Raw genomic sequence first — 101798 nt, forward strand, 5'->3', positions numbered from 1 at the left:
AGTCATTTAAAAAAGCCACTCTAAGAAATTTGAATAAATGCCTTCTTTGCCTTTGAAAACATTTTCTTTAATACATACAAGAATTCAAAAGCATTCCATGGAACCAAGAGCTGTCTCAGGGCTCAGAGAGGGGGCAGTCAATACCCACTTGTTGCTGTAGAGATGGTAGTATGTGCATGTGTTTCTAACCCTCTGAAAGGTGTACTTTAAGGAAACTCTACGCCCAACATGGTGCTCAAACTCATGACCCCAAGATTGAGAGCTGCATATTCTACTGACTGAGCCAGCCAGGTGCTCCTGAAAGGCATAGTTTTAAACTGAGGGCTATTGCACTTCAGGGCCTCAGGGTTGTGAGTTTGAGCCCCATGCTGGGGGTAGAGATTCCTTAAAAATAAAATTTTAAAAAAGCCCAAAAAACTAAGTGCCTACCTACTAGAGGTTCCTGAACGTTCTCTGTTCACAGCACACTTGGGGTCTCGGTAATTTTTTCACAGTGCAACTAAACCAAAATAAAAACCAATTAAAAAATTATGTAGTTAGGTCCAAACAAATCGTTAAGTATTTATATCCTTACCTAGTGGCTGTCTTATTTTGGAAAAAGAAAAGCCACATAAATTGAGAGGAAAAATATTTTCATTTTATTTATAATCACAATGACTTTCTGTCATTGTGTGCCTGCTGAGCACTGCACAGCTTCTCAAACCTTAGAATCAGGTTGGACACAACCACCCTCATTTCTTGTTCACATTGACCTTTTTTTTTTTTTAAAGATTTATTTACTTATTTTAGAGAGAGTGTGAGCGAGCAAGTACAGCTGGGAGAGGCAGAGGGAGAGGGAGAGAATCCCAAGCAGACTCCATGCTCAGTTGGAACCAGATGCGGAACTTGATCCCATGACTGAGATCACGACCTGAGCTGAAAACAAGCATCGTATGGTTAACCGACTGCATCATCTGGGCACCCCCGTTCACGTTAATTTTTCAGGGGTACTTATCACCGAAACATCCAAGAATTCAGTTTCTCATAGATATCTCATAAAAAAGAATGTAGTGCAGTACAATGTAATGTTGAAACTGAACTTTCTTGGCTAATAGTGAGCAGTGTACAAAAGACTTCCTGAATTGCTGCATTTCCCCTGAAAATTAAAATATCCTTTGTCACCCTTGTGGATTTGCTGCAGTGCCTGGGGGTGCCTCGGTGCACAGTTTGGGAACCAAATGTCTTCATCAAATCTCTGTTTCTCACCTCATTCCACTTCACCCCTCGGTTTATTCAAAACTATGGTCAAAGCTGCTAGTTTCAAAGCAAGTAAAAGCACCAAAAAAACTTGTTAAGCCAGGTTAGGTCTTCACTTTGAGGACTATTTTAACAGTGTATTTTGAGAACTGCAAAACAATGACCAAATCACTAGCAAGTTCTAAAAGTGAACTGTTTGATACAGAGGGATTGGCGACCAGATGTACATTTTGCATTTCCGAGCTCTTTTTGGCCCAGATGCGAAGGATACATCGGAAGGGAAGGCAATGCTGTTGGTCAAACAGGCCCCAGGTGGTTATAGGAACTGCAGCATGAGTTCCTATAAAGCTCGTCACCGGGCCATGGTCTGGATTGCAGGGCAGCCCACTCTCCCCGCTAACCTCCAGGAAGTGGTTGTCAGCCTTGACATTCTCTTCCTGCCCCTGAACCTGGTGTCTGTACCTGCCCGTCTCACCCTGGCCCGGGAGGAAGTGTGGTGAAGGCAAGTGGGGACGTCTGCATCTGACCTCTGTGGTCTACTTCCTTCTTATTTCTTCTCTTCCATCCTACGCCAGGCTGAAAAGGCAGGTTGACTCCTGGCACAAGGAGTTCTTTGTTGTGAGTAGACCATCGTGTGTGCCACACCTGGTTCTTGGTTTGTTGATAGGTCAGAGGACTTTTTTCAAGCCTGGCTTTCCATGGGTGTTGGCTTGCTGGGGGCTCGTCCATCCTGTTTTGGTGGTCAAAAGCTGGATGCTGACTTCCTTCCATTCCTTCTCGCACCGGGCGGATGCTGCCATTGCACAATCCTATTTCTTCAGAGCATTGATTGCCATCTGAAATTATTTGCTTCCTGTCTCTTCTCATTAGAATATAATGATAGGGACTTCCTTGGTCTTGTCCAGCAAGTAATGCATTTAAAACAGTGTCTGGTACATAAAAACTGCTCAATAAATATGCGTGGAGTGAATGCATGATGTGCATAAAGCTTAAAGAATTTGCACATAGGGACAAGTTACCCAAGAAATAAATTTTTAAATATAAGGTTTGTGGGGCACTGGGGTGGCTCAGTGGTTGGGAGTTTGCCTTCTGCTCAGGGCATGATCCCGGAGTCCTGGGATTGAGTCCTGCATCGGGCTCCCTGGGAGGAGCCTGCTTTCCTCTCTGCCTGTGTCTCTGCCTCTCTGTGTGTGTCTCTCATGAATAAAGAAATAAAAGGGATCCCTGGGTGGCGCAGAGGTTTAGCGCCTGCCTTTGGCCCGGGGCACGATCCTGGAGACCCGGGATCGAGTCCCACGTCGGGCTCCCGGTGCATGGAGCCTGCTTCTCCCTCTGCCTCTCTCTCTCTATGTGACTATCATAAATAAATAAAAATTAAAAAAAAATGAAATAAAATCTTAAAAAAATTTTGCACATAGAATGTTCTCAATATACAATAGCTAAAAAAAAAAAAAAAAAAAAAAAAAAAAAGAAAAGAAAAGAAAAGAAAAAAAGAAAATCCGCTAACAAACACTTAGGGACAAGGTGGTTAGAAGCGAATGAAGAGCCTACAAGGAGCAGAACTCCCAGGATCAGGAAAGGGGCTCCCTAAGTGCAGAATTTCCAGAAGTCAGAAGGATCAAATGCAGCTAACAAAGCAGAAAGGACCAGAAGGGGCGGTGGATCAGTGTTCATGGATGCTTTGGAGGAAAAAAGGCCACTGGCCAGAGCCAGACAGACATCAGTGGTTGAGGAGTAAATGAGAGGCAGGGAGTGGAAAGAGTGAGTGGAGAAAATCCCCAGGAGTTTGGTTATTTATTTATTTATTTATTCATTTTTTTTTTTTTTTAGTTTGGTTATTTAAAAAAAACCAAACATTTTACTTATTCATGAGAGACACAGAAGAGAGAGGCAGAGAGACACAGGCAGAGGGAGAAGCAGGCTCCCCTCAGGGAGCCCGATGTGGGACTCGATCCCGGAATCAGGACCTGAGCCAAAGGCAGATATCAAACACTGAGCTACCCAGGTGTCCCCCAAGGAGTTTGGTTCTGCAGAGGAGGATGGAACAGGAGCCATAGATGCTGCAGGATTGAGGGAAAGCCTTTTTCTTTTTTACTTCTTAAGAGATTTATTTATTTGAGAGTGTGAGCCAGGGAAGGGGTGGAGGGAGAGGGACGGAGAGCAGCAGACTCCCTGTGTGTGGAGTTCGACAGCCCTGAGATCATGACCTGAGCTGAAGTCCAATGTTTAACCAACTGAGTCACCCAAGTGCCCCACAAACCTTATATTTAAAAATTTATTTCTTGGGCAGCCCTGGTGGCTCACCAGTTTAGCGCCGCCTTTGGTCCAGGGTCTGATCCTGGAGACCCGGGATTGAGTACCGTGTTGGGCTCCCTGCATGGAGCCTGCTTCTCCCTCTGCCTGTCTCTCATGAATAAAATCTTAAAAATATATATATATTTCTTAGAGTAACTTGAACATGTTTTGCAGGCTAAAAGTCAAAGGATTCAGAGAAGAGAGGGCTTTCCTGGTTTTTCTGAAGTGTAATTTTTTTTTCCATTTTCATTTATTTCTTCCTTCTTGTAAATTCACTGTGTGCTTCCCTTATGCCAGGGCATTTATAATTCCCTCTATTAGAGACAAATCTCAGGCAGGCGGTTTCTTCACACGTATGCATATAAGAAGAATTTTTTTTTTAAAGATTTCATTTATCTATTCATGAGAGACACAGAGAGAGAGAGGCAGGGACATAGGCAGAGGGAGAAGCAGGTTCCCCGGGGGGGAGCTCAATGTGGGACTCGATGCCAGGACTCCGGGATCATGACCTGAGCCAAAGGCAGACGTTCAAACACTGAGCCACCCAGGTGTCCCCTAGGAAGAATGTTTAAGTGTGGCCTGAATGTGGCTAGATAGATTGATCCCCTTTGGCAGACGTGTCTTCCCCCAACCTCCTCCTGCCTAACTAGGGTCAGATTCAATGCTCAACACATACCCATCAAAAAGTCCAAAATACTGGTACATGACGACTTCAGTTTATCATACAGCCACCTGTGTACATGTATACGTCTCTAACATTTACTTACAGCCTCTATCAGTATTTCTCAAAGTATGGTCCACAGAATGCCTGTGTCAGGATCACCTGCTAGAGTTCTGGGCCCCCCACCTACTGAATCCGAATCTCTGGGGGTGGGGCAGGTACCTGTAAATGTTTGTGAACCAGTGGCTGTACACCGTGGCAGGCCTGGGCTGTCTGCCTATCTTTTGGAACATTCTGTGGCCTTTGATGTAGCTACAAATCCCCCAGCTCTTCAGGCATTTAGACCTGCACCCACTCTACCAGAGAGGATGCTGCCCTACAAGGGCCTTCGTCCTCACAGTTCTTGTGTCCTCTCCTTTTGCTGTGTTCACCCCAGTTGGTACCTCTCCCCTCCTCCTCCTCCCACCATAGCTTTAGCCAAATGATCAACACTGCCTGAGCAGATGCATTGTTGCCTGAAGAGATGGTAAGTGTCTAAGAATGACTGGGCTATAATTTTTTTTTTTCTCAGACCAGCTGGCAAAGAAGTGTGTCCCTGACAGTTGTAGTTGGGTGAGTGAGTGGGGGAGGGCAGCAAAGGAGGCACTAAGCCGGTGGAAAGGCTGCGCTGGGGGCAGCCTTTCTCCGTTGGGAGGTGTCCAGTTCCTGGAGAGCCTTCCCTGCTGGAATTGTGGGGAGCAGACATAGTTTAGGAAAAGGAGATGGGTTCACTCTGAGAGAAGAGATGGCATTTCCAGAAAGCAAAAGGAAATCTGGATTCATTTTAACTGTTTTGTCATCCAATCTTGGTATTTAAAACTTAGCTTCTGAAGATGACAGCCCTCAGGTGAGGAATGGAATTATCAAGGAAAGATGGCGATAATCCACTAAAAATGTACTTCTCCCCACCCACAGATTCAAGCAGACATTTGGTAACAGACAAGACTCTTGTGCCAAAGAGGGTGCATCTCTGGGTATATTTTCCCCTCTGGCCTCAGACCTTACTACAGTGTGAATTGGAAAACCTTTAATTGCTGGTATTTTATAAAGACAGTGAAGGCTGCTGGTCTTCCCCCAAAAGTGGGTAAGTTCCCCCAAAAGAACCCTTCTCTCTTAGGTCAGACTTGCAGGCATCCAGTTACCATCCTCTCTCCCACACTGGCTTCCTCTTCCTGGGTTTTAAGGCCTCCCAAGACCCTACCCCATCCCAGATGCGTTCCCATCCTTCTCCACATGACTTTGGGGAGATCTTTTCTCCATTCTGACTTCTATTCTCTCATGTAGAATAGAAGAGTTTCTACTCTGCTAGTTTAGAACTTCTACCCTTTCTGGAAACCTCTTGGACAAAGGTACATTATAAAGGTATGAAAAAAGCTAAAAGCAACAAACAAAAAAACAAAGGGTGCATCTACGTTGTGGACGAAAACCACTACATATTACATATCAGCATCATGGGTCTTGTTTGGGTACGTTGTACATTCTTGAAAAGCAGCAACTGAAGCATCAGGAACCACAAGATCTAGCAGTTGATCTCTGGAGTAAAATATAGTTGTGATCCTACGGTCTGATAAATGTCTTTCTTCACATCACAGGACCAGGTTCATATTCCAGAAAAAGTAGAGATGAAAGCAGTGCCATGCTAAAGACTGTAGGAATATTTTAATTCATATGTTTTAATTCATTATGTAATAATAATATCAGTCTATTTTACAAGGTAAATGTATGAGAATGTATGAAATAGAAATTGCAGGAAAAAAACTAAACAGAAGTCAGGAATATGATTTTTTCCAAAACCAGGGGCCAAAGGAAGATGTGTTGCCTGTAGGGCCCAAGGAGGAGGCATGAAGGGGGCAGGAACAGCATTGGCTCTCGTGGTAAGCGTTTGTCCCTGTGTCACCCTGGGAAGGAGTCAAAGCTCACCCTCTGGCCTGGTCTGGGGTTGGGAGTTTAGTCTGGTCAGTGGAAGATGGCGGCTTGGAAGGAAACAGCCATCTGGTTATCTATACAGAACTGGTCCCCTGGTGGCCGCAAGTGGGTTTTGTATAGGGAATTAGGGGTCGAAGTGTCAATAATCAAATGTGTGGAGGAAAAAAGTAAACAGTTTCCTCCTTTCCCCCCCAAAACCCAAATTCTTGAAATGCACACACATTCTTCTCTCAAACGTAGAAAAGTCTCACTCTGGATGTGCTTACGAGAAGATCGTCGTCAAAAAATTTTGTCTCTATGATAACATTCCCACTATAAGTAAGAAGAGAGGGCAAAAGAGTGAGTGTGTTAGGCAACAGATTTCATTTGCACAAAGTGGTTTCAATTTGGCTTTGCTGGGCCCAGGGACATGCACCCACTTAGAACCCTGGCTTGGGGACGGACACTAAATCTATGTCTAAATGGGGTTAGAAGTCTAATGTGACATTTAACTTTGTGATTGTTTTCTCCTCAAGTTCAGAAAACAGAAGAGTATGTCTTAATCCTTGATATATGTAAAACCCTCAGCAGAATGCTCTGCACACAGGGGTGCTTATAGATAGGACTTAAACATTTTTTTTTTTTCATATGACTGACTTTTGATATACACGGAAACCTGCAGTCCTCAGGAGTGGTATCTTTCCCTACAATACCTATTCTGGTGGCAGCTGTGGGTTGGTCTTTCCGCATTTATTCTCATCACTTTGGGTAATAGCACTCTGCTCTTCTTTTGGGGACCCACCCCATCTCCAGTCCATGTGTCAGTCAAGTAACCTCTCCTTCATCTGGCAAAAGGGTGGGCACAGGATATAATTTGGGCCAATCAGACCCTCTCCTCAGAGCAGGATCCTTCCTATGGCTGCTCCTGAAGGAAATCATCCATGCATGGACCCCTGCCATCTGTATCTCTGGAGCTGCCCGGGTCTCAGCACCATCCCTCCTGCCCCCCTCTCCCTGCTTTAGCTCTGTTGTATCTGCTGGAGTCATATCTATGACTTACAGCCAAAGAACCCCAAATGACTCACTTGTATTGCATAGAATGGAATTTCACTTTTCTTGGTGGGTATCTCAGTGTTTTCAAACCAAACAACTCTTGAACCAAGTTAAGGGCAACAGAAGTACTATTTTTGGGTTCCAAAAAGTAAAATATGATATATGACTTAAATAGCCTAAATATGTTATCATAGACTTACTGGTTTTAGTACCTGAAAGAAATTGGGCCTGGCCAAGGGAGAGTCAAATGATGGCTAATAAAATATAAAAAATGCCCTTCTATATACTCCCTTGTACTTTCCCAAGGTAATTAATAGCCAGCAGAGACATTTTTGCTGGTAATTAATTATAAAATAGGTACATAAGAAACTCAAGATTTAATTGGCTAACAGAATATAAAAATACTTACTGTTGTAATTAAAAATATATTAAAGACTTATAAAGTAAATAGATTCTTTTTATGTTCAGCATGGCTTTCACCAAGGATCTGTTTAAAGGGACAACCCAACATTACACAATTACCTGTGTGAATAACTCATTATTACACACTAGTACTAAAACCTTTGAAAGTCTAATACCCTTTCCCTAGAGAAAATGGAAGGTGGGCCATTACTGATAGTGTTTTTGTATAAAGGACAAACTATTTTTTGAGCAGGAAGCATAAATATTAAAACGGTAAGGTAGTTTCTAAAAAACTATAACCAAACATTATCCTCTAAAACAAAATTAGAACTTTGCCAGATGCCATTAAAGGCCATTCAAGAAAAGTACAGAGTATTAGAAGTTTGGTAATTAGGAAAGTCTGCAAATAAGCCTAGATTTCAGAGAGAGTACATGCCCATTTCCTTCCACATCATCTTGGTTTATCCTCACTATACCTCTGTGAGATAGAATTATTAATTCTATGTTTAGAGAGGAGAAAAATAAGGCCAGAGAGGTAAACATTGTTCAAGATTGCACATCTAGTCAGGGTTAATCAGGAATTTAGTCTAAAGGTCTAAACTAAAGTTTATTTTTTCCACTTGATCACACTATCCTTTTCACATGACAGAAGTCAGTAACCTGTAAGCTCGAATACCCTTGGATACTCTTTACTCTTATTTTCAGCCTGGATTGCCTGCTGAACAGCCCTGCCAGGGACTCCTGCTTCTAGACATACTCCACAATCCCTGTGGTCTGCTCACTCACGTTAGCACACTGGCGGGCATCATCTGGGACTCAGGCGCTGCCTCTATCAGGGATTGCCAGGTGTTTGTGGAGTTAGGGATCACAAAGCCAAACTCGAAGAACCATTCTGAAGGAAGAAGGTAAAGCTGGTGAGACAGTCTCAGGGCTCCTAGTCCACCCCCCACAAATGAAGCCATCATAAACCTCCCGGGTCAGAGGCATAAGAAAGATCATGAAAGGCCCCTCAGGCTGTCCTCTGGACCACACCAGAGACTCGTTCCCTATGCTCTAGGGTCTAAAGAACTAGGCCACTGGGTGGATATAGTATAAGCAACGCTTTCTTAGAAGCAGGCTATATGTATGTGATAAACAGAAGAACAGAATAGGCCTCTTACTTGGAGTTTCAGCTCTAAGACACATATGTGCACTCTTACAGTTCACAGTGGAAACTCACTGCAGTGGACTTGCCAGTCAGAGCCATAGGAGGCTGTATGGAGAGCACTGTGCAGGCCCTCAGCAGCAGCTTCCTCGTGACCATGTTATAATTCGCCAGGTATAAAGCAGGCACCAACCCCAGGCCCACCAGTGTCAGAAACCCTTTTGTTGGGCTCAAAGCCCCTTGTCATTGCCAGTTTTGTTTTATTTTTGGTGGGGCCCCCAGTCTCGCAGGGTGTAGGAATCACAGCACAAACTGAGTTGCAAAATGAGTGTTACCAAAGCAGTGCTTTAGTTTACTGGGTCTTGCCTTTTTCCCCTGTCACCCTAAGTGTGGCTTCCAGGCACTAGGCCACAGAATACCTTCTAGGCATTGCCCTTTGAAGTAAACTTTTTGTTCCAGGCGGAATTTTTCCATTTGCTCTGCTGAAGAGAAGTTCAATTCTCGAGACACTGCCTTGCACTTGAGGATTTTCTTGGGAACACGGGCTGGTAAAGAAAAAGAAATATTGAAGCCATTCTAAATGAAAGTCACAGAGATAGCTACAGAGATAGTGAGAGAGAGAGACACCAGCAGGGAGTAGAGGAAGAAGAAGGCAACCCCATGCCAGGCTTGATCCCAGGAGCCTGGAACACAATCAACTGAGGCACTCAGGTGCCCCAGAATTATACTTTTTAATTAAAGGCAGAGGTCCCCAGTTGGTCAAGTGCATCTGCCTGAAAGATCTTTAAGAAACACCAGATGTAGTGCATTCATGGGCTTTCCCTAGCTGCTCTCATCAAGGGAAGGGCTGAATGGGCACCTTCTTTACTATGTTCTGTTGGTTTTAACCTCTTAGATTTTCTTTTATTTCAGAGAGATAAAAATGCAAATTTTCTTTAGGAAAAAAAGTTGAGAGCTTAGTTTATATTTCTGGGTATATTATAATGCTAAAATTTCAGCACAAAGTAGGTTTTGGGAAGTGAGAGAAGAAAAGGCAGGAAAAGAACTAGGAATTTCAACAACACATGCTGTGCCCACAGGGGTTTGCCCCCCATTGGGGTCCACATTAATTTAGCTCCCTGATGCTTAGACCATGCTAACGAATTAGAGCCCTGTGCAAACAAAGGGTTGGAGAATACCTTCATGCTCCACTCCAGGGACAGACAAGTCTTCTGTTCCTTGCCACAGTATCTTTCCTGTCTCAGCATCCCGGAGGTTCATCCAATTTCTGATCAAATATATTAAGGAAAAATAATGCACGGGAAGTGACTTTTACTTTGTATTTCAGGTGTATTCTAGCTCTCAGATTTGCTCCTACCAACTCCTGTTTACTTTTTAGCAAAGTCGGCCTATCTGCTAAGTGCCACGAAAGCAAATAAGAATGTGTAGGAGGGTCCAAAGGACATCTAAAGGAAGATCTTAAGCAGAGACCCAGTAGAGATATTTTTATGTACAACAGGAAAATCAACGACTCTATACATCTAGAAATTGCAAAAGAGAGAAAATGAATAGTGCAAAATTAAAAACTTTCCAACAGAATCAGTCTAGTGAAGATAAAAGACCTAAAGAAACAGGTAAGAGAAGTATCCCAAAAAATGACTCATGCAGACCACACCCACAGTGAGGATCATAGCCCCAAGTTTTACTCACAAGTCCAGAGTTCTCAAGTACCTGTTTAATGGCCTGCTCTTAAATATCAGAGACTAGCCAAGGATCACGAGAAACTGAGGAAAGCATTTACTATGAAAGACAGACCAAAACGAAGAGAAAAAAGGAACTCAGAGGAAAGAGACTACAGAGGAAGACACAAACTTTTAAAAAGAAGCATTAAAAACAAAATAGCCAGGGGCAGCCCCGGTGGCTCAGCGGTTTTAGTGCTGCCTTTGGCCCAGGGCATGATCCTGGAGGCCCTGGATGGAGTCCCATGTCGGGCTCCCTGCATGGGGCCTGCTTCTTCCTCTGCCTTTGCCTCTCTCTCTCTCTCTCTCTCTCTCTCTGCCTTTCATGATTAAATAAATAAAATCTTAAAAAAAAATAAAAACAAAAATAAAACAGCCAGAGCTAACATAACTCTTACAGACACTAAAAATTATATACAATTGAATTTTGCATATTTTAGGTGATTTTCTCTGGCTCAAGGTCACAAATTTTGAGGCTAGTCCATTGATAATCTCTTTTTGTTATAAAATGCCTTCTAACTTAAGTAGTTCTATTTTCTAGTTTCTGTACTGTTCATCATACAATAAATAAGGGACTAATAACAATGAAAAAAAAAAGAGCAGAGAACAAAAAAGAATGCTAGAAAAATACACATTTTGGTAAGCAGAACCAAACAACTCAATGCAAGGGTTTGAGGACAAAGTTTTTCTGAACTCTTTCAGAAAGAAAAATAAAAAGCCACAAAGAGAGAAAACAAGAGAATAAGGATACAAAAACTGGATATAAGTCTAAGAAGTCCAAAATCTAACAGGAGTTCAAGACAGAACAAGAAAGCAAGGAGAGGAAGTTATCAATTAATTAAATCAAGAAAATGTCCCAGATTGAAAGGTTCTAGCAAGTGCCCAAGTCACATCATGGGAACTTGCAGAACATCAAGGTTAAAGTGAAGCTTCCAGAGGGAAAACAAGTTGTCACATAAAGGGTCAGAATCAGAGTGGGGGAAAAAAATCAGAGTGAATCACACTTTTCAACAGGGACTCTGGAGGATAGAAAAATGATTTTCCCCTTAAAATTCTCAGGGAGGGCAGCCTGGGTGGCTCAGTGGTTTAGTGCTGCCTTCAGCCCAGGGCCTGATCCTGGAAACTCGGGATCGAGTCCCAGGTCAGACTACCTGCATGGAGCCTGCTTCTCCCTCTGCCTGTGTCTCTGCCTCTCTCTCTGTCTGTCATGAATTAATAAATAAAATCTTAAAACATAAAATAAAATTCTCAGGGAAATTCCTGAAACTAAAAAAAGATTTACTTTCTCAAGAAAACATGATAATGGGCAGCCTGGGTGGCTCAGCGGTTTAGTGCCGCCTTTAGCCCAGGGCGTGATCCTGGAGACTCAGGATCGAGTCCCACGCATGGAACCTGCTTCTCCCTCTACCTGTGTCTCTGCCTCTCTTACTCTCTGTGTGTCTCTCATGAATAAGTAAATAAAATCTTAAAAAAAAAGAAACTAATAAAAATATGCTTCTTCAAAATGACAAGGAAGACAAAGGAAGAGATGATACTGGATCCAGGAAGTAAGGGATCTAAACAAGAGACAGGTGAAAGAGGTCCTCTGAATGACTGTGAAGGAGACTTCAGAATAATAGCTTTATAGCAAGCCTGGAAGGTGACAGGTCAAGGGCCCAGACAAAAGGAAATCAGAATGAAATTCATTGAATATTTAATGTATTTATATGGAAAGGTTTATACAGTTAGGAACATTTCAGGGTTAATTAGTGAGAAGCACAGAAAATCTAAGCAAATGAATAAAAAAACCAAGACAATAATTAACAGGAAAAAAAATCAAAGGAAGTATTGGAAGAAAAAGTAGTTATAGTATACTAATGGCATCATTGCAAACAGTATTGCTATAAGTCATAATAATAAAAACATGGACTATGGATCCAATATCATCATCCTGGGAGGATGGGGGAAGGAGAAGAGCATATATGTGTGGTCAGGCAGAAAGTGCTGGGAAAGAACAAAACTCATCTTCCATAGTGGGAAGTCAATAAACAATGCCTAAAACAGAGACATTAAGACATAGCCACAGTGTGCAATTCAGAAATATGAAGATAAATACCAAATAAATCAGCTAGAAATTGAAAATAGCTTTTTCTGGGGAGTAGAAAATAGGAATGTGAGGATACAGAACTTAGCTCATCATTCAAAACCAGGTAGATTTGACTCTGAATAATACACACACAACTCTGATAGATAAAAACACTAAATTTAAAAAGATAGTCCTGAGTTTTTTTTAAAACAATGGACAGATAAAAAGAAAAATCAATATTATCTATACATGGAGGCTGTCTGAGAAAAATGGTTAATATTTGTAGAGACTGAGCTTCAGATAAGTCCAGTTGATACAGTTTCCAAGTCTTTCTTTTTCCCTTTTCTTTTTGCTGTCTAGCAACCAAACCCTCTTCCCAACAGTACCCTGCAGCCTCCATGCCACCATGGGAGACAGCGACTGCTATGCATTACTGTAACTAGAAGATCTAAATCCTTCCCTCCATAGCCTGGTGCAGTGAAGGGCAAGCACATGACCTAAGCATGGATGCCTGGGTACCAGCTCTGGGGCCTGGTCACACAGGACTTGAAGAAAAATCAATAGTAGTTCTTCAGGATAGCCCAGCAGGTCATGCTAACCCAAACTTTCCTGCTGTGTGGCTGCTGCTGCAGGCTCTTGTCTTCTGACTGTCAGTCGTTCTGAAACCCCAGGGAGCCTTCCATCTTTCCCATTGTTTGGGTAGCCAGCAGTGCTGAACCCAGAGCAACGTGGTTGATTAGTATCACTATGTGTGTCATGGTACAGTTAACCCTCTGGAGAGATTCTAGTAGGTTTTGCTGCTACTAGAGAAAAGTCATGAAAAATAACCAAGGGTTATCCAGTAGAATGCCTTGAATGAGGGATACCCTAGTTTCCTGTGCCCTCAACCTGTTTGTACACTGCTCCCTCCTGGCATGGACCTATTTTTGCTTTGAGGTTGTGTTGGTTGTGCTATTCTCCTCTTGGTGTGTGCAATCCTAACAAAGTCTCCTTGCATGCTCATTATATTACCAGATACTGCTGCTCTTATACACCTATGTGGTTTTTTCTCTGCTTCATATTTTGAAATTCCACTTTTTTTAAACATCTAAATTCAAAAGCAAGTTCCAAGTATACATACTTACTTAGATCACATTTTTTAAAATCACTTTTTAAAAAAATTAATTATTTTTATTTTTAAAGATTTTACTTATTTTTTCATGAGAGACATAGAGAGAGGCAGAGACATAGGCAGAGGGAGAAGCAGGCTCCCCGTGGGGAGCCTGATGCAGGACTCCACCCCAGGACCCTGCGATCATGACCTGAGCCAAAGGCAGATGCTCAACCACTGAGCTACCCAGGTGCCCCCATATCTTCTTTTTAAAGTAAGCTCTACAAAAAAGAAAAAAAAAAGTAAGCTCTATGCCCAATGTGGGACTTGAACTCACCACCCCAAGATCAAGAGTCGCATGCTCTACCAGCTGAGACAGCCAGGCATCCCCAGATCACATGTTAAAATTCTAATGACTACAAATATACTTATCTATTCAGGGGTCTTCATATATGAAGAGAAAGCTTCCCCAACTGGAGAAATGAAACAGTATATACCACTGCTCTAGCAAGTCCACTCTGAGCTCAGATCTAAACAGAACTCTTTTAGATTTTTCAGAAGATACAGCACTCATTTAACCTGTTCTGTACATGCTTTTCATTCTTTTCTACAGATAGTCTCCCAGGTACCAATATAGCCACACCGGACAGCAGATTTTCTTAAACAACGAAACTAAAATTAGTCTTAAAGTTTCAGGCTCTCATACAAGTGGGGCATTCTAGCAAAACTACTGCAAGAAAAGCTCGGAAAAGGGGCTCCCTTCATAAAGCAACAGCTAGATCGGATCTAGCAGTTTCCAAAAAAAGCATTACTAAAAAAAAAAACAAAAAAAAACAAAAAAAAAAAACAAAAAAAGCATTACTGCTGCCGGCCCAGGTCAGCAAAGAAAAGCCTGGCACCAGAATTTACTCTTCAGCCTATCAAAGGATAGAAAGAAAAAAGTCTCAAATGAGAGTGTTCTCTCTGATAATTAGTGGATAGTGAATTTAAGATTCCTCCATTTTACAGCAAGGGAGAGGATGCTAAAAATACATGGCTCATCTCCTTAACATAAGCACCTCTTCTCTTTATAAATAATCAGTTTCAGGATTTAATTATCTTTCTTGGAAATATACACTTAAAAAAATATTTTGGCTAGTTCAACAATTAAGTATTTCCTGCATATACCTTAATCTGGAAACCTACCAGTGTCTGTATTGTGTGCTTCATTGTATAATCCTAACAAAACCTATAAGATTTTACTCTCAATAAATACAAGATTGAAGAAATATAAACAGAGTTCCATCCAATGATGTTGGAATGGAGGCTTAGAGGCCCTCTAATTTCTGTAAGTTAGGGGTGAAAAGGAACACTTTATTTTTTATTTTTTATTTTAAAATTTTTTTATTTATTTATGATAGTCACAGAGAGAGAGAGAGAGAGAGGCAGAGACACAGGCAGAGGGAGAAGCAGGCCCCATGCACCAGGAGCCCGACGTGGGATTCGATCCCCGGTCTCCAGGATCATGCCCTGGGCCAAAGGCAGGCGCCAAACCGCTACGCCACCCAGGGATCCCGGAACACTCTTAATTCATGGCAGAGATGCAGCCATTTGGGAAGAGCTTTATAAGTCATAAAAATACAAATCCATGACAGCCCAGTAGCAAAAATAAATAAAAATTATTAAGGTAGATATCTTAAAATAATAACCACAAGGAAAGATGGTCCTCAAAAGAGGAAGCATATTTTGCTAAAAATGTTGCAAATGAAAAGTAAGCTTTAATGGCTGATCATCAACTGGCTGAAAACATTTTTGTTTTAGCAGCTTTTTGTTAACTAGATTTTTCAGAGAAAAAGAGCCTGAGTTTTAAGACTCAAAGGTCAAGTCACTTCAATCTTGAGAGAGGAGAGGATTAGGTGGACAAGCTTTAAGGAGGGGGGCTGGAGGACTATTTATAAATACCACCTTCTGGGTCAGCCAGGTCTTTTCTCATTTAGAAGCTCCCAGGTGATTTATACCCAGGGTGAGCACAAAGGAACATTCCTTTACTATGGGAAGCCTCTGTTCAGAGAGCTGTTTTCAGTAGCTTCTTATTGGAACCAGGCGGACAAAAGCAGCACACTCTCATATGTAAAAGTAAGAGCATGTTAAAAATAAGCTTCAGTTTGGAAACAATAAGTTCCAGAAAAAAAATCAATAGTTTGTAGAGTGTGGAGCCTTAGGAAAGGTAAAAAAAGGAGTAAACTAAGATACACATGGAAGAATGAGAGTCACTTGGTTCCACACAGAAGGTTACATAAGTTTTCTTATGTTTTAAATAGCTGCGACCTGGTATGATTTTGGTCCAGTGCGGGGGTTGGGGGCAGACCTGAGGTAAAGAAGGCCGTCAGGGGGGTGGTGGTGGAGTGGGAAGCGAAGGCTTGGGGACTGGAAGAAACCAGTCAGATGAACGAGGGATGGGGTAAATTTCCTTGAGATGTGAATGCAGGGACTGGGACAGAAGAATTTAAAATACTTAGTCATCTAGAAGCATTTTGGCATGCATACAACCTTGATTTTTATATATTAAACAGAACAGATCCACTATACATAGCAGTACATCACTGGCCAGTTGAGAGGAGAGACAGGAGGGAGATTAGGGGAGAGGAAGAGAGAGCGTAGAGAGGAGGAATGGGGAAGCTAAAGAGGGAAAGAGGAAAGAAACATGGAACATACAAACAGAGGGAGAGAGAGAGACATACACAAGGGAAGGAGGGAAAGAAAAAAAAAAAGACACTGAGAAAGAGACAAATAAAGATGCCCACATGTAACCGAGAGGCCAGGATAAAAGAGAACAACAAGGAAGAGGCTCAGGAAGTTCAGAGACGAGATTCTAGTTTTTCCTGCTTGAATCTTGTATTATAGAGCTGTCCTGGTTAGTGGCTTTCATAGAATGGTTTGAAATTGATGGGTAGGAAGACTGTCCCCCCTGAAAATGTTAATTGGCTAATTCATAGTTTCTTGTAATTTATCATTCAAACTAGTACTTTTGAGAATGAAAAGGTGCTAACTGGACAGCACACTTAAATGAGTTGGTTCATATAAGGTGCTTAGAACAGTGCCTGGGCATCTAGTGAGCAGAGTGTTGTTATGAATCCATCATCCTCTCCTATCTAGGATCCTGATGGCTTTCCTCGCTTCCAGTCTTTTTTTTTTTTTTTTTTTTGGTGAGAGAGACGAGCTAGCGAGCCAGGGCGGTAGGCGCAGAGGGAGAGGGAGAGAATCCCAAGCAGGCTCCACACTCAGCAAGGAGCCGATGCAGGGCTTGATCTCACGACGCTGAGATCACGACCTGAGCTGAAATCAAGTCAGATGCTTAACCAATTGAGTTACCCAGGTGCCCCTCCTAGCCTCCTCTTTGAATCCATTCTCACAGAAGAAGATAGTTTTATAAAATCTGTGAATTAGAAGTTAAGCCCCAGTTTTCCTTTGCACTTAAAAACAAAATTCAAGTCCTTTGTATGGTTTGCAAGGTCCCCAGTCTCTATGCTCCCACCATAATGGGCTCCTTTCTCTTTCTTCAGCACACTAGTGTTTCTTCTATCCATGAAGCCGCCCGACTGCTCTTGCCCTTATTTTTCACATCCCCAGATCCTGGCTTCAGTGGCACCTCCTCAGAGAAACTCTTGGGGCCAGTCTACCGTATGGTCTCTGAATCCAGATCTGCCTGACTCCTAAATTGGGGCTCTTTCTGTGCACCCATGCCAACCCTGGCTACATCCTGGCCTCCCCTAAGCAGACAGTTTGTACCATCTCCAACTACCCTGAGAAGAGGCTAAACACTGCTTCACCTTTGCTATGGTCAAAGACATTCAAAGGATCCTTCCAGATTGATTCAGGTCTCTCCATATACCTGATCTCAAACTATCATTCATTCAGTAAGTGGTTATTGAAAACCTACTATGTGTCAGGTATTAACATCAAAATGCATGTAAAAAATCTGGGCAATATTATTTCATAGGAAGTGACAAACGTGGAGGGGGACAATATTTCTATATTTATGTATTATTTTATAAACTTATGGTCTTAACTATGTAGGTAAAATATACATTTGTCTATTCTACATACATCCCTTTTAAAAATATTTTCATTGGAATATTAAGAGATTGCCTTATATTCAGGGTTTCCTTGTATTTGGGCATTATTCTGATAATTTTGTGGATTTCCTCTACAAAACCAAATAACTTATTCATTTACATCCTTCAAAACAATTCATACTCAAGCTAGATAATTCTCAGTGATACTGAGATAATTATCTAATGATATTAACTCAGTTCCTGATTACTAATCTAGGGATAGAAGATCTATATTGTATTATTTCAATTCCTAACAATTTACCAGGAAGAGAATTGGTTTATCAAGTGTTATTCTGTTCTAGCCCTTCCTGAAAAGTAAACTTTAGGTTTATAGAAAAGTTATAAAATAGTAGAGTTCTCATATACCCCAGACTAGTTTCCCCCTATGATAGACATCTTACGTTTGCCACAACTAATGAACCATTACTGATACATTGGCACTAACTAAAGCCTACAGTTTGTTCAGATTTCCTTAGTTTTAATTTAATATCCCTTTTCTGTCCCAGGATCCCACATTACATATAGTTATCATGTCTCCTGAAGCTCCTCTAGGCTTCTGAGAGTTTCTCAGATTTTCCTTTTTTTTAATGACCTTGACAGTGTTGAGTAGTATTGGGTCAAATATTTTCTGGGTGCCTGCCAGTCAGGGTTTGTCCGATGTTTTTCTCATAATTAGGCTGTGGTTGTGAGTTTTTAGGAGGAAGACCATTGAGATGAAGTGCCATTTTCATCCCATCATGTCAAGATTATTATGTACTATCAACATGATTTATCAGTGCTGACGTTGATCTTGATCTGAGGTGGTGCTTGTCAGGTTTCTCCACTGTAAATATACTCTTTCCCTCCGTTCCATATTGTTCTCTTGGAAGGAATTCACTGTATGCAGCCCAAAATAAAGGAGTGGGGAGTTATGCTCTATCTCCTATGTGAATTATTTGGAATTCTGCAGTGGAGATTTGTCTCTTTTCCCACTGATTTTTTTTTTAAGATTTTATTTATTTATTCATGAGAGACACAGAGAGAGGCAGAGACACAGGCAGAGGGAGAAGCAGGCTCCATGCAGGGAGGGAGCCCGAGGTGGGACTTGATCCTGGGACTCCAGGATCGCGCCCCGAGCTGAAGGCAGGGGCTCAACCGCTGAGCCCCCCAGGCATCCCTCTCCCACTGATTTTTAAAATTCAACTATTTATTTATATCAGGCCAGTTGCTTTTATTATCAAGTGACTGTGCTCTGATACCTAACTTTTTATCTCCAACATGAAAATATTTTAACAGGGAATCCCTGGGTGGCTCAGCGGTTTGGCGCCTGCCTTTGGCCCAGGGCGTGATCCTGGAGTCCCGGGATCGAGTCCTGCATCAGGCTCCCTGCATGGAGCCTGCTTCTCCCTCTGCCTGTCTCTGCCTCTCTCTCTGTGTGTCTTTCATGAACAAATAAATAAGATCTTTAAAAAAAAAAAACTGATTAAAAAAAAAAAGAAAAGAAAAAAGAAAATATTTTAACAGTAAACAACCTGCTTAAAAATATTTAGTTAAGGGGCTCCTGGGTGGCTCAGTGGTTGAGCGTCTGCCTTTAGTTCAGGTCATGATCCTGGGGTCCTGGGATCAAGTCCTGCATCAGGCTCCCTGCAGGGAGTCTGCTTTTCCCTCTGCCTAGGTCTCTGCCTCTCTCTCTCTGTGTCTCTGTGTAAATAAAATCTTAAAAAAAAAAAAATTAGTTAAGATGCTCACCTACAAGTCTCAGGGATTAATTTGGGTTATGGGATTAAGAACCACATGCTCTATGTTGGCAAATTGAACACCAAACAAACAAACAAACAAACAAAAAGCCACATGCTCCTCTGAATAAGACAGGCAGGTACCCGGGAATGCTCATTTTATTTTATTTTAAAATTTTTTGAATGATTATTTATTTATTTATTTATTTATTTATTTATTTATTTATTTTAAAGATTTTATTTATTTATTCATGAGAGACACAGAAAGAGAGAGAGGCAGAGACACAGGCAGAGGGAGAAGCAGGCCCCATGCAGGGAGCCTGATGTGGGACTCGATCCTGGGTCCCCAGGGTCGCGCTGGGCTGAAGGTGGTGCTAAACTGCTGAGCCACCCGGGCTGCCCTGAATGCTCATTTTAAAAAGCAATTCTCGGGCAGCCAGGGTGGCTCAGCGGTTTAGCACCACCTTCAGCTCAGGGCCTGATCCTGGAGACCCGGGATCGAGTCCCACATCGGGCTCTCTGCATGGAGCCTGCTTCTCCCTCTGCCTGTGTCTCTGCCTCTCTCTCTCTCTGTGTCTCTCATGAATAAATAAGTAAATCTTAATTTAAAAAAATAAAAAAGTAAAAAGCAATTCTCATGTGCAACACAGTTAAGATATCACTCAATTAGCCTTTATAATCTAATATACAATGACTAGAGTAATACTCCTAAAACACAAACTGGATCATATCATTACTTCCTCTTAAAAACTTTCAAAAGATTTTCACTGAGAAAAGTCCTAACTTTTTAGCTTTGCATTTTAAATTCTTTACCTTGTGGCCGCCCCAATATCTCTCTTGCCACCCTTTCTGCTGCACACTCCTTCCTACTCCCTATTCTCATCTAGGCACAGGGGGGATACTCTGCCCTCGTGCATCCCTAGGCTCTCTGGTCAGCATGGACACTGGACACTCATTTGAAGTCTTTCCCAAGAGCAGCCAGCAAAATCAAAAGAGCTGAATCACTTTTTGGGGACCCAATCAGGTGTTATGATCACCACATGGCACACCAGACATGCTAATAAAAGGAGGTGGGAAGAAACCTTTCTTTGGCTTAAAGGACCCTTAAGGAGTCAACCATGATAGAAGGAAATGGGAGTAACAAAGACAGAGATCATCGGCAGAGGCTGGCTACAATTGCCCCAGATGTACCAACTGCACAGCAAAGCCATCCAAGCAAATCTCTAAAATAAGACACATCAAGTCTGACTAGTCTTCACTTCCATTGCTCAGAGAAGGAAACACTCTTGGTCATTTTTATATAATGCCACAAATACCATGCAGCAAACTTTTTTACAAAGAATAGCAGAATTTCTCTGTGTATGATGAGATGAAGAGAAAAGCAAAAAAGCAGAGCTGCCATAATTCCTAGAAAATACGTTGCAGCCCCATTAACCAAAGTTACACAGCTGAAAAGTAGGAAGCTCAGAACTTGGGATGATGGTCAGACTGAAGATCAAGCATCTTCCACTGTCCTGCTGCCTCCCCACAATAAGGAATAAAGCAACCATAAAATCACCATCTTATTCTTCGTGCTCTGCAATCATCTTTCTTATCCTTTAAATTACAATGTCTTTTTTTCTCTTAATGAAATAAAAACAACTTGTTTGTAAAAAGATCCAGAAAAAAGCTAAGTCTTCACCACTTCTCTCAATACCAAACTGCTCAAACCAATGGCAATTCTGATTTCAGTCACAGGCTCCCCACTCTAGGTGAAGCTGATTGTGAAAGTAATTCACAAGTAAAATACTTTTAAAAGTAAAAGCTTTTAATCCTTTATTAAACATTACCTGTTTGGGTCTCCATTAGTTTGCTCATTCTTGTATATCCTGGGTTTAGCAGTCTTTGGATGATCTTGAGGTAAAAGTAAATGTTAGGTGATGGGAGAGGAATATACATTTTTAACAATGGATTAAAAGACATATTTTGAATTCAGGGAAGAATGATTCAAGAAATACTGAATAAGAAGAACTAAAGATGTTACATATAAAGTAAGCCATGATTTATGCTTACCGGGGATGCACTACAAGCATTCTCTTTTGTGTCAGAACCTTTCAGAATTATTCAACATTATTCTAGAGGTGGGACGCCTGGGTGGCTCAGCAGTTGAGCGCCTGCCTTCAGCCTAGGGCCTGATCCCGGAATCCAGGGATCCAGTCCCACATCGGGCTCCCTCCATGGACCCTGCTTCTCTCTCTGCCTATGTCTCTGCCTCTCCCTTTTTGTCTCTCATGAGTAAATAAAAATCTTAAAAAATTGGACAACAGGAAGCAAAAGTATCATTATTTGTAAGTGATATGACTGTATATCTAGAAAACCTTAAAGGATCAAATATAAACCAACTGAGTCAGCAGGCACCCTGATTATAAACTTCTTGAGGGCAGAGGTGTTTCTTCTCGTTCAGTTGACAGCAAAAGCATAGAAATCTTTGGCTAGGAGTTCTTGGATGTTAGCCACATCATTCAGTAACTTTCTAGCATATGAAAAATACTTCAGGGATCCCTGGGTGGCTCAATGGTTTAGTGCCTGCCTTGGTTTGGCCCAGGGCGTGATCCTGGAGTTCCGGGATCAAGTCCCATGTCCGGCTCCCTGCATGGAGCCTGCTTCTCCCTCTACCTGTGTCTCTGCCTCTCTCTCTCTCTGCCTCTCATGAATAAATAAATAAAATCTAAAAAAAAAAAAAAAAAAAAAAAGAAACTTTATAGGTTACTGGGTTTGGGGCACTCTAGGATACAGTCAATCATTTTTTTATAGGGTACTTTTTTTTTTTTTAAAGATTTTATCTATCCATTTATGAGAGACAGAGAGAGAGAGAGGCAGAGACAAAGGCAGAGAGACAAGCAGGCTCCATGCAGGGAGCCCAATGTGGGACTCGATCCCAGGACTCCAGGATCACTCCCTGAGCCGAAGGCAGGCACCCAACTGCTGAGCCACCCAGGTGCCCTTATAGAGAAGTTTTTCATTTTATTTATTTGTTTGTTTATTTATAAGATTTTACTTATTTATTCATGACAGACACAGAGAGAGAGAGAGAGAGAGAGAGAGAGAGAGGCAGAGACACAGGCAGAGGGAGAAGGAGGCTCCATGCAGGGAGCCTGATGTGGGACTCAATACCGGGTCTCCAGGATCACACCCTGGGCCGAAGGCGGCGCCAAACTGCTGGGCCATCAGGGCTGCCCAAGTTTTTCATTTTAGAATTTTGAATTAAGGCAAAAACAGGACTAATTTCTCAATCAGTATTTTATTTTTATTCTACTTTGTAGAGCTCAAGTTATCTCCTCATGGCACTTATTAACAGGTACCTTAGTTGAGTAGTTCTTATTTGTCTAGAACTTGGTTCTTATTTTCAGTCTACTTAAAAAATAATCATGGGGGGCACCTGGGTGGCTCAGTGGTTGACCGTCCGTCTGCCTTCTGCTCAGGTCATGATCCTAGGATCCTGGGATCAAGTCCACATCAGGCTCCCTGGAGGGAGCCTGCTTCTCCCACTGCCTATGTCTCTGTCTCTCTCTGTGTCTCTCTCATGGATAAATAAAATCTTAAAAAAATAAATCACAGGTGCCTGTGGCTCAGTCTGTTAATTATCTGTCTTCATCTGCCTTCGGCTCAGGTCATGATCTCAGGGTCCTGATATCAAGTCCCACATGGGGCTCTCACTCAGTGGGGAGCCCACTTCTCCCTCTACCCCTCCCTCCTGGCTTGTGTGCGTTCTCTCTCTCTCTTAAATACATACATACATACATACATACATACATAAAATCTTTAAAAAAATTCAGATTCTGGGAATAATCCTTTCCTGCATTTTTTTAAAAGATTTATTTATTTATCATAGACAGAGAGAGAGAGGGGCAGAGACACAGGCGGAGGGAGAAGCAGTCTCTATGCCGGGAGCCTACCGTGGGACTCGATCCCGGGACTCCAGGATCGCACCCTGGGCCAAAGGCAGGCGCTAAACCGCTGAGCCACCCAGGGATCCCCCCTTTCCTGCATTTTAAGGACAGTTGAGAATTACAAACTTTGCAGAATGAAATCTTTTTTTTTTTAAGATTTAAAAAATTCATTTGAGAAAGAGAGCACACTAGTGGGGGGGGGGGGGGAGGAGAGGCAGAGGGAGAGGGAGAGGGAAAGGGAGACTCCCCTCTGAGCAGGGAACCCAATGTGGGGCTCGATCCCAGGACCCCGGGATCATGACTTGAGCTGAAGGCAGAGGCTTAACCATCTGACCTACCTAGGTGTCCCGCAGAATGAAATCTCTAAAAGATGCTACCAAAGTCAAAACAGAGGTATATTCTTACACTTAACTTAGCCAAAAGCCTGAGAAGTGATCAGAGGTACATTCTTAAAGCTATGCCAGAAAAACAAAGATCATTATTAGCTCTATTAGCATGAAATCTGCCCAGCACAAATACATTTTTTTGGTCTTAATTTCTTAAAATGAATGAATCTCATTTGGAATGATTTTTCCCATTAAGTGTAGAAATCATATATACACAATCTTTAACTTATAAATGTCTTCAATTCACCTTCAAATATTAGGGACATCCATTTGGAAGTCCTTCAACTTTGCTGACATAAGTATTCTTTTTTTTTTTTTTTTTTTTAAAGATTTTATTTATTCATGAGAGAGAAAGAGAGAGAGAGGCAGAGACACAGGTGGAGAGAGAAGCAGGCTTCATGCAGGGAGCTCGACGCGGCACTCGATCCTAGGTCTCCAGGATCAGGCCCTGGGCCGAAGGCAGGCGCCAAACCGCTGAGCCACCCAGTGATCCCCTGACATAAGTATTGTAAAGGATTTTAAGCTTAAATATGTTTTGTATTTTTATTTACTTAAAAGTTTTTATTATTGAGGGGTGTCTGGGTGGCTCAGTTAGTTGAGTGTCTGACTCTAGGTTTCGGCTCTGGTCATGATCCTGGGGTTGTGAGATTGACTCACGTTGGGCTCCCTGCTCAGTGCAGAGTCTACTTGAGATCTTTCTCTCTCTCTCTCTCTCTCTCCCTCTCTCTCTCCCCCTCTCCCTGTCCCTGTGTCCACTGGCATGCACTTTCTCTCAAATAAAAAAAAATATTATTGAAGTACAGTTGACATATGAAAGAATCTATTTTATTTTATTCTTTTTAAAGATTTTTATTTATTCATGAGAAACACACACAGAGAGAAGCAGAGACACACAAGCAGAGAGAGAAGCAGGCTCCATGTAGGGAGCCCAATGTGGGACTAGATCCCAGTACTCCAGGATCATGCCCTGGGTCGAAGGCAGACGCTCAACCGCTGGGCCGCCCAGGCATCCCAGGAATCTTTTTAAAATGGGTATTATCCTAAATAAATAACAGTATGTTTTCATAGTATTTTGGAGATTTGTTAGCTTTTAAAAATACATGAGCATATCTGTTTGCTGGTCATGTAAATATATACTTTTAACCAGAAAAAGGAACCATGTACCATATCTAAGAGCCAGTGAGATGCCTTAATAAAAACATGGTGAATACGTTTTTATACAGGTGAATTTTAGCAATTTAAAATAGTTGGTGAGGGCAACCTGGGTGGCTCAGCGGTTTAGCGCCGCCTTTGGCCCAGGGCGTGACCCTGGAGACCTGAGACTCAGTCCCACATTGGACTCCCTGCATGGGGCCTGCTTCTCCCTCTGCCTGTATCTCTGCCCCCTCCCCCGCCTTCTCTGTGTCTCTTATGAATAAATAAATAAAATCTTAAAAAAAAAAGTTGCGGGATCCCTGGGTGGCGCAGCGGTTTGGCGCCTGCCTTTGGCCCAGGGCGCGATCCTGGAGACCCGGGATCGAATCCCACGTCGGGCTCCCGGTGCATGGAGCCCGCTTCTCCCTCTGCCTGTGTCTCTGCCTCTCTCTCTCTCTCTCTCTCTGTGACTATCATGAATAAATAAATAAAATCTTTAAAAACAAAAAACAAAACAAAAAAAGTTGGTAAAAAAAACAAAGAAAAAAATGGTGAAAATGAAGGTTTTTTGGTTTTTGTAAATCAAACAATTTTAAAAAGCTCTGTAGGAACTTACTGTTTCAATAGTGCCAAATGAGTTATCTTATAAATGAAATAAATCTTCTATAATATTAATGTTTAAAGCCCCAATTTGAGTTGTTTTTCTTAAGATTATTTGAGAGAGTGCATGTGCATGCACATGTGGGGGGCAGAGGGAATCTCAAGCAAACCTCCTGCTGAGTGTAGAGCCTGCAAGGGGAGGGGGTGCTGGATCCCACAAGCCGAGATCATGACCTGAACCTAAAACAAGAGTTGAAATTTTAAGTGACTGAGCCACCCAGGTGCCTGCCCCAGTTTGAGAGTTTGATTTGTTTACAGTGATTTCTCAAGGGAGGTCCATCTGTGAGAAGTCTTTGTTGTGACAGGGAAGGATTTCAGTCATTATCAGATGGTAACAACCTCTAAAGATTATACTCCACTTTGATATAATCATATTTCAGATACTGAGTCCCCTAAAAAAAAGCTAGACCTTAATTTGTCACACCACTGTAATATACCTTTCCCTGCCACACAAGACTGCTAAAAACATTTTTAAAAAATTCCCTTGATGCATTCATAAACTTACATTTGTTCCTTTTTTTTGGCTAGAGAACCTGAAAACAGCACTGTCCTCTACATCAATGACACTCTATGATAAGCATACACTTCCAATAATGCCTTAAACAAGGGTCAAGACCAAACAACTTTATGGGAAACAACTTTCAGGGCAGCACCAACTTTTACCATCAGAACCTGACATTCTAGGCTATATTAGTAACTACTGGCAGATGTGGCCACTGTCAATTTGTTCCTGTCACATTATTCATTATTTTCCTTTGTCTCAGTCCGAAGCCACAGGGGAGGGCTACCGTTTGCTTTTGACTTGTAACAACAGCAGAGGCTATGGATTCCCTCCCCTGCCTAACTTGACTCCTGGCTCCTCCCCTGGAAACAGGATAAAACAGGAGGCAAGAACATACCAAACAGGACGAGTAATTTGCTATTCCATGAAACTTCTGGTTGGCTACTTTGGGAACATGGAAATGTCAGAGGAAGAACAAAAGGACATTCTAGAATTAGCTTTGACAAAGTCCACTAGGATTCTTGTTACCCTTTGTTTCTCTGCTCAACCTCTCATTTCTATTAATATATGTCACTGAGCCCGGATGGAAATAAGATAGCTGAAAAGCTGCTGGTTCCATGACTACTCCATGCATGGTTATTTGCCAAGAGAACTCTCATGGTAATTCTAGAATGTATGTTATCCAAGGTAAAACAGCAGTTAATGGTATTGTACCAGTGTCTGTTTCCTGGTTTTGATAATGTACCAAGGCTATGTAAGATGCTATTAAGATATTATCATTGAGTATATGGGAACTCACTGTACTTGAAGGGTACATGGGAACTCACTACACTATTTTTATAAGTTCTTGTAAGCTAAAATTATTTCAAAATGAGTTTAAAAATAAAAAAAAGATGAAGACACCCACCCACATGTACATCCATATTACTTGTTTCTAAGACAACATTTAAGACTTTATGGCTCTTCTTTATGGACTTCAATATCCCACTGTTGTATTTTACTTATGTTTAAACATATCATTTAGTTTTTTCCCCTTAGTAATATGAGAGTAAATGATACTCCAGTAATATAACAAAAATTTTAATAGGGGGAAAAAGGCAGAGAGAGGCCAGGAGTATAGTTCAAGTGAAATTAAAGAGAAATTACAGTAAAGGCCAGGAGGAGGAGGTTTTTTTTTAAAGATTTATTTACTCATGAGAGACACACAGAGAGAGGCAGAGACATAGGCAGAGGGAGAAGCAGGCTCCCCATGGGGAGACCGATGTGGGACTTGATCTCAGGACCCCAGGATCACGCCCTAAGCCAAAGGCAGATGCTCAACCGTTGAGCCACCCAGGCATCCCAGGAGGAGGTTTCTTGTCCTCCTTTGACTGGGGGTATATTTCTCAGTCTGAGAATTTTAAGTTTCGGGATAGGAGAAAGATACAGAAAAGTTAATCATTGTGGAGAGAGCTGCTGCCTTATAAACAGCTGCTAATGGTTTTGAACCAGGTAGCTAAAAAAAAAAAAATAATGGAACTTTGTAAAAATCAAGGAATTCAAGAGAGAAAACTGATTTTTTACTTTAGAGAGAAGGGGAAAAGGGTTGGTAAAGGAGGATGCTATTAGAAGGGCATTTTTAAGGGCCATGGTTTTAACCTAAGTGATGTAGAACATGTGGGTGGTAGTGGTGGGAAATACACTAAAGTATATGACAAGCTACAATTACTGTGGTACTAGCATAAAAATAGGTAGATTGATATACCAAAAAACTTAGCTATGACCCCAGCATATACGGACTTTATATACACTAAATTCCAAACCAGTGGAAAAAAAAAAAAAAAACGGTTAATTATCTCACACTGGGATGTTTGGGTGGCTCAGCAGTTTAGCGCCTGCCTTTGGCCCAGGTCATTATCCTGCGGACCCGGATGGAGTCCCACATCGGGCTTCCTGCATGGAGTTTGCTTCTCCCTCTGCCCGTGTCTCTGTCTCTCTCATGAATAAATAAATAAAATCTTAAAAAAAATTATCTCACATTGTTTATTACAATATATAGGTTTTACCCACTATCTAAAAGTACAGCGTTCCTGTGAAAACTTTTGTAAGCCGAAATGGCACGAAGCCAAGAAGTAATTACTATTAATGTATGTGGAAAAAGTTTTGAGTGTTTCTACACCTATAAAATCATCTCTCAGGTTTTTCTGGTACCTCCAGACACATCTTGCTAACAGATAATAAATCAAGAAAGAGCACAGATGCTCATAGACACAATTCAAAGCTATGGTGGCTTGATGTTGAGACACTTGGTGTAGTTTCCAGGATGGGAGCTGGGCAGTGCCACGCTCACTGCTGGGGGTGCACACAGCCTCCATAATGGCTCACTCCAAGATAAATGTTCAACGCTACTGTTGTTTTCCCCTTTTTCTGTAGAAGTGAAAATCCTCTTTGGATTTTTCAGTTAGTGAAAACAAGTACTAATGCAGGTCTTTAGTAAATGTGAAATGGCCTAACACAAACTTTGGAAAAGCAGAGGATACCTGTACCCAACTGGCCTCAAGAGTTAGATATAAAGAAAATATAGGTGAATATTTATATGACCTAAGGATAAGGAAGGCCTGAGTAGAAAAACAAAAGAAATCATACAAAAAACTAAGTATATATAATTCCATAGAAAAAATTTAGAACCCAAGTGTTTCAGTAGGAGGGAAAGAGGACTAGGATTAGGTACAGAGAGAAAAAGGGACTGGTTTATTCAAATTATTTTAGGTTTTTACAAGGAAAAAAAAAGTTTTTACAAGAAAAATGTATTTGTATTTTCCGAGTTAAATTTTATTCTTAAAGTATTTCTGAAAGTAAAACCAGAACACTTTCCGTACCTCAAAACCATCATAAATAAAGTCAAATGAGAACCTAGAAAAATATTTATAATATGACAAGCAAAGGGACAGGGTCTTTACTATACAAGGAGCATTTATATAAGAAGAAGATAAAATGGGGAGGCCTGGGTGGCTCAGTGGTTGAGTGCGTCTGCCTTTGGCTCAGGGTGTGATCCTGGGGTCCTGGGATAGAGTCCCACATTGGACTCCCTGCATGGAGCCTACTTCTCCCTCTGCCTATGTCTCTGCCTTTTTTTCTCTTTCATGAATAAATAAAATCTTAAAAAAAAAAAGAAAAAGATAAAACGTTTCAAAGGAACACTAGGCAAAACATGGGGGAAGGCACATTTTCACCTGTCAAATTGGCCCACTGAGCCTGGCCCTTGGTGTGGGTGGGGAAGAGCTGTCCTCCCCAGCACTCCCAAGGAAGCCACCGCCTCTGTGGGAAAGGGTCAGGCAGGTTTCGGGAGGCAGGCAAATGGGAGGGAGGACTCCATGAAAAGCTCCAGGATGGGAGAATTTGGTTTTATTTATTTATTTATTCATTCATTCATTCATTCATTCGAGACGCAGAGACACAGGCAGAGGGAGAAGCAGGCTCCATGCAGGGAGCCCGATGTGGGACTGGATCCCGGGTCTCCAGGATCAGGCTCTGGGCTGAAGGCGGCACTAAACCATTGAGCCACCCCGGACTGCCCAAGAATTTTGTTTAGAAAGTAAAAGGACTTTCTGACAGGGCAGGGTGCTCTTGGGGAAAAATGGGTGGAGTATAAGCAAAGGGATGAGACAACCAGAAGGGACTGAATCCTGGAAGAGCCTGCATTTTGGGAAGTACAGGAAGTTTACAGGAATGAGGGGCAGGGAGTCATTTACAGCCTATTCTTAAGGTTTCCAAATTTGAGAAAACTATTTTGGTATCAAAATTGCTTGAAGGCTGTCTCTTTGGGCATTGACCTTCATGACCCCCTCCTTCCTTTCCAGTCACCAAACCTTGCTATTTCTTCCATTGAAATGCATTTGCATGTTTTTCCAACCTAATCTGCACACTATTGCCAGACTATTGTTTCTAAAATATCACTTGGATCTTGTCCCCAACCTGCTCCAAACTTTTCAGTGCTTTCTACTGTCACTGGATCAAGTGTAGACACACACCCTTATCCAACACCCTGAATTCTAAGATGTCTTCAGTTTACTTAAAAAGAATCTGCTTCAGCCACTGGTTCCATCACTGACCTATTCCTATATGTGACATGATCCCCTGAAACCTTCTATGATTTCCTAAGGCATAGAAGCCCATCTGAAACTCCCTTTTCTTTCCCTTTTATTTCTCTGGCATTCCTTCTCTTCCCATCAGTGTACATGTGGTTAAGGCACAGGTGTGGAGTCTCACAGCCCAGGTTAAAACCATGGCTCTGCCATTCTTTTTTTTTTTTTTTTTAATTTTTAAAAAGATTTATTATTTTTAATAATAAATTTATTTTTTATTGGTGTTCAATTTGCCAACATACAGAATAACACCCAGTGAAGATTTATTTATTTATGACAGAGAGAGAGAGAGAGAGAGAGAGAGAGAGAGAGAGAGGCAGAGACACAGGAGGAGGGAGAAGCAGGCTGCATGCCGGGAGCCCGACGTGGGACTCGATCCCGGGACTCCAGGATTGTGCCCTGGGCCAAAGGCAGGTGCTAAACTGCTGAGCCACCCAGGGATCCCTGGCTCTGCCATTCTTTTTTTTTTTTTTTTTTTTTAAAGATTTTATTTATTTATTCATAGAGACAGAGAGAGAGGCAGAGACACAGGCAGAGGGAGAAGCAGGCTCCATGCAGAGAGCCTGACGTGGGACTCGATCCAGTGTCTCCAGGATCATGCCCTGGGCTGCAGGCGGCCCTAAACCACTGTGCCACCAGGGCTACCCTAGCTCTGCCATTCTTAAGGTTTCGTTTGCCTCAACTCTAAAATGTATTTACTTACATGATTTTTTGTGAAGAGTCAATGAGAATTAATGTAGGACAGTGCCTGGAACACAGTAAGTATTCACCAGATTAGTATTAATATGATTGTCAAAATACACTTTTTTCTCTGAGTGTAAAGTCTGTTTCGCTAGCTGGTAATAGTTTGTGTGCACTGTTATTTTCTGTCTTATGTTTTTTTTTTTTTTTAATTTTTATTTATTTATGATAGTCACAGAGAGACAGAGAGAGAGGCAGAGACATAGGCAGAGGGAGAAGCAGGCTCCATGCACCGGGAGCCTGATGTGGGATTCGATCCCGGGTCTCCAGGATCACGCCCTGGGCCAAAGGCAGGCGCCAAACTGCTGCGCCACCCAGGGATCCCTTCTGTCTTATGTTTAAACTTTCTATAGTTAGGTCTTATTTCCTCATACTTTATAGATTTTTATCTCATTAATAGTCAGTGTGCCAAGCCCGGCAATAAGGGCTTTACAGACACAAAATCCTATGGTTCAGATATCATTACCTCTATTACTTCACTTTCTGGACAGGAAAATGAAGTTTTGGAGATATTAAAAACCTTACCTAATATTAAATAGCTAATAGTGGGATAAAGATGCAAGTAATTATTTTTTGACTGACTCATTTTTAAGATTGAAAATTGCCCTAGGATTTCTACAAATGATCACTGGGCAGTACTGATGAGCCAGATCTGTCGTTTTTCCCTTACCTAGAGATTTCCCCAGGGATAACTGAGTGAGCACTTCACTAGATCTGGCTTCAACATCAGTCCCCAGTCAGAGCCTGTGCTTTCCTCCAGGGACTGCCGTTACCCTTTGACTTTCAGAGAGAGAGCATACTAGAAGCTCCATGTTTTGCTATAAGAGAGGAAGATCATTTCCAGAGACAGAAATCACGCCATCAGGGATCAAGAACAAAAACCAGGTTTCCATCAGCAAACGGCATCATTTATCCTCCTTTAGTTTTTTTTTTAAAGATTTTATTTATTTATTTATTTATTTATTTATTTATTTATTTATTTAGATTTATTTATTTATGATAGACATAGAGAGAGAATGAGGCAGAGACACAAGCAGAGGGAGAAGCAGGCTCCATGCCGGGAGCCCAATGTGGGACTCGATCCCAGGACTCCAGGATCGCGCCCTGGGCCAAAGGCAGGCGCTAAACCGCTGAGCCACCCAGGGATCCCCTAAAGATTTTATTTATTTATTCATTCATGAGAGACACAGAAAGAAAGAGAGGCAGAGACACAGGCAGAGGGAGAAGCAGGCTCCGTGCATGGACCCCGATGTGGGACTCGATCCCGGGTCTCCAGGATCAGGCCCTGGGCTGAAGGTGGCGCTAAACCACTGAGCCACCAGACTGCCCATCCTCCTTTAGTTTTCTTAGAGTAAAAAAGAGAGGCTCTTAATAGAAAGATCAAGCCTCCTGAGTACAGAAGAGGCCAACTTCTCCCAAAGGTAACATTTAAGACAGTGATCTTAAGAATGAGAAAGGCAAAACAGTCAAGGGCATGGGAAGGACAGACCCTACCAGTATATATTCTTTACTCTGATCTATTACATGCTGGTGCAACTACATATGAGTAGACTCTGGGGGGTAAACACTGAAGGAATATAAAAAATGAGCCATTAATTAACTGATGCTGTAACTGCGTTTACAAACCGATTTCCAATGGAATTATTACATATTAGGTCTCTTTAGAAGCCCATAGTCTCCAGACTCTGAAGAAGCCTCAAAGCTAACCTGCAAATTTTATCTTGCTAACTTTCAAACTGTTCTAGCTGATAAAGTTTAAAGAACTCCCCCAAAGCAGACAAGCAAAAGAAACTAACCAGCATAAAACAAAATGGCAACAACGAAAAGCAATTTTCTTATGCCCAGGAAACTTAAAGACTTAAAGGATACAAAAACAACAGGTTCATCTATTTAGGAAACAAACATGCCTCCCCTGCTGTCTCTGACCACTTAGGATACTTTAGAGGTCAGAAGGAACAAAATCTATGTCCCCATCAATAGGGGACAGGCCAATGTCAGTCTATGGAAACTCAGTATGGATTCTCCAAGGCTCAGTGTATGTAACTTCCTGAGTTGGGAGACTGGGATCGATGGTTCTGAGGTTTTTTGTCTACTCACTTGTGGGATTTTCCCCCAGAGGCTTTTCACTTGTGGAGGGAAAGCAAAAACTTCTTTCATTACAATGCTTTTTTTCTCTCCTACAGATCAAAATAAAATTCCATTGATGGCATAAATTAATAGTGTTAAGATGGCAATACTGGGGTGCTTGGGTGGCTTAGATAGCGTCTGATTCTTGATCTCTGCTCAGGTCTTGATCTTAAGTTGTCAGTTCAAGCCTTGTGATGGGCTCCATGCTGGGTGTGGAGCCTATTTAAAAAAAAAAAACAAAAGATGGCTGAGTGGCTCAGGTCATGATCTCAGGGTCCTGAGATTGAGCCCCACGTTGGGGTCCCTGCCCAGTGAGGAGTCTGCTTCTTCCTCTCCCTCTGCCCCTCCTCTGCTTGTGTTCTCTCTCAAATAAATAAATAAAATCTTAAAAAAAAAATTAAAAAGATGGCAATACTCCCCAAATTGATCTACAGATTCAAACTCAATCCTTACCAAATCCCAGCTGCATTTTCTTTTTTGCAGAAATTGACAAACTGATCCTAAAATTCATAAAGAAATCAAGAGTCTTTGAGTAGCCAAACAAGTCTAAGAATGAGAATAAAATTGGGTAACTCATGCTTCCTGATTTCAGAAAGCTATATTGTGGTACTTGCATAAGGATAGACATACAGATAAAAGGAATAGAATTGACAATCCATAAACCTCACATGTACGGTCAATTGATACTTGATAAGAGTGCCAAGACAATGGGAGAAAAAAAATCTTTTCAACAAATGGTGCTGAGACCACGGACACCTATGTGCAAAAACAAACTGGATCCTAAGCTCTCACATAAATAAAAATTAACTCAAAATGGGTTACAGATCCAGATAGAATTATGAAACAGAAAAAAATATAGGCGTAACTGTGACCTGGAGTTAGGCACAGTCTTCTTAGGTATGATAACAAAAGCACAAGTGACAACAAAAACAAAAAATTGGACTTACTCAAAATTAAAAACACTATGCTTCAAAAGACACTATCAAGAAAATAGACAACCAGGCAGCCCCGGTGGCTCAGCGGTTTAGCGCCGCCTTTGGCCCAGGGTGTGATCCTGGAGACCCAAGATGGAGTCCCACGTTGGGCTCCCTGCATGGAGCCTGCTTCGGCCTGTGTCTCTGCCTCTGTGTGTGTGTGTGTGTGTGTGTGTGTGTGTGTCTCTCATGAATAAATAAATTAAATGTTTTAAAAAAAATAAGAAAAGAAAATAGACAACCTACAGAATGGGAGAAAATATTTGTGAATCATAGATCTGATAAGGGAACTGTATCCAGAATATATAAAGACTTCTTACAACTTAATCATAAGATAAATAACCCAATTAAAAAATGGGCAAAGGGCACTTGGGTGGCTCAGTTGGTTGAGTGTTGGACTTTTGGTTTCAGCTCAGGCCTTGATCTCAGGGTCCTGGAATGGAGCTCCACATCAGGACAGTCTCCTAGAGAATATCTCCCTCTCCCTCCATTCCTCCTGTCTCTCTCACAAATAAACAAAATCTTAAAAAAAAAAAAAAAAAAAAGGGGGGGGGCAAGAAGGCAAGAATCTGGACATTTTCCCAAAGGTTGCCAATAAACACATAAAAAGATGCTCAACATCATTAGTTATCAGGGAAATTCAAATTAGAACCACAATGAGATACTTTATATGCTCTAGAGGGATCTTTTTTTTTTTTTTTGGAATATTTTATTTATTTATTCATGAAAGGCACAGAGAGAGAGAGGCAGAGACACAGGCAGAGGGAGAAGCAGGCTCCATGCAGGGAGCTCAATCCCGGGTCTCCAGGATCACGCCCTGGGCTGAAGGCAGGTGTTAAACCATTGAGCCCCCAGGGATCCCTCGCAATAAATAAATAAAATCTTAAAAAAAAAAAAAAAGATTCAGAGAGACACCTGATAAGCATGTGAAAAAGAGATCTGTAGGAATGGAAAGGATCTAGCACAAAGAGGAAATATAGTCTTGGTCCGGAGCTCTTCTGAAGACAAAAAAAGAAAGAAAGAAAAAGCATATTATATGTTGATTATATTATGATAAAACTGGAAAAATATTAAAAGAAACTACGGAGAGTCCAACATAACCCAGTCCACATTTTTTTTTGCAGGATTATTGTATAAATTTTTAAAAAAGAGTCTAGTCTGCATATAGACTCTATAGATATATGAAAAGCTTAATGGTAGTTATTTTTTATGCCCAAGTAAACCTTCCACTCTAATGTTTCCCACGCCGTTGCTTTAATAGGCTTACTATGATTTATTATGCAATAATAAAAAGATACAGAATTAGGCTATCAAACCTAAGGCCATCAGTGAAATTCATCATTCATTTGCATAGCACCTTAAAGTTTATAAATCATTTTTACAATATTATCTAGCTGCCCCTCTCAAAGCAGGTATCATTCCCATTTTAAAGATTAAAAAACAGCCTCAGAGACATTAACAGACTTAAAGCCTCATATCTAGTAAGAGATGGAAATATATTAAAACCCAAGTCTTAGATCTACCAATAAGCTACCTTCTAAACTTGTAAATTGCTCTTTTGCACAGAATATTCCTTTATTTTACTATGGCTTTTTTTTTTTTTTTTTTTTGGTGAATTTCTCTTACATATAGCATTTTGAACTAATTGTTTTTTAAAGATTTTATTTATTCATGAGGCACACACACAAAGAGAGAGAGAGAGAGTCCGAGACACAGGCAGAGGGAGAAGCAGGCTCCATGCAGGGAGCCCAATGTGGGACTCGATCCTGGGAGTCCAGGATCACGCCCTGAGCCAAAGGCAGACGCTCAACTGCTGAGCCACCCAGGTGTCACCTAGAACTAATTTTAAATGGTAATTTGTTATATACCGAGACAGTTTAACATACAGTATAATACGTATTCTACACTAATATCAATCATATATTTCATTTCTTAAAAATAAAAAAATTAGAATGAACAAATTCCAAGCTGACTACCACAGATACTAATGCTTAATGAGTCAAAATAATGATTTCAGGCATAACTTTGCTAAGCATCCAAAAATCAAATGTGTCTCATCCATTCAATTTACTTAATATATTAATATCAGGGGCCAGAGAAATATTTTCTTTGTGTTTTCCTATCTTACATAAGAGTTAATGGACCATGGGGCACCTTGGTGCCTCAGTTGGTTAAGTGTCCAACTCTTGATTTTGGCCTAGGTCATGATCAGGGTATGGAGATAGAGGCACATATCGAACTCTACACTGGGTGTGAGCCTGCGTGAGATTTTCCCTCTCTCTCTGCCCCTTCCCCACAAATAAAATAAAAAACTCTTAAAAAAAGAGTTAAAGCACTTGAAGAAACTGAAATATATATACATCCTCCAAACCATGATCATTCTGAACACAAATGTAGTCTAAAAGTCTTTTAAAAAGATTTATCTCAAAAAAACTTTTTAAAGATTTTATTTATTTATTTGAGAGATAGTATGAACTGGGGGAGGGGAAGAAGAAGGACGAGATTCCCCATTTAGCAGGGAGTCTGAGGCAAGGTTCAATCACAGGACCCCAAGATCATGACCTGAGCCAAAGGCAACACTTAACTGACTGAGCCACACAGGTGCTTCAAGATTTAATTTTGAACTAATCTCTATACCCAATGTGCGGGGCTCAAACCCACAATCCCGAGACAAGAGTCTCACACTCCACTTACTGAGCCAGCCAAGCGGCCCCCAAATTCCCAATATTGGTATCATTTTAGATAAAAGTTTTCATAATTATTTTTCTATTTTCCCTCCACAATATCCAGAATAGTCATCTACTTTATAGTTGTTAATCACTTACTGGCATTTAGTAATAAAAAGTTATAACTGGTTTTAAAAAAAGAAAAGTTAACCCAGAGTTGAAGATGACCAAATAGTTTTGGATTATATAATAAGGCTGAATTGTACATCTCATTTGTCTAATATTCAATGAAGATTTAGGAGTGTTAGGCTCAGGGTTAGCATATACTATGATTAATAAAACATAATCCCTGTATATGTTCCCTAGAGCTCTCCTCCAGGTAGGGAAAACCACCAGGTGGAAGAATAATCACAATGCAATGTGAGAAGGACTATCTATAATGGAGGCTTGTACAAAGTACCATCTTCAGCTTACTTGTTGTGATCAGGTCTTGTGAGATAAGATAATTATCAGTGTCTAAAACATGCTTCCAAAGCTGAATACCCACTCACTAACATGTATCACTTTTCAATACTGTGCTATACCCAGGTGTCTTGTCTCTTCCTGATTTGCATATTCAGACAAGATAGCCAAGGTTGATAGTGTGCTACCATCTCAGGTTAAGGGCAAAACTCAGATCAAACATTACCTAAAGAACACACATTGTGTCATAACCTTAGGCAACAGGTACAGCTTCTGAAGTCTTTATGTTGTGAAGTGCTTAAGCACCTTTCTCTTCAGAAGAAATGCTAAGTTCAAAAGCTCTGTTTTCAGAATTTCAATTCTGTGAATAAAATATCAAGCCTGTTCCTCTCAAACTAAAAACTGCATATTTCTGAACCTTTTATATAGAAATTCTGGTAGAGAAGATGGCAACAAGGGCTTTTCTTCCACAGAGCAAGCTACTATGCATCTAAGAAAGTTTCCCCAACTGCAGACTGCGTCTTCTTTCTTGCAAAGAGACCATTAGTAAGATTATTCTCTTCTCATATGATGCAACTTGACTGGGGTAAGGACAGAACAGTTTTGGAGGCAGGTCACTGTTCTGAAGTCATAAAACTGGTTTTTATTCCCAAGGTTTGGGTAAGATAATATACTTGACTTTCTCTGATTACAGTATAGCTTGGCCAACTCCATACCACTGAGGTTTCAAGATGTTGCTCTAAGAATTTTCTTTCTTTCTTTTTTTTTTTTTTTAAAGATTTTATTCATTTATTAATGAGAGACACACAGAGAGAGGCAGAGACATAGGCAGAGTGAAAAGCAGGCTCCCAGTGGGAAGCCTCATGTGGAACTTGATCCCAGGACCCTGGGATCATGATCTGAGCCAAAGGCAGAGGCTCAACCACTGCCACCCAGATGCCTCCTCAACCCAACTCACTTTAGGAATTTTCTAGCTTTCCCTATCACAATGTACATATTAATGAAGAGAATACTCAAACTATAAGAGATATTGTCTTGAAGCACAATTCCAACTAAAAAGGATTTGAAGAGGTAGTTTAGAAATATAGTTCCCTCCCACAGGACACATAAGTTATGAGGCAAACATTATTAAGAATTCCTGGGGAGGGGGATGCCTGGGTGGCTCAGTAGGTTAAGCATCCTTCTTGATTTCAGCTCAGGTCATAATCTCAGGGTCCTGAGATCAAGTCCCATGTCTGGCTCCACCCCTGGCGGGGAGCCTACTTAAAATTCTCTCTCTCCCTCTGCTCCTCCCCACTCATATGCTCTCTCTGTCTAAAAAGTAAAAAGAATTCCTTGGGGTGCAGCATATTCTGGGAGAGTGAAGTCAAATTCTATGTATTAAGTTTAAGAGCTCAAAAAACAGATGTCTGGGTGGCTCAGTGGTTCAGTGTCTGCCTTTGGCTCAGGTTGTGATCCCAGGGTCCTAGGATTGAGTCCTGCATCAGGCTCCCCACATGGGGAGCCTGCTTCTCCCTCTGCCTGTCTCTGCCTCTCTTTCTCATGAATAAATAAATTAAATCTTAAAAAACAAAAGAACTAAAAAAAATGCTGGTCCTCAACTGACAATAGTTGCAAAAGCTCCTGGGAACATCTGACCTGACTTCACTGCAGTTTTGACACCTCCATTTAAATACCTCCCCTTCTGTGGATAAGGAAAGCTTTCAAATACTAAAGGTTTGCAAGAGCTAAACAGTCTCTCAAGACAACAGTCAGTATGTAAACATTTTTTTTTTTTTAAAGGAGAGGGAGAATTTTTTTTAAACTTAAAAAAATTTTTTTTTTATTTATTTATGATAGTCACACACAGAGAGAGAGAGAGAGAGGCAGAGACACAGGCAGAGGGAGAAGCAGGCTCCATGCACCGGGAGCCCGACGTGGGATTCGATCCTGGGTCTCCAGGATCGCACCCCGGGCCAAAGGCAGGCGCCAAACTGCTGCGCCACCCAGGGATCCCCAGTATGTAAACATTTTTAAGGCAAAAATCCATTTATCTTAGGTCAGGATTCATTTAAACAATATAAAAGCCTATGTAAATGATATTTAAAGGTATGAGAAAATACTTGTAATATACTGATATAATGCTATGTGAAAAGCAGGATAAAAATTTTTAAAAATTAAAAAGCAGCTTATAAAACATATACAATGTGATATTTATTAAACGGTATGTATATACATATGAGTATTCTTTACTAAAAGAATTCATGGCCATTACAGAAAGTTTGAAAAACAGAAGACAAAAAAATATGAAAGTTATATATTCCATAACTCAGAGATTACTGTTTAATATTTTGGTATAGGGGGATCCCTGGGGATCCAAAATTTTTGGAGATGGGGAGTCTAGGTATTGGCATCAAACATGACAGTTTTCCCTGCTTTAAACAAATCTTGATTGCTGGTAGTGTTTTCTTAAACTTTCATGTGCACATAAATCCCCTGGGGATCTTGTTAAAATATACATTCCAGTTCAGTAGATCTGGGGTAGGACCTGACATTCTGCATTTTTAACCGACTCCCAGGTGATGCCAAGACTACTGGCCCAGGGACCAGACCATACTTTGAGCTTTAGGGTTCTAAGAAAGAAAAATCTTTTTTTTTTAATTTTTATTTATTTATGATAGTCACAGAGAGAGAGAGAGAGAGAGAGAGAGAGAGAGAGGCAGAGACACAGGCAGAGGGAGAAGCAGGCTCCATGCACCGGGAGCCCGATGTGGGATTCGATCCTGGGTCTCCAGGATCGTGCCCTGGGCCAAAGGCAGGCGCTAAACCGCTGCGCCACCCAGGGATCCCCCAAGAAAAATCTTTTAAAGAATGGAAAGAGCAACTTACAGCCACTGAAGCCCAAATTCTATACTACAAGACAGGGAGTGGTGATGTACAGTGGATGAACAAAGAATCGACACTGGTTGTTAAAAGATGTTTTTAGAAAATAAGATTTTAGAGAACTGAAAGTTAGAAAACACATTTTTCAGAGGAAAAACGTTCATCGAAGCTTCTCTATTTTGTGTGCACAAGGGAGTGCAAGGAAACAAGGGGAAGGAGTGAGGTGGACAGTGAGAAAAAAGGATAAATGTCTATAAAATTCTTATAGAAAAAATAAAACCCTTGGTAGCAGTACTGGAAAGGGACACAGAAACACTATAAGGAGACCTGCAGAGTTTATTTCTCTGCTGAAAACATGTTTGGGAGCTATTACAGCTAATAAACTAAGGTTGGTGTAGATTAATAACCATCTTCCATCAACTCCCTCCCAGGGAGCTAAGAAAAGACCCCAAGAGTATTAGGTCTCCCTTGGCAGTGCTTTGGGAACCAAAAACAAACAGTGGACTATGTGCCCAAATGTTTCTCTTTGTCTGTAGAACGAACATCGAATCGAGAGACTCAAACATGGGGTCTCTTGTAGCTTCTTGGCAATTCCCTTTTTTAAATCTCTAAACTTCACTAGAGCTATTAAAAAAAATTTTTCCCCCTGAGGATTTTCCCATGGAAATTGGAGATGTTTAGTATATTTTTTAGAATGACAAAGTTGATATAAATATAATAAAAATATTCATAAGTCACTACCATATTCTCATTCTTCCAAAATTTCTAAAAACAATAAAATATGAAAACATTCACACAAAATTATCTGGAGCAATTATATGAATGAGCTGGTATACTTTATCATGCATTCCTTATCAAATGGGCCAATTCTAAGTAAACTGCTGTTTAAATGAACAGACATAACTAAAGGGGAAGATTTTTACCAAGAAATGGAAAGGATGCTTTTGTCAGATAATTCATATTACACATTTTGAGTGTTAAAATCTTTGGCAGAAACACAGGCAATCATAACAGTACCACTGATCTTTACATTCAGCACTTACTGTACGAGGATGATGGCTAACAGGTACTGAATGCCAGATATTGGGCTAGGTGCTTTATCCATATCTAAATTAATCCTCATAATGCTATGAAATAGGCAGTTATTAGAGCTTTTATGTGAATGAAGAAATCTGTGGTTTTGGGATGACAAGTACCTTGCTCAAAGATCATGGAGCCAGTAAGCAGTGAAGTTGGTTTTTGACTGCCTGATTTAATGTCCATGCTCTTAAAATTTATATGACACAGTCAGCTATCCTGTATGCCTCGTTTGTACCAGGGAGAGACTTACTCAAGACAGGGGGACAGAAGATGAATAAGTCATGATCTGTAAGCTCAGGGTACAGGACAGGTAGTCCTTTTAAGACATGAGGCTAGAAAGATACGTCCAAACACTGTAGTATACGGATATCTTTGGTGTCAGAATGCCAGCTCAGATTATGCTGCTAGTGTATTCCATAGTCAGAATTCATTTACTTTTGGGGTCCTGGATTCTTTTTTTTTTTATGATAGTCAGAGAGAGAGAGAGAGAGAGAGAGAGAGAGAGAGGCAGAGACACAGGCAGAGGGAGAAGCAGGCTCCATGCACCAGGAGCCCGATGTGGGATTCGATCCAGGGTCTCCAGGATCGCCCCCTGGGCCAAAGGCAGGCGCCAAACCGCTGTGCCACCCAGGGATCCCAGGGGTCCTGGATTCTTGATCTTTTATATATCTTTGATGGGCAAAAGATATATTTACAAAAAGGACACACCGTATGACTAGAGACACTATTTTCTAGCTTAGCCAAACTTTCCAGAAATTATTGAACCATATCAAACTGTATAAAATTGATTATAGCCACAACAATGTCCAGGTAACAGATCTAGTACCAGCTGAGGGTTGGCCTCTTCCACATTCAAATGCTAAGGGGTGTGGTCAGACAATCCAGTCTAGTCAAGATTGGCAAAATAGATCAGTCTAAGACAGAGGTTCTGATCTCTCTTCTGAGTTTCTCTAAAGTCTCCAAAGGCTAAGGGAAACCTCACTGTGTCAGTCTAATGATATCTAAAAAGGTCAATAATTTTTTTTGGGGGGGGAGGTTTTTATTTATTTAAGTAATTTCTGCACCCAATAGAAGGATCGAATTCACCACCCAGAGATTAAGAGTCACATGCTCTTCTGACTGAGCCAGCCAGGTGCCCTAAGGTCAATAATTCTTAGTGGTTCATTACTAATGCAAAGTCCTAACTCTTTTGCATTTCTTTGAGCTAGCTTCCTAACAGGCTTGTTTAATTTAGTAATTGCTGACAGCAAAAGGCTAGGAAAAAGGTAAACAGTATTTCCAGCCTTATCTGGCCGCTGGCCACATTCATTGCTTAAAGCTAGTCCTCAAAGAAAGAGATAGGTTAAAATTTATACCAAACACTGCCATAAGAGCTCTTTTTCTTTTAATTTTTCAATCTTATTCAATACTGACACCCACATAAAACAGTGGTACTCTCAAAAGTTAAATACCTTTCTCAGCAATCCACAACTAGTAAGTAACATAGCTAGCATTCAGATAGAGATCTGTCCACACTACATACTCTTAGGCAGTGGCTTCAGGCAGCTGCAAGGTCCAGGATATCTTTGTGAGGACAGATCTCCAGAGCTAGAAGAGCTAAGGGAACTGATTAAGACAACGAGAAAGGCAGCCAGATCCCCAAATATGCCATGGAAGTGGTCTTTCTGGCTTTCTAACAATGTTCTCCTAGGGTATGGTCAGCAGAGAATGAGGATGATGTACTGAGTTACTTACTGATGCTGTACTGATCTACAATGGAAACATTTCATTTATGGTAATAAAACTTCCCTAAAAATTACATTCAAATATTATTCGAGTTTAAATATTTCAAAATAATGATATCCTTCACATGATATCCTATGTATCTGCATATTTAAAGGTAGACCTGGGATGCCAGGGTGGCTCAGCAGTTGAAAGCCTGCCTTTGGCTCAGGTCGTGATGCTGGAGTCCTGGGATCCCATCCCATGTCGGGCTCCCTGCGTGGAGCCTGCTCCTCCCTCTGCCTGTGTCTCTGCCTCTCTCTGTGTGTCTCTCATGAATAGATAAAATCTTAAAAAAAAAAAACAAAAAAAACTGCTTTTCTAGTTTCCAAATGATACCATGAATCCTTATTTGAAGGGGATTCAAGACCTTACAATTTGCTTTGAAGAACTGAAAATCTGCAGTGTTGCAAGCAATCTAAGATTATGTTAATTGATACAGAAGGCTAATTTGTCACAAAGTTTTGATAAAGCTTCTTACCCTATTCAGAAGATACCGAAGGAAATGAGAAAGTCTCAGGCAGGGGATGCATTTGGCAGTAGGGTCCATATTATGACATGGAGAAATGCTTTGATTTGAAGGGGGGGGGTTAGTTATTATTTTTTTAATAAAGATTTTCATTTATTTATTCATGACACACACACACACACACACACACACACACACAGATGGAGAGACACAGGCAGAGAGAGAAGCAGGCTCCATGAGGGAGCACGGCATGGGACTCGATTCCGGGACTCCAGGATCATGCCCTGGGCCAAAGGCAGGCGCTCAATTGCTAAGCCACCCAGGCATCACAGGGGTTAGTATTTGAAATCAATCCTAGCCAAACTAGATTTGCTCATGAAACCTAGTTCTGAGACACGAGATGATCTTTCTGCAGACATTAAGTTTTGCATAATCAGCAAGATCAAAACTATCATTTCTCAGAAACCTACATGAATGATTTACTAATATATATCTGGCTCATTAAAGAGCCAAAGGAGTGATGTTCAGAGACAGTGATGAGGAAAAGTCTATGTCATGGGGGAGTAATGTTATTATAGTACTCCTTTTCCCTTTATCATTCCCCGCCCCCCGCCGCCCCCCGCAAGCCTCCAAAGAGAGGTACTACTGTCATTCATTTCCCCCGTTTTCTGGTATAGTCAAGTTAACCATCTCATTCACTGAAGTTCTACTGTGTATCAGGCACAAGCTATTTTGAAGATTTTATAGTAGTGTTGCCAAAAATGTGATCCATAGACGAGTGGTGCTGGTTTGTGAATTGTGTTACCAGTTTGTGACAAGTGTTTAAAAACTTTAATAGCAATTAAGCAGAGTAATTTGTGGATTTTCATAAAACTTTTTGGCTTTTATTTTGTATGTCATTTTGTTTATTTTATGAAAATATTGGTCTGTGAAGGACTAGAAGTAAAAACCTGGATCTTGGGATCCCTGGGTGGCGCAGCGGTTTGGCGCCTGCCTTTGGCCCAGGGCGCGATCCTGGAGACCCGGGATCGAATCCCACGTCGGGCTCCCGGTGCATGGAGCCTGCTTCTCCCTCTGCCTGTGTCTCTGCCTCTCTCTCTCTCTGTGACTATCATAAATAAATAAAAATTAAAAAAAAAATTAAAAAAAAAAAAAAACCTGGATCTTTACCAGTGACAGTTCAAGAGCATTGTTCTAGATTGAAAGATAAGACCTCTGGTCTTGATACGGTCTCAGTATAATCTTGATAGGTCTCAGTATAATCCTATATGACTGTCCAAAAAAAAAGTCCTTCCATTTTCAGACCTACATATTTCTGAGGGACATATAAAGTTCAGGCTTTGTAAACATGATTGAGGAATGTTGATTTTTTTTAAAAAAGGGGGGTGGTTCTGAGTTAATAATAGGTGAAAAAAAGAACAGAAAAGGGTGAGATATGAAGGTAGTATCAAGCAAGTAGAAAGGACAGTTTGATAAAGAACAGCAACTCAACAGGCAACCAGGAGTGCTATATGTGCTATATGCCTGGGGTAATGAAGTCAAGAGGGTAAATTAAGGTTTGTGGGAGGAAGAAAGACACTGAGTCTAGTCTCTGCCATCCATTGCATTCTTCAAAATCACGTTCTACTCCAGTCCCTAGAGGCACCTATCCTCCAACCATGCCTAGTTACTGCATTTCCCAAAGATGGTATATTCTTGTGCTTCAGTGGTTAGAACACACTGCTCTACTCTGCCTAGAACATGTATCCCACTCCCAGGACGCTCCCTAAAGCCATGTCAACCTCCTTTCTTTTCTTTTCTTTTCTTTTCTTTTCTTTTCTTTTTTTTTAAAGATTTTATTTATTCATGACAGACACACACACACACACACACACACACACACACACAGAGGCAGAGACACAACACAGGCAGAGGGAGAAGCAGGCTCCATGTAGGGAGCCTGATGTGGACTCGATCCCGGGTCTCCAGGATCACACCCCGGGCTGAAGGTGGCACTAAACTGCTGGGCCACTGGGGCTGCCCTCAACCTCCTATCTAATTGTGGTCCCTGATACACCCTGAGGCAAAGCTATCTGATCCCTCCTCAGTGTACTTATAGATTTGTGTACCCCTGCATTCGAAGTACTTATAAGAACAGAAGACAAATTTGCAAGTCAAATTCCATTGGCACATTATTTTTATCCCTTCTCAGTGCTCTGCACATAACTGACACTCAAATGTGTGTTGAACCACAATGAGTATCAGAGAGAAGTCAGGGGGGTTGACTAGAATTCTCCGTCTCAGGCTGAGCAACCAGAAAGGAAGGTTCATTGAAGAGTGTCCAGGAGCCAAACATGGAGAACTGCTCATTCAGGATTCAGAAGGCTGTGGAAAGGGCAACTTAGAACTGGAGCTTGGCAAACTCAACCAACCAACCAACCAACCAACCCACCCACCCACCCCCATTCTCCCTAAGGAGAACAGCTAAGTCAGTCAGCCAAATTGCCGGAAAAAACACATTAGAATTTAAAAGCCCATTCTACATGAAGTTGAATTCATGACTTGGCAGAGTATCTGTAAATTATATATGGGCATGCGGTTCATTACCTATAGTTTGAGGAATTTCAAGGTAAGTAGAATTTCCAGGCAAAGTGGCTGACTCAGCACACTGATGTATGCTAATGTCTGTCTACCGAGGCAGACCAGAGCAATAGGAGGCAAAGCATTAACATCAAGGTCACAGGCATGAAGAAAAACCTCTCTTCTCATTCCTACCCTGGAAGCAGCTGTAATGACTAGCAATAAACAAAGGGAGTCTCTATTTGGTGGTATCCTACGCATTTTCATCACAGGAATGCCTTTTCTTTTTCTTTTTCTCTTTCTTTCTTTCTTTTTTTTTTTTAAGGAATGCCTTTCTTTGCTCTGCTTTCCTAGTTTTGGGTTGTGGCCTTTTCTTTTTCTTCTTCTGGCTCTCTTTTAACACGCTGCTTTTATGATCTCTCCCCTCTCAAACTCTCTCCTCCTTTCTCACTTTCTGAACTCATTTCCTTTTCTTACTCCTACCTTCATTTAAAAAAATATTAAATTTTTTAAAATAAAGATTTATTTATTTATTCATGAGAGACACAGATTGAGAGGAGAGGCAGAGACATAGGCAGAGGGAGAAACAGGCTCCATGCAGGGAGTCCGATGCGGGACTCGATCCCGGATCCGGGGATCACAACCTGAGCCAAAGGCAGGCGCCCAACCGCTAAGCCACCCAGCCGTCCCTAATTTTTAAGTACTCTCTACACCCAACATGGGGCTTGAACTCGCTACACTGAGGTTCAGAGTCGTGTGCTCTACTGGCTGAGCCAACCAAGGCACCTCGAAACCTTCTTTAATTCTGAAATATCATTTCTTTCAAAGCCCTCCTTCTAGGCTTTTCCTGTACTAGCACTGGTTATAGAGAGCATCCTGTGTGAATCCTCATTCTTGAGAACCAATTCTAATTCATGGAAGCTAACACATCTTTCTCTGCCCAATAATCGCCTAGTGATTTTCTCTGTGGTATTTTTCTTATTTATGGGGGATGAGGTGGGAAAATACAAATGGATCCCTGAGAAACCAGGGTTTAGTATCTTTGAAACATTAGATGCAGCACTGTAATCAGTGATGATACCCCTGTGAAATAATACTCTGGCCCTGGCAAAGGCACTGTGCTTGGAAAGCATACAATCAAAATTCAAACTGGCCTGGGAAACAGTGAAGGCAAGTAATTTAGTAATGAGAAAAAGATCACTATTTGAAAGTTTACACGGTCTTCTCACCAGCAAAGTCAAATGAAATCTTTTTTCTTCTCATAGGTCTGTTACTCTACTGATGTGTATAATTATGTGCCTGAAACTGGTCAGAAACAAGCCAGAACAAACATAGCCATAGAGATAATACAAGGCCCTTCCTTGTATACAAGGATGTGTTCCTAAATGCATGTCACTATTTCTTTTTTTCCAGTCACTATTTCTTATGTTATTTGGAGGCATAGGGATATTGTTTGGAATCCTATCAAATGCCACATTCAGAGATCTGTGCATTTTACCTAGTTTTAAAAAATGCTACAGCACTGAGACGGAAATCAACTTCTTCAAGTTAGAATCCTCTTAAAAAAAAAAAGCAAAGCTGGAGATGATTTTGGTTTTCAAATGGGACATGTGTTTTCATGTAGAAGGCTTCCTTTGCTATCACTCCAACAGCTACTACTTCCCAGCATTGTGAAAAAAGGCTTCAGATGTGTAAGCTGGAGTAAAAAAGAACCACTAAAACTCTGGCTTTATCAATACCCTGGAACATGAAGCCTATAAATTTGCAAAATAGTAACCAACCCTGAACTTTAAAATAAAGATAAATAATTGAAATAATGCTAGTAAGCACAATACATTTGTAGAGTTATGGTTTTTTTTTTTTTTAATTTTTATTTATTTATAATAGTCACAGAGAGAGAGAGAGGGAGGCAGAGACATAGGCAGAGGGAGAAGCAGGCTCCATGCACTGGGAGCCCAATGTGGGATTCGATCCCGGGTCTCCAGGATCGCGCCCTGGGCCAAAGGCAGGCGCTAAACCGCTGCGCCACCCAGGGATCCCGAGTTATGGTTTTTAAAGTGAGTTGGCATATAACTATTTCACTCAAATTTCGGAATCTCTCTGTAAAGGAGACAATGCAAGCATTTTCCTTGTTTTACAGATGTTAAGCAACTTGCACAAAGTCAATAGCTTATATATGTGATTTTCATTCTTTCTTTTAAATTAAGCAATCTCTATGCCCAACATGGGGCTCAAACTCATGATCCCAACATTAAGAATCATACAATTCACTGAATGAGCCAGCCAGACACCCCAGTGATTTTCATTCTTTAATAAAGATCTCTCTACCTACTCAAGCTATTTCACTGATCCCTGCTTTCCTAGATCACCAGATTTCTTGAAAAAGTAAGCTATTCTTGATGACTTTATTTCATCTATTACTCATTTTCTAATCCTGGCATATTATTGTTTCCTCAAGTGTTGGCTACTCTCAAAAAGATCAACGATCTATAAGGTAGGGACTCTCAATAAAAAAATTGAGTGAATGAACAGAATTTCCAACAACTCCAAGGACTTGCTTTTGACCCTCCTTCCTCCTCATTCTTGATCCCAAATCCCCTCAAAATACTTTCTTCCTACATGTTTCATGTCATTTTCCTTCCTCTGTGACTCTCCAGTGTCTTGAAAATTAAACTACTCAACACCTACTCATCACCTCTCAAGATCCTTTTCCAATGACAATTCTGAAATCTTCCATAACACCTCCAGCAGTAGTCATTCTTCCTCTGAGGTTCCAAAGCACATTATGCTACTTAGGCACTTATCACAGTGTGTTCTGATTGTTATGGTCTCTTTCTCTCTCCCTTATACAATAACAGTTTTTTGGATATGAAAACTGGTTTATCATTTTTTATTTTTTTTAAAGATCTTATTTATTTATTCATGAAAGAGAAAGAGAGACAGTGAGAGAAAGAGAGAGAGTTAGGCAGAGACATAGGTAGAGGGAGAAGCCGGCTCCAAGCAAGGAACCCGATACGGGACTCGATCCCGGATCCTGGGATCACGCCCTCAGCCAAAGGCAGACGCTCAACCACTGAGCCACCCAGGCATCCCTGTACTGGGTTTTCAATTTACCTGGCACTTGCACATCCTGCTAACAAGTATCTGAATGAACAGCTAGTAAGTGGCAGCAAAAGGCCAGAGCTCCTTTGCCTTTACTCTGTACAGATGCCTCAAAAGCAAAGGCTTACAGTTAAATTTCTCACCTCTATTTGACGAAAGTGACTAGGTTAGATTCTCAGATTGTTTCTTTAAAAAAAAGTCTTAAATTTAGCCACAACCTGTCCACAAACCATCCTTTCCAAGCAGAACTGTCACTGGAGTAGCAGTGCCACACATGGTACAGTTATGACTCTCCTACAATTTGCCTATCTATTTTCTAATTGTCATGTGAGGACATGGGGAGGCGGCCATCTGCAAGACAGGAACAGAGTCACCTCCAGGAACCAAATTAGACCAACATATTGTTATTGGACTTTCCAGCCTTTGAACTATTGAAAAATAAATGTCTACTGTCTAAGTTACCTAGTCTGTGGTATTTTGGTATAGCAGCTCCAACATACTAATACATGCTGCTAAAAATTTTGGGAAATGGCTTTTTCAAGTAACTCTAATCCTAAGCTAAACCTTGCTCTCTGGGCAGCCTGGGTGGCTCAGCGGTTTAGCCCCGCCTTCGGCCCAGGGCGTGATCCTGGAGACCCGGATCGAGTCCCACATTGGGCTCCCTGCGTGGAGTCTGCCTCTCTCTCTGTCTCTCATGAATAAGTAAATAAAATCTTACAAAAAAAAAAAATCCCCACAATCCCACCACACAATGGCTTAAAAATAAATAAATAAATAAATAAATAAATAAATAAATAAACCAACCTTGCTCTCTGTAACTGAGAACTGAGGGAAAACAAAGAAGGATATAGAAGATATGACCACAAAAGAAGAGAATATTTTCAGGTGAAATCTGTGACTTATACACTGAGAAACATTTTTAAACTCAAAAAATACAGAAAAAAATTCTCTAGAGAGGCATCATAGTATACTATAGAAAACAACAGTATACAGAAAGATAAACTAAGGTTTAAATTAAAGTTCTGCCTTTATCTAAGGGATAACCTCATCAATCCTTAATATTCCATTTATAAAGTGAGGATAGAAATATACAGAGTTGAAAAAAAAAAGAAATATACAGAGTTGTAGAGTTGTTGTGATAATATAATAATTTATCAAAGTACTTTGAAAAACTGAAAAAGACTATAGGGATGTCATATTATTAGGCCATCCCTTTTCTTCTTGTGGCTATATTTAAAGTTTTATTAGAGTTATCAGTTTAGTTTTTTAGACTTTATCTAAATTCAGAGACAATAATTGCTCTCATGATCTGAAGCAGTGGATCTACAATGCACGAAACAGAATGCTTCATCAATACTGAGTATCTAAGAAAACAGTTATCTAAAAAAATGGAATTGATGTCTTGCTTTTAATTACATCAAATTACAAAAAATGTTTTGCCTATATTAGGTGTAGTACATATCTGAATAAAACACTTGCTAAAAGAATTGTCAATTAAGAATGATTGTCACTGAATCAAAGAATTGTGTTGGAAAAGGATTTGAGTCCTTCTGGAGATTATCTACTCTAACACCTGATCTGCTGCACACATAATTTCCCTCTGAAATACTTTTGATGGACAGGTGCATCCACTTGCTGCTTAAAATACTTTCTGGAAGATTTTTTTTTCTTCAGGTAACTCTAATTGTTAGAAACTGGGCTAAATAAACTTTGTCCCCTAGAATGTCTACTCTTGAGTCTTGTACTTCTCTGAGAGCCACATAGAATGTATTTAATTTTTTCTCTTTAGAACAGTTTTTTAAACTTTAGCGGAGAACACTCACATGACAACCCTTGCTTAATTCTTCCTCTTCAGGTCAAACATTAACCATTTTCGGACTATTGTATGCCTGAGTTTCCAGTGCCTCTCCTTTGGACTAGCTGCACTTAGCCATGACCCCCTCATTGAAGATCAAACAAGTTCCTTATGTGTGGGACTGTTAACTTCTTTGCCAATCACTGAGATCTTTATGGATATTAGACTGTAAGAAAATACACTTGCTTTTCCTCTCGGTCTCAAAATTATCAAGTTAAAAGCAAAAAAAAAAAAAAAGAATGGTACTCTTAAAATCTTGAAAATTTGAGTTTTTAGTATTCAAGTAATGGTTGGAACCACGAGATTATTCTAGATGGCCTTTACACTACCTTTCAGGGACGCCTGGGTGGCTCAGCGGTTGAGTGTCTGCCTTTGGCTCAGGGTGCGATCCCAGAGGTCTGGGATTGAATCCCACATCAAGCTCTCTGCACGAAGCCTGCTTTTCCTCCTTCTTCCTGTGTCTCTGCCTCTCTGTTTCTCTTACAAATAAACAAATCTTAAAAAACCCCACAAAACTACCTTTCAACGATGTTAAAGCTCAGGAATAGAGATAGGTCTATACATTTAGAAGTCAAGTCCTCTGTCATAGGGATTTGAGGATGCAGAGTTCTGACAAGGGAGGCCTGTGAATCTAAAGGGAGGTCAAGCTTAGTAAGAACCTAGAACTGGGGCAGCTCGGGTGGCTCAGCAGTTTTGCACCGCCTTCAGTCCAGGGTATGATCCTGGAGACCCAGGATCAAGTCCCAAGTCAGGCTCCCTGCATGGAGCCTGCTTCTCCCTCTGCCTGTGTCTCTGCCTCTCTTTCTCTCTGTGTCTCTCATGAATAAATAAAATCTTAAAAAAAAAAAAAAAAAAAAAAGAATCTAGAACTACCAAACCTCAGCACCACTGCTAGTCCTTTATCGAATACAGTGACAATACAGGCAGAATTTTTCATGGGAGTCTTACCATGTTCTGTTCCATTTCTCCAGAAGTTACTATAATGTTTCACTATAAACCATATACAGAATCCTGAAAGAAATTTAGAAGATCTGAAGAAGACTGTATCTAATTATATTCCAAACTCCTCCCCAAAACGTGAAAGCAGGAATGCCCATTTAAAGATCTTAAATTAACGGGCAGCCTGGGTGGCTCAGTAGTTTAGCGCCGCCTTTGGCCTAGGGTGTGATACTGGAGACCCTGGGTTGAGTCCCATGTTGGGCTCCCTGCATGGAGCCTGCTTCTCCCTCTGCCTGTGTCTCTGCCTGTGTCTCGCTCTGTGTGTCTCTCATGAATAAATAAAATCTTAAAAAAAAAAAAACATGATAAATAGGACATCCCTTCATTTAATATATTCAGGATAACAATAATAACTTCTCATCCTGGAGAACACACTACACGAAGTTTATTACTGTACAATCTGTGATCAACAGTGTTCATTGGCTTTATGAGTGTTGTGTTTTGACTGCTTTGCTAGAGTTTGAGCTGATAAACAAAAACTGTATTTTAGAAAATCATAAACCTCAAACTCATTTTTATTTTTATTTATTTATTTTTTTAAATTTTTATTTATTTATGATAGTCACAGAGAGAGAGAGAGAGAGAGGCAGAGACTCAGGCAGAGGGAGAAGCAGGCTCCATGCACTGGGAGCCCGATGTGGGATTCGATCCCGGGTCTCCAGGATCGCGCCCTGGGCCAAAGGCAGGCGCCAAACCGCTGCGCCACCCAGGGATCCCTCAAACTCATTTTTAATACTTGGCCAAGACATCTATTAGAGAATACTGACATTCAAGAAAAGCTCAACAGTCTCCTATTTTTAATAAAGAAATCTAAGTGAACAGAAGATTTAAAGCCAACTATTTTTGACTGGAAGTAAAGTTAAAGATCAAGGTGCTATGAGAAAGAGCATATGGGGGATCCAGGACCAAACTATGGAAAGGGAATGCAAGAACACATAAAAGGTACTTTTAGAAACCTTCTGAGCCAAATTAGTTTCTTTTCTGATAAGTTGTCATAAATTGAAATGTAATTAGTTCCTAAGAAACAAGATAAACACTAGGCATACATCAGTGCTTATTAATTAAACCATTTCCTCAAAGAGGCAAAACAGAAGTATTATAGTTTCTCAGTAAGACAATGTAACAGTACGAAGGCCCTGGTTTATCTCAGAAAAAAACTGGCTTTGCAGCAATATTACCACTGTTATTGTTATAATGTTAAAAATTACTAATAAAACAAATAATAACATAGCTAACATTTATTATTTACTATGGGCCAGGTTTTACATACAGTCTCATGTAATTCTCATAAACACTCTGAGGAAATTATATGGCCACTGAGGTTTAGAGTTTGAATGTTCTGTCCAGGATAACAATGGTAGAGGCACTAAGTTCGAACCCAGAGTCCATACTTTTAACCACTGCACTCTTAACTACTGCTCTATGCTCTGCTGCAGTTATACATAAACTTTCTCCATAAAACCTATTCACACACAGCAAGTGAAGTGTCCCTTTCCCCCAAACAGCTGCCAATACTGAATGTTATCAATCGATTTTTATTGATTATTTATAGTAGGCTCAAGCCTCATTTGGAGCTGGAATTCACAACCTCAAATCAAGAGTCACATGTTCTACTGACTTAGCCAACCAGGGACCCCTATTATCAACCTTTAAAATTTTTGTCAATTAATTGGGAAAAAAAAGAGTCTATTAAGGTTGAATATCTCTTAAGTTTATTCATTGGCTATTTGTAGTTTTCTTCTGTGAACTCTTTGTTCATATCCTTTGTCCATTTTGAGTCAAACGTTTATTTTATGGATTTGTAGGCAGTCATTTATTTTTATTTTTATTTATTTATTTATTTTAAATTTTTATTTATTTATGATAGTCACAGAAAGAGAGAGAGAGAGAGAGAGAGAGAGAGAGAGGCAGAGACATAGGCAGAGGGAGAAGCAGGCTTCATGCACTGAGAGCCCGACGTGGGATTCGATCCCGGGTCTCCAAGATCGTGCCCTGGGCCAAAGGCAGGTGCCAAACCGCTGCGCCACCCAGGGATCCCTATTTTTATTTTTAAAAGGTTTTACTTATTTATTTGAGAGAGAGAGAGAGAGAGAGAGAGAGAGAGAGAGAGAGGCAGGGCAGGCAGAATCTTAAGCAGACATGGAGCTTTATCTCATGACTCTGAGATCAAGACCTGAGCCAAAATCAAGAGTTGATGCTTAACTGACTAAGTCATCCAGGCGCTCCTTAAAGATTTTAAGAAATCTCTACACTCAACATGGGGCTCGAACTCACAACCCTGAGATTAAGAGCCACATGTTCTACCAACTGAGCCAGTCAGGGGCCCCTGTAGGCAGTCATTTATTTTCTAGATATTATATTAACTTCTGCAGTATAAGTAAATAGGGGCAATTAGCTAATCATCAGAGAAAAAGTTAAATCACTACTTCATACCTTAGACTCAAGCAAATCCCAGATGGAGTAAAATAATAAAATTATAAAAGCATAGTTTTTCTTATGGTAGCCTGCAGTTTCTTGATATTAATAAAGCTGTATATAGCTATAAATATGTATATATTAAAACTATTCTCACAGTTGAAAATCAATGTCTAATTTTTTACTTCTCCAAAACTTATTTACTAATAACCCATTGATGACTAGACTTACTAATATAAAGTCAATTAACCTGTATTTTATATATGTATTATGTACCATATTCTTTTTTTTTTTTAAAGATTTTACCTATTTATTCATGAGAGAGAGAGAGAGAGAGAGAGAGAGAGACGCAGAGACACAGGCAGAGGGAGAAGCAGGCCCCATGCAAGGAGCCCGATGTGGGACTCCATCCCGGGTCTCCAAGATCACACCCTGGGCTGAAGGCTGTGCTAAACTGCTGAGCCACCCGGGCTGCCCTATGTACCAGATTCTTACAATAAAATAAGTTGGAAGAAAAATGTTATTAAGAAAATCATGAGAGAAAACATATTTACAATACTGTAAAACCATACTCTATACTGTAGTTACTGAAAAAATTCTTGTCAGTGGACCTGTATGTAAACCAGTTTTGTTCAAGCGTCAACTGTATTTGTGGTGAGGAAGAGCAGTTTGAATAGGCAAAACAGTGCATTATACAGACTACACTAGAACACTGTGTAAGAGGACTGTGACAAATCTATGTCATGGAAAGCAATGAAAAGTAATTATCTTTGGAAATTATGAATATGGTAAACTTATTATTAAGGGAAAAAATAAGTTAAGAAATAATGCTTATGATTTAATTTTTATAAAAGCAAATACATTAGCTACACTGGAAGACTACATTAAAAAAAATCAAAAAGGTGGGACGCCTGGGTGGCTCAGTGGTTAAGCATTTGCCTTCAGCTCAGTGCGTGATCTCGGAGTTTCGGGATTGAGTCCCACATCGGGCTCCCTGCATGGAGCCTGCTTCTCCCTCTGCCTGTGTCTCTGCCTCTCTCTCTGTGTCTCTCATGAATAAATAAGATTTTTAAAGGTCATTTCTGGGTGGCTAGAGTATGTAACAGAAAAAATAAATACCATTTTATTTTATTTTTAAAAAGATTTTATGTATTTATTAGAGATGGGGAGAGAGATGGGCGGGGGGGGGTGGGGCGCACAGACACAGGCAGAGGGGGAAGCAGGCCCCATGCAAGGAGCCTGATGTGGGACTGGATCTCCAGTCTCCAGGATCACGCCTTGGGCTGAAGGCAGCGCTAAACAGTTAAGCCACCAGGGCTGCCCCAAATACCATTTTAAAACAGCACAAGAAGTTAGATTTCTACCACATATCATTTGTGTAAAAACATTTCAGGTGGAAATGAAAACATAGAATATTTAATTTTAGGATAAGGAAGGTCTAGTTTTATTTAGTTATAACAATTCATTTAATCTGTATTGCAAACCTATGTAGTAGATACTATGATTTTTATCCATTTGAATATTAAAGAAATGGATGGAAAGGGAGTTGAGTGACTTGCCCAAGGTCAGGAAGGTCTTCTTAAGACACAAAATACAGGAGTACCTGGGTGGCTCAGTTGCTTTAGCATCGGGGACTCTTGATTTTGGCTAAGGTCATGATCTCAAGGTGGTACTGAGCTCCATCTTGTGCTTTGCATCAGCCAGTCTGCTTGAGATTCTCTCCCTCTCCCTCTCTCTCTCTGCCCCTCCACCTGATTCCATGTGTGTGTGGAGAATGTGCATGCCCATGTGCCCTCTCTCTCTCAAAAAAAGAAATAAATCTTTAAGACACAAAATGCAGAAGCCATATGGAAAATGCTGATGAATTTGAAATGATAATTTAAAATTTGTTCAACAGGGTGGCCTGGGTGACTCAGTCAGTTAAGCATCTGTCTTCAGAGTCCTGGGATGAAGTCCCTCTCCCTCTGGCCTTCCCTCATGCTCATGCTCTCTCTCAATATAACATCCTTAAAAATAAATAAATAAATAAATAAATAAATAAATAAATAAATAAAATTTGTTCAACTAAAAAGGAGATGAACAATATATTGATGGAAAATATTTGCAACATACAGAACAGGCAAATGATATTAAGGCACACACACAAACCAGTAAGTAAAAAATTCAATAGTAAAATGGGCAAAAAACAAAATCAACAAGTGATTCACAGAAAAGGAACTGCCAAACAGAAGATTTTGCAACTTCTCTAACAATAATAAGAGCTAATATATAATGTTTACTAGGCATCAGGTGCTTTTCTAAATGCTTCAGCTATCAACTCATTCAATCTTCGTAACAACCCTATGAGATAAGTACTATTTTTAACCCCATTTACAGATGAGGAAATTGAGGCTGAGGTTAAATGAGTTGCTCAGGGACAACCAAGAGTGTAGGGCTGGGATTCCAACACAGAACAGCTCTACAGTCCAGAATTCTTCTTAACCACTATGCTCTATTACCTGTCCAGGGATCTAGATATCCAGGGAAATACAAATTAAAATAAGGTATCACTTGTCTAAATTGGCAAAAATATAAAAGACAGAGTCAATGTGGAACTGAGCACTGTCAACATCGCTGGTAGGAGACTCTAATGGTGCTTTCTTTTGGTAGAAAAAAACTCTTACAGAAACAGATTCAATGAAAGTTCAGAAAAACAATTTACCCAATAAAAAAGGTGGACAATAAGCAGTTTGTTTTACTAAAAGATTGTGTTTTCCTGAAGGTAGTAGCAAATTCTAGAACTCCTTTCCTTTCTCTCTTAATCCTCAGATGTCAATAAAGGCTACCAGAGGATGAGCATCCTCTTGCTCCCATGCTAACTTTTTTATGCGGCTGCTTCCCTTGAGATTTAATCAGCTCAGGTCAAACCTTCTCTGAAAGCCTGTTTCTTAATACACTAACGTCATCATTGAACTGGTTAATTCACCTGATGATGATTTCTACTCTTTTCCACATGTGTCCCTTAACCTCTTTCTCAACAGCTTCAAGAGCCCAGACTGAGGTAAGAAGTTTCTTTGTTTGAAAACCATTAAAAAGATTCTTTCTTGTTTTCAGCAGTATGTTAATTCCAATTGGACCAAAAACGTTGCTTCTGAAATCTCTCAATTCCCCAGTCTCTGATTTTACTATCTACAGTATACATGTAACTAACAATACAAATTACTTAGGGGAAAAATAAAATCCATGTCACAGCTTTTCTAAGACTTCAGCCATCCCTATTTACTTATAGGTGCCATTATGAAAAAAGACACCGAAAGGTACACGAAGCTATAAAAAGAGGCTTTTACTAAACTTTACCACGAATGACCTTATGCCTAGTGTATAATGCCTTCCGTTTTTTTTCAAAAGAAGCATAGCAGATCAGCTTCCATTTGAAACTTTTCATTTGTATATCTAAAATGTCCTGTAACTTTTTTGTTGTTGTTGTTGTTGTTGCATTTTGGGTTCTAAAATTTACTACCAACTTGCTTTCTGACTGTGAAAAGCAATTAAAATTTCCAGCGGTGAAATGGGCATCGTGAAAACACAAAGGCAGCTCAGAGAACAGTGCTTCACTAAATCTCCTTTGGGGGGGTGGGGGGAGACCTAAAGTGATGACTACAACTTCACGGAGAGAAGAATTTGAGAACGTTCCATTTTGTACGCACGGGATGTAAAAAGAGATTTAAGCTCAGCAGGAAAATGTGAAATTGGAATGTCCAGGTTTGCCTATTTTTCATCCGCATCCTATGGTCACAGACAGACACTCCATTTAAACACGAGGCTTCCTAATACGTTAAAGAGAGAAAGAAGGTTGCACAAGCGGCACCACAACAGGCCAGGCCTGGGGCAATGATTTCTAGATCCTGCTAAATCCTACCGTGTCCCCAAAGTAATCAAATAATTGCTGGACAGCTCCACCTGGTCTCCGCGTGAACCTCACAAACGCGAGCGCGCAGATACCTTTGCCAGGAGTCCCGGTGCAAAACCAAAACACCTCAAGGCATCTCACGCTCGAGTGCAGGGTCCTCACTTCGCTGGACAGAAAAGTGAAAGGCTGAGAGAGAAGCTGCCACCATCCAGTGCCTCACAAGGCCAAGAGAGTGTTAAGATGAGGTGGATCCCGGGCTTCTCTTGGCCCACCTTCCTCTCTGCTCCAGCCCTGGAAGGAGCCACAAGTGAGGCAGAGAAGTTGTGGAAACAAGGAGGGGGTGGCGTGGAGGGGGGGACGGGGGAACCCGGGAGAGTTCAGCACAAGCATTTGCATTTGTCCCACCCAAGGTCACTCGCTCCGAGTCACTTTTCCCTGCTCCCCCGGGGCCTTCCCGCCAAACGGGCTGCAGGGCTGCGAGGCCAGCCCCCCGCGCCCCTCGGCCCTCCCTGCGGGCCGCAGCCCCCCTTCTGGCCTCCGGGCGCGGGCCGAGGCTCGGACCCAAGCCGGCCTCACCGCCACGCGTTTCCGACGCCCGCCGCGTCTCCCAGCCCAATTCGGACAGGGGCTCCTCCACTCCAGCCCCCGGCTCCCGGCAACGTCTCCTTCCTCCCTCAGGACGCCCCCTGCCCCGCCTCCAGTACCCGGTCCCGCCGGGGGGACCGGGACGCCGTTCCCTCGGTCCCCTCCGTCCCCTCCCGCCGCGCTCCCGTCCCGAGCCCAGCAGGCGCGGCCCCCGCCCCCGGCCCGTCTCCTCCGCCAGCGGCCGCCCCCCAAGTCCTCCCGGCCCCGCCCCGCCCCACTCCCGGGCGGATACAGTTTGAAGCCCTTCAGGATCTCCCTGGCCCTCTCGTCCTTGGCTGACATGATGCGGCGGCCGCCGCCCGCGGCTCTCCCACGCTGGCCCGGCGGAGCCTCGCAGACGGTGCCCAGGAACCGAGGACGGAGCCGCAGCGCGGCCTGGAGACCTCCAGCGAGCAGCGGCAGCGGCCAGACCCGGACCGGCCTCTCCCTCCCCTCAGCTCCCGCTCCTGATCCCTTCTCCTTCCCCCTAGCCTCGGAGCGCCCGCCCCAAAGCCAATGGAAAGCCCTCCTCGCCGATTGGCATCCCGAGCAGCCAATAGAAACATTCAGCGGCTTCGCCGGGGGACGACGAGCGTCAGTGGGAAGGGCCCTCCCCGGGAAGTCCCGTAGGACAAATTTTTCTTTAGGTCTTGTTGCCTAGAGTTTGCCCCAGCGGAGGGTTGGCTTCAGATCTGCAGAGGCTCGAGGGGCCCGCTCCCTCCGCGGGGCACACTAGGGCGCTGAAATGACGGCGGGTTGCCCTGTGCGATGTGAGAGAGACTACATTTCCCAGCATTCCGGGGGAGTGCCCGGGGGAACCACAGATCCCATCACGCAACAAAGAGGCCCGGGGACTACAAATCCCAGCATTCCCTGCACCCTGTTCCTCTGTAACTTAGACTCCAGTGTGCCGCGCAGTGTGCGCAAATTCGTAAACCTTCCCTCAGCCTTGGGGGTTTCTGAATTCGGAGACTTGAAACTGGGCGGGAAGACCCCCTTAACTCTCAGAAGAGGATGACAGCCCACAGGGAGGTAACATCTGTTTACATGGAACTCAGAAATCTCCTGCAAATCATGGTAAGGCTGCAAACAACAAACAAAAACACTTGATTAAACCACGGAAGATAAAATGACTCCTTTAAATCGTGCTTGTTTGTTGGTCTGGGGCGCCTTTTACTTGTTTTGCAGGGGTTTCTGGTGTGCTCCTGCGTTGGGCTGGGAGAGATATGGATCGTATACTCAGACTCTCCCTACCGGAAGGGATATTAAGAGAATTTGCCAAACCACCCTCTGTTGTTTTACATACGAGGAAACTGAGGCCCCAGAGAGGCGAAGCGATCGTCCACTGGTTACAGCAACTTGGGACAGAGTTAGAATTCGGCTCTAAGTCTCCTGACCCTCAGTTTGGGCTGTTTACACCACACTGAGGTGGCGATATTTTTAGCAGCATGGCTGTGTGATTATTATTTTCCTTAGTGAAGTATCCTCATCCAGGTTGAAACACCCAGAGGTTAGGTAAGCATTCATTTTGGTGGATTTCCTGTAAGTGAAGGAGTGTGATGTTTGTTTATCTTCAGTCTAGGAAGGACTTAGTGTTTTGATTTGTTATTTGTTGCTCAAGGTGACATTTAATGTGATTTCAGGAACTAGGTAAAATTGTAGCGTAAGCTAAGGTTTCCTTGGACATCTCCTATCTCTTTTCCGAGGCCTTCCTTCCTCTTCCCGTCCCCCTTTCACCCATCTGGGCACCCACCCAATTTTTCCTTCCATGTAATTCAACAAAGAGCCTTTTCAGGTTTCCGGTAAAGGGTGAAAAGGCATTGTCACTGCCTCCAGGAAGATAACCATCTAGTTAGGAAAAAAAGGAGACTCTGCTGAGATTCAAGATGAACTGCAATAAATGTCATAAAGGAAAGGTCATCAGAATGCTACAGAGGTTCTGATGGAAAGATCAGATCCAGCTGGCAAAACTTGATGGAGGAGGTGGCATTTGAATTTGAACGATGGGTGGATTTTTTTTTTCCTGTTAAAAAAACTTTATCTTAAAATTTTTTTGTTCATGAGGTATGACATGCAGGAAGGGCACAGTTTTGACATTTGTATACATCTGTGTCACCACCCCCCAAATAAAAATATAGAACATTTCTGGCACCCCTGTGCCCCTTCCCAATCAGCACTGCATCCTCCCATCCCGATAACTATTCTGACTTCTATTACCATAAATCAGTTTTGTTGTGAATTTCATTTAAATGTAATCATACAGTATGTACAGTAGGAGCCTGGCTTTTTTTCTTCATCAGTTGTGTGTTTTTTTTTTTTTTTTGTGAGATTCATCCATGTTGTATGTAGCAGCTTTTTTTTTTTTTTAATTACTGACTAGTATTCTATTGTGTGTATCTAGCAATATTTATCTGTTCTATTGATGGGTATTTATGTTATCAGTTAACAGTTTTTGGCTTTTGTTAAAGCTGCAATGCGCATTCTTATAGGTTTCTTTTTGTAGACTGCACTTATTTCTAGGAGAGGAATGGCTGGCTTGTACAGTATGCATATGATCAGCAACAGTATGTCAGTTTTCCAAAGTGTTTGTATCATTTTCCCTTTCACCTGCAACGTAAGAAAATTCTAGTTGACTCTTATCCTTGTCAAAACAGGTTCTTTGGGCAGCCCGGGTGGCTCAGTGGTTTAGCACCGCCTTCAGCCCAGGGCATGATCCTGGAGACCTAGGATTGAGTCCCAGTCAGGCTTCCTGCATGAAGCCTGCTTCTCCCTCTGCCTGTCTCTGCCTCTCTTTCTCTCTGTCTCTCATGAATAAATAAATAAAATCTTAAAAAAAAAACCAACCAGGGTCTTAGAGGTCTTTCTAACTTTAGCTCTTTTGGCTATAAATGTGGTATCTTATTACAGTCTTTTCTTGCATTGTCTCTGATGTTGAGCACTTTTCATATGATTTTTAATTATTTCAGTGTTTTCTTTTGTAAAGTGCTTGTTCAAGTCTTTTCCCTACTTTTTAAATTGGGCTTTTTGTCTACTTATTCATACTGATTTGTAGTTCTTTATGAAGTTTGGATATGGAGTTCTTTGATACAGGCTTCAGGAATATCTTTTCCAGCTCTGTGGCTTGCCTCTTCAGTCTCGCATTGGTGTCATTTGATAATCAGAAATTCTAAATTATAATGTAGTGTAGTAGCTCAGTGTTTTCTTTTATGATTAGTGCTTTTGTGCATTGAGTTTAAGAAATCTCTGCCTACAGGGTTGGTAGGATTTTAACAGGCAAAAATAGGAGGGAAGAGCATTGCAAAAAAGGATGGAGAGCAAGCTTGAGCATAGGCCCTGGTGTCAGAGAGGGAAGGTGGAGGTTGTGTTGGGCATAGGAAGGCCTAGGGTTTTGGCTGTAAGAGGGTGGGACGAGCCAAAGCTGGAAAGGTTGGAGGGAAGCATACTGAGAAGGGATTTCTCTGCAGCCCTGGAGTCTGGACATTATTCTGGAAGAAGTGGAAGTACTGCTAGAATATTTATGAACTCAAACAGAACTTAATTATCTTCCTATTACCGCAAATTTGCTTTTTTTCCTCTGCAGCCCCATTTACTTAGAAACATCACCTCTGAGTGAATAGCCAGAGTCTTGGGTGATACCCTTCTTCCCTATCCCTGCATTCAGCTGGTCAGCACATCGGACACATTCCATAGTCTAAATGCCTCCCACCACGTCCCTTCTGTTTCATGCCCAACTGCCACTGTCTTTGTTCAGGATCTCACAATCTCTTTTCTGTACTATATCAATCACCTCAAGAGTTTCCCTGCTTCCAGCTCTCTCCATATCCAATCCATTCTTATAGCAGCTAGTGTGAGCATTCTAAAGTGGCAATTATTCACACTTCTCCACAGGTTAAAAGCCCTAAGTTCTGCCACCCCCCAGCACCCTCAAGATAAAATAATAACTCCTTTACATGGCTTATACTTTTTGTGATTTGCTTGCTCATTCTTCCATGTTCAACTCAAGCCTCGTCTCCAGAACCCTGCTTTAAATCACCTTTCTCCAGAGCACAGGCAGGAGAAGAGCCTTAATCTGTAGTTCTAGGGTGCCTATGGCAACTGGCTGTTATAGCCAGACAGGTTTGTCTCTCTCCAGGGCTGTGGGCTAATCCCAGGTAGGGACTCTGCAGTATTAAGATATTTACTGCGTATAGTGCCGTGCGTGTGGTTTATAGCACCCTTGATGACCTGACTCCAGGTCTGTAGCCCTCATTTCTCAAACCTGAGCCTTGTATTCCAGACACTCTGGGTTTCTTTTCTGCATTAGTATATGCTACACAGGGCAAGCCTCTGTGACTATGGTCAGCCACCTTTTCTTCCCTTTTTGCCTGGAAGATGCCTGTTTTCTTTTCCCCAACATACTCTCTTCTATGCTTCTAAAGTATTGTCATATCTTTCTCATAGCACTTAACATATTGAAGCTTTTCTCCTCTTCTTCTTCTTCTTCTTCTTCTTCTTCTTCTTCTTCTTCTTCTTCTTCTTCTTCTTCTTCTTCTTCTTCTTCTTCTTCTTTTTTAAAGTAAGCTTCTTGCGCAACATGGGGTTTGAACTCAGGACTGGTGATTGAGAGTTGCATGCTCTACCAACTGACCCAGCCAGGCGCCCCCACACTGAAGCTTTTTGAGGGCAAGAACCTTGTCTTCTCTTTATATAATCTACCAGAACATAGAAATTAGAACAAGACATTTTTGCATAAATCAGTGGGTTGGTGCTAGGCTCCTTTGCATCTGTCTGATTTCTGCACTCTAATTCACCAAAGGCAAATAGGGCTATTTTCCTTGTCTTTAAGACCGGAAAGTCTGTGATGTATACTCTAAAGGAACCAGCTTAAGTGTTCAGCTGTGTAGCATTTCTTAGCCATCTTCCAGGAAAGTTGCTAAGTACTAGATGCAACCTCACATATGTCATTTTGCTCACAGAGCCATTGTTGGCTCAGCCCATCTCTTGCTTATTTTATTTTTTATTTTTTTAAAAGATTTTATTTATTTATTTATTCATGACACACACACACACACACACACACACACACACACACAGGCAGAGACACAGGCAGAGGGAGAAGCAGGTTCCATGCAGGGAGCCTGACATGAGACTGGATCCCGGGTCTCCAGGATCAGGCCCTAAACTGCTGAGCCACCCGGGCTGCTCATCTTGCTTATTTTATTTTATTTTATTTTATTTTATTTTATTTTATTTATTATTTTATTATTTTAATTATTTTTATTTTTTCCATCTTATTTTAAAACGTTTTTCTGAACAGAGATCATGAATATGGTCTTTGGCTTCCCAGAGCCCGGGGTCCCAAGCCGACTTTGCCACTTACTGGTTTTTGGATTTTTAAGCTTAGAGTTTATTCAACGAGACAATGTACACACCTGGCACATGGGAAAACGCTCAATAAGCGGTCGTTATTACACTTATTATGTCTTTGCATCCGGGGGAGCCGCAGCCGCCGTAGGCAGCTCCTGAGGGGTAAAGCTTGGCCGAAGGGGTGAATTTCGGGCGCCGCAGGTTGATGTTGATGGCCAGGCCCCAGCTCTGCCTGGATTGCATTCGCCTCCTCAGGCTCCTCTCCACCCGGTTCCCGGGCTTCGACCTCGGAGGTCTCTCCCAGGCCCAGGCCGCACTGGAGGTCTGAGGCTGCCAACGCCGTGGGGGGAACCTAGTGTGGGCGGAACTCGAGTGCAGCGGCGGGAGGCTTCCGGGGGAGCCGCAAGGGCAACGGGTCGGCGGAGGCAGAAAAGCGTCGGACGCCGGGCCGATCATGGACGCTTGACAACCTGCGGACAGGCGCCGGGAGGCCGAGCCAGCGACCGAGAGGACGGAGAGGAGGTGAGGGCAGGTAGGGGTCGGCGAAAGGGCGGGGCCCGGCGCGCCAGGCTCGTCCCAGCCGTCTGGCTTGGCGCCAGGCCCCCTGGAAAACCCGCGGCCACACCGCTCCGGCCCCGCCCCGGGGAGCACGCCCCGCGGCCCCTCACTCCGCACCCGCGGCCCTCCCTGGAGCACGCCGCCCGCCCTGAAGTCCACCCAAGCCTGCAACCCTCGGTCCCTCTACAGAGGCGGTTCTCGCTTCCCCACCCCCACAAGCTGCCTCTTTGCCCCTCTGCTGTGCCTCAGAATAGCGCCCCCGCACGACGCGAATTCACCTCCCCTGTATCCCTCGCCGCCTCCTCCGGCCCTCCCACTTCAGAAAAAAGCGAATTTCAACGCATCCTTACCCTTTTGCCCCTGCAGGCTTTGCGCCTCAGGCCGAGATTTTTTTTGAGCGACCGAAGTTTCTGTCCATTTCTCTGCTCCCTCTCCACCCCAGGCCCTTCCATTCAGTCTCCACATGTGTCCGCTGGGAAGGGAGCTTTTCGTTCCATCACCTCTCTCCCGCCTTTTCCCACCCTACGCCCCTCTCTCTCCTCTTTCCCTTTCCCTCCTCAGCAACTTTATTCCCTAGCGCTTCACTTTTTTCTGTTTACGACAAGACATTCTTATGTAACCCTAAGTGAGGCTCCGTGCTTGTTTTTCTCCCACTGTGAAAGGACTGCTGCTCTGCCTCCACAGGAAAACTCGGAGAGATTACACCAAACTATACTTTGAATTGTTCTCTTCCTCACTTTATTTTACCTCTTCTTTTTGTCGCACTGTCCCAAAATGTGTCGTTCTTGGTAGAGTAGTCTTTTCTCATACCGGACTCCTGCAGAGTAGGTATGCAGTGTGTGTGTTGGGATACACTCAGCATGTAATTGGATTATAAAATTGAGGGACCACCCTCCCCTAATGTCTTCAGGATGGCAATACAACATCTTCATTTTCTCAAATCTTTTTGTTATTTTTTTGAGATTTTGTACACATTCTAAAGTCATGTTTGGTAAAAATCACATAAGCAGCAGGAGGTCAAATAGAGGGATTTTCCACATGGACTTACACAGCATGTATTTTCTTAGTTTGATTATGTTGCTTATCATTCAGCATGATTTTTCCCCTTTTTCTAGGCTCATACGACATCTTTGATTCAATGAGACATCATTCCTGTATGCTTTTTGTGGTTTTCCTTCTCTATATCTGGCTATAGGTGGGGTTTTAATAACACACCATAAGCTATGACTGATCGCTTTTGCTTACATCTGCTGCCTCTGTGTATGGGCAAAATTCTCTCCTTCTTAAATAGAATCTATAAGTGAAGTAGATCTAAAACAGTTACTGAGAAACTCCTCTGTGTTTCTTTGGGTCTTGTCAGATTTAAGGGCTTAGAGGGTGCTGTGGTTGGGAGACAGCCACATGGGGATGAATGAAATGGTTTTTGCTAAGTGTGTTTCAAAGCAAGGACACAATCCCTTTAACACCAGGTGGCACCCTACCCATCTCACAAAGAGGTTGTAGCATCTGGACTGTTTTGCTTTTTTGAATACTATTACGATTAAAGTATTCTGATGTCTGATATGGCATTAACTAAGCATAGAGTTTGCAAAGGAGAAGGAAGAATGGCTGAAACACTTATTTTTTTGGACAGATCTCAAGGCCAGAGAATGGCAGGTGAACAGAAACCCTCAAGTAACCTCCTGGAACAGTTTATTTTACTAGCCAAAGGTACCAGTGGCTCAGCCCTCACTGCTCTCATAAGCCAAGTCTTGGAAGCTCCTGGAGTATATGTCTTTGGAGAACTGCTGGAGCTGGCCAATGTGCAGGAGGTAAGAGCAGTTTCCAATTTCTCTGTCTTTGTTCTAAACCTTCTTGTGATTATCCAGGTTCCCAGGGAATTTCAGTGCTGAAGCATTGTGGACCTGTGGAGGGGCACTGTTGAGGGAGGGATGGGAATTGTGGGGGAAGAGGGAAAGAGTAAGGATGATGTTTTGGGTTCTTTCTTGTCAATATTTTCATCTCAACTTGGGGTAAATTAGATTGGGTTGCCAATAATTTGAAAGGTAGGGGACAAATCCACTTGAACTTGATAAATAAGAAGTAGAGTGTAAGCATTGCTGATATTTAACAGGAGTAGTTTCAGGCATTTGCAAGGACTGAAAAACCTCCAATGCACATACAGACAAAAAGATTGGTCAGGTATATATGAAGCAGAAAATGGTTGCTATTGAATGTGAGCTGGGCATGAAGAAGGAATATATTGTCTTGTTGAAAATGGCAATGTTATGCTAAGTGGATGTGTAAAAAAATACGAGGAAAAGCTGGGAAGTAGTCCTTTTTTACTTTGCTTCTTTTTTTATTGTTATTGAAACTTTGGGTATTTAGTTGTGATTGTTGTGCCTTACACGTGAGAAGATTGAAAAATGATTAGGTAAAACAGTTGTAAAGCAACCTCTACTTTTCAATTTCTGCTTCTCACTTTGGATACTTTTACATTTATCTATTGATACTTTTATACTGATTGATTGAAAAATCTAGGAACAGCTTTATTACATTGGGGGTTGTGCTCGGAAGCTCTTGGAGGGTGGGTCAGCTTCCTCTTTACCATCACAACTTCTCTTTGGCTGCCCAGGATGGCACTAGCTCTGGGGGTGGACTCCATGCACAGATCACTGTGGTGCTTGTTCTCGTGGATTGTGTATGCCATGCGGCAGAAGGTGGCCTGGGCATTCATGTCGATGGTGGTCCACATATAGGAAGTGGCTGGCTTTTGCTGCCTGGTTCTGTACTTCATGACTGTTAGGACACCTTTGCCATCAGTTACTGGCTCCATGTCCACAGTCTTGTGGTGAATTAACCCCTCATGGCAGAGATGTGAACCTTTGGATTATGGGACTTCGCTACTGCACATCTTATTTCTCTTGATGAGGAACCTGGAGCAGTTCTCCATGACCCTCCATTGCTGATGTATGAACCTGGCATCATCTTGTCTTCCTGTTATAGATGGAGACAGAAAAAGCCACTTTTATGTTTTAATTGTGAAGTTTTTTTTAAGAGGTTGGGGAGAGAGAGAGAGAATCTTAAGCAGGCTTCACACGCAGTATGGAGCCTGATGTGGGGCTCAGTCTCACAACCCTGAGATCATGACTTGAGCTGAAATTAAGAGTCTGACTTGGTTAAGAGCCATCCAGGCACGCCATGAATTTTTATTTAATGTCAGCCTAGCTTGTTGGACTGTAAGCTCGGAAGGGTAGGTCTGTTGTGCTCCCCATTGTTTCCTCAGCGCTTAATATGTAGTCTGATACACAGTAGGCTTTTAGTAAAAATATAATTTATCAGAGATGTAAAAGAAATCCTATAAGGAAAATTTTTTTAAAGTAGGTTTATTTTTTTAATAGACCTTATTAAAAAAAGTTTTTTTTTGAGATTTTATTTGACAGAGAGTGAGAGAGCAAGAGAACACAAGCAGGGAGAATAGCAGGCAGAGAGAGAGAGAGAGAGAGAGAAGCAGGCTCCTTGCTGAGCAGGGAGCCCAACATGGGGCTCAGTCTCAGGACTCTGGGATCATGACCTGAGCCACCCAGGCACCCCTAGGCTTTATTTATTTATTTTTTAAAAAGAGGGATCCCTGGGTGGCGCAGCAGTTTAGTGCCTGTCTTTGGCCCAGGGCGCCCGGGATCGAATCCCACATCGGGCTCCCGGTGCATGGAGCCTGCTTCTCCCTCTGCCTGTGTCTCTCTCTCTCTCTCTCTCTCTGTCTCTCTCTCTCTGTGTGTGTGTGTGACTATCATAAATAAATAAAAAAAAATTAAAAAAATTTAAAAAGATTGTATTTATTTATTCATGAGAGAGAGAGGCAGAGACATAGACAGAGGGAGAAGCAGGCTCCCCATAGGAAGCTCGATGTGGGACTCAGGACTCTATCCCTGAACCTCGGGATCACGCCCTGTGCTGGAGGCAGACGCTCAACCGCTGAGCCACCCAGGTGCTAGACTTTATTTTTTTAGAGCTGTTTTAGGTTCACGACAAAATTGAGAGGAAAGTATAGAGATTTCCGGTATATCCCTGCCCTCATACATGCCTTCTTCCTTTACCAATAACCCTACCAGTTTGGAACCTACACTGACATCATTATCATCCAGACTATAATTTACATTAGGTTTCATTCTTGGTGTTGTACATTCTGTGGATGTGGATAAATGTACAATGACATGTGTCTACCATTACAGTATCATACAGAGTAATTTCACTGCCCTAAAAATCCTCTGTGTTCCACCTATTTGTCCCTCCCTTGCTTCTCAGTCCCTGGCAATCTTTGATCTTTCTACCCTCTTCCTTGTTTTGACTTTTTTAGAATGTCATAGAGTTGGAATCATACAGTATATAGCCATTTCAGATTTGCTTCTTTTAGTGATATGCATTAAATTCCCTCCATGTCTTTTTTTATGGCTTGATAGCTCATCATTTTTTCCACAGAAGAGATGACAAAGGGGTAATATGTTCCTTCAGGTTCATGAAAAGCCTGAATGAATATGCCAAGTGGTTGTCTCATAACTATGGAAGATTGGCTGAGAGGAGATGAATGAAAATTAAAATGAGAAAGACACTGATTTAGGCTAGTGGGAGAAGTTTTGGAGCATCTGCTCTAGAGAAAATAGTCTTTTAGGATTAGTTTTACAATTGTCTGAAAGTAGGGGCTAGATTTGATGGTCTCTTCCTTGTCTGTTTTAGATCTCAAGAGGTTGTTGATAACCTGAGAAGGTAGACTGGGTTATTAGGAAGCCAGAGTTCTTGTGAGGGTGCTGAGCAAATTATCTCTATCTCCCCAGGTTTGTTTTTTTTTCACATGTGAGCTGGGAATCTTAGTTGCTTTTCAGTGGTCTGAAATAATAGATGTAGTTTTTGGAAATTTTTTTTTTTTAAGATTCATTTATTTATTTTAGAGAGCAAGTGGGGGGGGCAGAGGGAGAGGGAAAGAATCTTAAGCAGGCTCCATGTCCAACGTGGAACTTGGTGTGGGGCTCGATCTCACAACCTGAGCTGAAATCAGGAGTCAGATGCATAACAGACTGAGCCACCCAGGTGCTCCTTGGAAACTTTTTTAAAAAGATAGTTTAAATTAAGTAGTATTACTGTTTGTGTCCAATATGTATTTGTGAGTAAAAGAAACACCCAGTTAAGATAATTGAGAGTAGAGCAGAGCAATTCCAGGCAGAGCAGTATCTCTTTTTGTTTTGCTTCTACAGATGTCTCTTTGCCATCCACATTAGTGAGGAATAAATACATTTTTTAAAGATCTTATCTATTTATTCATGAGAGATACAGAGAGACAGGCAGAGATGTAGGCAGAAGGAGAAGCGGGAACCAGGTGGGGACCTCGATGTGGGACTCAGTCCCGGGACCGTGAGATCATGCCCTGAGCCAAAGGGAGATGACCAGTCATTGAGCCACCCAGGCATCCCAAGTACATTTTTTAAAAAGAATAAGTAATTTTAATGAACATTTTTATTTGGAACTGCCTGATATTGTGCTTTCCTCTCCCACCTGGGCTCTTCTTTTTTTTTTTTTTTTGTTTTGTTTTTTTTTTTTTTTGACCTGGGCTCTTCTGTTACACTTTATGCTATTCTAATCTCTCTCCGCATTCATACTATTCATGTAGTCCTGAAACCTGGAATCTACCCTACACTTTATTCGGTTTGGATTGATAGTCGCTCATGTTGTACACTCCAACCTGATGTGTCGACAGGGCTGCTCTAGGGGTGCCTGGGTGGCTCAGTTGGTTAAACGTCTGCGTTTGGCTGAAGTCATGATTCCAGGGTCATGGATTGAGCCCTGCATCTGGCTTTCTGCTCATTGGGGAGTCTGCCTTTCCCTCTCCCCCTGCTCCAGGACTGACTACCTCTCTCTCATTCTCTCTCTCTCTCTCTCTCTAATTTGCTCACTATCTCTCTCAAAGAAATAAATCTTTTGGGGCGCCTGGGTGGCTCAGTTGGTTAAGCGTCTGCCTTTGGCTCAGGTCATGATCTCAGGGTCCTAGAATGGAGCACATCGGCTCCCTGCTCAGTGGAGAGTTTGCTTCTCCCTCTCCTTCTGACTCTCCTCCCCGCTTGTGTTCTCTCTTTGTCTCAAACAAATGAAAAAAAATTTTTTTTAAAAGGCTGTTCTAGTCTTTGTTTTTTTTTTTTTTTTAAAGATTTATTTATTTTGTGGGGGGGGACAGAGGGAGAGAGAATCCTTAAGCAGACTCCTCACTGACCATGGAGTCCAATGTGGGGCTTAATCTCAGGATGCTCTGAGATCATGACCTGAGCAAAAATCAAGAGTCAGATGCTTAACTGGCCTAGCCACCCAGGTGCCCCTCTAGTCTTTGTCTTAGTGGCAAGGAACTCCTAAGAAAACCTGAACTGCTCCCAATACTTACTGCTTTGTGGGTGTGTGTGACAAAAGCAGTTGCTTAGGCATGCTATTTTACACTATGTGGAGTGTAAAACAGGTATTCCTGAGAGAGAAAAATTAAATTTAAAATTAAATAAATCTTACTTATTTTTTTCCCAGAGAATCAGAATTGGAGGGGACCTCGGGGGCCATCTAGTAAAAACAGTCAACTGTAGCACATGATTATCACCCTTTGCTTAAACACTGCAGTGATTAGTAGACAGCTTGATCTGTGAACTGTTTTTTCCCCTCCTTCAGCTTGCAGAAGGAGCTAATGCTGCATATTTGCAGTTGCTGAACCTGTTCGCCTATGGGACATATCCAGATTACATAGGTGAGTTGGTTAAGATCTTCCAAAGACTTTTCTTAATTATGTCATTCTATTTGGACATGTTGCCTCCATGAGGATCACTGAGGTCTGGCATATAAAGCATGGGATGGGAGCTTTCTGACCTGGCTGTTTTGCACTTTACTGTGTACTGTAGGTGACCTCGCATGAGGCTTTTACCTTCTCATCTTTTATTTCTCTGTGGGTAAAAGGAGGACTGTGTTTATGCTCATGTGTAAATATACTCCTTATTTATTTTCCAGATGAGATTCTTGAGGACTAGTGTTTGTAGAACACTTGAAATGTTGTGAAGTGTCAGAATACCCATTTGTAAAGTACTTAAGTGTCCTAAATATTATTAGAATAATATCATTATATTGAAGAGAATTTGGAAAATCAGACGCAAAGTCATTCATAGTTTTATATCAGCCTTAAACTGCAGTTAGCATTATGGTGCTGGACTTTTCTCCCTTGTGCTTTCTATTATGTAGGTGTCATTCAGTTATGTACACAATATTGTATCTGTTTTCACTTATTTCATAGACATTTATCATGCTCTACATGTTTTTATTTTTAAAGATTTTATTTTTTTATGAGAGAGACAGAGAGACTAAGGCATAGGCAGAGGGAGAAGCAGGCTTACTGTGGGGAGCCCGATGTGGGACTCGATCCTGGGACTCCAGGAATATGCCCTGAGTCGAAGGCAGACGCTCAACCACTGAGCCACCCAGGCGTCCTCATATTTTACATCTTTGTAGTCATTTTTAACTTTCTGTACTCTAATATGACATATTTAGCCCATTCTCTTTTGTAAGTCATTTGAACCTACCTTCCTTCTTTCCCTCCCTCCTTCCTTCCCACCTTCCTTCCTTCTCCACACCAAGCATGGAGCTCAAACTCATAACCCCGAGATCAAGCATTGCATGCTCCACTGACTGAGCCAGCCAGGGGCTCCGATCATTTGAGTCATTTTATATTAGGATCTTAAGTGTCCGGGATGAGATTACTAAACACTAACTTACCTTCCACTCAAGCCATTTTTGTTTGGCTTCCCTAGTTTTTGTATGACAGAGCCTGGTAGTTTATTTTAATGGTATGACTCAGGGCCTTCCCTACTATATCCCAGACTTCTTTTTCCCTTTCTTTACTCCTGGTCACTTCTGCTTCCCCTGTGCTGTGTCATCCTGGATGATTTGCCACATGCCAGTTTTTTCTGACCTTCACTTTGTTCCACTGTGTCTTTTGTTTCCATCCTCACTAAAGAGACAACATTGTACAGACCCTGGAACCAGACTGCCTGAATTATATTCTAGTTCCACTTCACTAATTATGTGTCCTCTGGCAAATTAAATAATTCTGTACCTCAGTTTCCTAATCTGTAAAATGGGAGTAATAAGAGGTCTACAGTCCTTAACCTGCACTCCTTGGGCTAGATGTTTCAGAAATTAGAATTTTGGGGACTCTAAAGAGGTGATATGATGCATATACCTTTTTATGTAACACCTCCAAGATGTGGGCAGTACCTGTAGTAAAAACACATCCACAGTCTTGCAGCTAAACAAACGAAGATTTACAACAAGTGGGATTAAAAGCCTGCTTCAGCTGAGGTCAGGAATTGCCACCAGATGAATTTCAGCAGCATGCTCAAGAAAATCAGTTTAGATTCACCTTTTTGGAATCCAGGATTATGGATAAGGAGTTGAAGACATTTGGAATCTATCTTGTGAATGTTGTGAGGACTGACTGGATGTGTGTGTACATGGGCCCTGCAGCTTCAGCCATTGCTGTTGTTATCATTACTGTTATTAGAATTTTGCCTGTTCTTCAAGGCTCATCTCAAACTCCACCTTTCTTTTTCTTTCCCGTCCCTCGCAAGGTGATTGTGCTCACTTGCTCTCTCTCTTTCTCTGTTTCTTTTCCCTCCTGCCTCCCCCCTCCTCCTCAGCCTCTTACTCTCTTCTGGTAGTTTGTGCCTTTTTTTCTGGTGGTTCTTGTCTTATACCTATAGCTGTTGAAATAACTGATTGTAAGACCGAGAACCAGTCCAAGGCCCTGGAGTTGCACAAGTCCTGGTGGCTGTTATCCCTGGGGTTGTATAGCGTAGCAGCCCCAGCAAGGCCATCTTATCCCTCCTTGACTCTTCTGAATCACTTAAGACGGGGCATTGCACATAACAGATTCCTAGTGAAGACATGCTAAGGTTGAATGTCACATAGGGCACACATAGTATTCCATTAAGATGATTGTCCTATCATTTTGTGCGTTCATGCCTGGCTTTTCAGGAGTACATAGTCCTCCAGAGAAGACACGGGGTGCTCATAGAACATTCATTTCATGAATATAAGTGCAGAGTCATGACAGTGAATCAATGGTAGATTTGGTGTGGGGAGATGGTGAGCTTATTCCATAAAGAAATTCTAATTTTATTTGTGTCTTGATTTTTTTTGGTGGGTGGGACTGAGCAGCCAACAAGGAGAGCCTGCCAGAACTGAGCACAGCTCAGCAGAACAAGCTGAAACACCTTACCATCGTGAGCTTGGCGTCAAGAATGAAGGTACAGTGCCGAACTTTTTCCTCTCTTGCTCCTCACCCTTAGGCAGGTGTCACACTGGCATCAGTGCAGGAGCTCCCATTTATGCACGGTAGTCATATCATGAATGCATAAAATTTTCTTGGCAATGGACAAAAGAGATGAAGGTAACAATTAAAATAGTGTAGACAAGTATTTGTATTTCATCCAGGAAAAGTATGCCTCGTGAATCAGCAGGTCTCAGCTCTGGCATGCTACAGTGACTCACTTGGTTTGAGCATTTTGCCGTACCAAAGGGAGGCTGCTGTTTGAAGATTCATAGTTTTTCAAACAGGGGGACATCTTAAGGCAAGTTAACCACTTCATCTGTTGCTCATTGCACAGTGAGCTGTACCAGTGCTGGGGGAAAGACTTTTGCTATGTTGGACTTACTGAGCTAGATTTTTAATATGCTGCTTTTTTCTGGAAATTATCAAGCTTAATTATCCTAATCAGAATTTTTGCCTTATATGCTATCTTTAGATCCTAACTTTCTGTAAGATAACCACTCCATCATATCTCTGAGTTCTCTGCCCTACTCAGTTTACAAGAGGCCTTGCAGCCAGCTTCTCATAGCCATTAACAAAGAAGATCCAGATTTGGTTAATTTACAGTTGATTTTGGCTCTCCACCTAATCCTGGCATAACTGTCTTAAGTTTTTGTGGGGCTTTGTCACTGGAAGGGGTTTGCTCTTTGCATTTCCCCTTTGTAATTGAGCTTGAGAGATGTAGATTTGTTATTGCATTGCCATTTCAGTTGCTCAGATCATTTTCCTTGGTCTAATAACAAATTTGTGATTCTCAGCTTGGCAATTTGGGTGGGAGGCCTATTTTCTTAGGAAATGGCCTCCTACCCCTTATTTTGGCCTGATCATGGACTTCCCCAAGTGTAGCAAAAAGTAGGAGTAACTTTAAAAAAATTTTTGCGACCTGTCATTATAAGCCCATCTACGTCCCTGGGTTTCAGACCTTCAGTCATAGAGAACCCCTCTAGGTATGTTTGCTGTTACTCTTTTATTTGTATACCTCTTCCTCTTGTCTGTTTTTGAGATTAGATTGCTTTGTTAGCTTCCAAACTAGTAGTGATATGTCTAGAAAACTGGATATTTAGATATACAGTTTTCTTGGATAAATGCAAAGTGTTGGTATATAGCTCAACAAGGGACTATTGTTGGGGAATTGATATTGATGGCAAAAGTCTGAGAAAACAGATAAAAACTTCAGGATGACCTCTAAGCTGGCAGTACCCACTGGCCACCTATGGGTGGATATGTTAACCTGCAAACTTTTTTGCTTGTACTCTTCTGGGCGGCAGCCAGTTCTCTCCAGTGTCTGAAATTGGAGTTTTGTGATGATCAGGCATTTTATGTCAAGTCTGCAAGCTTCCAGAAGGTGGCAGAGTGGCAGACACCGAGTATTTCCCTTTCTCCTCTGGGACGCTTCCTAAGAGTGCTTCATGACATGAAAGCTAAAGGCTGGATGAAGTGCAGGAGGTAGAGAATCTAGGAGAATGCATTCCTGGATGCTGTGGGTCTTGTTTGGATCCCATAGGTCTCACAGCTCACCAGACTGCATTTCCCAAACCCCTGAGACAGGTGTACACCTGCATTTTCTTTAGTGCTCATCAGTGTTTTTTGTAAATATCACATGGTTTTATCTGCAGTGTATCCCCTACTCTGTGCTGCTGAAGGACCTGGAGATGCGGAATCTCCGGGAACTGGAAGACCTCATCATTGAGGCTGTCTATACTGATATCATCCAGGGGAAGCTAGACCAGCGAAACCAGCTGCTGGAAGTGGATTTCTGCATTGGCCGTGACATCCGAAAGAAGGATATCAATAATATTGTCAAGACCTTGCATGAATGGTGAGGCTGAAACAAGGAGGGGTCCCCTCTTGTTAGGTAGGGGGACACATGCCCTTTGTGCCTCTGCTTGGGGAAATATTGTCTCCTGGTATCAGCTGGGGCTGCTTGGGAGCTGGAGCCTTAGGACAGTATGCTAGGGAGTGGGGCTGCATTTGTGACCAGAGCTGTATGGCAGCAGGAATCCCTGCAGGTCTCCCAGGGCCTTGGTTGTAAAATTATTCTCTTCCTGGTGGTGGGGAGGGGACTATTTAATAGCAGCAGCTACAGCCTCTAAAGCTGAAGCCTAGCAGTGTGACACGGATCCAGTGCTTTGCAAAATCAGCTTCCAAGTTTGACTAAGCTCAGGAAGTTAGTGTTGATCAGATTCTGTGGATTTGAGAACCCACATTCAGCTGAGTCAATAACATTGGGCTAGTGTTGGTAAAACATTGTGAGGGATAGTAAAGACAAGGAATGGGTTAGTCTAATTTGAAGCACAGTCACAGACTATTTGATAACCATATTCTGGAATATAAAAATAAGTGGGATATTTGCATGTTCTCTGTTTTAATGGTGATTTGATGATTGCAAGAGCTTTGGACATTCTACAAGGATTTGTTATGGAGTTATGAAAATGATTTGGAGCTTATAAAGCCAGATAGGCCTAGTTGAAGAGGGTTTTGCTGAGTTTTGAAGGAGGGCAAGGTTAGAGCAGGTATAGTTGGAGGTGAAGAGAGCATGTCCCCAGGCAGGCACGTGGTGGTGTTGGAAATCATTGAAGCAGGGTGAGCAAGCTTTGTCCAGAGGAGTAGAGAAATTGTCTTCTTTAGAACAGACTGAAACATTCCAGGAATGAATGACCCAGCTTTGATTCCCTGACCCCCTGTCCAAACCCCTCGGAGCTTCCTTCACTTCAGCTACTATTCCCAGGCATGTGCTGTCCACCCCTTACCCCAGGTTCTGTCTCAAGTATGGCCCCAGACACCTTCCCTTTATAACATCTGACACAGGCAGGAACTTTCAAAAGATTGTAAAAGTGTTCAGTCAGAATAAATAGGAAATAAACTTAGAAAACACCCCCTCCCGTGAAAGTTCCCTGGCACACAAATCTAGGTTTCAAGTCCTACTTCATCAGCCGCCTTACTCCATCTTTGAGATGACTGATGCTCTTTTCATGCCCAGAGTGTGGCTTCACCGTGTTTCCACCCAGAGGTGCCATCCTAACCCCATCCCAGAATGTTTACTAGTACAGATTCTTAAAGCTTTTGTGGAGTCACTGGAGTTAGATTTGAAATAGAATTGTTAGGTAGAGCAGTACTCCAAATACAGCAGAATGTTTGCAGTTACTGACTTTAAGATAGAGGGTAAATGCGTATTCGTAGTACTATTCTTTCAACTTTTTTTTAGGTTTTAACATTTTGAAATTAAGTGGAGAAATGAAATAATGAGGGGGATGGCAATTAGGGAGTAACAAACTTTTTTTTTTTCTAACATTTTATTTATTTTAGAGAGTATGAGCAATGAGAGGAGCAGGGGGAGGAGAAGAGAGATAGGGACAAACAGACTGTACACTGAGTGTGGAGCTCAATGTGGGGCTCAATCCCATGACCTCAGATAATGACTGAGCCTAAATCAAGAGCCAGAAGCTTAACTGACCGACTGAGCCACCCAAGTGCCCCAAAAGTAACAGGCTTCTGAGAAAAGGGGCAATCTTTAGAAAATCATTTTTTTCTGTTGAGAAAAGTGGTGAATCCGTGCTACCTGTAAGGACTGTCCAAATTCCTTAGTGGCACATTCTGTAAACCTTTCCCATGGGATACAAAGGTTGACGTTCAAGCTGTGTTCTAGGAAACCATCCCACATCCTCATGTTTATCTCCAGGTGCTCTGTGTTATATATCCAGAAACATTGGTCTTGGAAGGAGTGTAGGGCAATAGCCTTCCTTGGCAGACACGGTGTTAAAGGAAGTCCCTATCAGGAGTTGGGGATGGAGGTTTGGGAGGCTGGAGGAGAGCCCCAGGCTTTTCTGTGGCTCAGGGCTGGTTACCTCCTTTGTAGGTGCGATGGCTGCGAAGCGGTTCTGCTAGGCATCGAGCAGCAAGTTCTGCGAGCCAACCAGTACAAGGAGAACCACAGCCGAACTCAGCAGCAGGTAGAGGCAGAGGTAAGGCAGAGAATGTCTGTTACCTGCTCCAGGGTATCCATGTTTGCTCCTTCCTCTTGTGGTTCTTGGTGTAGGTGCAACAGTCACCAGCAAATAGGCAGTGGGCTAGTGGGCTACAGATGAGGATGGTCCCTGCTTTTGATGCTGTCTTCTTTCTGGTTCCTGGTCACCGGAGGGTGAGCAGGCTTGAGAGTGGAAAATGTTGTCATTCTACAGTACTTGTGTACTTTGCAGCTGTAGAGCAGAAGGGAGTGGGTCTTAAAGAAAATGAAAGGGTGGTGGTTAGCATTGGGGTGGAGGGGTGAGGCGGGGGGCAGGAGCAGAGCGGGGGCACTTGGGGCTTCAAAGCCCTAGTTCTGCTCTGTATCTGAAGCTGTGTGGTGGGTGCACAGTCTGCATTTTATTCTCTAAGCTATATATGTATGTTGCAACCTTTGAACATGCATGATAGATTTCATGTTGAAAAAGGAAGGGGAAACATTTGGCAGATGAAATGCAAGTGAAGATGTGTGTGATTGTGGTTGTAGTGACACTTGGTTGTTTGGACACTTTTAGCCTCTCAGGAACACAGGCTCTAGCCTTCAGTTAATGGGAGCTTGTGTGCCTGTGACCTGGACATTTGTGAAGCGACTTCAGAATTTGGAGCCCATAAGATAAAAAGTTTAGCATCGGAAGTCCTTTTCTAGTGTGATGGAACTTGAAGTGTACATGGTATTTGATGAGTTTTGTAAGTCATGTGTCCAAGAGTATGGCAGAAGGGGACCCAGAAACATAAGAAATAAGTAGATGTGCCTTTTAAAGGAGAATTTGAATAAGTCAATTGGAGAAGGACAAACATTATATGGTCTCATTCATTTGGGGAATATAAAAATAGTGAAAGGGAATAAAGGGGAAAGGAGAAAAAATGAGTGGGAAATATCAGAAAGGGAGACAGAACATGAGGGACTCCTAACTCTGGAAACGAACAAGGGGTAGTAGAAAGGGAGGTGGGCGGGGGGTGGGGGTGACTGGGTGACGGGCACTGAGGGGGGCACTTGATGAGCACTGGGTCTTATTCTATATGTTGGCAAATTGAACACCAATAAAAAATAAATTAAAAAAAAATAAAGGGGAATTTGTAGAATTTGAAGGTTTCCCTTACTCTGTTATATGTACTCCTTGATAATAAAATCTGTCTTCTTTACCTTTCTTTATAAGACTAGCTCCTTGTCACATGCCTAACCCACAGTAGGTGCTCAAATTATTTGTTGTCCTGAATATTTCTGGTATGCCCTGTGTGTCTGTGGATTGCTGAACTTTACTTTTCATGAACTAGAACATATTTATTTTGGATACACACACACGCCCCTACATAATATATGTATATATGGAGTCTGTGAATGTTCCGTGCATTGTTTAATTTTTAACCCTACTTCTAGCCAAAGAAGTCTGAACTACATTAGCATTAGCCAACAAGTTCAATTAGGATGGTAAGCCTGCTGCTTTCTCTAATAAGCTCTGTAATCCTCCCTGTTGAGTATGGTGGCCTCTTTGATCTGGGATTGATGTCTAAGCAAAGTAGGAAGTGTCTAACCGCTCTCTCCTATCATTGATTCTTACTTATAAATTAAACCCTGGTTACAATTGAAGTTTGGAGGTGAAATGTGCCCACTGACCTGGGGTAGCCAGTGTAACAGTTTAACATGGTTGGTAGCCCAAGAGGAGCCTGATCACTGCTGGTGGCACTACTGTGCCCAGACTGTTGCTAATTGTGTGGTAGGTGGTGGGTTTTAATTGCTCACTAGCAAAAAATGAATGATACTAATTTCAGAATTTTGAACGGCTCAAGTTTACTTGCATAACAAATGGCATCTGATAAAAGAAGATGCTGACTGATGTTGAGGAATGACCAATACTTAGAGAACAGTATGGGCTCTTTAAATTATAGTTATTGAAAAAGAGAGAGCCAGTGCACATGGATTTGTTATCAGAGGCCAACTGTTGGAAAACTACAGCTGTGGTTACTCTGCTGGCAGAGTCTGATGCTGCCACCAGGTGGCGGTAATAATTTGAAGAGACAGCATGGTCAAAATCCAGAGCCTTATACCTTTTCCATTCAGTAAACCTGTAATCTGGATACTAAGTGTAGGATGCTGATTGTTCCCCAGCATCTGGCGCATGGAAGGCTGTTGGTTGACTTAAAAAGAAAACAAATCTACCAAGAACAAAGGTGTAATTCTGTCCTGTTCTGCTTGTATTTATGCTTCTGTTACTCTTAACCCAACTTTTTTAGCCATTTTCTCAACTAAGTTGATCTTTTATTTGTCCTTAAATTAGATTGCTTGTCCTAGGAGGGAAAAAATGTTTTTGTTTGTTTGTTTTATTTTATTATTATTATTTTTTAACCCCAAAATCTTATAACAGCATTCTTTTGGTGAATATTAGCTTCCAGGGCCTTCCCCTTAATAAAGTCAGTCCTATCATAAACTGCTTGAGAATATTCTCTCTCCTTTTAGCTTCTCATAGAAATAATGCATATTATTTACAATTCCAGTATAGGAACAATAACATTATGAGCTATTTCATAGTCTCTGAGCAAGCACTCTGGAGAGGAGGTCATGATTAGTCGAAGCATCACAAAATACCTTCTCACTTATATTTGATTTTGGAGTGTATTTTCTTTATATTTGAATGTGCTTATGTCAGGTTCTGCAGAATGTCAGTATATGGCTCTTGCCATATATATATTCACAAAATAGGCCATGTTCCAGGCATGTAGATAACAAACCATAATTGGGCAAAAGAAGTTGTTTTCCATTCTGTAGAGAATTCCAGGAGTTAAGTTAGTGACAGATCTTGTGGTCTGGCATCTGCTTCTTCCTAAAGGGTCATTCTCCCCACCTCTCAGCTCTTCTCATTCATCTTTGACCTTTCTAGCTGTGACTCTCCTTCCTCTTGTCCACCTTTGCTGCATAGCCAAAAATGGTCTTTCCCTGGAGGCTCTTCACACTCCTTTTGTCTGAATATTTTTTTTAACAATATTTCAACCTTGTAGTAATTTTTTTTAATTTTTATTTATTTATGATAGTCACAGAGAGAGAGAGAGAAAGAGGCAGAGACACAGGCAGAGGGAGAAGCAGGCTCCATGCACTGGGAGCCCGACATGGGATTTGATCCCGGGTCTCCAGGATCGCGCCCTGGGCCAAAGGCAGGCGCTAAACCACTGCGCCACCCAGGGATCCCTGTCTGAATATTTAAGGTCTCTGATGGAGTTAGGCTGCAGTCTTGTTAGCAAGTGCAGTCCCATTTGAAAGTTACTGAGGTCCATGGTGTGAAGGACTTGACAAACTCTGGGTCATCTGGGGTAATGAGATATGGATGACCTGCAAGCTAGCCACTCAAGAAAATTAGAGGAGGCCAGGGACATTTAGGCCAAGGAAGACAAGTCTGTGGGGATATATGTCACCATTTGAAGAATGGCTCTGTGAAAGAAGTAGACTTGTCACAATTGTTCTACGTGGCCAAAACAGGTGTATTTGGTGGACCTGCTTGGGTGGCCAAAATACGCCTTGAAATAAACTAAAACCAAATACCTTATTTTATTTTATTATTTATTTTATTTATTTTTTATTTTATTTTATTTTTAATTTTTAATTTTTAATTTAATTTAATTTAATTTAATTGAGACACAGAGTGAGAGAGAGAGAGAGAGGCAGAGACACAGGCAGAGGGAGAAGCAGGCTCCATGCAGGGAGCCTGATGTGGGACTTGATCTCGGGACTCCAGGATTATGCCCCAAGCCAAAGGCAGACACTCAACCACTGAGCCACCCAGGCGTCCCCAAATATACCTCTTTTATATGAGAAGGCAGCAAGCCATCCATTTGCTTCAGATTCTTCTCTCACTGTATCCCCAAGTAACTCTTGAATAAGAGATACGAAAGCAGCAGTGAGTCCCTAGAGATGGGGTGCCTGGGATTTGAGATGGCATATCTTTTTTTTTTTTTTAAGATCTTTTAAAAAAAGTATTTGGGAGAGAGAAAGTGGACATGAGCATAAGCATGAGCAGGGGGAGGGGCAGAGAGAGAGGGAGAAGCAGATTACCCGCTGAGCAGGGAGCCCAGTGACTCAGGGCTGGATTCCAGGAGGCAGATGTTCAGCTGACTGAGCCATCCTGGTGTTTGGAGATGGCATGTCTTGGACAGGCAAGACACTGGATGAAGCCACACTTGACTTAGGATGCCCTCTGTATTTACTGTCCAGCTCACAATCCTCTCTTGACACTCCTTTCAGAAAGGTTGTGGTGTTAATTGAGGTGACAGCAGTTTAGGGCATGGCTGTTCCTACGTTGCAAAACAACAACAAAAAACAAAATAAAAGATGAGCTTTAATCTAGTCAAGGCTCATTTTGCAGATTATAAATCTCTTTCAGGAGCCTGGCATTGGCCTCAGTCATAGCATTATTTCTTCTTTGTGTTGGGACTGCCTCTTACTCAATCTCCTGGTTTTCTGACTGCTGAGAACTTTTGACCCTGACAACTCCCTCCTTTCTTTATAGAAAACCAAGCCTGCTTCCCAGAGAACACGGGGATCATCGAACTGGGGAAGCACCTTTACCTCGTATTCCTTTGAATGCTTTTCCTCCCCTTTTTCTTCCTTTCAGCTGGCTGAGGGGCAAAAGCATAAAAGATCTTTTAGAACTGGTGCTGGGGGGATCCCTGGGTGGCGCAGCGGTTTGGCGCCTGCCTTTGGCCTAGGGCGTGATCCTGGAGACCCAGGATTGAATCCCACGTCGGGCTCCCGGTGCGTGGAGCCTGCTTCTCCCTCTGCCTATGTCTCTGCCTCTCTCTCTCTCTCTCTGTGACTATCATAAAAAAAAAAAAGAACTGGTGCTGGGGAATGTGTATGTAAACAAGCACAGGAGGGCACAGTTGGTAGAAGTAGATGATGGTGTCATTTCTTTTCAAAAGGCAAGATAGCAATAGTTGTTAAAATGTAAAATGTGCCAACCCTTTGGTCTGGAAAGCTCACTTCTAGTAATATGTCTTCCAGAGCTGTTCACAAAAGTACGAACAGGTGAACATAGAAGACTGTTCATAGCAGCACTGTACATAAGTGAAAGGCAAACGGACTAATTTAAAAATTGTAGAGTAATCATAATAACAGTACACAGAGGATACCAAGGATACATGTTCTGATGTGGAAAATGTTCAGAGGTTGCTTCAGTCGTTTTGAGCCCTCCTTTGTTAAGTAAAGAAACATATGTTGAAAATTGGTGTAATTGTGTTTTGCCAGTCCTTTTACTATGTTTTCGTCACTTGTTACTTGGTTGGCTGAAATTCATCCGCTAGCTGTTTATTCAAGAAGGCTCATGGAGCTGTATTGCCAGAGTTCCTGTGAAAATATTTTTAGTTTCAATACATGAATGTAGTTAACTGACTATAGCATTCTTAGGGCTCCCTTTTTGTTTCTTTCTTTCTTTTTTTTTTTTTTTAAAATTTATGATAGTCACAGAGAGAGAGAGAGAGAGAGAGAGAGAGAGAGGCAGAGACACAGGCAGAGGGAGAAGCAGGCTCCATGCACCGGGAGCCCGACGTGGGATTCCATCCCGGGTCTCCAGGATTGCGCCCTGGGCCAAAGGCAGGCGCCAAACTGCTGCGCCACCCAGGGATCCCTCCCTTTTTGTTTCTAAGGCCATTTGAACCAGTGCTTTCTTTCACTTGCTGTGTTGTACCTCTCTGCCAGGTGGTCCCACTTCCATTGCCTTATTCCCTCTTTTCAACCAATCAAGCATTAGTTCCATTTTTTGCTTGACTCATTTCCATGTGTCTTCTACGAGTACCTCCTTCTTGCTTCTCTTCATCTGGGTTTCTGAAGATAATCTCAGATTTTCTTGTAGAGGATTCTGGTTTCTTCCCTGGGTGGCCCCCAATACAGTGAGAACAAGAGTCAATGAGTTTCTGGCACTTACAGGCTGAGCACACTAATTCTGTGTCTCCCTTCAGGTTACCAACATTAAGAAGACACTCAAAGCCACCGCCTCCTCCTCGGCTCAGGAGATGGAGCAACAGTTGGCTGAACGGGAGTGTCCCCCTCATGCCGAGCAGAGGCAGCCCACCAAGAAGATGTCCAAAGTGAAAGGTCTGGTCTCCAGCCGCCACTAGGGCCGGCTGGGGCAGCTGGCACTCACCAGGCCTGGGTCAGGTGGGGAGGGGACACCGAGGGCCTATTTCCTCCCTTCTCTACCTTCAGTGAGTTCCAGACCTGCCCATCCCCTCACCAGCGCCTCCCACCCTGTTGGTACTGTTCCAGAAGAACCGTTCATCTTTTCTTCACCTGCTCCCTCTTCCCCCCAGTTGTTCCTTCAGACTCAGGGGCTCCACTGATGCCATCCCAACAGGGTCAGACACTGCCCAGCTTCCTTCCAGGAGGTTCTTGTCTTTGTTTAAGGGCTTGTCTCCCTCCCAGTTTTTCTTTTGCTCCGTGTCATTTTGTCAGGCTGGTCATAAGCCGGAGGCAGTTTTAGCCAGCCCACAGGGATGACTACAGAGGGAGGCTCCTCTCTGAGTGAGGAGGAGGGTTTGCCTTCTCCAGCCCCGTGTACCACAGTACCCACACTGGTGCAGGTGATCTCTAGCCAGGTATCAAATGCTTTTTTTTTTCCCTCTCCTGCCTTATCCCTTGTTGGCAGCTCTGATCAGGCCATGGAGGGATGTGATGCTGGGTTATGTTTACTAAACCTGCGGGTTTTCAGCCTCTTAAGCCCAGCTCTAATCTCTCATTAGTTGGGAGCACTGGGTTGACTAACCTCTGGTACCTGAGCACCAGTGGAGGTTGCTGTGGGTCTGCTAGGAGGCAGAAGTTTCTTCCCGTTTGGTGTTCTTTGCTGGCCATGCTTCCTGCTGCCCCCTGACTACGCAGACTGGTTTTCATTGTGAAGGCCCCAGCTGCTGCCCAGGACTGTCTGCTGACACCTGCTCTCCCAAGATCTTTTATCCCTCCCGGCGATGGCTGAGCTGGGGATGGTAGTGCCGAGGGCCCTCTGTCTGGTGAAGGACCTGCTGCTGCTTCTGTCTCTCTTTCCACCCCTCCTTGGCTGATGACCCAGAGCCCACCGATGATGGCATTCTCCTGGCAAGAGAAAAGGACTTGACTAGCCTTTCTGAACTTGAACAGTTTCAGGTTATATTTTAATTTTTTTTTTTTTTTTTTGTACAGGTTCTGATTCTAATACATTTCAACATGCTTTTTTTCCCCTTTGTGTCAATATTTGTTACAGACTAATCGCCGGGGAATTTTCACCTGGTTGGAGGGTGGCGTGTGTGCTTGTGTGCGTGTGTTGTTGTTTTTTAAAGGGGAGGTGGAGGTCCTGGACTGATATTAAAGTTCGATGAGAGACAAAAGCACATTTTAGAACAAAAAATAAAAGTGTAGATTTAATGTATGTGACTGTGGAGTGCGGGGTTGCACAACTGGTGGATCTTGAGGGTCGGGGATTAGGGTGGTTCAGGGTGGTTCAGGGTGGTTCAGTACCATGGTTAAAAAATGGGTTTCTCCTTTTTCCAAACTGTCCAGCAGGTGTTGACTGTTGATTGAATGTCAACAAAGTATTGTTTCCCTTTTTACCTGATCCGTGTGCCTGTATAACCTTTTGTCCAACTGGAGAGTTTAATTCCCAAAGTATGTTTCATGAAACCCCTTGATAGATGCTCTGTGGGAAAGGGGTTCTGTTGTTAAATAAATTTCACACATCCTACATCCCACATCCTCATTGAAAATTTATTTTTAAGATCTCAGGAAAGGCCTAAGGAAGCCTATTCCCACACTGATTTTACCACCAAATTCTTCTTGATGCTATCTAGTGGAACACACTTTGAGGAAATTTTTGGAAACACTGTTTCTCAAGAACACCTCCCAGCTTTGTCAGTTTTTACAGCTATTCTTTTTTAGACCCCAAACAGGCACTCTCATTCTTGACAAGTGGTCTTTTATCCTTATCTTTCTCACTGGGGAGCAGACTAGGGAGTGTAGCTTGACTTCTGTGAAGTGTGTGACCACTTGTCTGACTGTCCCAGGGCCCTAAGGGCCTCTAGGTTCATTTTCTTTACAGCTCTGTTGCTTGCTTCCTTAGAATAGTAATGGGAGTGCTAAGAACACCTTTGTGAAGTGTTGTGTAAAGTGTCTTCATGTATAATAAGCCATTGAATCCCATCCACTCAAACAATCTCCTCAGGCTGGTAAGGGTAAGTATTACTACAGTCCTCCTCACTTTACAGTGAGGAAAGGGGACTTAGAGACTCAGAGTACCCTGATGGTAAGTGGCACACAGATGCCTAGATCTCCCAGCTCATATATCCTGTCATCTTCCTTGTGTTACAGAGTCGGCTCCCTAAGTGCTTGCTTAAGCAGTACATACTACAATTAGTCTGCTCCCCAGATAGACCTTTGGCATCCTTTTACCTGCTCCTTCCTCTGAGGACTCATCTTGCTTTTAGCTGACACCCAACACACCACAGCCTCTGCTTCTCAAACCCACTTAACCACTTTGTGATGAAGCAGGGAGGATGGGGATGGAGCTCCAGGAATTGTGGGAATAGCTGGGATATTCATTGCTCTGTTGGGTTCCCCATCTGCCATGCTCTGATGGCTGGCTGGGCTTAGGTCTGAAATATGCATAGGTGTTTTATTTAGTGTTCAGAAGAGGTGTCATTAATAGGGTAGCATCTTAGTATGGACACACAGCATTAAACAGAATTAGCTCGGTAGCAGTGCCTCTAGCCACCTTCTTTAAGCCGTTTGCTTTCTGAAGTCCTCTGGTCTTTATGTCTGTCCAAATGAGAGGCATTCTGGTTCCTACATGGGTAGTATTAGGGAGGTAGTCAAAACCTCCAGTATAGGCTGTTCTTGTGTTCCAAATCTGAGATGACCATTGCTAATGGTAGGATTTCCCCCTTACCCCATACTTTTGAGTTATAGAAAATGGAGTGGTGACCAAAGACTCTTAAAATGATTAATAGCTTGTGACATACTACATATTTGCATTTTTTCTGTCTGATGGGTTGCTGGAAACCAAATCACGTTCTAGTTTTTATAATTAGAGTCATTATTCTAACAGCCTGAGACTTCAAACACTTTTTGAAATGCAGCAATTGATTTTTACTGGACCTGAAGGCTTTCATATACATATTTGAGTTTCAAGTATAGCATAATTTGACCATTCTGTGATTATACCTGTGTCTTCTTGAGGATTTGTATATAGCCATGAGCATCTGATTGCTTCATTAAGTCTTTTCTTGTAGTTAGGCTTAAGATTTACAAATTGAAATCTAATTTTTATTATAAATTTCACTTTGTGTCTCCATAACATTACCTTGAGGACATTAAATGGATCTTTTAAAACTTATGTCTGTTAGGCAGGTTATCTGTGACTTGACCTCAGGACAGTAAAGGTGCGTGCTAAGTGTTCATTATAAAAAGGGAATGTTCGGTCTTTTTGGGATGAAAACTGTTGTTCTTAAAGTTAAAACCCACAAGGAAGTAAGTGATGGAGAAAGGAAAGATAAGGGTACATACAGTCTTAACTCTTCTTGGGGTCATTTATGCCTGTTCTTACATTGCTTTTCCTGAGCTAGACCCCAGTATGGATTCATCTAGTTACTTACCTTTTTCTACATTTTCAAGTTGCAGGAAGTGGGTGGAACCATGGGAACTCATAGAATGTATGGAGAACATATATAAGTAAAATAGGAAGGTCACAGTAGAACCCTGGCAAACACCTCCCAGCTGGATGCTAAGAAGAGAGATGCTCCTGAAGAAATTTTATTTTTATTTATATTTAATGATCTGTTTATTTAGAGAGAGAGTGTGTGAACAACAGTAGGATGGGCGGGGGTGGGGGAGGAGAGGATCCTAAGTAGACTCCCCGCTGAGCTTGGAATCAATATGGGGCTCGATCCCACTACAATGAGATCATGACATCAAGAGTTAAGACACTCAACTGACTGAGCCAGTCAGGCACTCCATGATTCTACTTTTTAAAAAAAAATTATCAAGTAGGCTCTGTGCCCAATGTGGATCTTGAACCCCTCACTCTGAGATCAAGAGTTCTGTGCTCTACTGACTGAGCCAGTCTGGTGATCCTTGCCCCTAAAGACATTTTAGAATGGGCAGAGAAACACAAGGAAAATCTAAAGAGAAAAGGAACTCCTATAGTACTTCATATTGCTGCTGGAGATGTCCCATGACTGCAGGGTGGTGCCACTACAACACGTCTGTTGTCTCTATACATAACTGGGTCTTCAGAGCTGTTGGGCCATCCCATTGTCTGTCATGAGGCAGTGCATGCTCACTGCCTGTAGCCGGTCTAGTTTCACCATTCTTTCAAAGTAGTTTACTCCATCATCGTTCACTCAGTGCATGACTGAATTTTCCTGCTTCATAGTGAAAAGAGCATTAGGTTCCCTCCACCTATGGAATCCGCTTCCAGCCTTAACGGCTTTGTTCCTGTTACAGTGGAAAAGACATCCCTCCTTCCAGGTGAGTAATTTGTCACCTGTTTCTTGTCGATCTGCCTCTTCCGTCCCCAGAGTTCTGCCTCTGTCGCCTCTCCTCTGAAGCTGCATGTGACTAGAAATTGTATACTTTAAGAGACTTTCCCTGAACCTGATGTTCTGAGCCACCACTTTTTTTTTTTAGCAGTCTCTAGAGTTGTCTACCCTTTCTGTTTCTACTTCCTTCCTCACACCTAAATTGTTTGCTGCATGACTCCTGATAACCACCTGCTGATTTTCTTGTCAAGGAAAAGGCACCAACTCCCTAATCGTGTCTTTTTTTTTTTTTTTTTTTTTTTTAAGATTTATTTATTTTAGGGAGGGAGAAAGAATCTCAAGCCGACTTTGCATTGAGCATAGAGTTCAATGTGGGGCTCAATCTCATGACCCTGAGGTCGTGACCTGAGCAGAGATCAAGAGTCCGATGCTTAACCTGTGTCACCCAGGCTCCCCTGTCTGCTTTCATCTCTGTGTTACAGTTGGCACTATTGCTCCCACTTAAATGTTCTTTAAGTTTTCATGGCACCAATCTCTAGATTTGGCTTGTGTTCCCCTGCTTCTAAAATTTCTTCAGGGGCATCTCTTCCTTTAGAGTCTTAGTTGTAGGCATTTGCTAGGGTTCCATGGTGACCTCTTTTATTTCTAAAACATTCTTCATAGGTTCTGTGATTCATTCCCATGGTTCCACCTTTTTTTTTTTTTTTTTTTTTTAAAGATTTTATCTATCCATGAGAGACACAGAGAGAGGCAGAGACACAGGCAGAGGGAGAAGCAGGCCCCCCGCGGAAAGCCTGACGTGGGACTCAACTCCAGGATCCCGGGATCACGACCCAAGCCAAAGGCAGCCGCTCAATTGCCAAGCCACCCAGGTGTCCCGCTCTGGATCCACTTCTATTCATAACACCCACATCTCTGTCTCTACTCATTCTGCCATCATGTGTAGTCAGCAGCTGAGTGGCAACTCTACGTGTTGCTTTCCAGCTCTATGCAGATAGTCAGTAAATGGCGTCCACCAATTGCCAAGTATACTTTTTTGTAGGGCTGGCATAACAAAATACCAGAGACTAGGGACTTAAATTTCTTTCCTCACGGTTTGGAGACTGGAAGTCCAAGATCAAGACGTTGGCAAACTTGGTGTCTCCGAGGTCTCTTTTCTGTGCTGGCATATGGCCACCTTCTCCCTGGGGCCTCACATGGCCTTTCCTCTGTGCCTGTGCATGCCTGGTGTCTGTCTCATAAGGATTCCAGTCATACTGGATTAGGACCCCACTTTCATGACTTCATTTAACCTTAATTGCCTCTTTAAATCCTATCCCCAAGTATGGTTGGTCACATTAGGGTTAGGGCTTCAACACCTATTTTGGGAGAATATAAATTTCAGCCTCTCTGTGCTTCCCTGCTGTGTGGCAGCAGCTGCTTCTGCCATCAGCGCAGCTGCCCACTGCCTCCCTCGTGATCTTTCAAGTAGTCCTGCTGCAGACTACAGTGGCTTCCCCTTCATAAAGTCCAAGTTTTTATCTGGTCATGAGAAGCCTGTCATGCTGTGGGCCCAAACCCTGTTACATCTCTCCACTCCTCACCCCATATGCTTAAGTTTCCCTGACCTGTGGTTCAGATAGTGCCATGATCATCTGCACCATTGAGCCTCTTGGCCTTCATGCAGTTTGCTCTGTCTGGGTTTCCTCCTTCCCTTGCCCCTGTCCACCTGGCAAATATTCATCCATGAAAGCTCCCATTGCCAGGGAGCTTAAGTAGTGCACCATTTGGTACCCAGACCTTTTTCTGTCTTCCCACCAGTTTTTTGCCTTATAGTCCTTTGTAATTTATTTGCCTCCCTTATTAGACTATGAGCTTGTTGAGAGCAGGGGCCATACTCCTCAATCCTGGTGCTCAGTTATAAGGTGCTCAGTATAGGGAATGCCTTCCCCTGCCCCAAATGCCTGTGCTACAGGAACTGGTGAGGCGCAGTCTGGTGCAGGTGTGGGTGGAGGGTAGCTTTGCAGTTACCTGGAGCTCTGGAAGGTGGAGCCACACTCCACTGTTGTGGGGTGCTAGTGGAACATGGAACAACATCCTGTCACGGCCAGAAATTCTTCAGGAGCATCTTGGCTCCCAGTGTGGGACCTCCTCCAGTCTAGGCCTGTCCAGGTGGAGCTGCTAGCGCCTGAGCACTTCTATATACTGGGTGCTGGGTTAAGCACTTCTAATAGGTGGCTTCCTGGATCCTTACACGAACTGTAAGGTAAATGTTATTATAACTCTGGTTTTACTATTGGGGAAACAGCTCTGAGTTACTATGTGCCAGAGCTGGGATTTATATCCAGAGCTGATTTAGACTACATCAGAAATTAAGGCATGGCTATGCTTCTGGGAGGCTGGGGGTGGCCAGGTTCAAGCTCCAGGACTAAGAATGCATAGATAGCAAAGGGGCTCTTGTGCTCCCAGGCTGTTCATATTATTCTGTAATTTGTTTTTTCTTAGTATTGTGAACATCTTTCCATATTGTGGTGGTTTTAAAGTATGTCTACAAATTATTTGATACTTCTCCCACAAAAGGTAGAGCCTGATTCCCCTCCCTTTGAATATGGAACCATCTCAGTGACACACTTCTATTGAATAGAATGTGGCAGGAGTGATGCTGAGTGACATCTGAGGATAGATTAGGAAAGGTGATACAGCTTCCACCTAGCTCTTTCTTGGGATGCATGCCTTAGAAATCCCTTGGCTTTGCTGGAGAGATCACTTGGGAGGGCAGGGGCAGGAGGAAGGAGGGAAGAAAGGAGAGAGATGCCCAAGGAGTCTTCACAGGACAGGTGCTACCAGAGAAAGCAAGACTTTAGGTAATTCCAGCACCCAGCGTTGAGGGTGGTGCCAGATGGAGCAAAGACAAGCTCTCCCTGCCAAACCCTCACAGATTGCAGACAGATGAGGAAGATAGAGTACAAATCTTCCTTGACTTATGAGATTGTGTCCTGATAAACCCATTGTAAACTGAAAATATAAATCGAAAATGCATTTAAAACACCTACCAAACATCATAGCTTAGCCTAGCCCACCTTAAACATGCTAATACTCAAATTAGCCTACAGATGGGCAAGGTCATCTGACACAAAGCCTATTTTATAATGAAGTGTTGCCTATGTTGTGTAATTCACTGAATATAAAGTGACAAACAATGGTTGTACGTACAAGTTGTTGACTCTCCGACTCTCCTGATCGTGTGGCTGGCTGAGAACTGCAGCTCACTGCTGCTGCTCAGCATATGGGAGGATCGTACTGCACACTGCTAGCCTGAGAAAAGACCCAAATTCAAAATTTGAAGTACGGTTTCTACCAAATGTGTCTTGTTTTTGCACTGCTGTGAAGTAAAAAAATCTTATGTTGAACTATTGTGTTGGGTACTGTCTGTAAATGCTGCTATTATTTAAGCTTCAAGTTGGGGGTAGCTTGTTACTCAACATTAGATAACTGCAATAGATGTCAGCAAGAACAGTGCCATGCTCTAGTTTTGAATTCCATGATGCAGATGTATTGATTTGTATTGCCATTGGATAACTGGCCTTCTAGTATTTTATGTGAAAAATATTCCTATTCAAGTGGAGGTTTACAGATATGTAGCACAGATATCAGCCCTTTGTCTTCGATGGTTGTTACATTCATCTAGCATTTTGTGATGGCGGGATGTTGTCTCACCCACCTGGGTCAGTTCCTCCACATTGTAGCTGTAGCTTGTCTGCGCTGATTGGCTCCCCTGGGCCTCAGCTCCCTACCCCTGTTGGTCACCCCATGGAACTCCTGACCTGCCATCATCCCTGTGATGGTGCTCACCTTGGGCCAGCCCTCACCTGGCTTCCGTTTAGCTCTTCTCTAAAAACCTCTTCTTCAGACTTTGAGTGATACCCTCATTTTCCTTACCCTCTGCAGAAAACATGGTCTTGCCTACCCAGGTGCAGTGCTGAGGCCTCCTAATCTTGCCTGGTCTCTCCCCACTTTCCTCCTCCCCACCTCTCAAGGAAAAATACAGATTCTCAGCAATAATGAAGACTGCTAACAAGTAACACTTACTGAACAACTTTTCTGTTTAGGGCACTCTGCACTGCACTTTACATGAATTACATAATTCAGTTCTCACATCAACCTTTTGTAGCCTGTGTCATTGTCTTTTTTTTAAGATGATGAAACTGAAGATCAGAGATATGACATGACCTGCCCAAGGTCATACAGCTAGAAAATAATGTGGTCTCTGCTCTCAACAGCTCTGTAGAACTGCCTCCCTAGATCTCTGTTACAGAAAAGAGTTCCCTAAACTGAACACAGTTCCAAGATAGATGGCACTTTCTGTTGTTAGAGAGCAGTGAGTCACCTTTATTCACCCTCTTGCTTCCAGAGGTGCCTAATGCCCATAGATTCATTCATTCAACAAGTATTGTTTGTCTACAGTGTGTCAGGCATGTTCTAAGCACTGTGAAGGAATCAGATGATACCTCTGACTTCATGGAGCTTTTGTTCTTGTTTGGGAGATAGACAATAAAGGAGTGAAATAGGTAAAATCAGGCCCCGTTACTGTGGATGTGGAAATGGGGAGGGGAAAGGTTTTAAGCAATAAAGACAGCCTCTTGGAAGTCAGTTTCAAAGGAACCACAGGCTTCATTCTAATTTTTTTTTCTTTTGGTTTTAAATTTTGAAATGGCTGCCTATTTGGCTTCTGGGAGAAGAATGAGGGTATTTTGACTGAGAACATGGCAGTATGAAGATTAGCTTCCAGTTATAATTTCTTTACTCAATTGTCTGTGCCTGATACCTTCTTTAGGAGAAATTCCTAGAGGTGGGATATTTGAGATTCAGATCAGTTGGAATTTTAAAAAAATATTTTATTTATTTATTTGAGAGAGAGCACATAGGGGGGTTGGGGCAGAGAAAGAAATAGAAACAGGATCTCTCACTGAGCGTGGACCCTGACACAGGGCTCGATCCCAGGACCAACCCTGAGATCACGACCTGAGTAGAAGGCAGATGCTTACCCAGTTGAGCCACCCAGGCACTATAGAATAGTCAGAATTTTTAAGGTCATTGCTGTATAGAACCAAGCTCCCCTAGAAAGGACGAGTTGGCTTACACTCCTCCCAGCTTTGCAAGCTAGAACTTCGCCACAGGGTGCCCAAGTCCTAGTGGGTTCTAGAGGGTGCTCTGTTGGGGTTGAGCACTTTCTGTGTTTGCCTCATGTGACAAGCCCTGGACTGCACTAGACTTTGCCATTGTTTTCCGTCATAGCCAATCTGATTCAGGGGGAATAATATATCTTTGATGTTATAATTTTAAATTCTTTAGTTACCATTAGGGGTAAATATTTTTCATATACTGATTATCCCATTGCATTTCTTCATTTGTGGCTTTCTTGTTCTTGTTCGTTACTCATTTCTCCACTGGGACCATTGTGGTTTTTGTTTTTGTTTTTGTTTTTTTAGGATTTCTAAGTACTACCTAGAAGTCACCAGCAGAGGGCAGCAGCACACCAGGGTGCTGAGGAAATGGCATTGGACCCTGAACCTTACGGTGTTATTTTGCACAAAGGCAGAGCCTGGGTCCCAGGGTGTTTGCATCAGTGGACTCAGAGGGACCTGAGGACAGTCACGATGGTTAATTTCCTACCCACACTGAATTATTCACCTGAAACGGGTGGGTTTGGAACAAGAAGATGACTTTTGAAAGGCCAAGACTGTAGGTCCCAGCGTGGAAAATGAATTGTGTCTGGTAGGAGATAGCCAGGAGCCCTTAGACAAGTCCTTAGACAAGTGGCACTGTGAGTGAGTCCAGGTTGTTGCCAGAGGAAGGGCGTGTGTCTGCATGTGTGCACACATGTGCATGCAGATGCCTGCCCCATCCTCCAGAAAGGCAGATATAATGCACTTTCATGTATGCCAGCCTCTCTGAGCTGTCTTGTTCTGCTCTCAGTCTCACTGGGAAATTGAAGCAGCTTAATAGGGAAGGCCTGATGATGCTGCTGAAATGTGGAATTGTGAAGGGCAGGGGACTCGAGAATGCTGCCTCAGCCTCCTCCCCACCTCACCCCCACCGCCCCTGCTCAGGAGCTAGATGAGCAGCAGGGAGATATAAAGACCTGAAATCAAATGCAGAACGGTCAATGCACTTACATATCTTCTTTTAAAAAACCCTTAATTTAATACAGTAGAAGTATTTGCAACAATAGTAGCAACCCCGTCTACCTTTCACTCAGTTCCCCCAGTGTAAACATCTCCCATAATTTTAGTATAATATCTAAACCAGAAATTGACAGTAATACAATCCAGGCCTTACTCAGATGTGATCTTTACATACATTTGGCATTTGTGTGTGTGTGTGTGTGTGTGTGTGTGTGTGTGTGTGACATTGCTGAGCTATGTGAACGGTCCTAAGCCATCATCTTAGGCTATGTGATCAGCGGGAAGTCTTGCTTGTGTGAGCGTGCATTCTCTTTCTCAAATGAATAAAATATTAAAAAAAGAAAACTCGCTACATTTCTCTGCAACATCCATGACTCTGCACGCTTGAGTTCTGGCTTCATTCTCAGGGTGTCTTCCCTCAATATCAACAAAAGCTGTGGCAGTCCTAGACCTTTCATCCTCACTACATATCACACAGAAGTGAAGGCAGAGAGGGGGATTTCATCCTTCCCTACAGGAGTTGTAAGGTTCATTCTAATTGGACAAGCGTGGGTCAAGTGCCCATCCATCAACAGTCACAGGGCCAAGGGAGTGACTCAGTGATTGGCTTGTGCCTGGACTCCTTGAACACCTGGAGATAGGAATAGTTTATTGGTTTAATCTAAGCTTACACTGGAGATGAGTTTAGCCTACCCTGACCACATGGGGGAAGGGAGGTGTCTAAAAAGAAATTTGAGGTGCCACTACAGGAGGGAGGGGAAACAGGTGCTGGATAGGAAATAGGAAATAGCAAAGCACAGGAGTGTACTATCTCCAACACAGGGTGTTCCTCTCTGATCCAATCAGGTATGATTAGGTGGACAGGATAATATAGCACAGGCATGTCTACCCAGATAGGGGTGCATAAACGAGGATGAGAGCTGGACAGATACCCTAGGAGGTCTCTACCACAGTAGTGATGTGTGCCTCGGAGACACCTCTGCAGGTCTCTATATGCCTCAGGACTTTAAGCTGGTTGTGACACCTCTAGCCATCGCCGTTGGCCTGGTAGCCACCTACGAGATGCTATGGTTGAGACAGGTCTTGTGTTTCAGCTGCATATGCTAAGTAGTGCTTAGGATATATTTAGATAGGAACCCCCACCTCCTACCCCATCTACACTGTGTTCACTGGCTGCCCCTTGTGTCCTCAGTCTGTACAGTGCAGACATCCTTTTCCTGCTCTACTCTCCCTACCACCACCATGAAGTCCACCCAGTCCAAATGCGCACAGAGGTTTTTGGAGAGACTTTCCTGTGGCAGAGTAGCTTCTAGTGCCTCTCAATATCCAGGTTTATGGAAAAGCTCAACATTTCCCAAAGTGTACTATTTGTACCATGGTGCTATGTGACATATGCATCAATTTTTTAACATTCCTTTTCATTGTTTCCGGATTTATTTATTTGGGGAGAGAGTGTGCACAGGGGGAGGGGCAGAAGGAGAGAGAGTCTTTTTATTATTATTTATTTATTTATGAGAGACACACAGAGAGAGAGGCAGAGACACAGGCAGAGGGAGAAGCAGGCTCCATGCAGGGAGCCTGATGCCAGACTCGCTCCCAGGTCTCCAGGATCACAACCTGGGCTGAAGGCAGTGTTAAACCGCTGAGCCACCAGGGCTGCCTGAAGGAGAGAGAGTCTTAAGCTGACTCTGCTAGAGCCCATTACATTACTCAATCTCATGACCCTGAGATCATGACCCCAGCCAAAACCAAGAGCCAGTCACTTAACTGACTGCACCACCCAGGCACCTCAAGATTCCTTTTTAAATAATCTTTTTACTTACAACTCTTTTGAAATAGAAATATAGAAAAATACACAAAACAAAGGTGGATCTTAATGGGATATTATGAGGCAAACACCCCAAATGCTCTTGTAACCCAAGAGATGGAATGTTGCAGCCACCCTAGCAGCACTTCCATGTTCCCCACCCAAGTCACAGTTGTACCCTCCCCCAACCCCAAGAGTAACCACTACCTGGTTTCTTTAGTAAACACTTCCTTGCATTTCTTTATAGTTCCAACATCCAAGTATGCATCTCTAGAAATGGTGGTTCAGTCTTGACCACTTTTTAAAAAAGATTTATTTACTTATTTTAGAGAGCACGCAAGCGCATGAACGGGAGGGGCAGAGAGAAAGGGAGAGAGAATCTCAAGCAGACTCTGGGCTGAGTGCGGGGCCCAAAGCAGGGCTCTATCCCATGACCCTGAGCCAAAACCAATAGTTAGATGCTTAACTGACTGTGCCACCCAGGTACCCCAGTCTTGCCCACTCTGCAAATATATCTTTACCTCTCTTTAATCTCCAGAGTTTTCTCTCATCCTTTTCTTTTCCTTCAATTTTATCTGTTGAAGAATCCAGGCTCTTGGATCCTAGTGTTTGCCACAGTCTGGGGTTTGTTTGCTGCCCACTCATGGGCAGTTCCATATGCTCTGCTGCCCTTTGTCTTTGCTGCTCATTGGATCTAGAAGATTGATCAGACTCAGCTTTGTCTTTTTGGCAAGACTCTAGGTGGTGATGTGTTCATTAGGGGCCACATAATATTAGGCTGCCTCTCCCTTTGTGGTGTTTGTAGCTATGGATGCTCGTCCCTAGATTCATTAATTCACTGGGGGTCCAAACTGGTGACATAGATTATTTTCATTGTGCTATGATTCACATTTTATTGCTTATTAATTTTGTCATTCCACACAACTTATAAGTAAATAGGCTTTGAGAAAATGTCTTGAGAGTGTTAAACAGATGATGGCATCGTTGATGAGACTGTTCCAGTGTTCTACATGAGGTAATGAAAAGAACCACAGCTGCCACCACTACAAGATGATGATATTTTAATTCCATCATTTCTTTTTCATTTATTTGCTGGATTTCTTTATAAACAGATGCTTCCTCTCATGTACCATGAGGTTACCCAGTGGTATAGCTCATGCAGAAGAGGCAGGATAAATGCTTCCTTTATTACCTATATTTATCAGTTTGCAAAATAATAAGCTGGTTCCTTATTATCCTCTGCAGGTGACCAGTTTTTTCAATATCATCATGAACTCGTGGATTTAAGTAAACTTGGAAAATTTCAATTTGTTGCAATTATTACTATGTTCAAGCTCAAATTGTCCTGTTATTGGCCAGTGGGAACCCCCGTGGGTTGGTTTCTGTGTTCTTTTGACATACCCTAGTCTACATATAGCCTATCCATGATGGCTTATGTGCCATCTTTTATATCAAGATGTTCCAGACTCTCTTTGTGCATTTTCTCCCCTGATCTGTCAGTCATTTCTCCATGCAGCCCTGACTTTTAGTGGGAAATGGCATTTTGTGACCACCATGTGGACTCCAGGGATGCTTATTGCTACGAACTGGTCATTGTTTCCAGGCTGTTTCAATGGATGGAGCTATTAGATATAGATAGAACAATAGATCAAATACCTCATAAGTTCATACTGTTTTTCCAATTAAATTTCAGGACTATGGATTTTTTATTTAATCTTTTAAAAAATTTCAGCTGTCTATTCTTCCACACTGAGAATCCTGATTTTTAGGACACAGGGGATGATAGTTAAGAAAGCTCATAATTACTCATTTGTTTTAGGCAACATTACACACACAACAGGGAATATCAGTACTAATGCTGCTACCAGCAGAATGATAACTGAGAAGAGTTTAAAAGTTCTTGTGCTTGCTCTGGCAGCACATAGACTAAAATTGGAATGGTATGGAGAAGATTAGCAAGGCCCCACACAAGGATGACATGCAAATTTGTGAAGTGTTCCACATTAAAAAAAAGTTTGCACCCCAATGTTCATAGCTTTTCTGTATCCACATCAGTAGAGCTTATAGCCTTTATATACCATATTCTCTGCTTTTTATTTATTTTTATAAGCTTATTTATAAAAATAAAAAAAATTAAATTTATTTCTTTGAAAGAGAGAGAGTGCGCGCACACAAGCAGGGTGAGGAACAGAGGGAGAAGCAGACTCCCTGGTGAACAGAGAGCCTGATACAGGGCTGGTTCCTGGGATCATGACCTAAGCCAAAGGCAGACACTCAAGGAATGAGCCACCCAAGTGCCCCTATTCTCTGCCTGTTAAACTTCATATAGTTTTAGTTCTACAAGTAACTATGTATTTAATGCTCTCTGCTAGTTCTTGTGCTGATGTAGCTAGTAATTTTGGCAGTCTGAGTCTTGTTCTCTAGTAAATTCTTCAGGAAGTGCTCATGGGAACGATATTCCCTGAGTTCTTGTATCTTGATAACAGTTTGTACCTTTTACACTTGAAAGTCAGTTTCCTTGAATATAAAATCCTTGGCTCACACTTTTGCCTTAGATAGCTCTCACCATTTTTTTTTTCTGACACAAAGAAGTGCTGTTGAAAAGTCTGATGATAATCTAATTTTCTTTCCCTTATAAGTTACTTGTTCTTTTTCATTTCGATGATTAAAAGATTCCCCCTCCCTTAAATATCCAGTAAGTTTACTAAAATGTGTCTTAGCCATTGCTCACTCTGAGTCAATTTTCTCAAGCATATTGTATTATTTTTAATATATATGCATCAGTTATTAATCTATTATGTCTCAGCTTCCAAAACCATTTTCATTGTCTGCTCTGCAATAATGGAGCTGGACCCCATAGCTATTCCTTCTTTGAGAGCTGGCCCAGTGTTAAACTTTGTCAGTAGAGGTGCTGTAGGGGCACTGGAGGAGGAAAGGGTTTCTCTACTTGACTCTAGTGTTCCTCATGCACTGGGCTTATGCAGTGGCTGCAGTGATGGAGCTCTTAGCTTGATCAGAACCTGGTGGTCAGTAGCACAGGGCACTACCCATGGGAAACTTCCCTTGGCATGCTTTTAGGTGGTTTCAACTTCAGCAAAGTTCACCATCCAGGGAGTCACAGCTATGTCCCCTTCCAAGGTCTTGATATCAGTCCTGAGGAAGGAGGATCTTTTGTTGATTCTTCTGTCTCAGCCCTAGATATAGAGGCTTTTCCCTTTATCTGCTACTTCTGTGTTCTTTAAAGTTCCTTTTATTTTTTATTGGCCATTCCTCCATTATTCCAACCTCCTGTTATAGTCAGTAATCCTTGATAGGAAACTTTCCTGTTGAAATTCCCTTGTGGTTTCTTTTAAATGGATCCTGACTAATGTGATGTAGTATCAAATCTCTCCTGCTCCCCCTTTTGAATTTCAGGGAAGTTTCCTTGAATTTTAATTTCTAGTATTTGTTCTGTTCCCTTGTTGCGAGCTTCATTTTCAGGCACTCCTTTGCCTATTTTATGTATTTGTCGTTTTCTTTTGAACTCCTTTATGTATGCCTCTTTTTCTTTCAAAAGGTTTTATTTATTCACGAGAGACACACAGAGAGAGGCAGAGACATAGGCAGAGGGAGAAGCAGGATCCCTGCAGGGATCCTGATACAGGACTCGATCCCCGGACCCTGGGATCGCACCCTGAGCTGAAGGCAGACGCTCAATCACTGAGCCACTCAGGCGTCCCTGTGTGCTTTTCTTTTTTGATTAAAAAAAATTTCTACTTTTCACGTTTTATTTCTCATGATGCATCATCTGATTTGCTCTTGTATTTTTTCTAATTTTGTTTTCATACCTAAAATTATTGTCTCTTTTATTTCTAAATCTATCCTAAGTGCTGTCATCTCACTTCTGAGACTCACTTCTAATTATGACATTTGTAATATCTTTTTTCTTGACTTGGAATAGTTGGTATAGTTTCACTTTTTGTCCATATGGATGTTATTCTGCTTCTTATCCTCTCTTACAGACACTGTGGGTGGGATTTTTACATTGATACTTTGTGTTCCTCATTTTTTTCGTTATGGGAAATTAGTTCTCTGAACTTTTGGAATGAGGTGGCCTAAGGATGATTTCCTAAATTCTGTCATTTCAATACAGTGTTTTTGAAAAAGAATTATTAGAGGTGTGCCTGTGCAGTGCAGTTGGTTAAACACCTGACTTGGTTTCAGCTCAGGTCATGATCTCAAGGTCATGAGATTGATCCCCATGTCAGGCTCCACGCTTAGTGTGGAGTCTGTTTAAGACTTTCTCCCCCTATCTTTCCCCCCTGCCCTCTTTTATTTTCTCTCTCTAAAATAAATAAATCTTAAAAGAATTATTAGAACTCATAACAAGTCCAACAAGGTTTCAGGATACAAAACTAATATACAAAAATCAGTTGTATTTCTATATACTTGCACAATCTGCAAATGAAATTAAGAAAATAATTTCATTTACAATAATGCCAAAAAGGAATGAAATGAATAACTTTGACAACAGAAGTGTAAAACTTACACTTTTTTTTTCTTAAGATGTATTTATCTTGGGAGGGGCAGAGGGAGAGGAAGAGAAAATCCCAAGCTGACTCTGTACTGAGCACAGAGCCTCATGTAGGGCTTGATGATCCCACAACCCCAAAACCATGACCTGAGCTGAAACCAAGAGTCAGACACTCAACTGACTCTGCCACCCAGTTGTCCCAGAAGTATAAAACTTATACTCTTAAAACTACAAAATATTGGGACACCTGGGTGGCTCAGCTGTTTATTAGTGTCTGCCTTCAGCTCAGGGTGTGATCCTGGGGTTCTAGGATGGAGTCCCACATCGGGTTCCCTACAGGAAGCCTTCTTCTCCCTCTGCCTATGTCTCTGCCTCTCTCTGTGTGTCTCTCATGAATAAATAAAATCTTTAATAAAAAATCCCTACAAAATATTGTTGAATTTTAAAATTCCAAACAAAGGGAAAGATATCCTATGTTCATGGATCAAAATACTTAATATTATTAAAATGGTAATATTCCTCTAATTGATCTGCAGACTCAATGCAGTCTCTGTCAGAATTCCAGCTGGTTCTTTGCAAAAATTGATAAACTGATCCTAAATTTCATATAGAAACTCAAGAGGCCTAGAAGGACAAAAATATCTTGAAATAGAATAAATTTGGAGGACTTTACAATTTCAAAATTTGCTAAAAACACAGTGATGAAGACAATGTGGTAGTGGCATTAAGATAGACATATAGATCAACAGAATAGAATTCAGAGTCCATAAATAAACCTCATATTTGCAGCCAATTGATTTTTGACAAGGATGCCAAGACATGGGG

General features: G+C 42.1%; 2 protein-coding genes, 1 long non-coding RNA gene and 1 other non-coding gene across 6 annotated transcripts; 2 read left to right on the forward strand and 2 right to left on the reverse strand.

The window, feature by feature from the left end:
* Positions 1 to 5886: 5886 nt before the first annotated feature.
* Positions 5887 to 59259, reverse strand: PDE6D (phosphodiesterase 6D). The gene is made up of 5 exons (XM_072796671.1): positions 58991 to 59259; positions 9914 to 10002; positions 9155 to 9280; positions 8378 to 8483; positions 5887 to 6469 (listed from the first exon to the last, which is right to left on the reverse strand). The coding sequence occupies exons 1-5, from the start codon at positions 59038 to 59040 to the stop codon at positions 6388 to 6390; spliced, it is 453 nt and encodes a 150-aa protein (XP_072652772.1). The 5' UTR covers positions 59041 to 59259; the 3' UTR covers positions 5887 to 6387.
* A 175-nt stretch (positions 59260 to 59434) lies between these two features.
* COPS7B (COP9 signalosome subunit 7B) lies at positions 59435 to 85386 on the forward strand. 3 transcript variants are annotated; one of them, XM_072796669.1, is made up of 7 exons: positions 59435 to 59814; positions 66275 to 66452; positions 71317 to 71392; positions 73852 to 73940; positions 75619 to 75821; positions 77859 to 77964; positions 83948 to 85386. In XM_072796669.1, exons 2-7 carry the CDS (start codon positions 66291 to 66293, stop codon positions 84104 to 84106), a joined length of 795 nt encoding a protein of 264 aa, XP_072652770.1. In that variant the 5' UTR covers positions 59435 to 59814; positions 66275 to 66290; the 3' UTR covers positions 84107 to 85386. The 3 variants fall into 3 exon arrangements, with proteins under 3 accessions (XP_072652770.1, XP_072652769.1, XP_072652771.1); XM_072796668.1 differs by lacking the exon at positions 59435 to 59814 and adding an exon at positions 64467 to 64605; XM_072796670.1 differs by lacking the exon at positions 59435 to 59814 and adding an exon at positions 64510 to 64615.
* Positions 64100 to 65289, reverse strand: LOC140616193 (uncharacterized). The gene is made up of 2 exons (XR_012016726.1): positions 64992 to 65289; positions 64100 to 64553 (listed from the first exon to the last, which is right to left on the reverse strand). It is a non-coding gene; the product is annotated as an uncharacterized lncRNA (long non-coding RNA).
* A 12976-nt stretch (positions 85387 to 98362) lies between the features above and the next one.
* On the forward strand, positions 98363 to 98468 carry LOC140616679 (U6 spliceosomal RNA). Its single transcript, XR_012017083.1, has one exon. It is a non-coding gene; the product is annotated as a U6 spliceosomal RNA (small nuclear RNA).
* Positions 98469 to 101798: the final 3330 nt, after the last annotated feature.

This window comes from Canis lupus, chromosome 24 (genome assembly GCF_048164855.1).
Source record: "Canis lupus baileyi chromosome 24, mCanLup2.hap1, whole genome shotgun sequence".
In the NCBI taxonomy this organism is placed as follows: Eukaryota; Metazoa; Chordata; class Mammalia; order Carnivora; family Canidae; genus Canis; species Canis lupus.

Bases quoted from the DNA above. Each gene is read 5' to 3' on its own strand.
- COPS7B (XM_072796669.1), top strand. From the start codon at position 66,291: ATGGCAGGTGAACAGAAACCCTCAAGTAACCTCCTGGAACAGTTTATT. The intron at 75,822-77,858 runs GTGAGGCTGAAA...CCTCCTTTGTAG, and splicing joins GTCAAGACCTTGCATGAATG to GTGCGATGGCTGCGAAGCGG. The intron at 77,965-83,947 runs GTAAGGCAGAGA...GTCTCCCTTCAG, and splicing joins AGCAGCAGGTAGAGGCAGAG to GTTACCAACATTAAGAAGAC.
- PDE6D (XM_072796671.1), bottom strand. From the start codon at position 59,040: ATGTCAGCCAAGGACGAGAGGGCCAGGGAGATCCTGAAGGGCTTCAAA. The intron at 10,003-58,990 runs GTATCCGCCCGG...ATATTTGATCAG, and splicing joins ATCCTGAAGGGCTTCAAACT to AAATTGGATGAACCTCCGGG. The intron at 8,484-9,154 runs GTATTCTGTGGC...TTCTTCCTTCAG, and splicing joins CAAAGGGCAATGCCTAGAAG to AATGGTTCTTCGAGTTTGGC.